The sequence below is a fragment of the Lycium barbarum genome, chromosome 7 (genome assembly GCF_019175385.1).
Source record: "Lycium barbarum isolate Lr01 chromosome 7, ASM1917538v2, whole genome shotgun sequence".
In the NCBI taxonomy this organism is placed as follows: Eukaryota; Viridiplantae; Streptophyta; class Magnoliopsida; order Solanales; family Solanaceae; genus Lycium; species Lycium barbarum.
In genome coordinates this window covers 125,146,910-125,291,088 of record NC_083343.1, presented here as the reverse complement: position 1 = coordinate 125,291,088, position 144,179 = coordinate 125,146,910, and the positions used below count along the sequence as shown (strand labels likewise).

Here is a 144,179-nt window from a genome sequence, read left to right as displayed (position 1 = left end):
AGATGCCATGAGAAGTTTGCGTGGACTTGGTAGTAACCAAAGCGCGAGGTATGAGGAATTATGTGCATTTCCGGAAGTAGAATTGTCGCCAGGTTACAAGATTCCAAAATTTGAGAAGTTTGATGGGTCGGGAAACCCTTTCTTCCATTTGAAGGTCTATTGTGAAAAGTTGATTGGTGTGGGGAAGAATGAAGGGATAAGAGTCAAACTATTCAATCAGAGTTTGAGTGGAAAATCCTTGGAGTGGTATTCTAAGCAAGATACAACCAAATGGCGTACTTGGGATGACTTGGCAAATGCTTTTGTGGATCATTACAAGTTTCATGTTGAGATCGCTCCTGACAGAATCTCGATTACAAAATTAAAGAAGAAGCCAATCGAATCATTTCGAGAATATGCTATACGGTGGAGGGAAGAAACATCTAGGGTACACCCACCCATGGAGGAGACAGAAATGGTTACTTTCTTCATTCAAGCACTAAAACCGGAATACTATGAACGTTTGGTGACAATGGGTGGAAAAACATTTGCAGAGGTGATCAAAGATGGGGACATGATCGAAGATGGCATTAAGACAGGGAGAATAACAAGTCTAGCGGCTTTATAGTCTACTAGTAGGGCTATACAAACTGGTGCTCTCGGAAATGGAAAGAAAAAAGAAAAGGAAGCGGCAGCGGTAATGGCTCTAGGAAACACCTCATACCACCATCAACAACCTCCGCGGTACCAGTCTAACGTTCTCCACTCACAATATTTCTAATATTCGTCACATCCATACAACCAAGCTTTGTCATCTTACTAACCTCAATCACCACAAATTTCCTACCCCGTCTACAACACACAACCAGCATATCGAGCTCCACGACCACCAACATACCCGACTCCACCATCACAATCTCATCATCCAAACAATGCATCCGCACCTCGCCCAAATAGACCTTTCCGCAATTTTACACCGTTAGGAGAGCCATTGAGCGTTGTTTTTGAAAGACTGCAAGCTTCAGGCTTATTGTATCCTGTGGAAGGTAGAATTCCAGATCCATTACCTAGAGGTTTTGATCCCACTAAAACATGTGCATATCATTCAGGGGTAAAGGGCCATTCCACTGATCGTTGTTACTCATTAAAACACAAGGTTGAAGATCTTATTGAAGCAAAACAGATCATGGTCAAACAACCGGCACCAAATGTGGTTAACAATCCACTTCCGACCCATGATGGGGCCACGATAAATATGATTGGAATAGATGAAAATGATGACGATCCAGCCGAATTCATAGTGCCTGTGGATAGCGTGAAAGATCATGGTCTTGTAGCCGTTGCTTCTCCGGCTATAGTAATAAGGGGTTGTGTACCTATCGAGATATTAGGAGCTTCGTCGACGCCTGTGGAAGTAGTTCAAGCACCAAATCAGTTACCAGTGCTCGATACCAAAACCGTACCATGGAATTATCAACAAGCTGTGATGCAATGTCGAGGAAAGGAAACGATCACTGACAAGATTAAGACGTCAGGAATGACAAGGTCCGAAAGATATTATACCCCAGAAGAGCTAGCTAGATTGAGGCAAACTAAAGAAAGCAATGTACCTCCCAAAAGGGTCGTGACAGAAGCCGAGGCAGAAGAATTTTTTAGGAAGATTAAGGCCAGTGATTACTCAGTGGTGGATCAGTTGAAAAAGACCAATGCCCAGATTCCTATCCTTTCTTTGCTTTTAAGTTCAGATGTACACAAAAATGCACTCTTGAAGATTTTGAGTGAAGCATATGTTCCAACCGAAACAACTAGTGAGACATTAGCTGGAATAGTTGGGCGCGTGCTTGACAGTCATCGAATCAGCTTCGATAATGAAGAACTCCCACCAGAGGGATGTAGTCACAACAAAGCACTCTATATAACTGTCAAGTGTCGTAACATGTTTGTGTCTAAAGTGTTGATCGATGGGGGCTCTGGACTTAACATTTGTCCACTAACAAGTCTGAAGAAGATCAGATATAATATTAGTGAGCTCAATACAAGTGATATGAATATTCGAGCATTTGATGGGGCTCAAAGGCGTCCTATTGGAGAAATAGAGTTGAAAGTGCTGATTGGACCTGTTGAGTTCATTATGGATTTTCAAGTACTTGATATCTCCACGACATACAACATGCTGTTAGGAAGACCGTGGATCCATCTGGCTGGAGCTGTACCATCTACTTTGCACCAAACTGTCAAATTTGAGTGGGATCAACAACAAATATGCATACATGGAGAAGGGGACATGCCTATCTATCGAGAACAATCCATCCCATTCATCGAAGCAACAGGAGGGTTCGATGGAACAACTTACCATGCTTGGGAGGTTGTGAATGTCACTAAAGTGGGCGAAGTATGTCAAACTCAAGAATAAAAAAGGTCATGCGCCGCTATTATGGTTGCAAAGGAAATGCTGAAAAATGGGTATCAACTTGGATTTGGGTTAGGGAAGACGTTAAATGGACGGGTTGAGCCTGTAGTTCTCCCTGCGCAACAGTTTACATTTGGTTTGGGATATGAACCAACTGAGGAGGAAATGAAGAAAGCATGAAAGAATAAAGGGAAGGAGATTTTCTTGCCAAAACCCATTCCCACCATTGATCAAACTTTCTCAAAACCTGCCATCTCAAAAACTTCAGATCTGACTGTGGAAGTTGCCTATGATGATATTGTGGAAGGCATCAAGAACTTGTTCGTGGAAGATGAAGATGATCATGCTGTGGTAATCAAAGACTTTGCAGAAATTCTGACCTTATAGGCTGCTGAGCCAGGACCTGAGTTGAAAAATTGGACTGTTATCTTAGCCCCGGTCCACCGGGAGTTTCAGTAATTTAAGTTTAAATTTCCTTTTGTAATAGGCCGGAGGCATCAGTTAGAACTTTTAGTTCCTTTTTGTCATGTTGCCTCTATGTTTGTTACGGCCTTTCTAAATTAAGACTTTGTCATTTGTAGCAATGAACTACGTTTGGCCTGAATTCTTTTGGATACGTAGGCAGCCCATATCGGGTTCGACCACTTTTTTCAAAATCTTTCAGTGTCTTTGTTTTGTGGGTGGAACTACGTGTGGCCTGATTTCCTTTTGGATACGTAGGCAACCCACATCGGGTTCGGCCCTCCCTTTGATTAAAAACAAAAACTCAAAAGTTCTTATTTTGATCACGAACTACGTCTGGCCTGATTCCTTTGGGGATACGTAGGAAACCCGAGACGGGTTCGGCCCTTCTATTTTTAAATTTTTAATGTCTTCGGGTTTGTCCAACCATTTTGATTCCTATGAGATACATAAGGATTATTATAAGATTTTGGTCTTCCCACGGTATTAAATTCATGTGTCTTAGTATCTTGAAACTGGGACAAATTTTTGAAATCGGTCAAATCACTTCCAAAAACTTTCATTATAAGTTCTCACTTTTCAATAGTTTAGAACCAAGTGTCTCCAGGACTGGAAACTGGGACAATTTTTAGAAGTAGCACAAAAGTGGTCTTAAATATTTAACGATTTTAAATAAAAGTCCGCCCATATCTTTCTAAAAATGTTGATAAATTCAAATTCGAGTCTTCACAATCATTTTATCTATTAGAGCCACTAAGTATTTCCATTTGAAGTCATCCAAATCTCGTTATTCTCAAAATACCCCTTTATTACGTATAACTGAAACTCCCGGGGCAAAGCAAAATATCTGGTGGGACACCGAAGGACGTGGAGGAAACCGAAACAAGAATCAATTCGAGGACCAAGTTCCCCTACATGCACAAGTCAACCAATTTTCTTTTAAGCTCACAATTTTTCTTTGATGAGACAGGTTCAATTAACATGAATGTGGTTCACATTCGACTCTTCTTAAAATTTTAATTATGGACATGATCAAAGAGTTAGCTTTCTTCAAAAGGCAAATATTCTTCAATGTGGATGCAAAGGTAGCTTGCGCTGAACAGTGGACGTTGTTCCACTCGTCATGAAATTTTGATCGCGGCAGTGGACACAAATTTATCTTCTCAACCAAGGGCTGTGAGAATAATTCTTTCAAACCCAGCTATTTATATATTCTTATCACTAACAGTTGTTTTAGCTCGTGGCATTTATCGATGGATCAAGGGCATATAATCGTGGATTTAACCTTCTTCCAAGTGGATACTGACATTGGTCACCTGTTTTTGGTTTGAATTCCTCAATTTTGTCATCGCTTTGTACATATTTATTTATTTATTTCAAGTCGCTAACAAGTTCTTTTAGAATGTGGTATTTAATAAGATAACAAGATCGAAATCTTGCATCATATATTAAATTGTGGGGATAATTATAGATTTAACTTCCGTCACAAACGGGACATGGATTAGGATGTGGATATAAACGTGGATACCTTTCTACAATACTATTTTTAAAGTGGACGTGGATTTACATTTTTTTACATTGTGGATGTGGACGTGGAAGTAGATTTATATTATAAAAAAAAATAGTGTGGAAGGGGATGTGGATTCATATGAACATTGTGGACGTGGAAGTGGATTTATTTTTAAATTTTGTGAAAGTGGAGGTGGATTTATTTTCTTGCACCGTGGAAAGTGGATGTGGATTTATTTTTTTTGTACCGTATAATACGGACGTGGAAGTGGATGTGGATTTTTTTTTTGTACCGTATAATATGAACGTGGAAGTGGATGTGGATTTATCTTTTGTACCGTATAATACGGACGTGGATTTATTTTTTTACCGTATAATACGGACGTGGAAGAGGATGTGGATTTATTTTTGGTACCGTATAATACGGACGTGGAAGTGGATTTATTTTTGTACCATGTAATACGGACGTGGAAGTGGATGTGGATTTACATTTTTTTTGTACCGTGAAATGCGGACGTGGATTTATATTTTTGAACTGTGGAAGTGGACGTGGATTTATTTTTCTGCACTGTGGAAGTGGATGTGGATTTACATTTTTGTACCGTGAAATACAGACGTGGATTTATTTTTCTTGCATTATAAAATTTTGTGGAAGTGGACGTGGATTTATTTTTTGCATTGTGGACGTGGAAGTGGATTTATCTTCTTACATTATGAACATTGTGGACGTGGATGTGGACGTGGATTTATTTTTCTTACATTATAAAATTTTGTGGAAGTGGACATGGATTTATTTTCTGCATTGTGGACGTGGAAGTGGATTTATCTTTTTACATTATAAACATTGTGGACTTGGACGTGGACGTGAATTTATTTTTCTTGCATTATAAACTTTTTGAAAGTGGACGTGGATTTACATTTTTCACACGAATGACTTCGTGGAAGTGGATTTATATTTATCCATTATAAAATTTTGTGGAAGTGGACGTGGATTTATTTTATGCATTGTGGATATTGTGGACGTGGAAGTGGATTTATATTTTGCACCACGAAAGTGGACGTGGATTTACATTTTTGTACAGTGGAAGTGGATGTGGATTTATATTTTGTACAGTGGAAGTGGATGTGGATTTATATTTTTTGTACAGTGGAAGTGGATGTGGATTTATATTTTGTGCCGTGGAAGTGGACGTGGATTTATATTTTTATCGTGGAAGCGGATGTGGATTTATATTTTACACCGTGGAAGTGGATGTGGATTTTTATTTTTGTACAGTGGAAGTGGATGTGGATTTATATTTATATTTCCTTAAAATAAACGTGGATGTGGATTTAGCTCTTGTTAAAATGGATATCAATGTCGACTTAATTGCTCTTCAAGTGGAAGCCATAAATTTAATTCATCTCCAAAGTATGTCGCGGATTCAACTTCCGAAATAGGGGTTACAAGTGTAAACTTCTCCAACCCTGTCTTATTCACACATATATTTCTTTATCGCTAACAATTGTTTTTAGCTTGTGGCTTTTGACAATATTAAAGTTGGCATCACACATCAACTCGTGGAACTATTTCTTCGGCAGCGAACTGGGGAAATCTGGTTGGGAAGGATAATCAGACTTCCCGACAAAGGTCAAAGATCTACCTCGAACACTCGTCTTCAAACCCAAATGTTCCGTCTGCATGCCAGCATATCAAATTTTCGAGTTTCTACCAATAGACCCAGTGTCATCATAATTAGGCACTGGGGCAATATTTTGCAAAGATTCGTGCTAATCGGGGTATAGTGTTTAAGGTGTCGTAGTTGTCCCAGAACTACACTCGACCTGATTCTCGTGCAGCCCGAGATATGTAGGCAACTCAGAGACCGGAGTTCGGTCATAATCCTCTCAAGTTTCCTTTAGCCGGGACAAAATAGGCTACTGAGTCAACGTCTTTGCCCGACAACTCTTTTCATCATTACCGGGCAAAGAGGGACAAGTTGTTGACACCCAATTTTGTCCCGCCTCTCCTCCGAAATACCTATTTACATTTATAACATTTTCTGGAAAATTAAAAATATATATATATTATATCTTACTATAATTATTAGCCTCTTATCAATACCGGCGTTTCATTATTCCATTACAATTACTAGCCATCATTATTATTATTATTATTATTATTATTATTATTATTATTATTATTATTATTATTATTATTATTATTATTATTATTCACAATTTTTATCATTTCGACATTTTACCAGCTTACGCACACGCATCGCATTTATCTTTGCATAATTAAATAATAGTGTTTATTTACTGTGAATTTTCGAAATATTATTGCACGGCTATTACAACGCCATTTTTTATCTGAGCACTAATAATCGCATATTTTATATTAAGTAATATTTTAACACAAGTTATTTAAATAGGTCTTTTATTCAAATTTATAAAGCCCCATATTTTAAATCCATCAGTCAATTTTGGGGCTCATCCGTTCCACAAACCTGCTTGGACCAGTCCATTAATGACCAGCCCAATTTTAATACCCAACCCACGTTTCAGATCAGCCCACAACCCAAATCCTACCCGGTCCAGCCCAAATCATTACCCGACCCGATTGGCCCATTCTCTCTAACAAAAGAGATGAAACCCTAGGGGTTTCATCTCTTCGCCGCACACCCCTTCCGCCCCATCTCCTCTCTCTTCCTCCCCCCTCCTTCGGATCTCCCTCTCTCCCTTCCCACGTTACCACTGTCACCCCCACTCCTTCCTGTTCCCCACGCTCAATGTCATCTCCCACGCCTCTGTCTCCCCACTCCCCTCTGTTCCCCGCTCCTCTTCTCCCTCCATTCCCTTATCATTTTCTTCGACCCAAAACCCTATAAAATGGGGTTGAATCGTCTGAAGATGGAGGATCTTTTTTTGGCATTCAGGAAATTCCCCAAGAAAAGGTTCAAAAAATCCCAAGAGGCCCCTTACTAAAAACGGATCTGGAACCGAGAAGACCCGAAAAGAAAAAAGGTTCGGAGACGGGGAAATCCCTTTTACAAAGACATAGTTTTTTTAGTCGCTGAAATCCTCTACAAAGAGAGATTCTTAATCGCAGAAATCCCCAAGAATCAAAGTCTTTGAATCGCCAGATTTCCCTTGAAAATACAAGTCTTTAATTATTCCAGTTCCCCTTTAAAACATCGGCATCCAATTTGCTCGATATCGTCACAAAATATTAGATCTTGTTCTGTTTTTGTTGTGGGTGTTCGTTCGAATCCGAGCATACGCAAGTTCGAATTTCAAAGTGTTCGAGTGTAGATCGAAGATTCGTACCCACTTCGCTGCACCCGAAGAAGGTAGACTTCCTCCCTTTAAGTTATTTTAGCAATCGTTTGAATTCTTTAAACTATTTGTTAATTTGTCTACTAGTTGTATTTTATTTTCATTGGTAGTTATTCTGGTTGAATTAAGCGTGTTCAGTTCTGTTAGTTTAATTTTGTACATATGTTAGTTTTATACGCAAGTTTAGATTAACCTTGTGTTTTAAGTTTACCATTGTTTGCTGGAATGTCATTGGATTAAACATATGTTAGTTTAGACTAGATGGTCTATTAATCACGTTTGTGTGCATTAACCTTTTATGATTAGTTAGTTCGAACAAGTTTATTTTGGTTAGGTTTTTTATCTAATCATGTGTAGTTTGGATTTGCATCTCAGCCTGCCTAAGTAGATCTTCGTATGTTTAGTTTTCTGTTAACAGGGTAGCTCAAACCCATTATTGCTCTATATGCTTGATTTTGAATCACGCTGTTATGTTTATGGTTTCATATGTTGAAGTGTCATGACCTGGGCTTATCTTAGATGTTTTAATTGCTTAGGTCTGTTGTAGGTTAGCATAACCCTCGGAAGTTCATTGACACTGGCTTATGCTCAGTTTTAATTAGTTTCAGTCGCCTATAACTTGTTTAAATGAAGTTAGTATGATTTAACATGTTATTAGTATAGTCCATAGGTCTTGTTTGATATTGGAATAGCTTGAGAATGTTATGTTAGTTTTGTTAGCTGAATCATGATTCTTATTGACTCTTTAATGGTACTAGTATTGTCAATTATTTTTCATTTTTTTTAAGTTCAGTAGGGGCCCTTAGAGTCTTTGTTTGACCCGTGAAGTATCGCTATATGGTTCGGTTGTAGGCAGAAGTTCATTGTTGTCTGAAACAAGATTCACATAATCTTGATAAGATATAAAAATGTTTTTAAGGTTTGATTTATTGGATTGAATAGAGACAGTATGTTTGAGTGATTTCTGCAAACATGTTAAGATTCTGTGTTAGTCCAAGTATTTCTTTTTATGTGAATCTGTGTTAAGTCAACTGGTCCAACCAAGCATGTATGTGTATTAATTCAGTCTTCTTTCTTGTTAATTTGGAACCGCTTTGCGTAAAGTTTTAGGCAGTTGAGTGGAATAATAGCGTGGTCAAGACACTGTTGTTTCCTGAGGCTTGCTTTAAGTCCAATCTCTTTGTTCCCTTGTTGTCTGGACACATCATTTAATTTAGATCATTGTTGGATATGGTTCCTAATTAGCTCGAACTGGACAGTGACTCTAAATAAGCATGCTCATGGTCTTTTTTCTGAATTTGTTTGTTGGTATTTTTGTGTTTTCCGAATCTATTTTGTAAGCATTTGTGAGGAAATTACATTCCAGTTGGGTGTTATTAAAAGACAAAATTGCTGACCCATTTTGATATTCTTTACCAGTGTGTTATCTAAATTAAAAATAACATCCCTCTTACATAAAAGGTTTTAAAATGTACCTCCAAGTTTTAAAACAGATTTTTATCATATGATCTTTTAACAAAGAGTACAAGTTTCTCCGAATAGCAATAATCGTGATTCTGATTTCATCGTTAGATATAACAGAAGTACGGTGTGTGATTTTTCTTTTTTCTCTTTTGCTGATCCACATACATTTCCTCTGTTACCATTTTAAAATTCAGACTCATGTATCAATACTCTTTTAAGTGTATTAACATCGTTTCATATTTCACTGTAATGTAGAATGTATGTGCCTTTAATATTTCATTTAAGCCTACAAATCACTATAATGTAGATTGCACCAGTGGTGGTCGTCGATTGTTGGTTCGAGCCCTCTGTTGCTCTTATCTTTTGAAGTTTGTTATGTTTCTGTTCAGTTTGGATTATGTGTGTTTGGGGCTGTTTTCTCCTATTCTTATAGGAAGTTTAAGCTTTTGTTTTATATGTGATCACAAGTATAGATTCAAGAGAAGTAAAGCATGCCTTTCCTTTGTGTTTACTCTCGATAGTAATTTAGCAGTTCCGTAAATAAGTATATGTTTCAGGTTAAAAACGAGTTTTAGATGTTGGAGAATAATGGAAATTAATCTTGCTAAGTGATTAAATGAACAGTTGGTCGAAAATCACTCCTCTGTTGCTTTTAAATCAGTGAGTGCATTGCACTTTCACTTCTAATTATGCTTTGGCCTTAAGTTTTAGATAAAATATAGACAAATCTCTAATGGACCGAATCAGTGGCTGTTTTAAGTGTTATGTTAAGCTTTTTTTATATATATATATATATATATATATATTACAATCCTAAAGTACGTTGTGTTTTCTATACTTGTTCGAAATTCCATATGCTTTCACATCATAGACATGCGTAGTATGTATACATAATTTACTGATTTGTTTTAAGTTTGCATTTTATATGTTTAAGCTTACTTATTGATCATGTATTAATCCTTTTCTTTTCATTTTATGCATGATCATTGCACACGAGTCCGAGGGACTCGTTCTTCTTCCGCATTCGGTGTTGGGCTAAAGGCCCAACAAGATCTTCTCTCGGTCCATCCTTGTCCACATCAAAAAATGGAAAATACAAAATTCTGGGCCAAAGCCCAATAGACAAAAACAGCCGCAGCAGTCAATATAAAGAATTTGCTGGGCCGAAGCCCAACAGCAAATAGGTCCAGCAGTTCCCAAATGGGCTGGCCCATTCGATATTTATTTACCCCTTTTATTTTATTTGGTGCATTTAACTTGTATTATGCAATTAACCCTTTATCTTGCTTTATTTTCTTAAATTAGATGAACCTTAGCAAACTAGTGGGGTTTAGTTTAGTAATGGGTAGTTGAACTGATAATTAATGCCATATGTTTCACTCTCTTTCATTTTTACATTAAAATTTATAGTATTTGTCTTCATTAGAATAATTGATTTTCAAAAGAGCATGACTATATATTTTGAGCTAAGGAATCATGATTAAATATTCAACGTGCCACTAATATGTAAATATTAATCCAACTACATTCTATAAATATTTTAGATTGATTAGATTATAAATATATTTAGCCAAATATAGTTAAATAGAGTCAATAAAAAAGAGAAAACTCATGCCCCTTTTCATCATATTAAAAACAAGTCTAGGCTTCTTTTTTTACATAATATAATTTCTATCTAAAGTTCACATCTACTAAATCTTCTCTTAAAATTTATTATATTTTAAATAGCACTATCATACTTTCATTGGAAGCCTTAACAATCTTTATAAGTCTTATTTCAAAAAATAGCCTTTGAAGTTTCCCTTTTTATATAAATTATTCTATTTTCGTAAATCTTGTTTTTTTAGCTAACATTAATTTCTTTTAAAACTTTAACAATATTTGTAAGCCATTTTTCAATTTAAGCACTGTATTTAATTTAATTAATTAACCTAAGTTTGGCCGGACAACCGTAGTTAACGGATTCTAAAGGATGCCTAACCCCTTCCCTTTAGGATAATATAGAGCCCTTACCTGGAATCACATTGGTTAAGCAGACTATTAACGGAGGTTTAGTCTTAACTTTGCCTTAGTTAACCTCTAGGTGTCCTAATTCACCGTTAAATTAATTAGGTGGCGACTCCTTAAAATAAAACGAATAGGAATCACCAATATGTTGTACTCCTAATTCAACCCGGTTAAAAAGGGGTATGACACCAACATACAACAAACTACCTCGCAACCAAATGACCCGCAACAAGCCAACCTCCAGCAAATTAACTTCCAACAAACCAATTCGCAACCTTTCACTACTCCCTACATTCCTCAACCTGCAGTTATCCAAACTAACCCACATACCCGAAACTACCAAGCAGCTAAACACATACCATTGGCACACATTGCTAGCCATGGCACGCAGTATGTGCCAGAGGCTCAACCTTTCACTACCCAGGTACAGGCCTTGCAGCATCCAGAGGTTGACCCTTATGAAGAGTTGGAAAGGGAAGCCAGGGCAAGAGCAGACGAGAATGCAACAAAAGAGCTTCGCAGTCTGAGGGAAGCAGACAGAAATATCCAAACCAACAGAGGATGTGAAGGACATATGTATGAAGATCTGTGCATTCATCCAGACATCGAGTTACCTGCTGGATATAAAGTACCGAAGTTTGACATGTTTGATGGGAAGGGAAACCCTCGGGTCATTTGAGGTCATACTGCGATAAGCTTGTTGGAGTGGGTAAAGATCAAGCTATCAGGATGAAACTATTCATAAGAAGTTTAACAGGAGAGACACTTGATTGGTACACATACCAAGACCCGTAGAAATGGCACAGTTGGGGAGAAATGGCCCAGGAATTCATGGACAGGTTTAGGTTCAACACCAAGACTGTCCCTGTCACGCCCCAATTCCATGGGACGTGATGGGAACCCGACCCCACATCCGGAGCCGAGCGAACCCACAGACTCCTTTCACGCAGATAATTTTTTTTTCAAATCTTTAATCCGAATAATCATGAAATACATATTAAAGTTCGTAAGTTAGACAGAATCTGTAATTATACAAAATTTAATACATAACACAAATTAACATATCGGTTGATGGAACCGCTGACAGACTGACATATCATACCCACGACACTGTCTGCAAAGTCTCTAACATAGATCCAGAAAACATATCATACCAACTCTGACTCGGCAACACTCCAGGAGCAAATGGAGCTGCCAATCCAACTGGAGCATCTTCAATCATAGCTGCTAATCATCTGGGAGTACCTGCGCGGCATGAAACGCAGCCCCCGAAGAACAGGGGGTCAGTACGTAATGTGTACTGAGTATGTAAGGCATACAACATAAGTAACAGAGCTATAACTGGAACAGACAGAACTAGCAGATAAATGCCCTACTTCGAATACCAGACACTTACCTTTCAGACTCAGCTCATACCTACCTGTCTCGTATACCAAAAGAGTACAGAAAGTAAGTCAGTCGGCCAGAGTACCCAAAAATACCTATTTTGTAACCGCAGATCGCGTGTCCGAAGAGGTACAGAGAATACAGAGCGCACCGGTGATGTCACACGTCAGACGGAGTACAGCACATACAGAATATTCAGGTAAGATCATATATCGGACGAAAGGCCGAACGTACAGAGTAATCAGACGTCATCATACATCGAGCGGGATACAAAACGTACAGAATGTTCAGATACTGACATATATCGGACAGAGTACAGAGCGTACAGAAGGCTCAGAAGATGACATGTGTCGGACAGAATACAGAATGCATGTCAAAATCATAAACCTCATATGTGTATGACGTGTCCCGGCCCTCCGATGAGGGACTCGGTGAATAGGATCATGTATAGCAGAATCAGATATCATATATGCAAATAGCGTGTCCTGGCCCTTTATTAAGGGACTCGGTAGATAAAATCATGCATCTCAGAATCATGTATACATAACGTGTCCCGGCCCTTTATTAAGGGACTCGGTAGATGAAATCATGCATCTCAGAATCATGTATACATAACGTGTCCCGGCCCCTTATTAAGGGACTCGGTAGATGAAATCATGCATATCAGAATCATGTATACATAACGTGTCCCGGCCCTTTATTAAGGGACTCGGTAGATGAAATCATGCATATCAGAATCATGTATACATAACGTGTCCCGGCCCTCTACTGCGGGTCTCGGTGAATAACAATTATGTGCCGTCCTGGCCACCATCCCCATATCATCACATCACAATCACATACAGATAACGTGTCCCGGCCCGCAAGTACGAGGGACTCGGTGAATAGTGCAGAGAGGTTGCACGAGAACATGTCCTGGCCCGGGACTCAGTGAATCAGAATCGTATCGTGACGTACGCACGAGATCATAACGTGCCCTGGCCCGGGACTCAGTGAAAGATACATTGAGTCGCGCACGAGCAGAGTAGTGCAGAAACATATGCATGTGAAATCAAACTCGATGGATACATACGCTTACTATCCTCGGAAGATTCAGCACAAGTCTCGGATTCGTCCGAGTTAGGATTAGGAAGTCATGAACATTTAGAAAGCAGAAACCTCTTCGGACTTTTAAGCGATCCGAGATCGTACCGGAAGAACATTACTACTTACAGAACGTACTCATATCGGAATATTCGAATCAGAAAACACATATCCACACACTCATAGCAGAATGCTTATATCGGAATATTCGTATCAAAATACTTATATCAAACATTTATGTCAGAATGTTTATATCAAAATACTTATATTCGGGTACTTATTAGAACGCTTCCATCGAATTATTCAAACCAGATCATCCGTATCGGGTCACTTATATCGGACTAGTCAAATCAGAATACTCATATCGGGGTTACAGGATACTTATAGCAAACTCGAATAATTAGTCCAAAATTTCCATTGTTTAGCGAACGGAATTAATGCAAATAGTACTATACACTTAGGTCTTGAGGGATGCGGGCCCACCTCAGGTCGAGTCGGATAACGGACCTAAAAATGTGGTCATTATGTCCTAGTAGGTCATCCTTGAAGATTTCAAAACATTCTACTTTCGTTTTCAAAGGTTACGGACGCTTAACCATTTCTGGCACTAAAGTGTAACTAATTAGTTCAATTCTATTGAATGAATAGTAACTAAATCCGATCTCGGATTTCTAGATTTAGAGTGGCCCCCGAGGCACGTAATCAAGCCTAGTACATCTAAGACATGCCAAAGAAGGAAAAGGGAAGCCTTACATACCTTTTCTGCCGCTTACGCTACTCCAAATCCCCGTCCGAAGTTCGCCAAAATCCGCAATTTGGTCATGTTTGCCAGTTACTATTCATGAGGCTTTAAAATTCCAATCTTGAATTTGTTCTTGTCTGCCGAAATTTCGGCAGCACCTCCCCTGTAACTGCACCATCCCGAGAATATGGCTCGGCCCAAATCAACATCAACAGCAATCCGGGAATTCAACCCGGCCAAACTATCAACAATACCAACAATCCATACATTTAACAACATTATTGCCATCAATACAAGGAAGCATATTTGATTCACATTATCTAGCAAAACAGCCCGCACACAATTATAACTTCCATTTGAGTTGTTAAACTCTCATTTACATCATAAAACCCGCAACACAACATCAACAATCAACACAAACTACATTATGACATAAGTAGTCTTCTTTCTACATAACTCAACAACTTCCATCCAACTTCACACTATCAAACTAAGGTCAACATTTCTATATTCATTAACTAATTCAAGATTATACAAATACATTCCATTAGCATTCCATACATTATTCACGAATTCAAGTATTCCCACCAATTCCATATTCCATCCAAACCTTCTACGAACACAACAAAGCTTCCAAATCACATTGTCTTCCCTACTAATTTATTAACAACAACCATAATTCACATTTAGAACCTTACTTCCATCATTATATAAAAATCATATAAAATTCACATAAATTCCCATAATTACATACAAGCAACTTCAATGCCAATTCAAGTCGTTAAACCCTTATTTGCATCATAAGGATCACAACAACACAACTAACAAACTAAATAAATTTAATCCACTTCCATTCCAATTCCATACACCACACGGCCAATACCTACATTTCCAACTTCAACCAAATTTATTCAACTTTCATTTCCATTACAAATCCCACATTAACCACAACTAGAATACAACATAGAATCCAACTCATCTCAACCATACCACATACCACACACACGGCCACATGCATGCATTTACGTCCACTTTGAAACTTTCCATATTTTCATAAATTCTACTCATTTCTACATTTCACAACATAAACTAAGTCTTCATAACCCATAAAAGAGAATGAAATCATACCTTTTCTTCCAAAGTTCTTCACTTGGCCAAGGTGTCAAATTGAATAAACAAGTGCTCCTCCTTCCGAAACAATTACACCACGTTGTAGAGGAGGCTTGAATTAGTGGAAATACAACAAAAACATAATTTTTGGGAGCAAAATTTGAGGGGACAAAATTTGGAGACCATGGCCGAATGGCCATGGTTGTTTTTCTCCTTCTTTCTTTCTTCTTCCTCTCCAATTTCTTGAACTAAAATGAGGTCTTCTCTTATATATATATTCCATAATCATGTGAGAGGCACATGCCTCTCTCTAGATTTTTCCTTAACTTTTCTAGAAAAGATGACTTAATTTGTCATTTTTTTATTATTTCCTTTTCTTTTTTTTTTGTCACATGGTCAAATGGGCCCTTTTTGGAATATTCATGAAACTTGGGTGAAATTCCCATTTTGCCCCTCGACTTTTCTCAGTATTACGATTTTGCCCCTAGCCTTCCACATTGTTTCCACAACCCATTTTTGCAAATTTTCCTTTCGCCCTTAGCCTCTCACAATAATTCCATGCTAATAATAGTCATAAATAATTTTATAACGACTTTCACATTAAAATGATTTTTGAAAAGTCGTCTCGCCCTTAACTTTCCACGACGACTTCGAAATATCCAAGCGTACAAAGTGTGGGCTATAACAGTCCCGGACCGATTTTACTTGATGAAGCTGGAGAGAAAATCAACAGAAACTTTCCGAGAGTACGCTATGTGCTGGAGAGTAGAAGTCGCGAAAGTCCAGCCCCCAATGGCAGAGAGTGAGATGACAATGCTTTTTGTACAATCTTTAAAAGATCCCACATACTATGAGAGAATGCTAAGCGTCATCGGGAAAAAGTTTTCCGAAGTCATCAGAATGGGAGATTTCATTGAAGAAGGAATCAAAATAGGGAGAGTTACAAATCTTGCGGCCTTGCAGGCTACGAGTAAGGCTATTCAAGCAGATCCTTCTAAGAAGAAGAGGGACGGAGTGTCCCCGGTCATGGCTATCCAAGAACGAAGACCGAACCAAATGTTAACTCACCAATACCCTTCATCCCAGCCTTCATACTATAGCCAATACGCCCAAACCCCTCAGCCTTATTACCAACCTCCACCCATTCCCCTTCTTGTTTACCATACCCAACCCGCATATCACTCACCTCGAGCCCCTTCCCATCAAAGCCCATCACAATACCGGCCAACCTAATCACCACAACCCCAATACGAATCACCAAACCATCCACAAAATGTACCCAGACCGCGCCCAAATGTCGAAAGAAAACCAGCCAAGACTTACACACCGTTAGCCTAACCCTTAGCCCAACTGTATGAAAGGCTGAGAATTGCAGGGATACTCCAACCGATTCAGGGAAGAGTTCCTAATCCCCTTCCTGGATGGTATGATGGGACTAAACATTGTGTGTATCACTCAGGAGTTACTGTACATGATACCGGAAATTGCCTTGATCTCAAGGACAAAATCGAAGCATTGATCAAGGAAGGGATCATACAGCTTAAAGAAGCTCCCCCAAATATAAACAACAATCCGCTGCTCAATCATGGCGATGCGAATGTGCATATGATTACCATTGACGGAGATTGCAATTTAGAGGGGACTATTGTACCGGTTAAGAAAGGGGAGAAGGCTGAATCATCAACTTTTGTTGCTCCAGTAATCATGATTCAAACGAGGGACCCATTTGAAGTGCTCACTCCAAGGCCTAGGATCACAACCTTAGTTTCTCCAGCACCTCCTCGCAACACCAAAGCAGTTCCCTGGAATTATCAGTCCGATGAAAAGGACAAAGGAAAGGGAAAATTGGTGGTGGAAACTATTGCGGCCAGAATGACTAGATCTGGGTGGTGCTATGCTCCCGAAGAGGTAGCACGAGGGGCACCAAGCAAGGGAAATGGCCAAAAGAAGACTGTTACTGAGGCTGAAGTCGAAGAATTCTGGAGGAAAATGCCAACCAAAGAATACTCTGTTGTAGAACAGTTGAAGAAAACGCCAGCTCAAATTTCTTTATTGGCGTTGTTGATGAGTTCTGAAGCTCATAGGAATGCTTTAGTGAAAGTACTGAATGAATCCTATGTTCCGCCTGAGACTTCCAGCGAGAAACTGTTAGCTATGGTGGGGGAAATCCTTGAAGCCTACAGGGTTTCTTTTCATAATGACGAATTGCCACCTGAAGGTTTGGGTACAAAGCATTGAACATCACCATCATATGCAGGGACAAATTCATCTCTAAGGTGTTGATTGACGGAGGTTAAGCTGTGAATATATGTCCTGTTACTACTCTACGAGCCTTAGGGATTGATGTCGGGAAACTTCGCGATAGTCAGGTGAGAGTCAAAGGTTTTGACGGAGCCCAAAGAGGTGTTGTTGGAGAGATTGACTTAGCTTTGGAAATTGGGCTTGTGGAGTTCATGGTGGAGTTCCAAGTAATGGATATATCTACTAGTTACAACCTGCTGATAGGAAGGCCATGAATCCACATGGCTGGCGCGGTTCCCTCTACCTTGCATCAAAGTCTGAAGTTTGTTTGGAATCATCAAGAAGTGGTGATCTATGGAGAAGGAAACAATTCAATCTATCCTGAAAGCTCAGTTCCTGTTATTGAAAGTGTAGAAAGGTTGGACGGGTCTGTCTTCCATATCAAGGAAACTATATGTGCTGCTCAAGCAAGAAGGGTAAAATTTCCACAGGTGCTTATGATGGTGGTGTGGGAAATACTGAAGAATGGTTTCCAACCTGGTCGAGGCCTCGGTTTGAACTTGGATGGCATCGTGGAACCGATTCAGTTACCCGGGCAGAAGGATACTTTCGGTCTCGGATATATGCCCACTTCTGAAGAGATTGCATTGGCTAGTCTCAAAAGAATAAGTGGCATTCCCTTGCCAAAGCCGATTCCTCTCCTGAATCAGTCATTTCTCAAAGCATCTGCCACCCGAGCATCAGAGGAAGAACCTGAAGACAGTCTCATGGAAAGTTTTAAGAATTTATTCATTGCCGAGGAAGAAGTTGAGTGCAACATGGTTTCGGATGAATACTCCGAAGGCACGACTATCTGGGACGCTGAGCCTCGATGCATGTTGACCAATTGGACTTGTACCCCGCCCCCGGTTCTCCGGGAATCTTGGTAGACAGTTTGTATTAAATATTTGATGAAACAACACGATTCAAAACTGAGGCCTGAATCGTGTCTATGATTTTGTTGTTTTGCCTCCAAACTTTTGAAAGCTCAAATGCAAAATTCAAGCTATGATTTTATTTATATTTTCGTCTTTGTTTAATTAATTTTATTTTATTTTTCATCAATCAAATTAATAAATCTACCGGTACTGTGAATGTGACACATAATGAAACAAGCAAGCCCATAGTAAATGCCGAGCAAGACTCTGAAGAATATGAAGAGGATATGCAACCTGAAGGATTAACTAAGGATTTTGAATATTTTGAGAATAAGCCAAAACCAAATTTGGATGAAACAGAAACTATAAATTTGGGAAATTCAAAATCGTGATGGAAATAAGAATCAGTGTCCGTTTGACCCCGTCACAAAGGGAAGAATTGATCAACCGATTGAGAGAATATATAGATGTGTTCGCTTGGTCTTACGATGATATTCCAGGTTTAAGCACTAACATTGTTTCGCATAAGTTGTCTATCGATCCATCTTGTCCTCCGGTAAATAAAAAGAAGAGAAACATTAAATCGGATTTGAGTTTAAAAATCAAGGAAGAGATCTCCAAGCAATTTGATGCAAAGGTCATTCGAGCTACAATGTACCCCACGTGGCTAGCCAACGTCGTGCCCGTACCAAAGAAGGATGGCAAAGTCAGAGTATGCATAGATTATCGGGATCTCAACAAGGCTAGTCCGAAAGACGACTTTCCTCTCCCGAATATCCACATACTCATTGATAATTGTGCAAAGCATGAGTTGCAGTCATTCGTTGATTGCTACGCCGGATATCACCAAATTCTAAAGGACGAAGAAGACGCTGAGAAAACAACATTCATCACGCCTTGGGGAGTATACTATTATCGGGTAATGCCTTTTGGGCTCAAGAACGCAGGTGCTACCTATATGAGAGCCATGACCACTATTTTTCATGATATGATCCATAAAGAGATCAAAGTCTATGTGGATGGTATCATCATCAAGTCACGGAAGAGTTCAGATCACCTAACGGATTTGAAGAAGTTTTTCGACAGGTTGAGACGATACAATCTGAAGTTAAACCCCGCAAAATGTGCATTTGGTGTTCCTGTAGGAAAGTTATTGGGTTTTATCGTGAGCAGGAGGGGTATAGAGTTGGACCCTTCGAAGATAAAGGCTATTCAAGAGTTGCCTGCCCCAAAGAGTCGAAAGGACGTGATGAGTTTTCTCGGTCTCCTGAACTACATTAGTCGATTCATAGCACAATCGACGGTGATATGCGAGCCAATAATCAGGTTGTTGAGGAAGGATGCTACTACCAAATGGACTGAGGATTGCCAAAAAGCTTTTGATAGAATCAAAGAATATTTGTCTAGTCCGCCTGTTTTGGTGCCTCCAGAAGTTGGAAGGCCTTTGTTATTGTATTTGTCCGCATCGGAGAACGCGCTTGGATGTGTGTTAGGACAACATGATGAAACAGGGAAGAAAGAGCAAGCAATATACTATTTGAGAAAAAAGTTCACGCCTTACGAGGTGCGATATACTTTATTGGAACGCACCTGTTGTGCCTTGACTTGGGTTGCACAAAGGTTGAGACATTATTTGTCTGCATATACTACTAATCTCATCTCAAGGATGGATCCACTCAAGTATATCTTCCAGAAGCATATGCCTACTGGGAAGCTAGCTAAATGGAAAATGTTTCTAAGTGAGTTTGATATTGTATATGTTAATCAAAAGGCTGTCAAAGGGCAGGCGATAGCCGATCATCTTGCAGAAAATCCCGTGGATGAGGAATACATGCCCCTTAAAACTTATTTCCATGATGAGGAAGTGTTGTTTATCGGGGAAGATATCGTAGAAGAGTATCCAGGGTGGAGAATGTTCTTCGATGGGGCAGCAAAATCTAAAGGAGTCGGCGTTGGAGCAGTCTTAATTTCAGAGTCAGGCCAACATTATCCAATTTCAGCAAAGCTCAGGTTTCCGTGCACCAACAATATGGCAGAATATGAAGCTTGTATTCTCGGGCTCAGAATGGCCGTTGATATGAATGTACAAGAACTTTTGGTTATAGGTGATTCTGACTTATTGGTTCATCAAGTGCAAAGCGAATGGACCACTAAGAACGTGAAGATACTTCTGTACCTACATTGCGTGAAAGATCTGTGTAAGAGATTTATCAAGGTGGAATTCAAACATGTTCCAAGGACTCAGAACGAGTTTGCTGATGCTTTGGAAACCTTGTCTTCTATGATTCAGCACCCGGACAAGAATTACATAGATCCTATCAAGGTGAATGTGCACTATCAGCAGGCTTATTGTTTCTATGTGGATGAAGAGCCTGATGGAGAACCTTGGTATTATGATATTAAGAAGTATCTCAAGGTAGGAGACTATCCAGAAGGCATAACCAGCGTTCAGAAGAAAACACTTCGGAGGTTAGCAAACCACTTTTTCCTAAGTGGAGAAATCCTGTATAGGAGGACTCCAGATTTAGGACTGCTAAGGTGTGTTGATGCTAAAGAAGCGGCCAAGTTGATTGAAGAAGTGCATGGCGGTATATGTGGGCCTCATATGAATGGTTTTACTTTGGCCAAGAAAATTCTTCGAGTAGGATGTTTCTGGATGACTATGGAATCAGATTGCATTCGTTTTCTGCAAAAATGTCATCGATTCCAGATTCATGGCGATTTGATTCGAGTACCGCCAAATGAATTAAATGTGACGAGTTCTCCGTGGCCCTTCGCGGCTTGGGGCATAGATGTCATTGGTCCTATCGAGCCGGCCACATCAAATGGGCACAGGTTCATTTTGGTGGCCATTGACTACTTCACAAAGTGGGTGGAAGCATCTTCACACAAGTTAGTGACAAAGAAAGTGGTGACAGATTTTGTTCGCAACAACATTATTTGTCGATTCGGAATCCCGGAGTCGATCATAACAGATAATGGAGCTAATCTTAACAGCGATCTGATGCGGGAGATTTGCGAAACATTTAAGATTACTCATCGCAATTTCACTCCTTATCGACCTCAGATGAATGGAGCAGTTGAAGCAGCCAACAAAAACATCAAGAGAATATTGAGGAAGATGATTGATAATTACAAGCATTGGCATGAAAAACTACCATTAGCCCTTGTAAGTTATCGCACCACTGTGAGGACTTCAACTGGGGCAATGCCTTATCTTTTAGTCTATGGGACAGAGGCGGTGGTACCTGCTGAGGTAGAGATGTCATCTTTGAGAATTATCCAAGAAGCTGAGTTAAGTGATGCTAAGTGGATACAGAATCGATACGAACAATTGATGCTCATCGATGAAAAGAGAATGAATGCAGTTTGTCATGGGCAACTTTATCAGAACAGAATGGCCAAAGCTTTCAACAAGAAGGTAAGACCGAGACAATTCAAACCGGGGCAATTGGTACTTGAAGCGCATATTCCCATGCCAAGATGAAGCTAAGGGAAAATTTGCACCTAACTGGCAAGGACCTTACATGGTTCATCGAGTATTGACGGGAGGAGCATTAATTCTAGCAGAAATGGATGGCGAACTTTGGCCAAAATCCATCAACGCAGACGCCGTCAAGAGATACTACGTCTAGGAGCTTTCATTGCTTTTGCATGTAATGTTTTGCAATACCTTTCTATGTAATGGAACTACTCTCCCTTGGCGGGATGCGTAAGAAACCTATATCGGGTTTGGTCTTTTGAGATAAAATTTCCAGAATTCCATTTGCTTGTAACATGAACTACGCCTGACCTGATTCCCGTGGTGGGATACGTAGGCGGCCCGCATAGGCCTCGGTCACATTATTAGAAAATCTCAGTTTTATTTCTGCTTGTATTTTGAACTACGCTCGACCTGATTCCCTTAGTGGGATATGTAGGCAGCCTATATAGGTTCGGTCTCGTCCTTTTAAAAGCTCAACATCCTTCTGTGCCAAAACTGGGACAAAATTTTAAAGGCGTCGCTGCAAGACAACATCGAGAGACTTGAAAGAATATATGTTCAACAGAGTCAACAGACAGAGGAAAACTTCGGAGAAGGGGCATTCGTTTTGTTTCACAATGTGTTACAGTTCGAAGTTCAGCAGAAATTATTTATCACTATACACATATTTTACTATGCATATTTTATTTTGAAAACAATATGATTTTCAATCTGATTGTTTTATTAGTTGGCCAAGACTTAAGAATGAGCGGGGGTTACAAGTCCAGACAAAGTTAGGGGCATGAAGAGCCAAAAACCAGACCTTCAAAGTCAACGCGAATCAACCCCCTCCCAAAACTTACAAATTTTCTTTGGATGCAGATTTCCAAGTTGCGGAAGCTAAAATATGTACAGCCTTGCAAGGATGGCACGTCAAACGGTTTGAGATTTCTTATAACAACTATTCCTTTCAAGTATTAATAACTATCGACAGTTGCAATAAATTGATGCTTAAGTCTTGCAAATGACTTTTCAAATGTATCGACGCACAAATATTTTCTATTGCTGTCGAATGCATTGTAGTTTTAATTTTAAATCCCCTGCGAATGCTCGCAGGCGCACCGCACGTGCACTGCTTTATTTTCAAATGCCTTGCGATTGCTCGCAAGTGCACCACACAAGCATTGCTTCATTATTTTCAAATGCCCTGCGTATGCTCGCAGCCGCATTGCACTACATCGGCTTTGCTTTATTATTTTCAAATGCCCTGCGTATGCTCGCAGACGCATTGCACCGCACCTACATTGCTCTATTATTTTCAAATGCTCTGCGTATGCTCGCAGACGCATTGCACCGCACCTGCATTGCTTTATTATTTTCAAATGCTCTGCGTATGCTCGCAGACGCATTGCACCGCACCCGCATTGCTTTATTATTTTCAAATGCCCCTGCGTATGCTCGCAGCCGCATTGCACCGCACCTGCATTTCTTTATTATTTTCAAATGCTCTGTGTATGCTCGCAGGCGCATTGCACCGCACCCGCATTGCTTTATTATTTTCAAATGCCCTGCGTATGCTCGCAGACGCATTGCACCGCACCCGCATTGCTTTATTATTTTCAAATGCTCTGCGTATGCTCGCAGATACATTGCACTGCACCTGCATTGCTATTTTCAAATGCTCTGCGTATGCTCGCAGACGCATTGCACCGCACCTGCATTGCTTTATTTTCAATTGATCTGCGTATGCTCGCAGACGCACCTCACCTGTCATTTTAATCATTGCAGTTTTTACGGGATTATTTTACGTCGCTTTACTTCGATATTTATTTTTACTGACTATTTTTATCTAGTTTAAAGATTCGCAGGAGCTTTATCGCAACGTGGAACTATTTCTTCTGTAGCGAACTGGGGCAATGCGTCAGGAAGGAAAGCAGACTTCCCGACAAGGGTCAAAGATCTACCTCGAACACTTACCTCCAACTCCAAATATCCCGCTCACAGTCCAGCAGAATTTTCGAGTTCTACCATAATACCCAGTGTCATCATAATTCGACGCTGGGACAATATTTTGCAAAGATTCGCACCAATCGGGATTTGTCATTCATAGGCGCCTAGTCATCCCGGAACTACACACGACCTGAGTCTCATGCAGCCCGAGATATGTAGGCAACTCGGAGACTAAAGTTCGGCCGTAATTTTCTTTACCCTTAGCCTCCAAAATGCTTTAGTCGGGACAAAATAGGATACTAGGTCAACGTCTTTGCCCGAAAATTATTTCATCATTACCGGGCAAAGAGGGATAAGTTGTTGACACCCAATTTTGTCCCACCTTTCCTCCGAAATACCTATTTTTCGCTTCCAATATTTTGGCAACTTTAAAAAATAATTATTTGCATTTTTTACTATAATTATTAGCTTTTATTAATACTGACATTTCATTATCCTGTTGTAGTCACAACTGTTATTATCTTTTATTACTGTTACTACTACCATTATTATTATTATTATTATTATTATTATTATTATTATTATTATTACCAATATTATTATAATTCACATTTTTATCATTTCAGCATTTTTACCAGCTTATGCACACGCATCACATTTATCTTCGCGTAATTTAATAAATAGCGTTTACTTACTATTGAATTTCAAAATATTATTGCACAACTATTGCGACGTCATATCATGTTATTTTCATCTGAGTACTAATAAATACATACTTTTATATTAGGGGATATTTTAACCACACTTAGTATATAATTAATTAAAATGGGTCTTCTATTTAAATTTAGAAGCCAAACAATTTCTTTCACTCAGCCCATATTTTAATACATCCGACCCAAACCAAAGCCCAACCAACAAAAAAAAATTCGGATTAGCCCAGTATCACTTAAATTAATTACCAGCCCATTTGTTTTAATACCCAGCCCAAGAGAAAAATCGACACAGCCCACAAAATTTGACCCGACCCGCTTTTCATTTAAACAAAGGAAACCCTTTTAGGGTTTCCTTCATCTTTTCCTTCACCAGCCGCACACCACCTCCGCCTTTCTCCCTTCTCTTCATCTCTCTTCCCTCTCTCTTCTCTCCCTCTCTTCCCTACTCCTCTTCTCTCTCCCACGCACGCCTCTGTATCTTCTCTGCCCCTGTCCCCTACGCCTTTGCCGCCTCCACTTCCCTTTGTCCCCGCTCCTCTAAAAAGAAAACCCTAGATTTCCATCCTATAAATATTCGTTTCTGTTAATCCATGAGGAGAGCCGGAGAATCGCAAAAATCCCTTGCAAAAGAAGAGTTTTTTTTAGCGGAATCCCCGACGATAACAAATTTTCAGCCGCAAAAATCCCCTTACAAAGAGAGGATTTTTTTTGGATTGAGAAAAATCCCCAAGAACTAAGTTCTGAGCCGCACAAAATCCCTTTTTAAACATTGAGTCCTTTAGCCTGAAAAGTTCCATAGAAATTGAAAGCTTTTCGTTTTGTCGCAAAAATCCCCTAAGCAAAAATTTCAATTTTTATCAGTCCTTTTTTTGGGAATTGAGTTTTGAAGTATTCGAGTGTAGATCGAAGATCCATACCCACTTCACTGCACCCGAAGAAGGTTAGTCAGCTTCCCTCTTTAGCATATTTTGGCCTTTTACTCATATTTTGTTTATATGTGTTAAGTTGATTAACTATGACAATCGTTATCATAAATTAGGCAGATGTTGTTAAGTGCTCGCCTTGTTTGGTTGTGTCGTCCTAATTGTTAATTTTAGTCATGTTTAAAGAGCAATTTAAATATCAGATTAGGTCCTTGATTTAAGCATGCTAAATGATTAGTTTAAATCAGCGTTATGCCTGTTTTAGCTCATGCTCCATATGTTGCCTGTTTATCTCGTTGTTTCAGCATTTAGCTTCTCCCAAACTTACTGCTGCCTATTATGATTTTATGCCCGTTTCGGAATATGAGTGGACTAAAACTTTAGTTTAATTAGGTTTTTTTTTTGCTTGATTTTGTTTTATTTTACCATATTTCAGTTAAGTAGTTTGGTTATGGGTTAGTATGAACTATACTAATATGATATCATTAATGTCTCTATGCTAGGCTATAAGCTGATTTTGATAAGGATTGGTGTTGGTCTGAGCTTATTTTAGTTCATATATTCTTCAGCATGATAAAAAAAATAGGATTAAAATGATGTCAACAAGTCTAAATAGGATCAATAAGGATATGAACTCAACTTCAATTAGTGTATAAATATAGGGTCTCTGGTTTAAAGGATCTGAGCTTTAAATGTTTCCTGTTTGTACCTTGTCTGCACCTTGTTTCATCAGAACTTACTCTCAATGAACATCTACTCATCTGCATATGGTATGACCTCACTTGCATCATGATCTGGGTGCGATTGGTTAACATATATGTCTTTCTTTGCTTCACTGCATATATGTATTAGATACCTTTCCCATCTGTTTTGCACCCTCTATGCAATGCCTTGACTTCGTTAGCCTACTGAGCCACCAGGGTGCCTGAGATGCTATAATTACTTTATTGTGCTCGTCTATTGCATTGTGTGAACTTCCAAGTATCTTAAGTCAATCTATCCTACCCTGTCCCCCTGTAGTGCTACTTATTACCCTCCATGACCATCATGTGACAAACTTAGAATGTCGTTGGATATGCAAAACTACTTCTATCCTCCTGTCCCACTTTGCTTGTTTGAATCACTTTTCAATATACTACTGTGTGTTGATGTGCTCCCTAATGTGATCCTGCCTATATCTGTAATACTGACCTGAGACCTGGCATGACCTTTCATTTGTGGAGTTTTGCCTAAACCTTGTGCATACATGCCCTCTGTGAGGACTCTTATTCTTAGAGAGGTTTTAGGAGGCCATGCTTTTGCTTAGGGCATTCATTGATATAGAATACTAGGTTGTCCTCATCTTGTCCCGATCCCAATGTTTCCCCCTATGTCTTATTTCGGAGAAGTGTAAAAAATGAAGTTAGGCTGGCATGAGCTGTCAAAGTTTTCCTTTCTATTATTCAGATTCATTATACAATAGCATAAATAATGTTGGTTTGATGCTTTGAACTAAAATGTGCTCAGGAAAGTGACAAATCTAAACCACTAGCTTTGTTTAAAAGATCTTATATTATTCCCTTCCTCAAATTGTTGCTGAAATTGCATGCCATAATTATTTCCTTCATTCCCTTTCATTCATCTGAGTTCTAATACAAATATGTCCTGCATGTCTCTTGTATATTGCTTTGTGCTACAAAACTAGGTTAAGGTTGAGGACTAAGTTAGGTATTATCACTGAACATTTAAGTTTCATTTGCATCCCTTCTTGCTGGTGTTGTATTTGTCTCCCCAAATTTCAAGCTTTACCCCTTTTGCATCCTGTTTGTTTGACATGGTAAACCTCTTTCCTTAGCTATTTTGTTTGTTTAAATTGTTGTTTGTACTGTTCATGTTACGTGTTTGATCCTGTGTTAGTAGTAAGCTTGATTATGATGATTATGGTGTTTTGTCAGAATTACAGTAGTAGGCATGATTAAGATTAAGTTATGATTTTTGTTTAGTTATAATTATAGCCTAGTTGAAACATTAGTGGCATGTCAAGGAGGTTATCTAGTGTTGTTCAGTTTTCACATATCAAATTCGTGTTTGCTTGTTTGGAAACTGTTGATATATTAATCAGGGGCAGTCCACTGTGTTAGTTAAAAGTCATTAAGTTGCTCATAGATTGCTACACTTAGTAAAGTATAAAATCAGATCTGTGGAACATGTTTGCTTGATATTTTTTGTTCTGATCCTTATATTGCAAGCATGTTCGGTTGGTTATGCATATGTATGTATGAGATATACATTAATTATACACGGCATATACACAATCTGTTTTGAGTTTATATTTTCACATGTTTAACCTTATTCGCTGATTGCATACTAATCCTTCTTCTTTCATTTTTTTTATGCATGACCATCGCACACGAGTCCGAGGGGCTCGTCACCTTCCATATTCGGCGTTGTGCTAAAATACCAACGAACTCTTCTCCATGTCCAGCCCATCCGCAGCAGTGTACAACATTTTTACTGGGCCAAGGCCCAACAGCAGCAAAATCATAGCCGTTCCAAAATGGGCTGAGCCTATTTAACATCATTTGCTCCTCTATTTTATTTTTGTGCCATAATTTTGTATTGCACAATTCATACTTTATTTTGTTTGTTTGCTTCCTTAGATAAAATGAACCTTAGCAAGATTTGTAGGTTTAGTTTTAGTAATGGGTAGTTAGTTTAAGGAAGACTAACAATTAATCCCATAAGTTTCATTTTCCTCTTTTTATATTAAAGCTATTTATAGTATCTATAATATTTACTTCTAGAATAATTGATAGCATAAATTCATATTTTTGAGTTAAAGGAATCATATTTCATTCTTATTATCTTAATTTCAAAACATCACTAACATGCAAATATAAATTCCAGCATATTTTATAAATCACTCTCCAAATTTTGAATCAATCACACATATTTTAGCTAAGTTAATAAGAGTCAATAAAAAGAGAAAGGAAATTCACTCCCTTTGCCATATTCATATCACATGATTTTATTCAAATTTTAAATGTGCTAAGTCCTTTCTTAGAAGTTATCACTTATATTGCACAATATTGTATTTCCTGCAAGCGTCATTTTAAAATAGCATTTTTTATTTAAAACCTTAGCAACATTTATAGTTTATTTTAAATAGCATTTGAGGTCTCTTTTTGTGCAAATTATTCTCCAAGTCTTTTCTTTTAAATAACATTTTTATTTAAAGCCTTAGCAATTTTTATAAATTTTATTTTAAATGGCATTAAAAATCTTTTTTTTATGCGAATTATTCTATTTTCTCTAAATCCTATTTTAAGCAACATTCTTATATTTTCTTAAAAACTTTAGCAACATTTCTTAGTTTTTTTTTTAAATTTCAAGCATCTTATTTAGCATTAGTTAATTAACCTAAGTTTGGCCGGATAACCGTAGTTAACGGATTCTAAAGGATGCCTAACCCCTTCCCTTTAGGATAATAAAGAACCTTTACCTAGAATCACACTGATTAAGCAGACCATTAACGGAGGTTTAGTTAGCTTTATCTTAGTTAATAATTAGGTGCCCTAATTCACCTTAAAATCAATTAGGTGGCGACTCCTTAAAATAAACAAAATAGGAATCTCCAATATGTTGTACTCCGAATTTCAACCCGATTAAAATGGGGTATGACACAACTTATATGGGGACGAAGGGAGTATTATTTTTAATTGCAATGAGATTCATACTTAATATTCAGACCTCATGTCCGGGTTCCAAAAAATTGTCAAACAAAGAATTCTAATTTCTAAATCGAAAGATTCTTTTCTTTCAACCCGTACCTGGCTCGGTCGCCCTACGCGACTGGCGAGAAAAGATCGATTGAGACTCCCTCCATGATCCCACGAAGATCTCTACGTACTTGTCCAGGCTGGCCCAACTTAAATGAGATATGATAACTTCTTTATGATCTAATATTCTTGCCAATACATTATCTTCATTTTGCTCCGGATTGTAATCTGTAATGAAAAATATAGCTCTTAATATTCCATATTCTTCCATTATTTGACAAATTAAATTACAGGCTTTAAATACAGTAGAACAAGTTAATCAATGTTTTTTTGCTAAAACTGTTGCCATTTAGGATTTACTCAGGAAAAGCAAATCGGCAGGTTCAATTTTCATTTAATATGGAAAGTTGTAGACTTCAGATATAGTGAATGGATGGAAAGAATAAAAGTGAAAAAGCAAAAGAAATTAATCAAATGACTTTTGGACTTCATCTCAAACGTAAGAAGTCTTGATTCAAGTACCTATTTAAGAAAGAATCATTTAGTTTTCATTACTTTGGTTTACTGCATTAAAAAGTTACTATTTGATTAGAAATTTTATTAGATTTTGATTTACTACAGGACAAAATGGTAATCCAAATTTACAAAGAAGCTTTCCACTTTTAGTATAATATGATACAAGGATAGTATTTAAACGGGTTTCGTTTAGGCCGTAACATTTAGCAACCAAAAATATTCCAGTTGCTCAATACATTTGCAAACAAAGAAACCTTCTCTAAAATTTTATCATAAATCTATTGGTAAATACCCTTATCATTCTTTCTCATAGAAAATACCCTTTTTTGGCTCCTTGCCATCAAAATCATCCTTCAAAGGGGTTTAACTTTTGAAATCTTGGTAGTTCTACTTACAAAAATAATTTGGCCAATTTGGTACTTCTCTAGATGACTAGATCAATATGATTCTCGTAGCTATAGTAGCTAATTAGTCTGGTTGATATTCACTTCAATGTGAAGATTAGTTTTTCTAAATCTTCAAGAATTTCTCATTATCCATAGATCAATGGAGACAGTTTGCTCTGCTACCAGATGTTAGAAAATTTAGACAGTAGGAGCACTATCAATTGAAGATTTACCTGGTTAACTTCCTTGTTCCACCATTGTTATCAAGTACGTCAAAATCCAAACTCTCCATGGGTGTTTTCCTGGGCGAGCTGGTTGTTAATAATGATATGAAAGTGTTAGCATTCGGAACTGCTGATTTATCCACTGATGAAAACTAGCTACAAGTTAACTGAAAGATTTATTGCATTTATATGTAGCATATTCTCAGTACTTACCCCTCCGGAAACTCCTCTTTATAGAGTACAAACCTCACTGAGTGTTCATTACTTATGTTGCTCGGACTTTTCAAAAATGTTGATGGTCGTGTGTCTCATCCTCCAAAAGTAGTGCATTTTTGAAGGACTGGTTAGTATCACATGACATACTAATTACAGTAGATCATCCAACAGTAGTGCATGTTTTGGAGGATCTGACACGAGTTTACTTCACTTGACAGACTAATCACAGTATGTATATGATTCATAGCGACATGTTTGCAGAGAAACATCCTTTGTTTTAGGGACTAGGAAATCTCAGGTTTCACAATGCATTGGCAAGCCGATGCATTGAAGTTAAATCTCCTTCTCAGAAGTCATTCTTTTAGTTACTGAGATGAAATTAAGTAGAGTTCTTGAAATATTATAGAGTTAGGAAGAGAACAAAAAACAAATTCCTTGTTGGAATGCTTCCTGGTTAGTGGTAAAACCAGTTTCTACAGATTGTACCCAAATAATTTTCAACTGTGTGATTTGACTGTCACTCATTAATGGTATTTTCTTTGCAGTTTCCACAGTATAATTTTTGGATAAGGAAAACAATTAGCTTTAAAAATCATCCATCCATTTCAAAATTGAAAAGAAAACAGAGGGATTATCTGTAGACTTTGCACTCCTTGTCTTGCAGTAGTCCTCTAAGGCATCTCTACTCCCTTGTACAGATGAACCGGGCCATTTATCTGCTACCAGATGAGCTAAGTCAACCACACGTTGGATATAATTTTACCAAGTATGATTACCAGTTAATCAAGAATATATCTATGTGTGTGTGTTTAATGCTGGAAAAAAAATTAGCTAGTAATTTCGTCGCTAATCTGTTGCTAAATTGTCGTCGCTAACAATTTTTTTAATAATTCATCGCTAATGTTAGCTATTAGCGACGGGTTTTTTTGGTTAGCTAAGGAATTTGTCCGTCGCCATTTTTTTTTTAAGTGAAAGCAAAATAGTTAAGGTGGTGGTATAGCTCGCAAATGGTTGTGTTCAATTTACCAGTGTCCCCACTCGTTATCATATCAAGCGACAGCCTTCACCATGTCATCTCCCATAGCCATAGTCAAAGAGGAGTCAATGGTGGTGGAAATGTCGTATTACACCCTGCACTTTCAGTGTTACACCCCGTACCTCGGAGAAGCACTGGTTAAATTTGAATGTAAGTATGTCGAGCTATGGCTGGGTAAAACAATTTTAGAGTGTCAGGAACGAAGCATTATTAAGTATATTGTTTAAGTAAAGGATGAATTATGATTTTGTAAGTCGTAATCGGGAAGGACAACTTTGGAACCAAAGGACATGACCATTATCAAGTATTATTAGTGATAAATATCATGTATGGAGAGTTTCAGGATCAAACAAATCGAAGAAAATAAGTTTGACGAAAATTTGAAAAACGTTGGCAGGATTTTGGGCAGATTTTTAGTCAACATTGGAGGGGTATATCTCCTAGTATATTAGGAGTTTTAAGGTGTTTCAAAATTCTAAAATTAAGTTCGTCGAGTCTAGTTTCCAACACAATAAACTTCTCGTCGATACGACATCGAAGTAGAGAATTATGGACGTTACAAGTTAGGCTGACAGAGCAGAATCGCATGCTACAGTAAACGCTACAGTACCGACTTGGTACAGTACTGCTACAGTGACCCCAGCCCGAATCTAGAACCTTATAAAGGGGAAAAAACCCCTTTTTATCATCAAAAATCAGATTTTAGGTTCAGCACATACAAAGGGCAATTATGTCATAAAAAGTTGAGGGTTTGAAGTGATTTTGGTTAACTGAGGCTCGGGAAGCATATAGTTATGATTCTAGTATTGTTTTGCGGTGGATTTTGGCGTGAATTCAAAGTGGATATTGAAGATGTTGCTCTCTTAACAAGAATAAGGTATGAATCTCTCCTTATTAATATTACTTTTGGTTTATTCACGAAGATAAAGTCGTTAAATAATCGTATAGCGGGTTGGTTAGTTGTGGAAATTGGAAAACATCGTGAGGGATGTTTTATGATACATAATGGTGTTAGGGATGATGTTATGGATGTTAGTATTGTTGTTATTGTTGTTGGTTATTGAATTATGATTTCGGGCTAGGCATATAAATAGGGAAAATGCTGCTCGAATTTCGACAACTCTAGAAAGATTTATTTGAAGGATTAAGGCAAGCGTATAAAGGTGATCTAACAATTGTATAAATTTTCTTGAATATAGATTTACGAGCCTGAGAGGACAAGCATTGAGTAGTTAAAGTTAAGGCGACCAAAAAGGTATGTTAAGGCTATTCCTCTTTCTTTTAAAGGCATGATTCTTTTCCTACCAACCCATGCATGCATTCCATAATAATCCCCACTTCCAAGAATGTTGGAGATTCATGACACTTAAAGCTTTTATGGTGCTAAAGATGAATAATATTTTTTTTATGATAACCATGACGATGATTATGAGGGATTTATTTATCAAAGCTCCAAGGCATACGGATTTCATGATATTATAAGATGATTTTATTCATAGAAATTTCCAAGTACATGAGTTTTATATTATTATGAGGTGATTGAGCTTACTTTGCAATTTCTTAATTTCCTTCATTGTTGGTAATCTCACCTTATGACCCTTGTTCCTTCAAGGTGGGATAAACTGTCACGCCCCGAACCATGGCCTGGACGTAACACGACATTCGGTGCCTGACTGCATGTGACCGAGCGAGCCACATGGCTTGCTGAACTATCATGAGGCATACATGAGCGGAAATATAACGTCAAGTGCATGATGAGCCTTTATAAAAACATAGCAAGTCATAATATTAAATATAAATACTTGTTTAAACATGAGTGCGAAAATAACATGAATGAGCCAAAATGGCTATACGACTCCGAATGTCTGGCCTGACATAACTGACTTGTCTAGTCTATGAAACCTCTATCATGAGTCTAACTGGAAAACATACTTACTGGGACAAGACCCCCAGCATACCTTAGATGCATAGCTAATCATAAAACAAAAGTTGACTAAACCCCGAATGAGATGGGGCTCACCAATAAGCTGATACGAATGCTGTCCTACTGAGCGGAATAGACCTGATACAAAGCCTATATTGATCATTTCCCATTTCCAGACAGGAATATCAACATTTTGAGCCAAGCCACCAGGCCTATGGTGTTCGGCTTTCACCTGCTGACAATTCGGGCACTTAGCTACAAAATCTGCCACATTCTTCTTCATTTTGTTCCACCAATAAATCTCCTTGAGATCATGATACATCTTAGTGAAACCTGGGTGAATGGAATACCTAGAGTTGTGAGCTTCTAATCATGATTCACTCTTTGAGCCCATCAACATCTGGAACGCATAATCTGCCTTGATATCTCAAGGTACCATTATCTCCCCCCTGCTCAAAAGCTAAGGCTTTCTATTCGTGAATCCTCTCTTTCATCTGCAGCAAGTAGGAATCACCAAACTGCTTCTCTCTAACTTCAATGACAAAGCAGGAATGCCATGTTCTGGGCAATAACTCCACCCATTTCGGAGTCTGAAAGTCAAATTCCTAGCTTGGATAAGCAGTGAACTTCCTTCACCTTAGTTCTCTTGTCTGCCTAAATCATGAGTTGTACTTCCCATACTTGATTTTTTTCTGAGATACTTTCTAATATACTCATAGTACTGTTGTGCGCTAGGTCTTTCACGAGCATCTTAAAGATTAGATTCTTGTGCAATGGCACTACCCTTATGACACATAACTGGGCATGATCTTATAGCTTTTCTGTGATCTCCTAATCGATAGTAATTGAACTTGACACGATCCGTTCGACTATCATTCTACTCTTTTCTGGTTTTCTCTAAGATGAGGTATATTCCCTTATGGAGACTATCTCATTATGCCAACCTAACTGAACTGAGGTTCTTCATATCTCATACTAACTCTTCGGGTCTTCAATTATCTCACTGGACTTACTGACGATTTATGTATCTCCCCCTTAGACCAAGGCTAACATCTTATACTTACAAATTCTTCTCTTTTGATGGGACCCAATTAACATTCCTTATCTTCTGTAATTCCTTCGTACTCTACAACTTACTTTTTTTTTACTCACATCGGAGCAATTTCTCATGGGGAAAAAGAAGTAAATTTACTTACATGAACGGGTTGCTACTGTATTCATAACTGGTATACCCCATCTTAATGACTTTACTCTACTCACATTGTAAATCTTAGGACAACCTCTTTTGACAACTCTTAAAGGCTATTCTTCTGTTGTTTGCTCTCTTATGGCTTTAGCTGAATTCTTCTTCCACTAATCACTCTACTCTGAACCTAACTTAAGCCGTTGTTTTCTCATACACATTCGTATGTATCCGATCTGTCACCCATTCAAGGTGTTCATCTGAATAAGAAATCAAATCTTATTTCTCAAAGTCAGTCGTACTCGTAACTTACTCAAATCTTATTATTATTGTTGACATGGATTTTCCAGACATATTATGAACTTATATCTCATTCTCCTTCTGTTTCTAGAAAAATTTTGGCAGAGTTTTCTCTGTATTTCTTACTATCCCAAAACCTGCACGCAGGAAATACCAACAATGCCTCACAAGGCCAACATATATATACGTATATATCATATCCACACAGGGATCCCAATTTCAACAACAATATAAAAATGATAAACTTACCTCATATGTCCAAATCAAACTGTACCTGTTACACTTTCCTATTTATTTTCCCTTTCAATCTTTAACTGTAGATGGAGTGGGTCCTGATGACCTCTGGTAGAAAACTGTCTGCCACCACTTCCTTGAGATCCTTCATGATTTATGTTTCTTGCAGACTTAGCTCCTTTTCTAATTTCTCTAATATCCTCTCCCTGTGGTATCCCATTCTCCTTTCTCAAGAACATCATTATCATTCAACATACTATTCATTCCACTACACCCCTTCTCGGGCAACTTACATTGTATTCCATTTTCAATAGCACTTGAAGTCTCATTCGTTACCAGCAAGTGCTGCACAATTGTACTCCCTATGGGTAAACATCCTTACTTAGACCTTGAATTATCTGTTTGTCGCCTGCGCATTCGAAACATACATAATTTGATTGGAAGATAAGGTTACTTATTACTCTAAGACATGGCACGATCTAGAGTAGAAAGAAATAAGACAATCCTGAATGTCTTGGTGGTCAACTGTTTATATGTATGGGGCCCTCACACATATAAAAGTGACCCCACTGGACACGGTTTCATAGACTCCCTAAAGACACTTGCACCTAGGTTCTAATACCAAGATTTGTCACGCCCCGAACCATGGCCTGGACGTAACACGATACTCGGTGGCTGACTGCATGTGACCGAGCGAACCACATGGCTTGCTGAACTATCATGAGGCATACATGAGTGGAAATATAATGTCAAGTGCATGATGAGCCTTTATAAAAACATAGTAAGTCATAATATTAAATATAAATACTTGTTTAAACATGAGTGCGGAAATAACATGAATGAGCCAAAATGGCTATACGACTCCGAATGTCTGGCCTGACATAACTGACTTGTCTAGTCTATGAAACCTCTATCATGAGTCTAACTGGAAAGCATACTTACTGGGACAAGACCCCCAGCATACCTTAGATGCATAGCTAATCATAAAACAAAAGTTGACTAAACCCCGAATGAGATGGGGCTAACCAATAAGCTGATACGAATGCTGTCCTACTGAGCGGATGTGTCATCCTGTATATCAGTACCTGCATCGTAAAATACAGGCCCCCGGGCAATAAAAGGGGACGTCAGCACATTGAATGTAATGGTAGGTAAAGCAACCGAAAGAAACAGCATAGGACATGGAATAACATGATAAGAACTGAAACTGAAAACCTAGACATGAACATGAGCATGAGTATATATATATATATATATATATATATATATATATATATATATATATATATATATAACATAAGTAAAAAACATGATAAGTAGGGAGAGAATTTCATAAACCGACATGTGATATCACCACGTGGGTACATGGAGTCTGGTACCTCGCCGAACCAGCAGAGCCCTCATACCTTGCTAGAGTATAAGGTAGTAACGTGCCTGATAGATCCATTCAGTATAAAATTAAGGTATCGTCTTATCTGGGCGGACCAATCCTTGTCCTACGGTGGCTATGTAGTTTCAGGCTATCTGAGCCTTCTCGGTAATTTGTGCAACTCCAAAAACATTAGCATAATATAGTTGGCTAAGAAGCCCATTATTTTCGTGAATTAACTTGTACTTGTCTTGTAATAATGATTTCATGAAATAACTTGTAAACATGGTTTCATGATATAGCTTGTAAACATATTCTTGATTCATGAGTAATAACAATAGTTCATAATCATATATATGTAATTGACTTGAAAACATGATTGTAACTTGCAAAATAAAATCATAAAGTTTCATATGAACATAATGAGAACACATGAGGAAGAATTCATGATTCATGGATTAAGCTAGGGTTCCTAATAACCATAATGGAAGATTAGGAATACAACAACGAATATAGATACAAAATTCATGTACATATATACATAAATACGGGCTACCAATATGTTGGGTTTAATGCCCTAGGATTTTAACTTCATGAATATCAAGAAACGGAGCATGGGGAAGAGCGTAGAGTCTACATACCTTAATTGCTCCAAAACTTGAATTAAAGACTTGAATTTTGGAGAAGATTTCCTAAATATTGATTCTTGAATCTTGAGATGGGTTTTCTTGAAAACCCTAGATTAGGAATGATGATTTCTTGTTTAGATTACAAGGATATATGTTAGAATTGAGTTGGAATAATTAGAATGGACTTACCTTGGTGTTCTTGATGTTGGAGGAGAGTAGGAGGTCGTTCTAGGGTTTGAGGGAATGAAAAATAATGATTTAAACTGATATGGACGAATATATAATGTTCTGGAAAATTGCACTTTACGTCCAGCAAAATACTGGCCGTATTTCAGTTTACGGGTCGTATTTTGCAATACGGACTGCACTGCGTATCTTCAGTAAAATGGTCATAACTCTTTGCACGGATGTCCGTTTGACCCCCGTAAGATACCGTTGGAAAGGTATTTCAAATATCTATAACTTTAGTCAAGGAAGTTTTCCCAAATTTCAAATACGTTTTGAAATACGGGCCGTAAAGTAGAATACGATTTGTATTTAACCATATGACCTCAAAATGTCAAATTTCAGAATGTTCAAAAATTCTTGATTTTAGTTTATGATCACTGTTCGTGGGTGTAAATTAAAATACGACCACTGTTCATGGGCGTAAACCACCATATTACAACTGAACAGGAAAATTTCAATTCCCACATTCTTTATCTGATTTTCTAAGTCTAGGATCGTGGTCAAAACTTTCGTTAAAGGTACGGGATGCTACATAAACGATGATGATTGATCCATAATATAATCGGAGGCTACCGACCTTACGTCACTTCGATATAGTTGTGACTTTTGATTGGGCTATCATGCATGCTTTATATATATATATATATATATATATATATATATATCACCGCGCCGCGCTATAGTCGGTCGAGCATGGCACGTAGATGTGCACATCACTGTAGTGGGCATGTTATGATATTGCCCCGGACACGGGCTAATGATGATAACACCGAGGCTTACTGGCCGGGCATGATACTATATATATATGACCCCGAGCCTTAATGGCCGGGCATGGTACTATATGTATGTATAAAAAAAATTTAAAAAAAAGGCTAAGCATGAACGGCACCGCCTTATGAGACATCCAGATGTACAGGTTATCTCTCATATTCCATGTTACCTTTCATATCTATATTATGTTGTTATTCATGCCTTACATACTCAGTACATTATTTGTACTGACGTCCCTTCTTGTGGAAGCTGCGCTCATGCCCGCCGGTAGGTAGGGAGACGAATCAGACTCCTAGTTGTTCTATCAGCGAATTCTCAGGAGCACTCCACTTACTTCGGAGCTGCAATCTATTTGGTCTTGTCCTTATGATCATTTTTATTATATGTAGAGGCTCGTATACGTGTGTGTACAGTTAGATGTTTTATAGCTCCGCCGATTCATATTGTTGTATAATATATTGGTGGCCTTGTCTGCCTTATTTTGAGTTCTTGATACTTCACTATTAGCATTTTCGGAATTACTGTTAGCCTTGCCAGCTTTATGATATACGTTATGTTGTGGCGACCTTGTCGATCCACATACGAACATATGTGCTGAATGATCGGATATTTCTTTGTTGGGCCTTTTTTGCGTGCAGGGGTTCTTTGAGGTATGGTTTATAATGTTCAAAGTAACGGATAATTCAGGTGGTTTCCGGCCTATGGGTCGGATCCCGTCATACTACGGGTAGGAGTGTGACAAAGTGGTATCAGAGCAGTTCGTCCTAGGGAATATCTACAAGTCGTGTCCAGTAGAGTCTTGTTTATGGATGTGAAGCGCGCCATATTTATAAACCAGAGGCTGCAGGGCATTTAAGAACCATTGACCTTTATTTCTTATCTTAGATCGTGCCATAGAGCCAAATCATAGGATATGATGTCCCTAATCCTAACCCAAATGTTTTGATCATGGATAAGCAGTTAATTATGTCGCTATGAGGAAATTGCTGAGAATTGAAATTGTTCATTCAAAAGGTATGTTTATTGTTTTATTAATATGGATAGATGTTGATATAAGAACTTGAGCAATATATTATGGGTATTTGTGATTACTCTGTGGGGCATTGGATGTGTTTTCTGAGTTGTGTGCAGGAATGAGGTAGTAAGAATTATAGAGGAAAATCTGCCGAAATTTTTACAAATTGAATTGCTTGCATGTCTATAGAGAAAGAGTAAAAGGAAAATGTGACCATCAGTCGTTTGGTAAGTCATGATTGAAGGAACAACTATGCGATGCTTTCAAAGAGAAATTTTAGAGTGATTTTAATTTAATTTAAAGGAGGAACCCTGGAGGGAAAAATGATTAGTAGTTAAGAAATTGGGATGAGTTGCATTCGAGATTTCGGAGGATTTGGACCTATTGGAAACATAAAGAAAGTTGACATTAGGAACTCAAACACAATATTACGATTTATAGATTAGATTGGTCAGTAAGTGATAACAAAGAGATATTGATATGGGAAAGGAAGTTAACGAGTACGGGAAAGTTCCACCCTAGAAGTGTGTGTGTGTGTGTGTGGGGGTATATATATATACACGAGATCAAGATGGGTTTGTACTCATAGTGGAATGTTCTGCAAACTTCTAGGTAGATATTATTAAGTGGAAAACGGGAAAGAGCACTTTAAGAGCAAAGGAAATCAAGGAGGACCTTGAGGACAGAAGTACGAGAAAATGTGGTTAGAAATTAATTAAAGGAAGTTATGTGATCGGTGACGATAAGAGAAAGCTTAATAAATTAGTAAGGTTGGACAAAGGTAGATAGTGATGGCATACGACAGTGGACTTGGAATAGAGATGTGATTATAAAGGAAACATGAAGAATATACGAAGAATAGACATACATACGAGCAAGCAAGGGTATCGTAAAGGGAAATAAGAAATAAACGAAGGAAGAAAGAAAAGGGCGTATTTTACTAAAATTTCATGATGAGAACGAGAATCGGCGAGACATTAGAAAGATTATGATGCATGATTATGATACAAACAATTAGTAAAGAGAAACTGTAGGACACTATGAGCCAAATTAAGGAAAGGATGAATCATGAGAATGAATGAGAGAGAGTATTGACTTTTACTGGTATGGTATAAATTCAACTCGGAATAAAAAACCAAGAGTAAGAGGAATCTCAAGGGTACTGGTGAAAGGATATCTATGAAGGAAAATTGCGACTAAAGGAGCATGGTATAGTCGGGAATTCTATAAGGAGCCTAACGAATTCCGATGTCACCATTGATTGATTAACCTATGGGACTATTAGGCATGAAAGAAGGAAGTGGTTTGAGTTGGGTCCAATATGTGTGGACATTTGACTAGATACAAGAATCTAGTTAGCAAAAAAAAAAAAAAGAAATAAGTCAAACCATGCGATGAAAGTAACTCTAGCATGATATGGACTAGAGGAGTTGAACGATCGCTAAGGTCGGCCAAATGACTACCAAAGATGGTCAATACTCGAATGTTACTGGTATATGAGAACATTCTTATACGAATTAGAATATTCCCAAGTACAAAAGAAGAAAATATACTGGCTTGAAGGAGTCGAAATTCGAGATGAACTACTATAGCAAGGATGTGCTAAAGAAAAGTGGAAATGGACTAAATGCAAGTATATTATGAGACAGACATGGGAAAGAAGGTATGACAAGACAATGAAAGTTTAGAAAATCAAGGAAATAAGTTTTGTCAATGCAATATGTTATGTTTCGGGCTATGATTCGAATCGCTCGTACCAGAGAAATTTTTTGTTACAATTAAATATGCAGCAAACATACCACAAAAAGGTAACAAAAGAAGTGAGAAGGTATACAAGTGACCAAGGATAAGTATCAGGGACAGTTGGGATTAGTAAAGAGAAATTGTAGCACTGCAAGAGGTGAGAGTTTTAAAAGAGAAATATTTTTAGGAATTTCAATAATCGTTAAAAGAAAGGAAGACAATATGCTTATGGATAGCATGACAGCAGTACTACCTAAGACTTGAAAATATCTCATGCGTCGTGAAATCATAAGTCACCATTCATATCAAATCGTGAGAGTATATGTCATAGAACCACATAAATAATCGTCCTGATGAAATGGCTAGTAAAATAGTATGGGGACGACAATAAATATTTGAGGAAGAATGGAACCTAGTTAAGTCTCAATTAGCTGCCGGTATAGGAGAGCCAAGGACTTAAAGAGGGAAGCACACTCGTATTGAAAGGAAGTTGTGATTAAGTAAGATTTTATTTTAGTCTCCTGCTTATGAGTTATTTTGTAATGATGTTAAGATTAGAGAAGAGGAAATTGGAGGAAAGATTCAAACATAGATTTGAAGATATTTTGAATAGTAGATTAGCTTGGGATATGAGCATTAGTATATTGTAACTTGTAAGCATAATCTTGTGATGAGGGATAACGACGGTGATAAGAAAATGCTACATACAAGTGTATAAGGGATGATGTTGAGGTTGTTGTATGGGTCGAATTGAGTCCCATTTAAATATAAATCCCTTGGCTATAGTATTTTTGACACATTGGATGAGTAATCTGAAGTAAAGTAATTAATGAGAATAATAAGCCATTACCAAGGAAATGCTATTGCAAGCCATCTGGGCGCTACTATAGGTGGAACTATGATGACATTATAAGGAATTAAGGAGTTCGACAAAAGCATTAAAAAGGAGATGGAATGATATGTATATAAAATCGATTAATACTAAGAGGGATAATATAAAGTAGCACTAGAGAAGCAAGCAAGGAAAAGTGCCATAGCCAAATAAGAAAGTTATGCACTAGTAGAGAAATAGAGGGCTACGAAACAGGAGGGACTAAGTCAAAGGAAGGTGAAGTCATGGAAGTAGATGAAGATAAGATCGCATGGCAAGGATTCAAGCATATAAATAAAAGAGATGGACATTTAAGGAATTAAGAGATCCGCTTGATTGATAAACCTAAATGACAGATAATTGCGTCAAACTATGGGAAAGACTTATTAAGTGAGAATCGGGCAAAGGTTAAAAGTAGAAGGAGAACCCCAAAGGAAATGATGAAAGGATATCACGTTTGATTGGAACAAGCGGGTGACAATAAGACCTCGTGAAACAAGCAACATGATGGCTCTTATCGGAAAAAAGGATGAATAAAGGTTACAGACAAAGGAAAGAATGAAAATATTCGAATTCGCTGCATGACTAGGAATCTTGGTTATTCTTCAACAAAATTCTGAATTCACCCCTAAGTTATTAGCCGAACTAAGGATCAGAAACTTTAAGAGTAAATTGAAGGAAAGGAATCATTAAAGAAGAGGTTTGAGATGTTTTTGATATAAGTACAAGAATTACTGTTAGTTAGGCAAGTGCCAGAAATCCAATTGAAGGAAAGAGAAATTAAGAGAGACATTTCGGTGTTAAACTAGTTGAAAGATAAATCACTGCAAAGATTAATTCGACTGCTATAGAAAGAAAAGGATGCTAAAATATGACCAGTCTTGAGGTTATCTTTAAGGGGGGGGGGGGGGGGGGGGGAAGAATAAGAATAAGTAAACTCCAAGAAGACAAAGGCCTGAGACATCTGTAAAACGTAAGAAAGATACGTGGAGATCGAAGAGAACAAGAATTTCTGAATAAAAAGAAGATGAGATCAAATTTGGATAAAAGTATATAATAATTATTGGATGAAAGGGCATACAAGAATGTAAACAACGAAGGTTGAGAGACAATGAGAACGATAAAGCATAAAGAGTTAGTAGACAGACAGATAATAAGAAAGGAGACGACCTTGAGTACGGGCGTAAATTTTGGCCACAAAAGAAGAAGCATAAACTGTGTAATTCGGATAAGTTCAGTTTTAAATGAGCAAGTAAGACTGGAAGTAAGTAAAGTAAATACCGATGAATACAGGTAAGAACATTCACATCTACCTCAAAGCGAACTCTACCTCAATATTCGAGGACGAATATTTTTGAAGGGGTGGAGAATGTTACATCCCGCACTTTCAGTGTTACACCCCGTACCTCAGAGAAGCACTGGTTAAATTTGAATGTAAGTATGTCGAGCTATGGCTAGGTAAAACAACTTTGGAGTGTGAGGAACGAAGCATTATTAAGTATATTGTTTAAGTCGTAACCATGAAGGACAAATTTAGAACCAAAGGACATCACCATTATCAAGTATGATTAGTGATAAATATCATGTATGGAGAGTTTCGGAAGATTTTGGGATCAAGTAAAATTGAAGAAAATAAGTTTGACGAAAATTTGGAAAAAGTTGGCAGGATTTTGGGCAGATTTTTAGTCAAATTTGGAGGGGTATATCTCCTAGTATATTAGCAGTTTTAAGGTGTTTCAAAAGCCTAAAATGAATTTCGTCTAGTCTAGTTTTCAATTCAATAAACCTCTCATCAATACGGCATTGGAGTAGAGAATTATGGTCGTTACAATTTAGGCTGACAGAGTAGAATTGCGTGCTACAGTAACGAACTTGCTACAGTACTGCTACAGTGACCCCGGCCCGAATCTAGAACCTTATAAAAGGCACAAAACCCCCTTTTTCACCAAAAATCAGATTTTAGGCTCAGCACACACAAAGGGCAATTATGTCATAAAAAGTTGAGGGTTTGAAGTGATTTTGGTTAACTGAGGCTCGGGAAACATATAGTTATGATTCTAGTATTATTTTGCGGTGGATTTTCGCGTGAATTCAAAGTGGATATTGAAGATATTGCTCTCTTAAAAATAATAAGGTATGAATCTCTCCTTATTAATATTACTTTTGGTTTATTCACGAAGATAAAGTCGTTAAATAATCGTATAGCGGGTTGGTTAGTTGTGGAAATTGGAAAACATCGTGAGGGATGTTTTATGATACATAATGGTGTTAGGGATGATGTTATGGATGTTGGTATTGTTGTTATTGTTGTTGGTTGTTGAATTATGATTTCGGGCTTGGCATATAAATAGGGAAAATGCTGCTCGAATTTCGGCAACTCTAGAAAGATTTATTTGAAGGATTAAGACAAGCGTATAAAGGTGATCTAACAATAGTATAAATTTTCTTGAATATAGATTTATTTGCACGCCCCGAACCTGGGCCTGGACGTAACACGACACCCGGTGCCTGACTGCATGTGACCGAGAAAACCAACTGGCTGGCTGAATCAACATGTGATACCAAAGCATAACTAATGTATAAAATAAAACTAACACATGTTGATTAACTAAATGTCCGACTGAAATATCATAATGCGAAAATACTTAGACAATCTGAAATATATCTGACAGTAGCCAACATGGCTAAACCAAAACGATTTAACAACTGCCAACAAGGCTAACATAATAAATATATGACTGTCTGAACTGTGTCTATGAAGCCTGTAAGAGTACTGAATGATAGAGTTGTCTATAAACTGAAATAACTGGATAGCTGACAACGCCCCGAAGGAATGTAGGGCTCACCAGTAGCTGATACGTGCACTCCTAATTAACTGAGTCGTCAACCTGTGTATCGTTACCTGCATCACGAGATGCAGGCCCCCAAGCAATAAAAAAGGGGACATCAGTACATTTGAATTGTACTGGTATGTAAAGAAACTGCAGCAATAAAATACTGGAACTGAAATTGAAACTCAAACTGGAACTGAAACTGAACTAAATAGGAAAGCAAGAAGTTGAAGTACTCCCTATTCTGGATGAAGAATCATCTGTAAAACTGTAAATATAACTGGGCTTGAGGCCCAAATAATGTGCACAAAAATTATGGCCTCTGGCCCAAGCAATACGTTTGCATAACTGTGGCCTAGGGCCCAAAAGTACAGATACAGGTGTTCAACATTAACAATTTACAAAACTGAGACTAGCTATAGCTGATAGCATGATAACTGTTTCTGATTATGGGACTCTTGCAAATAACTGGTTATACACTGACTGAGACTCATGTGATAATAATGCATAAGTCTATAAAGATTACGTGCTAAGTTCATGATGTTCAAAGTGACAACCATGAACGGATTTGGTAACTGCAACCCTAGAAGATAACAGTTCTATATTGTATCATGAAACTAGGGCTAAACTATGTTCTGAGTCAAATTTGCTGACAAGCATGAAGAATGAGGCGTAGGGAGAATCATGAATATTCCCTAACGTAGATAGTTAGCCTCACATACCTTAATTCTATCCTTTGAGCGTAATACAATGTTCGTCAAACCTTTCAACTTTGATCTATATCAATACAATTCAAAGGGATTCTATATTAGCAATAATATTCATGCTTTGATCATCTAAGTATTTTATCAAACACATAGTGGGCATGAAGCTCCACAGTCTCCATTAATGGTGATTTCTTCACCCCAATTCCCATTCTATTACTTCTAGGTGATTCTACAATCTTAATCAGATGTAATTAACATCATTCTTCATCACCCATATGAATACAACAATCCCAAGTCAAAAATCCAAAAAACCCTAGCATAGTTCATATAATTCTCTTTATCAAACCCATTTTCTATATGCTTCCTCAATCCAAGTGTTTTTAACTTATCAATACTTCAATCATCATAAAAACATCATAAAACTTACCTTAGTTGTTGTAGGAATAAGCCTTGAGTTGAAATGTTTCACTTGAACAAAATCCTAGTTCCACCTTCCATGGAATTTCTTGACTTGAATGGACTTTGATGTGTTTCTCACACTTAGTTTTGTTGATTGATGAAGTGGATATTTAGTTTCACTTGGATTCTTGCATATGAAGTGTTTGGAATGCTCTAGAGAACTCTTTAGTCGTGGAGGAGAAATGGGAATGACAAAAAATGAGTTTGGGCCTCTTATTAACATCTTAAAATCTGACTCGTCGGGCAGTTCTACGCCAGTTTTTACGGACGGACCGTCAAACTGTTTGACGGACCGTCAAAATGGTCCGTAAAACTACCCAGCAAAATATGGGTTTCTGTGACAATTTTACGCTGGCCTGAGTCAATTTGACAGACCGTCAAATTGTGTTACGACTGTCAAATTTTCCTACGGATCGTCAAATGGTCCGTAGAAATTTTCTGCTCAGACAGTCTATCGTATAATGGCCATAACGTTTTGTACAGAGCTCTGTTCAAGACCCATAATATTCCGTTGGAAATCTATTTCAAAGGGATACAACTTTCATCGAGGAAGTTTTCTCAAATTCCCAACGGATTTTCACGAAATTTGATTGGAAGGCAGACGTATCGAAAACTTAGCTGATTCTATAGGATTTCAAGTGCCTTACTATTAGCCATATTGAGACGATCATATCTCCTTGGTCCGATCTCTTATTGGCTTGGTCATTATATCGTTAGAAAGGTATTTCTATATACTACAACTTTCATTGAGGGTAATTTCCCAATTTCCAAACCGATCAAGGAGTTATCGCTGCCCGAAGTAGGCCTATCAACCATTTTTGCAAAACGTTCAAACCTTCAGTGTTTTCACTAGAACTCTAATGACATGAGCTTAAACTCAGTTCTAAGATGCGGGGTGTTACAATATCTCCCCCTTGGGATCATTCATCCTCGAATGATAGGTCATGGTTAAGAATATGGCTGGATATGGCTTGACTACATGAACGTGAAGGAAACATGACATGAAACATGGAGACTGAACTAACATGACATGGTTACATGAAAGCGTGAATACTGAGGCATGAACATGGGCACTGGATAGTTGACATGAGCGTGGAACATGAGACATAACATGACATGGGGCATGGAAACTGACATGACATAGTTTCATGAAAACATCAGTGCCCAAACATGAGACATGAATAGCAAATACATGATCTTGAACGTGAAACGTGAGGCATGAATACATAAAGGACATTATAACTCTTCTCCAAAATGTCATTAAGCCATCATTAATTCGATACTCGTAATTCTTGCCCGACACACAACATATACCTTGCTTTCCTTAACAACTTTCGTCTCCTACCTCAAATGTCTTTGAAATCTCATTTAGAATCATTAAATATTACTTCTTACTCATCAGCATGTCGTATACGTCATACCCTTTGTGGGTAAATTCGCGGTACGCTAACGGGAAAATTTCCAAGGTGTAACATTCTCCCCCCTCTTTTAGGACATTCGTCCTCGAATGTTAACATTCGGGATTCTACAAAAATTTCGCCAGAGTTTCCCCTGTAATATGGCACTACCAACCTGTCATGACAACCCATAATATCATCGCCGCACAGGGCTACATCAAAATAGCACTATAAATTGGCCACACACGACTAAAATCATGAAAAGAAAGCTTACATACCTCAAAATCTTGGTGTTTCATCATAATCTCCTATGCGGGATGAAACAAGTGCGGGTACATGGATTTCATATCCTCCTCGGCTTCCCATATAGCTTCCTCCACTTTCTGACTCCTCCACAGGACTTTCACTGGCTACTTCCTTAGTTCTCAACTTGCGAACTTGACGGTCAAGAATGGCTACGGGGATCTCCTCATACGTCAAACCATCCTTAAATCTTATAGTATCAGCAAGAACAACCAACGACGGGTCTCCTACACACTTCCTCAACATGGACACATGAAACACGGGATGTACAGTAGCTAAATCTTGTGGCAACTCAAGTTCATAAGCTACTAGTCGGACATTTCGTAGAATTTTGTAAGGTCCAATATATCTGGCGCTGAGTTTGCCTTTTTTTGTCAAATCTCACGACACCCTTCATGGGTGAGACTTTAAAGAACACCCAATCATCTACTGAAAATTTTAAGTCCCTTCGCCTCACATCTATGTAAGACTTCAGGTAACTCTGAGCCGTTTTCAAACGCTCCTGTATTAGCTTAACTTTCTCCATATCCTGGTAAACCAAATCTAATCTTAACAACTCTGCTTCACCAACTTCGAACCAACCAATTGGTAATCTACACCTTTTCTCAAAAGGGTTTCAAACAGTGTCATCCCAATACTAGCATGGTAATTATTTTTGTAAGTAAACTCTATAAGAGGCAGGTGGTCATCCCAATTACCATTGAAATCAAGGACACATGGTTACTGAACTGAATGAATACATGACTACTAAATTGCTGAGATACTAAACTGAATGTCTATTAAACTGACTGAAGACTGGGCTGACTGAATACTGAGTTAACTGAATACTGGATTAGCTGAATAGTGGATTAACTGTATACTGAGCTGACTGAATACTGGATTAACTGAATTCTGAGCTGACTGAATACTGAACTGGCATGAATACGCGAGTACTGGACTGATATCTGAGTATAAGCTGACATAAATATCTGAGTATTGAACTAACATGAATATTATAACATGAGATCTGAATAGCGTATCTGTCTGACCATTTGTCTGAGGATGAAAAGTTATGCTAAGGTTCACCTTGGTACCCAATCCTTTCTGAAAGGATTTTCAGAAGTTCGCTGTGAACTGAGCACCATAATCTGAAAGAATGGACACTAGGGTCCCATACAATATGGCAATTTCATTAACATATGACTTGGCATAATCATCTTGTTCAATCTGTGGTCTTAACTGGAAAGAGGTGTGTTGACTTCGTAAGTCTATCCACAATCACCCAAATTAAATCATGCCTCCCAGCTAAATGAGGTAGACCTGATACAAAGCCCATATTGATCATTTCCCATTTCCAGACAGGAATATCAACATTCTGAGCCAAGCCACTAGGCCTCTGGTGTTCGGCTTTCGCCTGCTGACAATTCGCGCACTTAGCTACAAAATCTGCCACATTCTTCTTCATATCGTTCCACCAGTAAATCTCCTTGAGATCATGATACATCTTAGTGTAACCTGGGTGAATGGAATTCCTAGAGTTGTGAGCTTCCATCATGATTCGCTCTCTGAGTCCATCAACACCTGGAACACATAATCTGCCTCAATATCTCAAGGTACCATTATCTCCCCCTTGTTCAAAAGCTAAGGCTTTCTGTTCGTGAATCCCATCTTTCATCTGCAGCAAGTAGGAATCACCAACTGTTTCTCTCTAACTTTGATGATTAAGGAGGAATAAGCCATGTTCTGGGCAACAACTCCACCTACTTCGAAGCATGAAAGTCGAATTCCTAGCTTGGATAAGCAGTGAAATTCTTTCACCAAAGTTCTCTTGTCTGTCTAAATCATGAGCCATATTTCCCATACTTGATTTTTTTTTTTGAGATACTTCCTAAAATACTCATAGTACTGTTGTGTGCTAAGTCTTTCACTAGCACCTTAAAAATTAGAGTCTTGTGCAATGGCACTACCCTTTTGACACATAACTGGACATGATCTTATAGCTTTTCTGTGATCGCCTAATCGATAGTAATTGAACTTGACACGATCCGTTCGATGATAATTTTACTCACTTCTAGTTTTCTCTAAGATGAGGCATATTCCCTTATGGAGACTATCATATTATGCCAACCTAACTGAACTGAGGTTCTTCATATCTCATACTAACCCTTCGGGTCTTCAATTATCTCACTAGGCTTACTGGCGATTTTTGCATCTCCCCCTTAGACCAAGGCTAACATCTTATACTTACAAATTCTTCTTTTTTGATGGGATCCAATTAACATTCCTTATCTTTTGTAATTCTTTTGTATTCTACAACATTGATGAATCTTTCGACTCTCATCTGAGCAATTTCTCATGGGGAAAAACTAAATTTACCTACATGAACGGTTGCTACTGTATTCATAACTGGCATACTCCATCTTAATGACTTTACTCTGCTCACATTGTAAATCTTAGGTCAACCCCTTTTGACAACTCTTAAAGGCTATTCTTCTGCAGTTTGCTCTCTTACGACTTAGCTGATTTCTTCTTCCACTAATCACTCTACTATGAACTTAACTTAAGCCCATGGTTTCTAACACATCGGATGTATCCGAACTGTCACCCACTCAAGGTGTTCATCTGAATAGGAAATCAAATCATATTTTTCAAAGTCAGCCGTACTCGTAACTTAGTCAAATCTTATCATTACTGTTGACATGGATTTTCCCAACATATTACGAACTTATATCTTCTTCTCCTTGTATTTCTAGAAATATTTTGGCAGAGTTTCATCTGTATTTCTTACTATCCCAAAACCTGCAAGCAGGAAATACCAACAATGCCTCACAAGGCCAGCATATATACATATATATCATATCACATCATAGCCATACAGGGCTCCCAGTTTCAACAACAGTATAAAAATGATGAACTTACCTCAAATGTCCAAATCAAACTGTACCTGTTACACTTTCCTGTTTATTTTCCCCTTTAAATCTTTAACTGCAGATGGAGTGGGTCCTGATGACCTCTGATAGAAAACTGTCTACCACTTCCTTGAGATCCTCCATGATTTACCTTTTTCCTGTTGACTTAGCTCCTTTTCTAATTTCTCTGATATCCTCTCCTTGTTGTATTCCACTTTCAATAGAACTTGAAGTCTCATTCGTTACCAGTAAGTACTGCACAATTGTACCCCATGCGGGTAAACATCCTTAATTGGACCTTGAATTACCTGTTCATCTCCTGCGCATTCGAAACGTACGTAATTCGAGAGGAAGAGAAGTGACTTATTGCTCTAAGCTTTATGGAACGATCTAGAGTAGTAAGAAATGAGACAAATCCTGAATGTCTTGGTGGTCAACTGTTTATATGTATGGGGCCCTCACATATATAAAAGAGACCCCACTGGACACGACTTCATAGACTCCCTAAGACACTTGAACCTAGGGCTCTGATACCAAGTTTTGTCACGCCCCGAACCTGGGCCTGGACGTAACACGGCACCCAGCTCCTGACTGCATATGACCGAGCAAACCAACTGGCTGGTTGAATCAACATGTGCTACCAAAACATAACTAATGTATAAAATAAAACTAACACATGTTGATTAACTAAACGTCCGACTGAAATATCATAATGTAGAAATACTTAGACAATCTGAAATATATCTGACAGTAGCCAACATGGCTAAACCAAAACGATTTAACAACTGCCAACAAGGCTAACATAATAAATATCTGACTGTCTGAACTGTGTCTATGAAGCCTCTAAGAGTACTGAATGATAGAGCTGTCTATAAACTGAAATAACTGGATAGCTGACAACGCCCCGAAGGAATGTGGAGGCTCACCAGTAGCTGATACGTGCACTCCTAATTAACTAAGTCGTCAACCTGTGTATCGTTACCTGCATCACGAGATGCAGGCCCCCAAGCAATTAAAAAGGGGACATCAGTACATTTGAATTGTACTGGTATGTAAAGCAACTGCAGCAATAAAATACTGGAACTGAAACTGAAACTGAAACTGGAACTGGAACTGAACTAAATAGGAAAGCAAGAAGCTGAAGTACTCCCTGTTTTGGATGAAGAATCACCTGTAAAACTGTAAATATAACTGTGGCCTGGGGCTCAAATAATGTGCACAAAAATTGTGGCCTCTGACCCAAGCAATACGTATGCATAACTGTGACCTAGGTCCCAAAAGTACAGACCGTCAAATTTTTTTACGACCGTCAAATTTTCCTACAGACCGTCAAATGGTCCATAGAAATTTTCTGCTCAGACAGTCTGTTGTATAATGGCCATAACATTTTGTACAGAGCTCTGTTCAAGACCCATAATATGCCGTTGGAAATCTATTTCAAAGGTCTACAACTTTCATCATGAAAGTTTTCTCAAATTCCCAACATATGTTCACGAAATTTGACCGGAAGGCAGACGTATCGAAATTTGACCGGAAGGCAGACGTATCGAAAACTTAGCCGATTCTATAGGATTTCAAGTGCCTTACTATTAGCCATATTGAGACGATCATATCTCCTTGCTCCGATATTTGATTGGCTTGGTCCTTATATCGTTAGAAAGGTATTTATACATACTACAACTTTCATTGAGGGTACTCTCCCAATTTCCAAACCGATCAAGGAGTTATCGCTGCCCGAAGTAGGCCTATCATCGCAAAACGTTCAAACCTTCAGTGTTTCCACTAGAACTCTAATGATATGAGCTTAAACTCAGTTCCAAGATGCGGGGTGTTACATTAACGAACCTGAAAAGACAAGCATTGAGTAGTTAAAGTTAAGGCAACCAAAAAGGTATGTTAAGGCTATTCCTCTTTCTTTTGAAGGCATGATTCTTTTCCTACCAACCTATGCATGCATTCCATAAAAATTCTCATTTCCAAGAATGTTAGAGATTCATGACTCTTAAAGTTTTTATGGTGCTAAAGATGAATAATTTTTTTTTATGATAACCATGACGATGATTATGAGGGATTTATTTATCAAATCTCCAAGGCATACGCATTTCATGATATTATGAGATAATTTTATTCATAGAGGTTTCCAAGTACATGAGCTTTATATTATTGTGAGGTGATTGAGCTTACTTTGAAATTTATTAATTTCCTTCATTGTTGGTAATCTCACCTTATGACCCTTGTTCCTTCAAGGTGGGATAAACGATGATCATTGATCCATAATATAATCGGAGGCTACCAACCTTACGTCACTCCGATATAGTTATGACTTTTAATTGGGCTCTCACGCATGCTTTATATATTTGTATGTATTTTCTCACACCGCGCCGCACTATAGTCGGCCGGGCATGGCACGTAGATGTGCACATCACTGCAGTGGGCATGTTATGATATTGTCCCGGCGCGGGCTAATGATGATAACACCGAGGCTTAATGGCCGAGAATGATACTATATATATATGACACCGAGCCTTAATGGTCGGGCATGGTACTATATATGTAAAAAAATATTTTTTTTAAAAAAGGCTAAGCATGCATGATACCGCCTTATGAGACATCCAGATGTACAGGTTATCTCTCATATTCCACGTTACCTTTCATATCTATATTATGTTGTTATTCATGTCTTACATACTCAGTACATTATTCGTACTAACGTCCCTTCTTGTGGACACTGCGCTCATGCCCGCAAGTAGGCAAGGAGACGAATCAGACTCGTAGGTGTTTTATCAGCGAATTCTCAGGAGCACTCCACTTACTTCGGAGCTGCAATCTATTTGGTATTGTCCTTATGATAATTTGTATTCTATGTAGAGGCTCGTAGACGTGTGTGTACAGTTAAATGTTTTATAGCTCCGCCGGTTCATATTGTTGTATAATATATTGGTGGTCTTGTCGGCCTTATTTTGAGCTCTTGATACTTCACTGTTAGCTTTGTCGGCTTTATGATGTACGTTATGTTATGGCGACCTTGTCGATCCGCATATGAACATATGTGCTGAATGACCGGATATTCCTATGTTGGGCTTTTTTACGTGCAGGTGTTCTTTGAGTTGTGGTTTATAATGTTCAAAGTAACGGATAAGTCAGGTGGTTCCCGACCTATGGGTCAGAGCCCGTTATACTCCTGGTAGGGGTGTGACACATCGCTGCATTGGAAGCCAACTGACACAAGCGGGGCATCACAAATAGCCAATATGACATTCGATGGACCGTCAGCTGCCTTTATGAAAGCTGCATTGACATCTTCAGCTGAAATCCCTTTCTTCTCAACATTGATAATGAGGTCAACAACCGAAACATTAGGTGTTGGCACTCGGAGAGCAATTGCATTGAGCTTTCCCTTAAGTTGGGGTAGCACTAGAGACACAGCCTTTGCTGCACCAGTGCTGGTCGGGACTATGTTCAATGCTGCAACTCTCACTCTCCTCAAGTCACGGTGTGAAATGTCCAGAAGCCTCTGCATACAACAAAATGCTTAGTGTCAAGTTTTCTTTGGAACCAATTTTCATCTTATGTTATATTATATGTTCTATATAACAGCATTTCACTGTAACAACTAAAAAGTATTTGGACAAATGACGTCTTATAGAGAGATTTGACTGTATATGATTACCTGATCTCCGGTGTAAGAGTGAGTTGTTGTCATTGTGCCCTTCACAATACCTTCAAAGTGAATGGAAATAATCAAATATAACTGATAGAAATTGAAAAGTTTTATGGTGGGTGAGGCACAAATATGACTTGGCATGTGAGGGGATTATTTTTTTGAAAAAGTAGTGTGTGGACCCCATTTCTATTACCCTTTTCATCCTTACTCCTTGGCACAAGTATGTTTTTTTTTCATGAAAGATTATTAGTGCTATTGTTTCTCCTTAGCCTCTCTTCACTCATCGTCCCTCCTCGTCTATTTAATTTCATGGCGGTTTATTCTTCAAACGTAATGGAAGCACTAAACCGTGGCAGTTTTCTAATCAGATTTCTGGTCATGGATTTTTTTATTTCATCCAAAAATTTTTTTTTATATTTGTCATACCCCGTTTTAACCGGGATCAAAGTAGAAGTATGACGTATTGGAGATTCCTGTTTTTTGTTTATGTTAAGGAGTCGCCACCTAATTAATTTAACGGTGAATTAGGACACCTAAATACTAACTAAGGTAAAGTTGAAACTAAACCTTCGTTAATAGTCTGCTTAACCAGTATGTTCTAGGTAAGGGCTCTATATTATCCTAAAGGGAAGGGGTTAGGCATCCTTTAGAATCCGTTAACTTACGGTTATCCGACCAAACTTAGGTTAATTAATATAGACTAAACGTAAATATAATATTAAGAAAATAATTTGTAAATTATTGCTAAGGTTTTTAAAAGAAGAGAAAAAAAAAATGTAATAATGCTATTTAAAATGATACTTATGGATATTGCTAGGGGGGCTTTAAATGAGAAATATTAGCTAGAATAAGACTGATGGAATATATGATAATTTACATAGAAAGGAGATTTCAAAGGCCGTTTAACAAAAGAAGATTTGAAATGCTAAATAACACTTAAAGATATGTTGATATGATTTTAAATACTAATACTATTTTTAAATAAAACTTGCAAAAGATAGTTTGCATATGAGTAATAGTTTTTTAATAGAAGACTTAGCAAATTTGAACTTTGAATAAAATAGTGTGACATGAATATGACGGTGTAGAGAAATCTAGACTATTTTTTATAAATGGGAAGCAAAGGAAGTGAGTTTTCTTTCTCTTTTAATTATCTTTCATTGACTATGCTTAAGGCGTGATTGATTCAAACTTGAATATTTATTTATGAATATACTAGAGTTTATATTTGAGTATTAACAATGTTTTGAAATGTCTATGATAGCAAAATGTGATTCCCTTTATTTTAAATATATTCATGCCACTTTTGCAAATTAATTATCCAGAATAAAGATAAATATTAGACATTATAAATAGTTTAAACATGAAAAGAAGAGAATAAAACTTATGGAATTAATTTTAGTCTTCCTAAAACCAACTACCCATTATAAAAAAAAAACTAAACCTGCTAATTCATTAAGATTCATCTAAATTAAGAAAATAAATAAGATAAGGTTAGTCATACAAAGCAAATAAAGCATACACAACAATAAGATAAGGTAGAGGGGAAGAAAATTGAATGGATCTGGCCCATTTTCCAGGCCCAACTGCTGCGAACTATTCCTGCTATTAGGCTTTGGCCCAATAAATTTTATATGTAGCTGCTGCGGATTGGCTGCTACTGTATGGGCTTTGGCCCAATAATAATTTTTTATATGCTGTTGCTGATGAACTGATGGGGAATGACTCGAGAGGATTTCGTTGGGCTTTAGCCCAACATCGAATGCGGAAGGAGACGAGCCCAAGGGACTCGTATGCGATGTTCATGCATAAAATGAAAGGAAAAGGATTAGTATACACTCAGCGAATAAGGTAAAACATGTAAAATATAAACTCAAAATGGATCAGTAGATGATATATGATATGTATATTTTAAGCATACTTCAGGTATACATAGGTATATATGACTTCACTGCTTCGACAACATTATAGCATTCATATCGTAATAATGCACGCAATTTGCCCAGATGTGCAGTGGGTTGCTATTCACCCAAGTACATCAAGTTAAAGGACCACAATTTCAGCAAGTTTAACTAAGGATGCATCAGCAATTCATCTTATTCAAGTGTAACAGCAGCTAACAAATGCACCAACAATAAATCAACAAACCAATCAACAAGATAATGACCCCTTTTATTTCAGCAACTCATACACTTAAGAGGACACCAATATCACTGAGGCAAATTTCGATTTAAATCAATTTCTAGTTTATTAGAACCTTCACTGAAGATGACAGGACACAGAGTATGGCATTTTAGGAACAGCTATAAACTGTATAATGGGGTCACTGGGTACTGATTAAGACCAGCTATTTATTCGATATCTAAGCGGTCCGACGTTACTTCAAACTACCCAAATATCAAACAAACACTCACAGGTTCCAGATGGATCAGGCAATCATCAAACATACTACACAAACATCCTTAGCAATTTGACTAAACAAAGCCTACAAAGCCAGCACAATGCAATCAAACTATTCCATCACCAACTTAAGTATTTAAACCCAAACTAGTACACAGTTGCTTCTAACGCCAAGTTCAGCATGCTTAGACCCTATCCAAACACTTCGAAATTCATCTAAAAGTCTTGTTCAATCTAAACTTTTCAGGCCAAAATTAAAGGTGACAAGGAAGCAACAAGTTTATCCCAAAATGTGACAGCCCCAGAGGTTACAAACACAGATTTCAAAGAAAAATTGTACTTCAACCAAAATACACTTAGTTCTAATTTCAAGACTGGCAGCAACAGTCTACTCAACTGGTAAAACTAACATAACAAGCAGTTGATTCGCCTAATATATCTGTAGAAAAGGATTATTTACTCTTGAATGTAACTTATATGAAAGAGGAAAAGGGTTTAATCTTCAGAGATAAAACTAAAAAAATGGGTAGTTAGACTGTTCGAGCAGCTAACTATTTTACCATTTAGACAATCGAACCAATTGGTGAAAGACATCTGGGATGGCAGTTGAGGTAAACCAGTTCAGAAACTAAACTTAATTTAGACAAAATAAGGACATAAATTGACTTTCAAGTTTGAATTATCTTGTAGTCTTTTACCAGAAGCCAGCAAGTACATTTCTTATTCTTTTCTTTAATCTCAACAATTTATAACACCTGATAGTATGGAGTAAGTATAGCAAAACCAATTTTACTTTCACCATGACAGTTTGATATTTCAAATAACAACAAAGGGACTTAGACTTAAAAGAGGAACTGATAACCATATTATACCAAAAGAAATATAATGTATCACATTTTTTATGTTTTAATGTAAAGATATTAGCCTCATTTTGACATGGTTCATCAGTGATATAACTAGTTTAAGGCATTTCTTAAAGAGAACTAAATCAGACATCATGATGCTACACTCAGTTCTAGATATTATAATGGTGGGCCAATGACCAACACTAAGTGACCAACAGGACAAGAAATCTTAAAGCCAATTTTGTTATTGTTTCATTATCAGTCATACATACCAGTTATATATGAAGGCTAACTTAATTTACTAGCCTGGCATTTAGATTTTCCAAATTCTATTTTAACAAGTAAGCATATGTAGCCTAACAAAACACATGATTAATCCAAATCGATATCTAACATAGAACTGAATAACTACAGAACTAGACACAGAATTAAACTAAGCTCAAACACGCGTAATACAACCAAAAACAAACACAAACAGGAACTAAATCATAACTGAGCAAACGAATCACCTAAGCAGTTCAAGCGCTCAAACATTTACCAAAAAAAAGAAAACTAATGGGAGGTGTATTAACAGACCACGATAGAGGCATACTAACTCAATACAATGTTATTTGGCAGTTTCTTTTGTCAAATATAAATGAAAACATGGCCAAAACTATACTAGACAGTTTTCATGCCATTTAAGTGAATTCCTACAAAATGGAGAGCCTAGGTAATGAGTTAAATAAACATGCAGCTTGTAAACTAATCTCAACATTGCCAATCATTTTAATACAATACATTTTTTGTGATATGGGAATGGCATGTTCATGTAACAAGGAACTAGATTAATGTTGGCTGACACTCAAACATATATGAATTTTAGATTCGACATACGCAAAGACTAATTAAACAGCATATACGTGAACTGACATTACACTAATCGAACTAAATCAAACTAATCATGTGACACAGCCATTAGCCAACACATAAAAAATAAAAAAATGACACCATATCAGATTAAACCAAAGCAGATTTCTATTGTGAAAACTAATAACAGGCTGAACCAATAATTAATTTACAAACTAATTTCACACATATACATATAAATCCACAAACACCCTTAAAACTACTGAAAACTAAACAATAAGGAGGAGGTTTTACCTTCTTCGGGTGCAGCGAAGTGAGGCGAAGGTCTCGATATCCCTCGAACACTTCAAAACTTAGTTCCCAGAAATAAAAGAGATGGATAAAAATCGAAATTTTGGCTTAGAGTATGTTTAGCAACAAAACGAACACCTTCCGTTTTCTATGGAATTTTAAGCTAAAGGACTTAAATTTTCAAAAGGGTTATTGTGCGGCTGAGAGCTTAATTTTTAGGGGGATTTCCTGAATTCCAAAATTTGTTTTTGCAAGGCACTTTTGGGGGTTCTAAAACCTGTCTAATTTCGAGGGATTTTTGCCGCTCCAAACAACAACAACAAAAAAAACTACAAAATAGGGGGTTTTTGGGGTTCAGGAACTGTGATTCTCAGGGGGTTTCTACGATTCCAAGCCCTGTCCTAAACGATTTCAAGCCGCGCCATTTATAGGGTTTTGGATCGTTTGAGTCGAAGAAAAAGGAGAGAGGAGCGGGGAGCAGGCGGCGATGGTGGGGTTGGGAGGTGATGAAAAGGAGCGGCGGTGGTGGGATAAAGGGAACGGCGTGGTGGGGGATGGAGATGATGAAGATGATGAAGATGATGAATGAGAAGAGAGAAAGAGGAAGGGAGCGGCGGAGGGAAAAAAAATGAGGGGAACCCTTTTTAGGTTTCCCTTATTTTGATGAAAATATCTCGGACCCGGTCCATTTGTGGACCGGGTTTTAAAAGGATGGACTAGTGAATTAAAACATGTACTGGTCTAAAAATTGAGATAAAAAACATGGTCTAGTCCAAAAAATATTAGGAGTTAATCGGACTTTGATTTGGGGTCCGGTAAGTCAAAAAATACGGACTACGTGCACAAAAAATAGTTTGGTTTCTAAATTTAAATAAAGACCTGTTTAAATAACTTGTGTTAAAATATTGCTCAATATGAGATATGCAATCATTAATGCTCAGATATAAAAAAAAGATGGCGTTGTAATAGCCGTGCAATAATATTTTGAAAATCCACAGTAAAATAAATACTATTATTTAATTACACAAAAAAGATAAATGCGATGCGTGTGCGTAAGCTGGTAAAAAAATACTAAAAAAAATGATAAAATTGTGAATTATAATAATAGTAATAAATAATAATAATAATAATAATAATAATAATAATAATAATAATAGTAACTGCAACAGAATAATAAAGTGCCGGTATTGATGAGAAGTTGATAATTTAGTAAAAAATGACTATATATATATTTTATTTTTTCTAAAAATATTAGAGGCGTAAATAGGTATTTTGGAAGAGAGGCGGGACAAAATTGGGTGTCAACAATATTCATGCTTATATTTATCTTCTCTATTTGATGTTTGGTATATTTGGAGGCGTATTTAGAATTTAAATTATATGGGTTCATTTTTTAAGATTCTTAGAATTAAACTCATTATATATTTAAAGTTATGAGTTTATATCTAATATTTATTGTAACTTTTTAGTTGATTTTTACACATAAATTTATACTTATCATATAAAAATGCTGAATTTAGACGAACCAGATATCAAAAAGCTACATCTGTCTCGGGATACAATGGTATCGGTGCACTGAGTTGGAGAAGTGACACGAAGGATACTTTTGATGTTTACTCTTGCTCAGATATACCCGGCTTATAATAAGTGTCTTTTTGGCCCTTTTATTTTGATTCAAAATAAATGTCCTTTTACATAATTAAGAAGGTCTTAATTATTTTCTTCCAAAATTTCCCCTATTTAGATAAGTGATTTTATGTAATCAAGAAATTATATCAAATAGGTATTTCAAGTGTCCACTTAGCCTTTATATTTTGGTTCAAAAAGAGTGTGCACTTACCAAATCAAGAAAGAATTAACCTTACTTTTTCAGATTTGTCCTTATTAAGTGTTAAGTGATCAAATCTCAATACCTATTTAAGTAGGGGCATTTTACTCAAATCGCCTATTTTTATCTAGGAATTAATATTTTCTTAAGGGATGTGCAAATGACTAAGTGAACACTCTTTTTTAACCAGAGGGAGTACCATTTAATTAAGTATAAAATAGTCAAAATGCCTAATTTTTTTTAGGAGTTATACTATTTTCTTAAAGAGTGCGATAGAGGCCGAAAGGGGACTACTATGGCCTGGATGGAGTACTTAGCAGTAAATTATAATTTTCACTGTTATTTTTGTCATTCTTCATTTGAATGGCAAATAGAAAAAAACAAAATAAATATCTTAAATTAAAATAGCTGAACCTAAATTTTCTCTTATCAAGAGATAAAATCCCAAATTTTATGAAAAACCCAATTTTTTATTTTGCACCATCATTTTCTTATCTTTTTTCTCTTATCTCTAAAATTTACATTCCTTTTCCAAATTTGAATAAATTTCTCTATTCCACAATATCTCATTTCTTACAAACATAAGAGTGGATCAGGAAAAACACATTTTTAAAGAGTTAGAAAAAGAAATAGTTAAGACGAAAAATAAATTATAAAGAAATAGAAGGAAGAAGAAGGAACGAAATCATGGGAGGAGAAGAAGAGTGGGAAAAACAAGAAAAAGATAAGAGGCACGGAAAAAGTCTGCCAAATTTTGGATTGCTTTGGCAGGTTGGCCCCAAAAAGTCCATTTGTCAAATGCTAAATGCCTCACGCAACTATGACGTGGCATATGAGACACAGAATAAAATTTTCCATAGAAATTTGAACAATTATTTCAACAGTATTAATGTGGCTGTGATAATGTGGTGTCAAAGGATCTGCTGCTTACCGAATTCGTCATCCAAGACTTTTGCGAAAGGAGCCAAGCAGTTGGTGGTGCAAGAGGCATTGCTGCATTTATAAAGTAATGAAACTTTCAGATTTGGAACATGTGATGACTATTTTCTTGAACAATAAGTATACTCCCATCGTCCAAATTTATGTGACACTCTTTACTTCTTTCATCCAAATTTATGTGATATTCTTTTTTTTTTAGTCAGTCCCAAAAAGGATGATATCTTTCAATATTTAGTAAACAATATAACTTTAAAATACCCATTTTACCCTTAGTGAGATGATTTATAGCCACACATTATTTATGACTTATTTTTAGACCAAATATTATAGAAATATTTTTTTATTTCTTAAACTCCGTGCCCAGTCAATCACCTTCACATAAATTGAGACAGAGGAAGCACCATTCACTGAAGCACTGACCTTATAATATTGGCAACCTCGTGAGAGTACTCTTGTTCATTCACTCCAACGACGTAGGTAGGAGTGTCAACACCTTTTGCTGGAGCAGTGATGATAACTTTCTTGGCACCAGCTTGGATGTGCTTCCCAGCACCTGGACCATCAACGAACACACCGGTTACCTGTGAGTTTCAAACAACATTATTAGATAGCTTATTAGCACCCTTTCTCAGGATTTTGTTATGTTGTAAAAGAGCCTCTTATTTGATTATGATAGAATATGTAAATATTAATTAGAAGATTTTGTAGTCTACTATTTTAGGTTAGCATATTTTGTATATTGTGTAATCTCCTATTTTAGGTTAGAATATTATTCTCCTATTTTGTATATAAACCAATTCAAGTAATGAAATGATTCAAGGAAAATATTTCTTACATGGTATCAGAATAGGGTTTCTTTCTTCTTCCTCCTTCCGCTACGCCCTAAATCCCTATTTTTTGTTTTCCTCCCTAAGCCGTCGCCCCCCTTCATTTTCTTTTCCCATGGCCGACGCACCAACCACCCCGGCTAAGCCCACGTTCCACCCGGCCCTCGCGATCTCCAATATCAAGAATCACATCTCTGTTACTTTTGAGATGGAAAACTCACAATATGGTACATGGGGCAAGCTTTTCAAAATTCATGCTCGTTCTCACAAGGTCCTTCATCACATCATTCCTCCACCTAAGGGTAAGGAGAAGCCGGCTCCCAAAACTGATGAGGAAATTGAATTATAGACCACCATTGACGCCACCGTGCTTCAATGGATTTATTCGACGATTTCGAATGATCTGTTAAACACTATCATCAAACCGGATGCTACTGCCATGGAGGCTTGGGACCGCTTACGTGATATCTTCCAAGATCATCAAACTTCTCGTGCGGTGACTCTTGAACAAGAATTCACGACGACTCGTATGGAGGATTTTTCCAATGCCTCCGCCTATTGTCAACATCTCAAGAGCCTTGCCGATCAACTGAAAAACGTTGGGGCTCCCGTGACGAATAGCCGCCTTGTCCTTCAACTGGTCTCGGGTCTCACTGACGCATACAAAGGGGTTGGGACACAAATTCGCCATGCAAAGCCGCTCCCACCATTCACTGAGGCTCGGTCTTCTCTTGTTTTGGAAGAACGTGAACTTGCGGCTATGGTGTCTCACGGGTCTGGTTCGGCTATGATGGCCTCAGTCGACGACGCACCACTCCCCTCGGATAACTCAAGCTCACGCCGAGGAAAATCAAAAAATTTCCACGGCCGTAAGGGGAGCTCAGGCCGCGGCTCAGGCAGCGACAAAATCACCCGTGGCCGCGGTAATTCTGCCCAAAGCAGCGGCAGTCAGCAGCAGTGGACTACCGGCAGTGGCGGTCAGCAGCAGTTCGTCCACTAGCAATGGGTCCCCCAGCCCCGCTGGGCAGCCCCTCCTCCCTGCCCGTACCTGACTGCCTCTTGGGCTCGTCCGCCGCCAGTCCCGCCACGGCAGCAGGGTATTTTGGGCCCTCCTTCAGCTCAGTAGCTCTACACAGCGGCGGTGGCTTCTCCCGGGTCGTATGTTCCAACTGACATTGAGTCCGCAATGCACACCATGACCTTGAACCCGCCCGATCAAAATTGGTACATAGACACCGGGGCTACTTCTCATATGACATCCTCGGAAGGTAATCTCTCGTCTTATTTTAATTTGAGCAGTCAAAATAATAGTATTGTTGTGGGAAATGGTCATTCGATTCCAATTCGTGGTTGTGGTCACCCTAGTTTGCCTCCCCCAAACCCCCCTTTATCCTTACGAAATGTCTTACATGCTCCTAAACTCATTAAAAATTTAATCTCAGTCCGAAAGTTTACTACTGATAATTCTGTGTCTGTTGATTTTGATCCATATGGGTTTTCTGTGAAGGATTTTCAGACGGGGATGCCACTAATTCGGTGTGATAGTCGGGGAGATCTTTATTCGGTTACCACTATCAAATATCCAACCACCACTCCATCAAACTTTGCGGCGTTGTCTTCTCCTTTTTGGCATGCTCGCTTGGGTCATCCGGGAAATTCTATCTTAGATTGTCTTAGGGTTCATAAAAACATTGAATGTAATAAATCTAGTCTTTCTAGTATTTGTCGTTCTTGTGTTCTTGGTAAACACATTAAGTTACAGTTTGATTCTTCTATTTCCGAAACTTTGATGCCATTTGATATTATTCAAAGTGATTTGTGGACCTCTCCCGTGTTAAGTTCATTGGGTCATCGATATTATGTTCTGTTTATGGATGATTTTTCAAAAATTTTATGGACTTTTCTGTTATCTAAGAAATCCGATGTTTATTCGAAATTCTTAGCTTTGAAAACCCACATTCACACTCAATTTGAACGTCATATTAAAAATGTCCAATGTGATAACGGGAGGGAATATGATAATGGTCAATTCAGGAAATTGTGTGAGGCTAATGGGATGTCATTTCGTCTTTCTTGTCCACATACGTCTTCACAAAATGGGAAAGAAAAATCTGTTCTATCAATAATATCACTCGGACTCTTCTAGCACATGCTTCTCTCCCTCCTTCGTTCTGGCATCACGCCTTACAAATGGCAACATATCTTCTTAATATTTTACCAAGTAAATTATTAGGTCACGTTTCTCCTCTTCAAGTGTTATACCAACGAAAGCCATCTTACTCCCATCTTCGGGTTTTTGGGTGTTTATGCTATCCCCTCTTTCCTTCTCCAACTATCCACAAATTGCAAGCCCGGTCTACACCGTGTGTCTTTTTGGGGTATCCTACGAATCATAGAGGGTATAAGTGTTATGATTTATCGTCCCATAAAATCATTATTTATCGTCACGTGATTTTTGATGAGAATGTCTTCCCCTTTTCCAAGTTACATTCTCCCACTTCTATTACTTATGAGTTTTTAGATGATGGCATTTCTCCATTGTGGTTGCATCACTTGGCTTCTACTACCCCCCTCCCCACCGTGACCCAGCCCGCTGCCCAGTCCCCTCCCACCGTGACCCAGCAGCCCGCTGCCCAGTCCCCTCCCACCGGCACCCAGCCCATTGCCCCTATCCCCTCCGCTGGCAGTCCCCTCCCACCGTCACCCCAGCCCTCCCTTTCTCCCAATCCTTCCCGAATGGTGACCCGGAGTCAGCATGGTATTTTTAAGCCAAAACGCCTCTTTAACTTAAATACCATGGTTACGAAATCCCCTCTTCCTCGTAACCCTCTGACAGCCCTTCGCGACCCGAATTGGAAAATGGCTATGGATGATGAATTTGATGCTCTTATTAAAAATAAGACATGGGAGTTGGTGCCCCGTCCACCTAATGTGAATGTTATTCGTTCTGTGTGGATTTTCACTCATAAAGAAAAATCTAATGGTGACTTTGAGAGGCATAAAGCCCGTCTTGTAGGTGATGGTAAGACTCAACAAGTTGGCATTGATTGTGGTGAGACCTTCAGTCCAGTGGTCAAGCCGGCTACAATCCGTACAGTTCACAGTCTTTCCCTATCAATGAAGTGGCCTATTCATCAGCTAGATGTCAAGAACGCTTTCTTACACGGTGAGCTCAAGGAAACAGTGTATATGCATCAACCTATGGGTTTCAGAGATCCTACTCATCCGGATTATGTATGTTTACTCCGTAAATCCTTATATGGGCTTAAGCAGGCCCCGAGAGCATGGTACAAGCATTTTGCAGATTATGTCTCTTCTCTTGGTTTTTCAAACAGCAGATCGGACAATTCTTTGTTCATCTACAAAAAGGGGTCCGAGATGGCGTACATGCTACTTTATGTTGATGATATTATTCTTACTGCTTCCTCAAATTTTCTCCGCTGCTCCATTATGGCTCTTCTTGCCTCGGAATTTGCTATGAAGGATCTGGGTCTTTTGAACTATTTCCTTGGCATTCATGTCACTCGACATAAGGATGGGATGTTTCTTTCGCAACGCAAGTATGCCGAGGAAATCATTGATAGAGCGGGATGTCTTCGTGTAAAGCTACTTCTACTCCAGTTGATACTAAACCGAAGGTGAGCGGCACATCGGGTGCTCCTTATGATGACCCGACTCACTATCGCAGTCTCGCAGGTGCCCTTCAGTATCTTACTTTCACGAGGCCGGATATCTCTTATGCTGTTCAACACGTATGCTTACATATGCATGCACCGCGATAGGCTCATATGCATGCACTTAAGCGTATCATCTGTTATATTCAGGGTACTCTTGACTATGGTTTGCATCTTTATCCGTCTTCAGTTACGGATCTTCTTTCTTACACTGATGCTGATTGGGGGGGCTGCCCTGACACACGTCGGTCAACGTCTAGGTACTGTGTTTTTCTTGGGGATAACTTGATATCGTGGTCTTCGAAACGCCAACCTACCCTCTCTCGCTCGAGTGCTGAGGCAGAGTATAGGGGGGTTGCTAATGTTGTCTCTGAGTCGTGCTGGCTTCGCAATCTTCTGTTGGAATTACATTGTCCTATTCATAAGGCCACTATGGTATATTGTGACAATGTGAGTGCCGTTTATCTTTCGGGAAATCCGGTGCAACATCAGCGCACCAAACACATTGAAATGGACATTCACTTTGTTCGTGAGAAGGTTGCGCGCGGACAGGTTCGTGTCCTTCATGTTCCTTCCCGCTATCAGATTGCCGATATTTTCACCAAGAGACTACCACAGGTCTTATTTGAAGATTTTCGAGGCAGACTTAGCATTCGTAAACCTCCCGTTTCGACTGCGGGGGTGTGATAGAATATGTAAATATTAATTAGAAGATTTTGTAGTCTACTATTTTAGGTTAGCATATTTTGTATATTGTGTAATCTCCTATTTTAGGTTAGAATATTATTCTCCTATTTTGTATATAAACCAATTCAAGTAATGAAAGGATTCAAGGAAAATATTTCTTACAGATTAGGATGACTACCAACAATTCCATCCTGATTGATTTAATCTAGTTAACAAAATAAGTTGATGATTCCATTCAAGTAGAAAGGTGGAAGACACAAGCTCCGGTTGGGGGGGAGGGGGGGGGGGGGGGGGAGGTGGTTTACAGGTGAGTTCCCACATGGATATATAGGGATGTGGATTATTTAATTTGTCTTCTTATAATGTCATGTCCGGCATTAATTCTAACCTTATGAGCTAATTTTTAGGATTAAATTACGTTCAATGTACATTTTCTTATCAAAAATTGGTGTATGATGTGTACACAAAAAAACTCGTAAAGTACCTACATGGGGAATAAAGGTGTCAACCGGTTCCGTGTAACCGGTTTTAACCGGTAACCGGACCGGTTAAACCGGAACCGGTATAACCGGTTAAACCGGAACCGGTATAACCGGTTAACCGGATATTAGTTAACCGGTCCGGTTCCAAATTTTTCTTAACCGGAACTGGTTAAACCGGTTTAACCGGAACCGGACCGGTTAAACCGGTTAAAATTAAAAAAAAAAAAAAAAAAAGGAAAGAGCCGTTGGACTTGGGCCTCGGTAATGGACCGTTGGCAACGGTCCATTTGCAAAAATGGCTGTTGCCAAACGGTCATTTTCTTAATTTTTGGCCCCCAATTTTTTTTTTTTTTAACACTTTAACCCCTCCCCCACCCCTATATAAACCCTTCTTCATTTTCATTTCAATTCACTCTTCTTCATCTTTCTCTCAAATCTCAATCTCTCAATTATAGTTACTTTGCAATAATTAGCCACAAAGTCTTATTATAGTTTGAACTTTCAATTATTAATTTTGCAATTATAATATTGTTGGTGGAGTTCGTGATTTTGCAACAATCCGAAGTAGCTTTGGTGGATTTGCAATTCTAGCCGCCTTCGCTTTGTTGGAAATTATTCCGGCAATTTGGTACCTTCGTTCCAACTCTATCTTTAATTTTTGCAATTTAATTCTAGCAATTTATTTTTCGAAATTTAATTTACGCAATTTAATTTGTTGTAATTTATTTTCTTGTGATTTATTTGATTGTGATTTAAATTATTTCTATTTAATAATGTCAAAGAGATTAAGACGTGGTGCCGGTAGTAGTAGTCGTACTGTTAGGGGTGCGCTTAATGAGGAAACATTTGTGGAAGAAACACCTAATTTAGGTATTGATGTTGGTGGAAATAATCCACTTTTAGGTCATGAGGCAATGCAACAACATTTTACCGACACTTTTAATGAAGACTTAGATGATGATGATGATGATGAAACACAACCCCCCGAAAATCCTATAGGAGATACAGGTCCTGCACAATCACATACACAAGACAAACCGCCTAGAACTCGTAGGCCAACAGCTAAAGTTTGGAAATTTATGACTAAGGATAGGGAAAATCAATCAGTTACATGTACCCTAAGTGGACAAGTATTTAGTTTTAAGCAAGGAACTGGTAAGGATGGTGGAACGGGTACACTAAATGCTCATATGAGAACCAAACATATGGATGTTTGGGGAGAGCAAACGGGTTCAAATGTGGGGGGGATTCAAATGACGATAGACCCACGAACCGGTAGAAATTTTAAGTATGACAAGAAAAAAGAACGCGTAGAAGTAGCTAAAATGGTAGCTTATGATTGTTTACCATTTTCCTTTCCCTCGGGTTTAGGGTTTGTTACTTACATTCAACGTTGTTATAACCCGTTATTTGAGGGTATTCCTAGAAGTACTTGTAGAGCCGATGTTATAGATTTGTTTAAAAAATATAGATTTTATTTGCGCCATGTATTTAATTCTTTAAATTGTAATGTTTGTCTTACCGCTGATTTGGGTCTTAGTATTAACCATTTAGATTTCTTTGCTATTACATGTCATTGGGTTGATGACAACTGGGTTATGCAAAAAAGAATTATAGCTTTTTTATACGACGAAGGAAAAGGTCGTCACGATGGAAAATTTTTAGCCGATTCAATGTCTACTATAATGAGATTTTTTAACATTTATAGAAAAACACTTTGTATTGCTTTAGATAATGCTTCTAATAATACAAAGGCAATTGGTCTTTTAAAAAGAGAAATAAACCCTCCTCTAAGAAATATTTTTCATGTAAGATGTAGTTGTCACATTTTAAATTTAATTGTTAAAGATGGTCTTATGCATTTTGATGATTCTGTTCAAAAAGTTAGAAATGTTGTTGCGTTTCTTTTTTGTAATGCTAATAGGGGAAGAATTAGAGATTTTAAGAATGCTTGTGTGGAAAATAACCTTAGACCTAGGAAAATTCAAGTAGAAATTGAGACTAGGTGGAACTACACTTACATTATGCTACAACAAGCATATGAGTATAGGATTCCCATACAACAAGTTCACAACAAATATAATATTGATAGTGAGGATTGGTTAACTTATAGGCATTGGGAAGATGTTAAAGAATGTATTGAACTCTTAGAAAATTTTTATAATGCAACTCTTGCTTTTTCTAGACAATTCTATCCCACGGTAACCGGAATTTTAGCCTACTTAGCGGAAATAGCTAGAGTTTTACAAGAGTATAAATATAAACCCGATTATCAAGTGGCTATTTTTGAAATGATAATCAAATTTAAGAAGTATTTTTTTCCCATCCCAACTTTATTTATATTGGGTTCCCTTTTAAATCCTTGTTTAAAAGTGTCTTATACTAAAAATTTGGTTAGTCAAATTTATACATTTTTAGAAATTGAAGAGGGAGTTCAACCATCTTTAGCTGAAGCCGATCTCGCTATTGATGATGAGTTTAGAAGAGTTTTTACTCATTATTCTAGTTTGGAAGAACGTGCTACACCAGTTGCTCCACGCCCTACTACTTCTCATAGTAGCAAAAAGGGCTTGTCGGGTTTAAAAGTTTTACATTCACAGCCTACATCTTCTTCTACTGCAAACTTTGATGAATTTAACTTTTATTTGATGCAGCCAAATGTGGATATCAGCCAACTGGATGAGGTGGACGTCTTAGCATGGTGGAAGAAGTACAAGGCAAGCTATCCGATACTTTCAAGAATGGCTCGAGATATCCTTACGGTTCAAGTATCAACCGTGGCTTCGGAGAGCGCATTTAGCCAAGGAAGACAGCAAATTGGAGACCATAGACATTCATTATCCGGCTTTAGCTTGCAAGTACTAGTGTGCATTCGAGATTGGATTAGATCGGAGCGACGCAACCAAAACTCAGAAGCGGAGCAAGGCGAAGAGGAAGAAATTGAAGATTTGATAGCTAGTGGACCGGACCAAATGGAAGACTTTGAAGATATTTCCATGACCGAATATGATGTGGGGGAAATTAACGAAATGGTTCAAAATTGGTGATTTTATTATTCTACTATTTTTGTATAACTCATGTATTATTTGCAAGTTAAAAAAAAATACAACTTGCAAATAAATGTTATCCAAGAATGAATAAAATATATGGCTCATTGAGCTTTCTTCTATTTACTTGTGTTTATATTTTTACTTTTATTAAGTTAGGAATATACCTAAAATATACTAAGAATATACTTAAGTTATATAGTATACTTAAACATATATAAGTATATATAGTATATATAGAAAAAATAGTATATATAGTATATAAGTATACATATAGTATATAAGTATATATAGTATATATAGTATATAAGTAAGTATATATAGTATATAAATAAGTATATATAGTATATAGTATATAAGTAAGTATATATAGTATATATAGTATATAAGTAAGTATATATAGTATATAGTACATATATACAAGTATATATAGTATATATACTATATATATTAAGTTATACACATATATAAGTAAGTAAGTATACTATATATACTTACTATATATACTTACTTATATATAGTATATAAGTAAGTATATATAGTATATAAGTAAGTATATGTAGTATATAATAAGTAAGTATATATAGTATATATACTATATATATTAAGTTATACACATATATAAGTATATATAGTATATAAGTATATATATTATATAAATATATATAGTATATATATTAAGTATATATTGTATATATAGTAGATATGTATATATAGTATATATATTAAGTTATACCTATATATATATTAAGCTATCCTATATATAGTATATAGTACATATATATAGTATATATATTAAGTTATACATATATTTAGTATATATAGAGTATATAGTACATATATATAAGTACATATAGTATATATATATATATATTAAGTTATACATATATATATAAGTATATAGAGTATATAGTACATATATATAAGTATATGTAAGTTATACATATATATGTGTACGAAAAGCACTATTCTGTATTGCTGACTTGCTGTTAGGCTGTTAGTCAGTAAATATTTAAACTTTAATTATAAAATTGTATAACATATGTAAATATACCTACAATATACAAATAAATACTATAATATATATATAATACAAAAAATAATAATAAAAAATTTTAACGAATCCAAACCGGACCAGTTCCGGTTTGGACCTTAAAACCGGTTAACCGGAACCGGTTAAACCGGAACCGGTTAGGCGGTTCCGGTTTTGGAACCGGAATCGGCCGGTTTCCTAACCGGTTCCCGGTCCGGTTCCGGTTGGAACCGGTTGACAGGCATAATGGGGAAGCCCTAATTTAAAAAGAAAAAAGTATGTACAAGGAATTTTAAGTGCGTAACACCATGCATGAGAAACCAAGTACAACGATAACCATATAAATTGCCTCATATGATCGAAAGCCTCAAATGCTTTGGGTCATTAATGCTTTAACTTTTTCAAGACCAAGACTAATTCTTCAAAAATACTATTCAAACTATCATCACATATAAAACAAAAGAAAGTACTGCTCACTAAAACAAAATCAACACAAAACAAAACCGAGTATCCTAATTTTCCTTTATGGCAGCCTTTTACGAAAGGGTTTGGGCGACGCTGACTGACTTAAGAGTTTGTTTGGACATTTCCCACTTTTTCTTTTTTTTTTTTAAAAAGAATTAAATTAACGTTATGTTTAAATATTAGATTGATTTTTAGATTTTTTTTTCTTTTTGGAAGATCAATTCAGTTTGAAAAAGTAATTTTGATCAGCTTTTCAAATGATTTTTTTTTTCACTCACAAATACATGTTCAAATAAAACTTCAACTTGATTGGACATTCATGCACGTTGGTTTACTCTTTTTTTTTTCCTCTGGAAAGAGGGGACTCAACAAATAAAAAACAAACACCTACCCATTTTTGAAAAAAAGAAGAAAATACAGGGAGTAATAAATAATGATTAAGCTTGAGTATATGAATTCAAGAGGCTTCGAGTTCGAGATTTGGGTATGAAAAAAGTCTTGGCAGGGACTACTTCCCCTGAATGAGTCCTACATGGTGCGAATTCAAATTTAATCTCGGGCTCCAATGCGAGTACCAAACACTAGGTAGAAAACAAACAAAATAGACCATCCCATATATGTTCGTGATTTAACTTTAGGATAATTTATTCTGCACAAGTCCGGAAAAGTATTTTATAAAAAATGAGTATGTACATTCATGTTAAGGGAAGTAGGGAAATAAACAAATAGGAAGAGCAGGACCTGTATACATGTTTCGTGAACTTCTTTTCCCGGAGAAGAAGCAATGACGGTGTATAGGGAATAAGCATCGGCTAACTCTGTGCCAGCAGCCACGGTAATACATATCCACACAAGTATTTTCATTTATTTATTTGGTAAAAAGTCTAAAATTTTCCCTGTACTATTTGAAATGCTGAATTTTACTCCCATAATAATTTGGTTCATTCACACTACCTTTATTGTTTGCAAACCGTCGTATATTTGATTTTACTGTTAACGTATATTTAGGGTGAAATAAACAGTCTCTATGTGTTAAAAAAAAAAACTTTGAGTTGAAAGGTTCAAATTTATCCCTCTTTTTTTGTAGTTTAAAATAATTACCGTCCATTATGCTCTGGTTTGGAGCTAAAGCAAATGCACCTTATGGGAAACACTGTTACGAGATACCGTTTCATCAAAAAAATTTACTTTTATGTATAAGATGCAGATAAAAATATTAAATTATATTTAAAAAATGACACTGCTTAAACATAAGCACTTTGTAATACACAGTTACGGGACATCGCATATATTCTAATTTTGCAATATTTTTAATCATTACATCATTTCTCAAAAGTATAGTTCTATATAGCAAGATGTCGTTATGATATCTAATCAACCTTGTTTGGTAACATCTGAAGGCGTCTTTGAATAGCCAATCAAAATCTCTCTTCTGGTCAGTCAACCTTAACTGTTAGTATGGAAAAAAAGTGACTTGTGAAGTGGGACTATATTGACCAAATGTGAGGCTCTGTTGATTTGGGTAAAAAATTACTTATTCTATAGGTCTAAAAATAAAGGATTATAATTCGTTGCTGATCAGGAAGAGAGTCAATCATGTATTAAATTAGGAAAACTAATATCATGTTTATAATTGCTTTTTAGCTGCTTTGTGTAAAAATAAGCACACCATCTACGGTTCATGTTCGACTATCATTTTAAAATCTCACATAAATATAACAAATATAAATTATGAGCCATTTTGTGTATTATTTTATGCGAAATAGAAAATGAAATGAGTTATATTACTCCACATTTAAATGCATCTTATGGTTTTGATTGCACTGCTTTCATGTGCCAATTATGGTATAATTATAAACAAATATTTTATTTTAAAAATAATATAATGTATTTCTAATATAACAAACCAAATGTTAAAAGAAATAATTCATGCATTTGAATATTTGCAAAACTAAATAATTACTGCATAAACAAAGCCGCATGACTAATCACTATATTACTAATATCTGCATAATTCAAATCAGCAACCAAACAAAGCATTACAAGAAATTGAAATTAGCATTGAATTTTGTTGCTAATCTATCACTAAATTGCTCGTTGTAAACAAAATTTTTTGATCCCCAATTCATTGCTATACAGAATTAGCAATGAATTATGTTATTAGTCAGTTGTTAAATCTACGAAATTTCCACAAATGCAAGTTACTTGTTCGGTAGAACTCAATAACTTGGCTCAAACCTTACGTTTTGTTAAAAATCATTTAATATATAAATAATTTACTCTCTCTGTTCCAATTTATGTGGTACGCTTTTCTTTTTAGTTTGTCCCAAAAAAATGTCACCTTTATATATTTAGAGACAATTTAATTTTATGACACAATCTACAGTCTTACCTAAGGCTTGTTGGACCACAAATCCCAAAAGTCTTCCTTTATTTTTTAATCTCTATACATAGTCAGATGAGCCACATAAATTGGAATGGAGGTAGTATTTATTAAGCAAAATAAATTGTAATCCCTCGGTCTCATATTATTTTACCTCAATAATTAATGTTTGCCGCACCTGCATTCCACGAAAACCGAAGGACATTGCTATTACAATTTCGCAGAATCTTCGCTTGAACTTCCTATTATACTTTACATAAATTTATCCATCATTCACGGAATGTCGAATTGTGTGTCACCAGTGTCGAAAATTCTCCATTATACACACATTGCTACTCGTGGAGTACTGTTTTTGGTCCTACCAGTGTCACCACACAGAAAATTCACCAGTCTTTCCTTTTCAGTTAGTTCTAAAAAGAGCTCTAAAATTTCCATTTTTAGTTAGTTCCAAAAAGAGTTATAAATTTGATGCCCAGTCAAACATCCTCGTGGAGTACTGTTTTTGGTCGACTTATTTCAGTAGACATTCTCAAAGAGTGTAGTTTTCCGGAGCTCTTTCCCAGGTACTTTTTTTTTAACTCAAAAGAACCTAATATCTCTTTGGTTTGTTCATAAAATTGTTTCTTATTTTGTTACTTTATTATCGGAGTCAAATCCAGAATTTAAGTAGGTGTTTGACCGTGAAAATCAAATACCCCTCTTTCAATTTGTTTGAACCTATTTTCTTTTTAGTTCGTGCGAACTACCTCTTTCCTAATTTAACCACAAGTTTCAAAAGTTTCTCTCTTTCTTAATTGTCATGTCCAGTCAAACAGATTCATATAAATTGAAATGGAGGGAGTATTTTTTTTACTCTATTTGGAATTTGAAGTTAGAGTCAAAGATGGAGTTGTGTTTGGTTATAGCTTTTGCAAAGAATACTTGATTGTTTGAATGTACTGCAAGTGAAAAAAGTGAAAACATGATTTTTGGTGTTTTCCAATTTTCACGGTAAATAAAGCGAATTTGTTTTTTGGGATAAGTGAAAAATTTTCACTGCCAAACATGTCTTAAGGAATTTTCATGGCAAAACGGTGATTTAAAAAAAAAGTGAAAAATTCAACTTTTAAGATTTTTATATTGAACTCATTGTATTTTTAAAATTATAGTTGTTCATATCTGTCATTTATTGCAATTTTAATGAAATTTTTACACATGCTCAACGTCGAAATTACTGAGTTCACATGAACCTATATTGATACTTTGCATCCACCTCTGTGTATTTGTGTGTGTCCACTTCTTTTTTCTTCATGATTGTGTTACCGTATTCCCTATTATAGCCAACTAATTAGACTTTCTATGGGTACTTTCCCTAATTATAGCTAATTGGCTGCTAATATGGTGAAGGTCTTAGTTTTGAATTCTAAGTTTCATGAAAATATTTGATGAATGATGTAATGTGACTTTGTTTCATAGACTTAATCAATAGATGGGTTTGGTTAATGTTCTAGAGTTGCTCAAATCTCTGTTCTGATGTTTTGTCATTGGATAATTGGCATTTAAAGATATCAATCTACCTCTATTGAAGATTAAAAATCAAAATATATATATTTAGAGTGGAATTATAAGCTCTTATTTAATTTTATGAACCCATAAAACTAATGAACTCGCGTTCGAACCAGATTATCCTCGGTAAAGGGAATAACTAAAAGAGAAAAGGTCCAAATTTGCTCATATACTGTCCGAAATTGCTCAATTTTGGCAGTCGTCTCTCTTTCGGTTCATATGTATCCTTGTTGTTAACTGATGCGCACAAAGAATGGAACAGGAAATAATGCCGGAGAGAACTCGAGGACTATGGAACTAACTCGGGGCTAACCGCGATTTTAACTGTGAAGAAATATAGAGAAGAAGAGAAAAGACTTTGTTATTTCATAATATTAGTTCAATCAATCTTACGAGATGTATTTGTACACATTTGGACCGACTCAGTTGAATCTAATGATTTGAATGAATTGTAACTAACCACTGGAACTGTAACTAACTCGACTAACTAACTTTTGAACTGTAACTAACTCGACTGCTCCTGCAATTGATCTGTATTTAAGTCTCTTTCACACTTGATCCAGCTAATTTATTCGTAATCCTTGCATCATTAACAAATCACCTTGTATTTAACGTTGCTATTTACGGAGCTACCAGATGCGAAATGGGTGAACCCCATGTGTCCAAATTCTTCGAGAAAGGAGATCCAAATTTAGCTTCAACTTTTGACTATGATTTAGAATTACCTTCAGGTTTGAGCTCCGTTAGGAATCAAGGGCAAAAATAAAACTTCTTCTAACGATGGGGGTAATTTTAGGCCAAAATTCTCCTGGGGTAAAGTTGCTCAATTTTGAATAGTAGAAGGGCAGAAATTGACATGATGCACACCCATAATTGAAGTCCACTTTCCATGAGCTCTTCTGTTCTTTTTTTCCTTTTATACATTAATGCACGGTCGTTCTTTTTTTTTTTTTTTTACCCCCTCCTTGCAATTAAAGTTTTGAGTTTTACGATTTAAATTGACGTGGAATTATTTTTATTCAATAGAATTTCATGCTTATCATTTAGCCTTAGTGTAATTTATATAGTCTGCACAAGTCTGAAGGAGTATTTTGGAAGTGCGTCCATTTTTAATGGAAGGTGATAATTATATGAAAAATTTAAAGCGGTGAACTGAAAAGTGACTATTTTGATAGCTGAAATTTAAGTAGTTTTGGTTTCTTGTTTTTGGTGAATTCCATCCTCTTGATCCGACTAAACACATTTAACCTTTAATTGATACAATATACTAATAGATTGTTTCATGTTTGTAGCTAGTATTTTATAACAGGTCATCATTATTTTGTTTATAGGAGTATGAGTTCGACACAAAAATCTTGGTTACCATAACACAAGAAGAAGAATAATGGAAAAGAAGTGTCTTTTTAGCTCACTGCTTGAATTAAACTAGTCTTAAGTGCATATCAGGTCCATGGGTTTATAACAATTTTCATCGGATCAACTTGTAGGTTGGATCTTCCTTAATATTCGCTGTTGCTCTTGCTCCTTGCATCCTTTGTGGACAAATGGAGTTGGAGGCAGTAGCTTCTGTGGTGATAGAGAAACTCAAGGATATGCTGTCTGACGAGAAAGCAGACAAAAGGGTGATACAGAAACTCAAGGATATGCTGTCTGACGAGATAACAAACAAAAGGGTGATAGAGGAAGCCTTAGAAAAACTGAAACGCGTCATTGCTGACACAGACGAGGAGCAAAGAAATAGTGAAGAATTTAAGAAGTGGGCTGAAGAGTGTCTGCGTAGTCTGTACTATGTTGAGGACACTGTTGAGTCTTTTGCCCTTGGCGTTGCTCGTCAGAAGAAGAAATGGGCCTTCCTTATAAATCACTCTTCGGTTCTCAAGAACTTCAGGGCCTGCCAAAAGCTGAGAAGGAAGATGAAGAGAATCCCTTCAGACATTAAACGGGTGATCGATAAAAAGTCCAAAGATACTGGCAAACAGCACACATGTAGCAATGGGACAACCACTCATATGGGTGATCAGAATGGCGATGCAGCTGAAAATGGAGATATCAAAGACCACAACAATGAGGATTCCGCAGAGTCAAAAGTCAGAGTGCAACAGCATAGCTATTCTATGATCCCAGAGGATCACCCAATAGATAAAATACCTCTAAGGTGCGTCCCCAACAAGTTTTTGATGTTCGACCGTAAAAAATATGCCACGCTCAAATATACAAATTCTTGTGATGAAGAAGAAGTGGAGATAGATAAAAAACCTCAGAGGTGCGTCAGCGACAAGTCTTTGATGTTAGACCGTGAAAAACAAGCCAAGCTCATGTATACAAATTCTTATGATGAAGAAGAACTGGATATATTTGACATTAGACAAGACGTGCATGACTTAGTGGAAAGACTAACCAAGACAGCTGATGATGGCAGGGCTCTGATCGTTCAAATTGATGGTGAGATGGGTTCTGGCAAGACTACTTTGGCTCGTGCAGTCTACGGAAGTAGGAACATCAAAAAACATTTTGGGTCTGGCTGCGCATGGGTCACTATTTCAAAAGAGTCTAATGAATCAGATGTATTGCGGAACTTGCTAAAACAGGTGGGGAATTCCAATGACTATGCAGATCTAACCCCTGAGGAGCTGCCAAATAGACTTTTGGAGTGCTTAAATAGAAAAAAATACTTGATTGTGTTGGATGATGTACAGAGTGATCAGTGGGAGGGGCTGAAAACTGTTTTCTCAGACAGTCAAAATGGAAGTACACTACTTCTCACTACCACCACCACTGTTAATCCAATGTGGTGCGTATCTAGTCTCCAAAATGTGAAAAGTCTAGGTCAAAGATATAGCTGGAGCTTGTTCTTGAAGAAAGCTGGTTGGGATACTTGGGAGGAAAGTTCAGAACATGAGGTTCTGAAGCAGCGAATTCTTGGTGTCTGCAATTGTTTACCCCTTAATATTGTCCTTCTTGGCAGTCTATTGTCGACCAAGGAAAATTCAGATCGCCTTGATTATCTTCAAAAGATACTGAAAAGCCAAACAAACTGGAAAACGGAGGACATCGTATCCCTTAGCTATACTCATCTGCCTTACCATTTGAAACTGTGTGTACTATACCTGGTGCTTTTCCCTAAAGAGTACGACATTCCAGTAAGGAGGCTACTTCGATTGTGGCTTTCAGAGGGATTTGTAGAACGCAAACCAAATATTTTCCCGGAGGATGTGGTACAAGAGAACTTCAATGATCTAGTCAAGCGGAGCATGATTCAGATATCCAAATTGAGGTCTGATGGCAGTCCAAGAAGATGTCGGTTACTAGGCGTTCTCCATGACTATCTGTTGCCCAAGGCCCAGAACATCAGCCTTTTCCATGTTCACTGCAGTACATCTAGCGGAGAAGATTTAGTACCCTGGAATGTTAGACGGCTTGTTGAACACGCTAGCAGTAAGAATATTTATAGTGATGCTTCCCGGCTTGAACATCTTTGCTCTTACTTATCATTCAATTTCCAGAGGAAAGACACCCCAGCCAAGGAAGTAGGCAGCCTTCTAAGCCGCATAATTGATAAGGGCTTCGGTTTACTGAGGGTGCTTGACCTGGAAGGAGTGTATAAGCCAAGTTTGCCTTTGAATCTTGGTGATTTATTTCACTTGAGATACTTAGGATTAAGATGGACTTTCTTGGATGCTCTTCCCTCGTCAGTAGGTGACTTGCCATATCTTGAGACACTAGATGTGAAGCACACTAACATAAATAACTTACCCACCTCCATGTGGAAATTGAAGCACTTGCGTCATCTCAATCTCAGTCACATGCGTCTTGACATGCCCAAGCATTCAGATCGCAATTCTTTGCCTGAACTCCTGACGCTGTGGGGATTGTCTGTAGATGGTGAGAGCCCAGTGAAGAATGGTCTGGATCGATTGCTTCATCTTAGAGAAGCAGGCATTACTTTCTGTTTGAGCAATTGTGAAGACCTGCTCAATTGGATTTCTGATTTAACTTCTCTTCAATCTTTGAGGCTACGATCTAAAAATGATGTAGGGCATCCTTCAGATTTTGGTAAGCAGCCGTTGTCACTGTCAAGGCTGAGCAAGCTTTCCCACCTAAACTTGCTGGGTGAATTACCAAAATTGCCTGAAAATTTACCTCAAGGTCTTAAATTAATCACATTATCTCTTTCAAAGCTGACAGAGGATCCTATGCCGATTCTGGGGAAGCTTCCACAACTTAATGTCCTCAGGCTTTTATCTGACTCCTATATGGGCAAGAAAATCGTGTGCCCTCAGGGAGGATTTGAAGAGCTTCGAGTTCTCAAGCTTTGGAACCTGAAGAACTTGGAAGAATGGAATGTGGAGGAAAGGGCAATGGAGAAGCTCAAAGAGATTAATATCCGATGCTGTAATAAACTGATGAGCATTCCCAGCACACTGATGAAACAAAGAAGTCTCAAGGAACTGGTCATAACCAACATGCACGAAGAATTCAAACAGAATGTTAAAAAGCTCATGAGGTACCGGGATGTGATTCTCACTTGCAACGATTATAAAGATTATAATTATACCCCCTTGCCGGTTAGTTTCTCCCTTAACATTTCTTTTTTTGTTTTTTGTTTTTTCCCTTACGATCTGAATCAACTCTCTCTGCTATTGCCTCTTAATTGTTGAAAAAAATAACTAGTTTAAGAGCACGATGCCTTCCACACTATGTGAGGTGTAAATATTTAGTGCTTCCTGCTCAAGATTTTGTTGGCCGATGGACTTACAAAAACATTTTTCTTGGTTGCAGTGGGAGCATGCTAATCATATTTCTATGGCAAGTCACACCAACATGTAGCCTGCTAAGATTCTGAACAGTGAATCTCCAATGCTACTTCAATCAGAGCTTCGTTACCACTCGTCATCTGTTATCAGTTTCAAAATTTTGATGCTAACCAGTAGTTAGGTACTGGGTAAGCAATGCTTGCTTCGTTATGTTTACTATACGGATTGTATGGTCTTATTGAACTCTCCGTTTGTAACTTTATTTGTGACAACAAAACTCAACCGCTTGAATGTTAGAACAAGTTGCACTTCAGTTTCACCTGATGCATTAGTTATGTATTACAAGTCTAGTCACTGAGGCCCTTATTATCCGCATTAGTTGTGTATTACAAGTCTACTCCCTGAGGCCCTCATTATCGTCAGTAAAAGTTCTTCAATTTTGAAATGATTATGTGCGAATTTGTCCTATGGCTTGCATTTGTAATGTAAGAACTTGCTCTTGCTTGATATTCATGTAACCTTTTATTCATTTGCTTAAAATGTCTGTCTTTAGGGACAGCATTAATTCATTTCTCCTACTAATATTGATTAACAGTTCACTCGTCGTGCGATGCGTCCAGGACCGAGGATTTCTCTGTTAACTAAACCAACATTTTCACCTATTATACATGGAAAAAAGTCATTGCGCCTGTTAATACTCAAAACAAACATATACATGATATGTGTTACTCAACCAATTCTACATAACCTTTTATTGCTTCACCAAGGTTAAGTAATATAAGTGTATTAGATAATATCTTAAATATAACAAGAAAATACTTCAAAATGCAAGGTAAAATTCATTGCGAAGAAAAATTTAAAAAAAAAAAGAAATTAACCGTTACCAATATCCTGTACAAAGGAATGTCAAACCATAAATTATTTACGTTGTTTAATATTACCCGTAAAAATAAATTCTTTTCTATTTTATACATCTCCTCGAGATAAATTAAATAAACTTGGTGTATCCATATCCATCCCTCCCCTTGCACTTTTATATCCGTCAGAATCTGTATGGATTCTCTTTTTCACATAAAGAGTTGAGTGTATAAAACCAATTGTTTTACTAATGATACAGTTTAGAGGTGAATTCAAAATTTAAATTTTATGGGTTATGGATTCTAGAACGACGACTCCAAGTGCTATAACTTGACTTTAAATTCAACTTTTGTACAGATTTAATAAAATTCATAGCGCATCTACATGATTTCGCGCCAAAGCTAATGGGTTCTAGCGAACCCGTATCCTGCAGACTACCTCTGCCCTGAGTGAGTCCTCGTCAATTTTATATCATTGTCACATTTTAAAAGATATCCAACAGTAGCTGTCTCTAGTCAAGTCTATGACTCTCCGCCGCCCCTCCCCTCTCTTCGTGAATGAATAATAGCAACAGGTAGGCCCTGGCTTGCTGGAAATTTGTCTCTAAGATTACTTTTCTTTTCCCCCTTGTAGACTTGTTTACTAAATTGACTCAAGAAGTCTTTAAATGGTACTTCTAAGTTGCTTCCTTTTACATACTTTGCAAATACCTGTGATTTTAAGTAGTAGTAACATTTTCAGCCATTTCTGAAACCAGCTGTCGCAAAGCAACTTCCCATTTTTTACCGATAAGCCATGCTTTTAAGAGGTACCTCTGCTACTGCTTTGTGTTTTTGCTTCATCTTTGATTGTGTTTTATGCATGTGACTAGCTGTAAAAGTAAGACAACTTTTTTTTTTCCAGTTCTACAAAGTTAGTGTTGGAAATAGGAAACTTAAATTTAAGTGTCTACTCTAGGTGTGTCTTTAGAGTCATTCTAGGATGTTCATTCTTTATGGTTCATGTAACTAGATGTTTATTGATTAATATTATATTATAATAACATATAAGTCCTATAAGAGGGAATCAGAGTTTTTTATAGTCCTCACAAAGCTATTTTGTCATTTACTAGTCCTGAAGGAGTTACAAGTGGTTTCCAGCTTTTACACTTTGAATCCCTCTTTTATTAATTTGCCCCTTGTTTAGTTATATATTGCTTCAGTTGCCACTATCTAATTTAGTAAAATAAGGCACATTTTGTAAGGCCCAAAATCAAGGGCATGCCCACCTGGCCGAAAGCTCATTGATTATCTTGTTTTTTTTTTCGCGGATTATTCTTCATTTGGGGTGGTTTTTAATTTTTGTCTTTTAGATTGGTGGTCTTTAATTTTATCTTTCACCTAATATTTCGAGATTGTGGGTTGAATCCCAACTCAGTGTAAAATATATATATGTTGAATCCAAACATTACAAGGCATATGTTTGGATTTGGAAGACAGAATTTTACCTTCAAAATTCTCTACTATATTGATGAACAAACTTTGTCTAAAAAGCACACCTTTTGAGTACTCTTATACTTCTAATCAGTTGAACTAGAAATTCATTAGTTACGTCCTGTCAGTTTACACAGTTCTCGCATAGCTCTAAATGCATCCCATAGTTCTCGACATTATTAGTGGACATTTTGAGGGTGAAGATCTCCACTGGAAACACCATAGATACGGCGAATTTGCTTTGCTTGGGTGTTTGCAGTTTTCTAGTTTCTTTCACTCCAAATACAGAGTGAGTTGCTATCTCTGTAGCATTAGAAGTATAAGACTACCTTCAGGCCAAAATTCTACCTGGCAAATCTAAACTCTAGTTTGTGAATTTTTTTAAAATTTTTGATTGAGCGGGGTTCGAACCGGAAACCAATAAGTTTTTAAAGAAGGACAAAAATTAAAGACCACCAATTTGAGGGGCAAAAATTAAAGACCACCCCTAGCGAAGGGCAATCCTTTGCCATTGATTATTGCGACTTCAATTTGATAGATAGTCTACATTTTAGGGAATGGAGAGAAAAAGTCATTGAAAAATTAGGATATAAGAAAATGACGTAGAATTTAATCCCTTTAAAATATTTTTGATCTTAGTAATTGGTACTTCCTTCATCTCAAATTATTCGCCGTGATTAGTAAAATAGTTATTTTAAATTGCTTGCCATTTTCAACTTTATGACAACTTTTTAATTTTACGTTTAATAGTAATTATTCTTAAAGACTACAAAGCACCTCAATTATGGAGATATAACACATAAATAGAGTAAATATTCAATAAAGATGTATTATATCTTAAAAATAAATAAGCGTAAAACTCCTCCTACTCCTCCAAATTAATCTTTTCTTAATGGGTGTGTAAAAATAACGTGACAGATAATTTGAGACGGATATAATATAGCAGTAACTTTTTGTGGTTGGTATAATTTAGACAACTTTGGAGCCACATTTAAAAATCTTTTACTTTATATATGTGCTTGAATTATTATTTAATAATATTCTTATAAGATTATTAAGTTGATTTGGGTAAAGACACTAAACTAAAATTATATAAATATTTTGTTATTATACATTTCAATTAAGATTGTATTTTACTTTTGTGAGGTAAGCCCGGGCCTCCCGCAACTAGTAGTATCTATATATATGGGAATCTAGTGTGTTATTTTGGAAGAATGGAGTTTTTCTAACGATATAGGTGTGTTTTACGTTTATTTCCGTCTCCCATTCTCTTTGTGCCTTATGATATTATGAAGAGATACTTTATATTCCGACCGAGTTTTCCAACTCTTATCTCTGTTTTGGCAGCTGCTAGTGTAATATTGATTAATGCTGAGAAGAGAAGGCTAATAGAAGTGTTTCCAGACAACGTGAAGGAAGTATGGAAAGAATGGGAAGTAGAAGTGCTGATTCTAGTAAGCCTCACCTTGCAGATTGTGCTTGTTCTGTTTGGAAAGCGCAGGCAGTGTGTGGCGAGATTATGGATCAGATTGATTCTATGGACAGCTTACTTACTGGCAGATTGGGTTGCTACTGTTGCATTAGGTGTCATCTCTCAGAATACGTTGGATAAATGCCAACGAGCAAGCAACTTAAAGGATGAGTTAATGTCATTCTGGGCGCCATTTATGCTGCTGCATCTTGGCGGTCCTGACACTATCACGGCTTATTCATTGGAGGATAATGAGCTGTGGTTAAGGCATTTAGTAGGTCTGATAATCCAGAGTGGACTAGCATTCTATATCTTACTTTTGTCCTTGCCAGGCTCTTCTTGGCTTCCAATTCTAAGCTTGTTCATCTTCATATCTGGTCTTATCAAGTTCTGTGAGCGGACGTATGCTCTCCACTCTGCAAAAACAATGAATCTCCGGGACTCAATCCTGACGCCCCCAGATCCTGGACCAAATTATGCTAAATTCATGGAGGAATTTACTTTGAAGAAAGCTGAGGGCTTCTACGTGATGGCAGATGAGGTTAAAGAAATCCCAGTTCCAATTGATCATTCTTACCATACTGGTAAAGATAAATTGCTGCTGATATCTGAAGCTTATGATCAGTTCCAGACTTTTAAACGCCTATTTGTGGACCTCATCCTCAGCTTCCAGGACCGAGACAACAGCCAATCTTACTTCCAGAAACTTACTCCAAAAGAAGCTTTCGATGTGATTGAGGCAGAGTTAGGATTTGCATATGATACCTTCTTTACCAAAGCACCCGTTATTTATACTCCTCTAGGCTGCATTCTTCGTGTGGTTACTATTTCTTGCACTCTTTTTAGCTGGCTTTTATTTTCTTTATGTAAGGAGAGATCTAAATACCACATACTTGACCAAATTCTCACTTATCTGCTGCTGGTTGTGGCCCTTCTCCTGGAAATATATGCATTGATTATCTTGCTGAACTCAGACTGGATAAAAATTTGGCTAAGCAAAGGAAAACAGGACGGAATATTTCACCAGTTCCTCCTAAGCAAGCGGTGTTTGCAAAGATCAAATAAAACAAGGTGGTCCAATTGCACACCCCAATACAATTTGCTGAGCTATTGTCTTGAGTTCAAGCCTCTCCCGTTCCTCAGGTTCCAAAAACTCTTCATGGTCGATGAGCTCTTGGAAAAACACAAGTACAAGAGGTATGTAGAAGTCTCCCCAGAGTTAAAGGATCTGATCTTTAACCATTTCCAAAAGTTTGCAGGAAAAAGTAATAACGAGCCTGATCCTACGGTCTTATACAGAAGGAGAGGCAGTATAGCGCTTAATGAAAATGCCTGCCCCTCCCTAGTTTGGTCCGAGGTAGAATTTGATCAAAGCATCCTTATTTGGCACATTGCTACTGATCTATGCTATTACTTGGAAAATAACATTGTCGATGGAAGTACTACTCATTCCATAGAATCCAAGCAAAGTAAGCAATTATCAGATTATATGTTGTATCTTTTAGTAATGTGCCCCTTTATGCTTCCAATAGGAATTGGGATGATCAGATTTAGAGACACATGTGCTGAAGCTAAAGATTTTTTCAAAGAGAGGAATCTGGAAAAAAAGACATTAGCTATAGCCTGTGGCAAGTTGCTCACAGTGAATACTGAAGTTAAACCAGCCAAAGTGAAAGGGGATAGGAGCAAGAGCGTGTTGTTCGATGCGTGCATACTTGCCAAAGCATTGCAACAAAAGGGAAAGGAGCAGAAATGGAAAGTCATCAGTGAAGTATGGGTGGAGATGCTTGCTTATGCTGCTACACATTGCAGAGGGAACCATCACGCCCAGCAGCTTCGTAAAGGAGGAGAGCTTCTTACTCATGTCTGGCTTCTCATGGCACATCTTGGCATCACAGAGCAATTCCAGATATACAGAGGCCATGCTAGAGCCAAGCTCGTCGTCAAGTAAGAACTCGGATTCTTGTGCTGAAGGCGCAGTTAAATAAATAAAATTGTGTTCTCTCTAATCGTTTAAGCTTTTAGTTGATGTGACTTCACAATTCAACATGGTATTAGAATAGTGATAGAGGCAAAGAAAACAAAGTTAATATTTAGCATGTTCCCAAAAGCAAGATGTTGAATTCCATTTATTCTACTACTAAGCATAGTTTCTTGAATTATAAGCTCTCTGTCTTCCACTTTGCCTACTGTGCCAATCAATGGTGTAGCCACATAAAGTGAAGGGTGCTCAGTTGAACAACCTTCATCGGAAAATTATATAGTGTATAGGTCAATTTTTTTTATCCATATATATTAAATCTTAAATGGCTTAGCGAAATTCCTGACTTCGCCACTCATGTTAATCTTTTTTTGGGAGGGGGGTAAGTTGCAAAGAGTAGTCCTCTGTTAAGGAACTTCATTTTCTTGGGGCAAGAATGCATGTGGTCTGGATAAATTGCCTTTTATTGTTTTGATAAATAAAGAAAACACATCAAAAAGAGACATGTTGATTTAACAGAAAACGAAGTCGTTTCTGTTAGCTTACAAGAAAAAAATAGCCGTGTCAATAAACATCAATGATTCTTTTTTTTTCAATGATGTCATGTCAATGAAGTCAATAATATTAGGTCATTGCGTAAAAAAATTGTTTCCAGGGAATCCTTCTTGATTGTATATTCTTGATTTAATCCAAACATGGATGGAAGACATAATTTCATTCAACAACAACAACAACAATAACAAATCCAGTGTAATCCCACAATAGTGGGGTCTGGGGAGGGTAAGATGTACGCAGCCTTACCTCTACCAGGGTAGAGAGGCGGCTATTTCCGATTGACCCTCGGCAACCCTCCTCCTTTATCCGGGCTTGGGACCGGCAATGTGAGCGAGCTCACACAGGCGAAGTTACATAATTTCATTCAATAAATAGAAATATATTCTCTTTATCAATTTAAGTTGTTGCATGAAGTGATCATATTAAACTTCTAAATGAAGTGGTATACAATTCAGATGGTTTCAGAAGAGACATGTGCGAGAGTGCGTTGCAAACCTAAAATAAATAAATAAATAAATAAATAAAGTTATTTATATGTGGTCTCCAATATTTTGATTTTTATATAAGATGGTCACATAATTCAATTAAAGTTATCTTACTATGAAGGAAAAATATTTTACTATAAATATCTGAAAGTTCTCTACAATTTTTCACTACTCTATGTTATTCTCTACTATGAAAAATAAGTTAAAGCACCTCTATTTATAATAGTAAAAAATCTACTTTAACTAAAAGCAAGAAAACTTATTTCTACATAATTCGGATTACAAATCTTATTTAAACATGAATTAAAATACAAAATTCTAAACAAATTTAATTTCCTACAACTTTGAATTATTTTTCCAACATACTGTATAGATTTTTACAGGTTTTCTTTCAACATGTACCTAGTCTAGCGCATATATAATATTAAGGATCCGTTTGGCTATGAGAATTTTTCACATTTTTTCGGATTTTTTTTTCACTTTTTTTGAAATCTAGTGTTTTTTCATGGAAATTTCAAATACAACTTGAAGTTGTATTTGAAATTTGAAAAACAATCGAAACTTTGTTTTCACTATTTTCAATTTCTGTTTTTAACCCTTGCATTTATGTTTTTCCTTTTTCAAAATTTACCTTAAATTTTTTTACTTTTATAAATTTAACCCTGTTTTTTTAGGTGGGATAGTCCACATAACATTATCACTCTTTCTAGCTTCACATAAGTAACAAATGTACTCAAACCGTATGAATGGTGATACATTAGTGATAATTTATAGCATCAGCAGATTAAAGAATTTGTTTTCTTCCCTCTTCCTCAAAGAGGCTTTGGTTCCTATTTTTTTCTAAGGGGTGGGGGATTGATGAGACTGAGGAGGGACTGTGGTATGCGAATTTGAATTTTCATTCTGCTGAAAGTTGTTTTCACTAATGTATCAGTTGTTTTTTATGTAACTGTGCAATCGCTTGTTCTGATTTAACCAACTGATTTTGTATATGAATTATTTTGGATGATTTTACTAGTTTTTAGAAATTGGGGGTATAAATCATATTTCTTGTTTTTTAGTAAAAGGACATTCAAATAACCAAATATTATTTGCAAAAACGATAACCAAACGCAGCTCCAACTCCAACTTCAAAAATTCCAAATAAAGTGATTTTTTTTTTTTTTTTTTTTTTTTTTGGTTTCTATGTACAAACGCCTACAAAGTAAGTGTTATTAATAAACGACATCAAGAACATGCTAGAATTACAAGATGTGTCATTTGAGCTCACAAAAAATCTCTAGCTGACTATACAAACTATCTAAATTCTAAGCCAGAACTAGTGAGTTAATAAAGTACAACAGGATACATCACATATACCATACATCTATACTATATTAAAAGTATGAACTTCTTAATCTAAAAATTAAATTACTAAAATGCCTTCCTTATTAATTTAAATACCCTATTACAGCAAACACTAAAGCTTAAAAAAAGGGAAAAAATTACTTATGCGAACAGTCCCAACGTTTCGTTCTCAAACTTTCACAACTCACAACCATTCTTCAATCCATTCGTTTGTTTATTATTTACATCCTGAAACTTTACATTTTCTATTCCAAATAGAAAAGAAGCAAGCTGTCGAACAGAAGAAGTAAATGCTCTGGAACCCAAGATGGTACGATATTACATATTTCAATTTCATTTTGTTTAATTTGTTTTCCTCTACTTTACTACATAATGGTAGAAGCTGCAATCCGGAACATCACTAAGATTTGGCATTTTAAGATGCAAATACTTTAATCATATTTAATATGTTTCATCTTATATATTCGAATAACTTATTATTATGAAGTGTTCTGATCTCATCAATTTTATGTATGAATATCCTCAATATGGTTAGTATCGAGATGTTTTTGAAAGCAACATATATATTTACTTTGCATGAAATTTCCTATTTCATGTGAACCGCTGCCAAAGTACACCAAAAACAAATCTTATAGCTTTGTTTTGAGTATTTATTCAAAGTTTTAAATTTCTGGATAAGGTAAAAAATGTTTTTTACGTAAGCTTTCTTCATTTCACCGTTTCATGCTGACCAATTTAGTAGTATAGGAAACTATTCTGAGTTCGGTCAAGTTAGAAATTCGAAAAACTTAAAAATAAAATAAAATTATTTATCATGATACAAATTACAAAGAGGAAAATAGATAAAATTTGGTTTTGAAATGAAAATAATTGTCAAGTTTGTGTACATAACGATATATATACAACAACAACAACCCAGTGAAATCTCACATCGTGGGGTCTGGGGAGGGTAGAGTGTACGCAGACCTTACTCCTACCAAGGTAGGACGACTGTTTCCGAAAGACTCTCGACTCAATAAAAGCATAAAAAGAAGTCAGATAAGGTTAGGAGATTCAAAGCGATATGAAATGAAATAATGCAAGCGACATAGATAACACAGGATAATCAAAGCACAGGAAATAACAGATAATAGCAGAAATCTGAGCACAAGAAATTATATCGCTTAATGCGACTACTAATAAGAACGGAAAACAAGACTATCTACTAGTCTTTTACCCTAATTCGGGTCCTCCAAACCCTCCTATCTAAGGTCATGTCCTCGCAAAGCTGTAATTGCGCTATGTCGTGTCTAATTACCTCTCCCCAATACTTCTTCGGCCTACCCCTACCTCATCTGAAACCATCCATGGCCAACCTCTCACACCTCAGCATTGAGGCATCTGTGTCTCTCCTCTTCACATTCTCAAACCATCTCAATCTCGCTTCTCGCATCTTGTCTTTCACCGGGGCCACCCCCACCTTATCCTGAATATGCTCATTCCTAATCCTGTCACTTCTGGTGTGGCCACACATCCATCTCAACATTCTGATCTCGGCAACTTTCATCTTTTGAACGTGAAAGATCTTAACTAGCCAACACTCCGCTCCATACAAACATAGGCGGTCTAACCACCACTTTGTAGAATTTTCCCTTAAGTTTTGGTGGCATCTACTTGTCACATATCACTCCGGAAGCAAGCCTCCATTTCATCCACCCTGCCCGAATACGATGTGTGACATCATAGTTAATCTCCCCGCTGCCTTGCATAATAGACCCAAGGTACTTGAAACTACTTTTCTTCTGGATGGCCTGGGTACCAAGCCTCACTTCCAAGCCAGCCTCCTGAGGTGCTTCACTGAACTTACACTCCAAGTACTCTGTCTTGGTCCTACTCAACTTAAACCCTTTAGACTCCAAAGTATGTCTCCAACCCTCCAACTTAGCGTTAACTCCACCACGAGTCTCGTCGATCAGGACTATGTCGTCCGCGAAAAGCATACACCATGGCACCTCACCTTGAATTTGCCGTGTCAATCCATCCATCACCAAGGCAAATAAAAACGGACTAAGAGTTGATCCTTGATGCAACCCCATCACAACTGGAAAGTGCTCTGAGTCTTCCTAAACTATATTATTTCCTGAATTTCTATTCTACTGGAGGGGTTTAGGTCATTGTAGTTGATAGCTCCAAAATCGAAAAATATTTCCTTCGTTACTTTGCCAGCATCAAATTTTGTGTTGACCAACTTATAATCTTGCTAAGTACTACGATTAACTCTCTTTCCAATTTTTAATTTTTTTTCTTTAGTTATATATCATCCAATTATTTTAAAAGAATATCTCTAGCTTGGTGTTTTTATTACTGGATAATTATATGAAAATAAGAATATTGTCTTATTTGCTGTGAAGCCAATTTCATATTCTTGCTATAATTTATTATAAATGATCTAATTCTGTTGTACCTATTAATCTAATATGGTGAAAAAAAAGTACTCCTATTGATCATTCGAAAAGTTTCACTAAGACCATACAAGAATTGAAGACATGAAGATATTCTCATACTTATACAGTCTTAGAAGAGGAAATGTTAATACCATTTTTAATTAATTATATTTTATTTTTTTAGTTATTAATATTATCTTTATTAATGGCATTAATTGTTGGTCAAATATTTAATAAGAAAAAGATCCAATAAACACTTCTTAATAATCATGTCAACAAGTGAAAGGACTTCTTCGAAGCAAATAGAGATATTAATATTAAGGAAAATTTTCATAAATGACTACACTTTGGGAGTTTAAAATTTGTCATAACTATAGTTTCAATATTTAAATTGCGTAGCTACAGTTTCCCCGCTGTATTCAAAAAATGGCTCGTTGTATTCATAAAACGGCCTATCTGTATTCATGAATACAGCGAATAAAAAATTTCAAGAATTCTTTTCACTGTATTCAAGTCATATGTATCCAACTCAACTGTATTCATGTCAAATGTATTCATCTATAGCTACTTTTACATTATATTCACTTTATTGTATTTAAAAATCAGTGATATTCAAACAACATAAATACAAAAAATATTGTATTCAACTTGTTGCATACAATTTATTTATTTTTTAGTGAAGCCAGCGAGTACTACACTAAAAATTGAATACATGAAAACATAGATACACTAAAAATTAACAAAAACACTCAAAAAAAAAAAAAAACTAAATACAAAACAATAAAACCTCAAATTTAAATTCTCCACTCGGATACTGATCCTCCTTTGTAGAACTCTTCGCAACATCATCACCGTTGATTTCAGGACCAGCCTCATCTTTGGAAGATGATGATGATACGTCGTCGTTTTTTGTGTCGAAAGCTGAAACAGAGAAATTGCGATGAATATTTTTGCAGGGATTAGGAGTAGTGTAGAGGGAAAAGAAAAAAGAATTGGCATGAAGAGAGATTGGGAGCAGATTGTGAGCAGATTGTGATGGAGGTGATGGAGGAGCAGATTGTGATGGGAGCAGATTGTGAGAGAGGTGATGGAGGAGAGAGAAAATGAAGGAAAATGGGGGCAAATTGTGAGAGAATAGGAGAAAATAGTTTTTATTCTAAATACAATATAATTTTACTATACTAGTTATCATGTGTAATTGACATGCAAGATTTAGATGTAATTTGAGCAAAATATAGCTACTAAATGTAAATAAGGTCTAATGTTCTCACGTAGGTTTCACTTAAAATAAAGTGGGTCAAGAACCAATACCAAATATATTATAAGGACTAAGCAGTATCACACACATCAAAAGCATTTGATTTATCGAAGTATTGGAAGTACTTAGTTATTTTTATTTTCTTAAAGTTGCATAGATCAATAGACTTGGTTATTCCTTCAAAACTCTGACAAAAATATAAAAATGATTTCACCGCAAAGAGGTTAATAGTCTTAATTGTATGCTCCAATAATTAATGAACATATCATCCGCTAATTTTCTTTTTCTTTTTCAAAAAATCTTGTGATATGCTTTAAAAAAAATTGAAATTAAAAAAAGAAAACAGATAATAACAATGCCTACCTTTTTTTAAATTAGAAATTGCATCAATTGAGTTATGAATAAAAATCATTTTAGTCCTCCAACTTTACTTTAAAAATCAAAGACCTCCCCCAACATTGAACAATCGACATTTTCATCCCCTTATCTCAACTTCCGTACAATGACCAGTAATTTTATATTATTTGATTGTCATCAAAGGGTTAAAAGGGAATTTCGCTTATATTTTTAATTAATTAGTTAGAACCCTAATTAATAATATATAAATTTTACATAGTTTCCTCCGTTAATTAATTCTAACACTTTCTGTTGTCTTCAATTTTTCTCCATAACCTAAGCAGTTCTTCGTATTTTCAGAGAACCTTTCAAACTCTGATAAACAATTATCTCTAGAAATATGAAGGTTACAAGGGTTTGAAAGGTTTTTCGGAAATATGAAGAACTGCTCTAGCTATGGAGAAAAATTGAAGACATCAGAAAGCGTTAGAATTAATTAACGGAGGAAACTGTGATTTTTTTTATATTATTAATTAGGGTACTCACTAATAATAATAAAAAATAAGTGAAATTCCCTTTTACCCCTTTGATGATCGGTCAAATAATATAAAGTTACCGGTCAATGGCCGAATAAGTTGAGATAAGAGGATGAAAATGTCGATTGTTCAATGTTGGGGGAGGGTCTTTGATATTTAAAGTAAAGTTGGAGGACTAAAATGATTTTTACCCGTTGATTATACTTATCTATAGAGTATATCGAAGAAAAACATTTTAAAGGAAATTCGTGTATAAACTTACTTTTATTGGTTATATTATCTCGTGTAAAAACTTACCTTTATTGGTTATATTATCTCTTTTGTACTGCTCCATCCTTCTCCAATAAATGATTTCACTATTATTAACATTTTGAAAATACGAAATTAAATTAGAGATAATAATCAAATAATTATGTAAGAAAAAATTACATAAATGTCTATAGAAAATTACCAAATACAGTGCTATCACTAAATTTTTGTTGCCTCTTCAAATATAAAACTGTTTGAATTCTTTGGGTGGGAGAGAAATTGTCGTATTTTTTTTTTTTTTAACAATGATGTTATTAGTAAAAGTAACTTTCACTCCTTTGTGCACTGAACAGTTGGGGTTAGCACGATCTAAGCCATTTTTTGAATATAGCGGGCAAACTGTAGCTACGCAATGTAAATATTAAAACTGTAGTTATGACAAATTTTAAACCCCCAATGTAGTCATTTATGTAAATTTCCCTTATTTTAAAGAATATATATTCTCAATTTTGAAGTTCTTATCGTTTTATGTTTAATTATTAGCCATATGTTTTTTTAATAATAATGATATTAGTTTATAAAATGATATGGTACATATGTTGGTATACACGTGTAACGCACGTGTCAAGAAATTAGTAATATATAATTATCTGGACAAGCATATGATGAAGTATATAAAATAATAGTAAATTATATAGATGTAAATAGTGCATAATATTGTAGTATTTAATATAAATGATATATATCCGTTAATGAGAAGAAGGAAGAGAGAATTACTAAGAGAACTCGCTAGAATCATGGAAAAGTTATTGGTTATAGGGAGAGAGGGAAGTTGGAATAGAGAAGAAAGGTATAAATATGAATCCTAATTTTGTGGGACCTCTTTTAATTATTACTAACATATTAATATTATATAAGAATATGCAAGTTTTGTAGTCCTCATATTTTTAATTGACTATTCATGTTGTATCAAGTGTGTTCCAATTGTTGCATTTTCGTTGGTTAATTTCAATTCTTAACATCAATTATTTTTCTTAAGTTCATTTCATTGCCTCTTTAATTTGTATATTGATATTGTAATAAATTTTTGTGGTTTTTTTTTTCTCTTTATTCCTTCATTTTTATATTATACAACAATATTTTTAAATTTTACACTTAGTTCAAAATGAATATGAATATTACTATTATATATAAGGGACAATTACGAGGCTTTTGTAGTCCTCACAAAAGTTTTCAATAAAATGTCAAACTTTTAAATTAATTATTTCTAGGTCCTAATCTTATTTTTTAAAATCAAATTTACTTTTTTTCTTAAGGTCTAGTTTTCGAAAACTATCGAACCTCCTCCCTCATTTTTCTCGTTTTTTGATTTTCTACCCGGTGTCCGGTATCCGCATTTGAGCATGATTAATCCAAATTATTCGCATTGTGTAGCACCTATTCAGGGAAAGCGCTCCCTCCAAAGATTTTTTTCATACCCAAGCTCGAACCTGTGACCCCTAATTAAGGGATGAGCAACTCCATCCGCTGCACAAATTTGTATTTGTCTTTAAAGTTCATTAACTATCTATAGATCATTAATGAATAAAATAACTTTAAAAAAATTAGGATCCAGAACTCATGACCGTTAAATTCTGACTTCGCATTTGATTTGAAGTAAATAATTTCATCAAAATTAAAGTTAAAATATTAAAGGAGTGAAATGAAAGTTTTGCTTTTATATATTGAAATATACTTCTATGAGATTTAAATATTACTAACATAAATTATATTTCTTTAAATAAAATATCTAGTTTTATTTATTGGGTTTGGGCCCGAGCTTAGCACAGGCCTCACAGAGCTAGTAATTTTATATAGATGCTAAAATTGATACAATCAAACCTCTCTATAACAACATTGTTGGGTTAGAATTTTTTTGGCTGCTATAGCAATTGTTGTTATGCACCTATAACAACATTGACATTTAAATATGATTTCGCTGTTATAGGCAAAAAGATGCAAAAAATCTAATTTTCCATTTTTAATTTACAAATCCTAAACTTAATGTCACACCCCTGACGAGGAGTATGACAGGCTCCGACCCGTAGGCCGAAGTCACATGACTTAACTGTTACTTGGACATCACATACCATAACTCAAGAACATCTGCTCGCAAAAAAGGACCAACATAAAAGTATTCGATAAATCAACACATATATACACATGCGGACCGACAAAGTCGCTACAACATCAAGTATATCTTAAACATGACAAGGCTATCAAAACATGTCAAGAAGCCAAAACAAGGCCGATAAGGCCATACATAATATTTGCATATCCCACAATGTCCATGAGCCTCTAAGAGTATACATATGAACATATATTACACTAACAGAAAGATAGCAATCCCGGAGTAGAGGTACTTGCTAACACCGATGAAGCTGGAAATCCTACTGCGGTTGCTCCTTAATAAATCTGTCAGAGCCTGCAGCACGAAATGCAGCGTCCCGTGCAAGGGACGTCAGTACGGATAAAAGTACTGAGTATGTAAGGCAGGAGGGAAACAACATAATTAAGATAAAATGTGACATTAATATAGGCAGAAGAAATCCGAACATCTGGAAGTAGAACAACATGAAATGCATGACAAAATCATTTGTATGATTATATATATATATATATATATATATATATATATATATATATATATATATATATATATATATATATATGTGTGTGTGTGTGTGCGTGTGTGTGTGTGCGCGCGCGCGCGTAATAGATAGTATCCATGCCCGGCCGTAAGGCTTGGTGTTATATATGTAAAATCATGCCCGGTCATTAAGGCTCGGTGTTATCATCATTAGCCCGCGTACGGGCCTCCCGCGTACGGGGCAATATCATAACATGCCCACTGCAGTAGTGTGTGCATCTACGCGCCATGCTCGGCCGACTATAGCGCGGCACGGTGTAGTAAAATAGTGCAATACATGTATATATATATATATATATATATATATATATATATATATATATATATATATATATATATATATATATATATATATTGGGCTGGACTGAAAAAATGAACTGTGCAGGATTCCGCTTTCCTTCCGCGATGCGGAAGGAACGCACAAGGTTCTGAGGGCTTCCGCTTTCCTTCCGCGATGCGGAAGGAAAGCGCAAGGTCCTGAGGCTTTCTGCGCAGAACTCTGTTTTCCTTCCGCAGCAATGTTCTGAAGCTGATTTTGAATGAGAAATTAAGGATGTGATTCTTGACCTTTCGGGGTGACATAAGGTCGTTAACCTCCGAATATTTTATGGAATTCGTATCGGGTCCAAAGGAATAATCGATGACGATGAGTGAAATAATGTTTTAAAAAAATCCATCAAACAACAAGACCTTAAGATTGAAAATGCAAAGCATAAGAATGGAGTGGAATTTGTTATGGAACGCTCGTGTTTATGTACTAATCGGGTTCATGCCAGAGAAAGAGGGAAGCGAACACCTTACATACCTTATCTGTCGAGCCACCACTTAAGAATTCATTATATCGAGGCTTGCCCTTCACCCGAGCCTATATATCGAGAAATGTATCATTAATCATAATTTCATCGCATTCCCATCAACTTATAAGTACTAATTATGGAAGACTAATTTGCACATTTCCATCAACTTATAAGCACTAATTTATGGAAGTCTAATTTGGGTTACAAAAATTTGGGCAGCATTTCCCCTATATCGTCGACTTCTTCCAAATACCAAAACAACTCCCAAATAATACCAACAACATCAACAATAACATTCTCAACATTCTACAAGACAAATATATGTATTTCATCCTAAATCTTCTTCAAACCTAAATTCATAAGCCAACAACATCAATACAACAACCTACAACTCTTATTCTTGTAACTATTCCTTAGTCAATGTTAATATGAAAAAGATTCAATGATTCATACCTTATATTCACTAAAGTGACAAGGTCTTCAATATCCACTTGTTTCCAAGCTCACTCCAACACAAAACGATATGGTAATCGTGACTACAAGTTATCTAGAGTATTCTGTAGCTTGGATTTTGCTCAAAATCCTTACTTCTATGTGATATTTAAGACCCCTTTTGTTGTTGAAATTTCTAGAACATTTTAGAGAGTTTTTGATGAATAAAATGGGGTTTTCACCCTTTTTATAGTGGCTGAGGTCGGTTGCACTGTAGCAGTACTGTAGCGACCCTGTTTCTGCTTTGTCAGTTCAGTTTGTAATGTCTATAATTCTCTACTCCGATGTCCTATCGACGAGCGGTTTGTTGCATTATAAACTAGACTCCACGAACTTCATTTTAGGACCTTAAAACTCCTAATATACATGGGGATATAACCCTCTCAAGTTGACTCAAATCCTATTTCAATTTTTTCGACAACTTATTTTCCTTGACTTGCTTGGCCCCAGAGTCTTTCATAGCTTATTATATGAACTCGAACCCTCGTAACCATGTGATAAATGCTCCACGTCTATGTTATATCCCATATTTTTGTACGTTGGATTATTCATAAGTTGAGGTGGGGTCCACATGTCGAGATTTTTTTTTAGGACATATGACAAGTTATATGAATAATATATGCGAAGTTAAACCCAACCTAAGAAGGACCCTTGAGCCAAATCGAAGTGAAAGCCCTCCAAAATAATATTTTTAAGATACGTTTTCGGGTGATTTGACTTCGGGAGGTCATAACCCTATTAGCATTTAGGAATTTGGGAAAAATCCCAGAATGAAAGTTGTATATAATTGAAATATCTTTCCAATCATAGGTCGTGGGTCTGCATATGACATCGGGATAAGGAGATATGGACATTTTAAGGCAGAAAGGTAGAGCTGACGAGTGAATTCGGCCCAACCCGATTCCAACTCGGGTCAGGCCCATTACCCATGATATTTAATGAAAATTTTCAGCTTTCTTCTTCATTTTTCAGACCAAAATTTCTAGAATTTTCAAATATATATATATATATATATATATATATAGAGAGAGAGAGAGAGAGAGAGAGAGAGAGAGGAGAGGTAGAGAGAGAATCTAAATTTTGACCACAATCTAAGCCCCGAAATGCGAAGCTCATGAAGAGAAAAGTGTTGTACGTCGCGTTGCCTTCAATTTGAGCTAAAAATCAGCCAAGAAGGAGAGGGTATGTCACGACCCAGCTAGGGGCCGTGACGGGTACCCGGGGCTAGCCACCAAGCACCACTCGTTCTAATACTCATCTTACTCATTTAATGCCCTTTTACCAATTTTATACACGAATTGTAGGAAAATCATATTTTATATAGAAACATAAATACTTATATACATTTGCCTCTCGGCCATCAAAATAATATATACATAATAATAACATCTTGTGAGACCATCTGACCCACACTGCGTATCTACGAGCCTCTACTGACATACTAAACATATAGACGAAACAAGACTCCGTCATGCCCAAAATATGCATATATACCAAAAGAAGAACCATAAGCACCTCCGGACAATGGAGTGCTCTCAATCAGTTAACAGCTACTAAGGATCTGGACCAAGCTCACCTTCCTGTCTACCTGTGGGCATGAACACAGCGTCCAAGGAAAATAGACGTCAGTACGAATATTGTACTGAGTATGTAAGGCATAACAATGTAAATACGTCAATGAGATAAAGGAAACATCAATAAGGAGCAACTGTGTGTGACTGTCACGTATAGAAGAAATAGCACATGCTGACTTACTTCATATCCATCATCATATCATATATTGCTGCGGAACGTGCAGCCCGGTCCATACATTATCATACATATAAATATATTGCCACGGAACGAACGGCCCGATCCATATATCATCATATATAAATATATTTCCGTGGAACGTACGGCCCGATCCATAAATAATATATTATATTAGTGCCGAGGAACGTACGGCCCGATCCATCACCCATATATCCCGCGTCCGGGCATCCCGCGTCCGGGATGATATCATAAGATGCCAGCTGATCAGGTGGCTATGCGTCTATAGCGCCTTACCTTTCCCCATGTCCCCTATGTACATATACATATCATATACATGCATAAGAACTCAAGGACAACTATACTTTGTCGGGGTGACGTAGGGTCGTGATCCCCCGACTTCATTATGGACATCTATACGTATCCTGCCTCACCATGAAGGAAGTAGTGTATAAGGTGAGTGTATGCCATAATAGACATCTGTAACTTAATAGTGTTCTGCCTCACCTTGAAGGGACAATACATAAGGTGAGTGTATACAATACATGACATACTTAACTTAATGGTATTCTGCTTCACCTCGGAGGAAACAATGTATGAGGTGAGTGTATACAACATACGACATCATTAGCGTTATAGGAATGTCATAACATGAACTCTAGAATCTTTAAACTCAAGCTTATCATCATTGGACTCATAACATATCTCTTGTCTCATATAGCTATTCATGATCATAGATTTTTGACTTTCTGGGATATATATAGAGAATTCATGTAGAGAAAGGAGAATCATACCATCGGATTCATGCCATAGAAACAAAGGACTAGCCTCACATACCTTTGACGTTTACTATTCTTATCGCTTGCTTGCTTCCCCTATGATGCACTCATGTATACCTTCAAGAGAATTCATGCCGTCATTAGCTAAGCAATTATAAGAACGGACTGCTATTTTTAGGGAAAATTGGGCAGCATTTTCTTTGTTTCTACTACTTTTCCCATATTCTGTTTCAGCTCCCAAACATTCGCAACCATAATCATAATATAGAAACCAACAATCATCATTTATATACATTTAGTAAAATCCACCAATTTCCTCCAATTTCTCCACATTTAGTGGTTTTAGCTTATCGTCACATTTTTCTCATACATCACACTCATTTCATGGTCTAAACATCATTTATAGCATACTCATGATCACAACATATCAACGTTCATGGTTTCATTCAACTACCATTCAATAGTGACACTACTCATCCTTCCAAAACTCATTTTTCATGTTTTTCTACAATCCAAGCATCTTAGTTTTACAATACCTTAAATAGCACAATAAAACCATGAAACATACCTTAGATGATGGTGGAACAAGCTTAGAGTTAAATCCTCCCTTTATCACCAAAACCCTTTTTCACCTTCCTTAGGATTTTCTTGAAGAAGATGAATCCTACTTGAGTTTCACACACTTGGGTTCATGAATTTGATGTTGTTAATCTTGGTTCCCTTTGATTTTTCTTGTGGATGAAATGTTAAGAGGGTTCTAGAGGGTTCTTAGAGAGAAGTGGTGTGGAAAATGAAATGAATTTATGAACTTGGGTCCTCTTTTTAATGGCTTGAAATCTGATCCTTCGGGCAACTCTACGCCCATTTTTACGGACCGTCAAACTGTTTGACGGACCGTCAAAATGGACCCTAAAATTGCCCAGCAAAATATGAGTTTCTGTGACCGTTTTACGCTGGTCTGGGTCCATTTTACGGACCGTAAAAATGTTTTACGGTTCGTCAAAAATTTCTACGGACCGTCAAATGGTCCGTAGAACTCTTCTGCTCAGACAGTCTGTCGTATAATGGCCATAAATTTTTATCCCGATATGTTGTGAGGGCCCACGACCTATGGTTAGAAATCTCTTTCAATTATCTACAACTTTCATCCTGTGGTGTTTTTCCCCTATTATAATAGCGGTTTGGCCCCTCTAAGTGAGATCATCCGAAAATGTTTCCTTAACTCGCCCTTTTTGGATGGCTTATGCTCATATTTGGCTTATGGGTCCTTCTTGACACTTACTTAACACTTCATTACTAATATAAGGGACATTATAACTCTTCTCCAAAATGTCATTAAGCCATCATTAATTCGATACTCGAAATTCTTTCCCGATACACAACATATACCTTGCTTTCCTTAACAACTTTCGTCTCCTACCTCCAATGTCTTTGAAATCTCATTTAGAATCATTAAATATTATTTCTTACTTATCAAAACATCATATGCATCATGCCCTTCATCAGTCAATTCACTGTGCATGAACGGAAAAATTTCCGAGGTGTAACATTCTTCCCCCCTTGGGAACATTCGTCCTCGAATGTTAAACTCTTCGGGATTCTACGAAATTTTGCCATATATTTTCCTTTAACTGACTCGGAGTACCATGACCACACTATTCTTTCTTACCTCTTACTCCTCTTTTTGAGTACCCACTTGGTTTCATCGGCGACGCATAAATACTTGCAAGTTACACAATCATTCTTGCATGATTCGTGTACATACATTTCTATACATATACAAGTATCCACATTCGTATTCAAATCCGTCGTCTCACCTTCAAATCTTTACTTCATATATCCCTATTTCACTTACCACATAAGTCGTTTCAGAAATGTGTTCACATTCATTATAACCCCTCATATTCTTATCTCTATCTCCGTGATGCTGCTACGTTATTTTGCTAATAAACTTATCATATTTTACTCATGCTTATATATCCAATCGCTACTCCAGTATCGTACTCTATTAGAGTTACACTTTCTCCTCCATGTCATGTTTTAGTGCTACTAATCTCCTTTGTTCACTCTAGCATTTCTCTTTACTGTATCAATGTCACTCTTATAACTGCCATTACTCTTTTGCACATCATCTTTTCTTGTTAGGACATATTACAAGATTAATTCTTATCTCCTTTGGATTCTAGGAAAAGTTCGGCAGAGTTTCCTCTATATTTCTTACTATCCCAAAACCTGCACGCAGCAAATACCAAAAATTCCTCACAGGGCCAATATATATATATATATATATATATGTGTGTGTGTGTGTGTGTGTGTGTGTGTGTATGTATGTATGTATATACGACATATCTCAGCCACACAGGGCTCCCATTTTCAAGTAAAAGCATAAAGATGTCGTAACGTGCCTCATATATCACACTTCGAGATGTACCTGATCCTGTAGCGATCTGCCCTGTTACCTCTCCCTATTTACATTCTCTTTCATTCTTCAACTTTATATTTCAATCATACCTCAATATTCTTATCTTATTTGACACATATCTTTCGTACCGTCACTTACCTTTATTCTGATTCATTCAATTTGTTGTGTTCTCAACTTATAGCTGAACTTATCATCAAGGGCCACATTTAATCAATTTCTCTATCATATGAACACTGACTTACTTTCACAACAAGAAATTCATCATCATAGTATTACATATTTTGATAACATAACCTCAACGAAGGGGCTTACCTCCGTAGCTTTCATTGTCATGAATCACTTTCTTCTATCATTACCATTCTTTTACTGCAATCAGGGGTTAGTATAAGGAATCCCATTTTCTATGGCTTAGCTCTATCGCACGATCTTAGAGATGAAAGAAGAGTAACCATCCTAAATGCCTTGTAGCCTCCTGTTTATAGATGTGGCGCGCAACACACCATAAACAAGACTCTACTAGACACGACACGTAGACACTTCCTAGGACTGAACTGCTCTGATACCACTTTTGTCACGACCCAGCTAGGGGCCGTGACGGGTACCCGGGGCTAGCCACCGAGCACCACTCGTTCTAATACTCATCTTACTCATTTAATGCCCTTTTACCAATTTTATACACGAATTGTAGGAAAATCATATTTTATATAGAAACATAAATACTTATATACATTTGCCTCTCGGCCATCAAAATAATATATACATAATAATAACATCTTGTGAGACCATCTGACCCACACTGCGTATCTACGAGCCTCTACTGACATACTAAACATATAGACGGAACAAGACTCCGTCATGCCCAAAATATGCATATATACCAAAAGAAGAACCATAAGCACCTCCGGACAATGGAGTGCTCTCAATCAGTTGACAGCTACTAAGGGTCTGGACCAAGCTCACCTTCCTGTCTACCTGTGGGCATGAACACAGCGTCCAAGGAAAACAGACGTCAGTACGAATATTGTACTGAGTATGTAAGGCATAAAAATGTAAATACGTCAATGAGATAAAGGAAACATCAATAATGAGCAACTGTGTGTGACTGTCACGTATAGAAGAAATAGCACATGCTGACTTACTTCATATCCATCATCATATCATATATTGCTGCGGAACGTGCAGCCCGGTCCATACATCATCATACATATAAATATATTGTCGCGGAACGAACGGCCCGATCCATATATCATCATATATAAATATATTGCCGTGGAACGTACGGCCCGATCCATAAATAATATATTATATTAGTGCCGAGGAACGTACGGCCCGATCCATCACCCATATATCCCGCGTCCGGGCATCCCGCGTCCGGGATGATATCATAAGATGCCAGCTGATCAGGTGGCTATGCGTCTATAGCGCCTTACCTTTCCCCATGTCCCCTATGTACATATACATATCATATACATGCATAAAAACTCAAGGACAACTATACTTTGTCGGGGTGACGTAGGGTCGTGATCCCCCGACTTCATTATGGACATCTATACGTATCCTGCCTCACCATAAAGGAAGTAGTGTATAAGGTGAGTGTATGCCATAATAGACATCTGTAACTTAATAGTGTTCTGCCTCACCTTGAAGGGACAATACATAAGGTGAGTGTATACAATACATGACATACTTAACTTAATGGTATTCTGCTTCACCTCGGAAGGAAACAATGTATGAGGTGAGTGTATACAACATACGACATCATTAGCGTTATAGGAATGTCATAACATGAACTCTAGAATCTTTAAACTCAAGCTTATCATCATTGGACTCATAACATATCTCTTGTCTCATATAGCTATTCATGATCATAGATTTTTGACTTTCTGGGATATATATAGAGAATTCATGTAGAGAAAGGAGAATCATACCATCGGATTCATGCCATAGAAACAAAGGACTAGTCCTCACATACCTTTGACGTTTACTATTCTTATCGCTTGCTTGCTTCCCCTATGATGCACTCATGTATACCTTCAAGAGAATTCATGCCGTCATTAGCTAAGCAATTATAAGAACGGACTGCTATTTTTAGGGAAAATTGGGCAGCATTTCCTTTGTTTCTACTACTTTTCCCATATTCTGTTTCAGCTCCCAAACATTCGCAACCATAATCATAATATAGAAACCAACAATCATCATTTATATACATTTAGTAAAATCCACCAATTTCCTTCAATTTCTCCACATTTAGTGGTTTTAGCTTATCGTCACATTTTTCTCATACATCACACTCATTTCATGGTCTAAACATCATTTATAGCATACTCATGATCACAACATATCAACGTTCATGGTTTCATTCAACTACCATTCAATAGTGACACTACTCATCCTTCCAAAACTCATTTTTCATGTTTTTCTACAATCCAAGCAGTCTTAGTTTTACAATACCTTAAATAGCACAATAAAACCATGAAACATACCTTAGATGATGGTGGAACAAGCTTAGAGTTGAATCCTCCCTTTATCACCAAAACCCTTTTTCACCTTCCTTAGGATTTTCTTGAAGAAGATGAATCCTACTTAAGTTTCACACACTTGGGTTCATGAATTTGATGTTGTTAATCTTGGTTCCCTTTGATTTTTCTTGTGGATGAAATGTTAAGAGGGTTCTAGAGGGTTCTTAGAGAGAAGTGGTGTGGAAAATGAAATGAATTTATGAACTTGGGTCCTCTTTTTAATGGCCTGAAATCTGATCCTTCGGGCAACTCTACGCCCATTTTTACGGACCGTCAAACTGTTTGACGGACCGTCAAAATGGACCGTAAAATTGCCCAGCAAAATATGAGTTTCTGTGACCGTTTTACGCTGGTCTGGGTCCATTTTACGGACCGTAAAAATGTTTTACGGTTCGTCAAAAATTTCTACGGACCGTCAAATGGTCCGTAGAACTCTTCTGCTCAGACAGTCTGTCGTATAATGACCATAACTTTTTATCCCAATATGCTGTGAGGGCCGACGACCTATGGTTATAAATCTCTATCAATTATCTACAACTTTCATCCTGTGGTGGTTTTCCGAAATTCCAACTTTATAATAGCGGTTTGGCCCCTCCAAGTCAGATCATCCGAAAATATTTCCTTAACTCGCCCTTTTTGGATGGCTTATGCCCATATTTGTCTTATGGTTCCTTCTTGACACTTACTTAACACTTCATTACCAATATAAGGGACATTATAACTCTTCTCCAAAATGTCATTAAGCCATCATTAATTCGATACTCGAAATTCTTTCCCGATACACAACATATACCTTGCTTTCCTTAACAACTTTCGTCTCCTACCTCCAATGTCTTTGAAATCTCATTTAGAATCATTAAATATTATTTCTTACTTATCAAAACATCATATGCATCATGCCCTTCGTCAGTCAATTCACTGTGCATGAACGGAAAATTTTCCGAGGTGTAACAGGGTAGAAGTGATTGTTGCATACTTAAGGTAAGATTAAGGTCCATTTTTCATTGTTAACAAGTTTATTTAGAGTTTTAACGGATTATAACGGAGAAAATAGCATTATAAACTCGTTTGTTGTTTTGTTGGGATTTATGGATTAAGGGGCTGTTTTAGGTGGATTAAATGGATGTCCATAATTAGCCGCATAAGGTAATGAGTAAAGTATAGAAATCTCAAAACTCATGTTATGATGATCCTATGATGTTAATGATGCTATTTATTGCTTACACTCACCTTATATTCTAATTCCTTCAAGGTGAGGCAGGATGTCAATGAATGTTCCATGATGACATCGGAAGCCACCGACCTTACGTCACTCCGATATAGTTATGGCTTTTGATTGGGCTCTTGTGCATGCTTTATATATATGTATGTATTTTCTCACACCGCGCCACGCTATAGTCGGCCGGGCAGACACGTAGATGTGCACACCACTATAGTGGGCAGCTTATACCCCGGACGCGGGAGGCCTGGACGCAGGCTATGATTATCACACCGCTCTTACATGGACGGGCAGCTTATACATTATCACACCGTACCTATACGGACGGGCAGCTTATATGTGTATACATACATGACATGATAATGATTATGAGTAAGTCAACATGCATTATTTCAGTTATATTTGATAGTCAGTACAGATTGTTTTTTCTTGATGCCTCCTTACCTCATTGATGCCTTCATATTTCATTGATATATTGTTACTATTTATGCCTCTCATACTCAGTACAATATTCGTACTGGCGTCCTTTTTCTTCGGACGCTGTGTTCATGCCCACAGGTAGACAGGGAGGTGAGCTTGATCCAAATTCTTAGTAGCTGTCAGCTTATTGAGAGCACTCCATTGTTCGGAGATGCTTATTTTTATTCTTTTGGTTCCTTTATGTATTTCGCGCACGACGGAGTCTTGTTCCATCTATATGTATAATATGTCAGTAGAGGCTCGTAGACGCGCAGTGTGGGTTAGATGGTCTCACAAGATTACTATGTTATATTTGTATATGTTATTTTGATAGCCTAAGGGGCACATGTATATAAAATCATTTGTGTTTTTTTTAAATGAAAAAAAGTTGTCTTATGATTATGAGATTATGAATGATAAAGAAATGTAAAATGGTTATGACGAGTGAGGAAACGAGCAGTGCTCGGTGGTTAGTCCCGGGTACCCGTCGCGGCCCTAGTCGGGTCATGACAGAAGTGGTATCAGAGCAGTTCAGTCCTAGGAAGTGTCTACAAGTCGTGTCTAGTAGAGTCTTATTTATCGGTGTGTTGTGCATCACATCTATAAACAGGAAGCTACAGGACATTTAGAATGTTACCTTTCTTTCATATTTAAGATCGTGCGATAGGCCCAGCCATAGGAAATGAAATTCCTTATACTAACCCTTGATTTCAGCTGAAAAACGGCATCGCCAGACGAAAGTGACTAATGATATTGGAAGCTACAAAGTACACAGGTACGCAACGGTGTGAAAGATGCATGTCAGATAAGGTAAGAATATTAAAGTATGATTGAAACGTGAAGTTGAAGAATGAAAGAGAAGGTAGATAGGAAGGTATAACAGGACAGATCGTTAAAGATCAGGTACATCTCGGGGTGTGATATGTGAGGTAAGTTATAACGTCTTTATACTTTTGCTTGAAATTGGGAGCCCTGTAATGTTACACCCCGGAAATTTTCCGTTAGCATGTGCAAAATAGGCTAATAAGGATAAAATATGTGTGTGGCATTTTGAAGGCAAGTAATAAGGTCCCGTAGATTAGTATCGAGGAGTTGAACAACTTTTACGAAGGTTCCATAAGGATCAGAAATGAGACCAAGTCAAGAAAATAAGCTTCAGTGAACTGGAGTATACGGACCGTAAAAGTGTTTTACGGTCCATTATACAGACCGTAGAAGTGTCACAGAAAAGGCTGGCTGAAGGGTGAGTTTTACGGTGTACTATACGGACCGTATAACGGTTTGACGGTCCGTAAAATAAATCGTCAAAGTGTCACAGAATGAGGTTGAAAGAAGGTCAATTTTATGGTGAATTATACGGACCGTATAACGATTATACGGCCCGTCAAATGGATAGTCAAATGGTTACAGAAAGGGGTGATCTCTGGGTCCATTTTACGGCCAGTTATACGGACCGTATAAATTTATACGGACTGTATAACGAACCGTATAATGACATCAGGACTGAAGTTGAATTTTATAAAATATGATCCAAGTCTCATTTTCTTCATTCCCACTTTCTACTACACGATCCTCTCTCTCTCTCTAGAATATTCTACACTCTTCCAAACCAAGAACACAAGTAGAAATCTAAGATCAAATTCATCAATTCACCATAACCTAGTGCAAGAACACATCAAAAGGGATTATTTGAGTCAAGAAATTCCTAGAAGGAGGACCTAGGGTTTTGTTGGAGCGAAGCATTTCAACTCAAGGGTTGTTCAATCACCATCCAAGGTATGTTTCATGACCTTATTAAGTTATTTAAGTGTTAGAAACATAGGAAAAGCTTGGATTGTAGGAAGACATAGAAAAATGGGTGAATAGTGCCACCATTGAGTGATGATGGAATTGAATCATATAAGTTGAAGTGTTAAGGTTATGAATATGCTAGAAATGATGATTTTACCATGAAATAAGTATTAAAGGTGTGAAAACACGATGATAAGCTAGGTAGGAAATTATGGAAAAATTGGAGGAAAATGGTGAAATGTGATGAGTCGATATGAATGATGGTTGTTAGTGGTAATGTTGTGGGTATTATTGTGAATGTTGGGAATTGATATAGACGATGGGAAAAGTAGAATAAACAAAGGAAGTGCTGCCCAATTTTCTTTAGAAAATAGCGACGCGTTCTTATAGCCCACTAACTAACGATAATTCGAACTCCCTTATGAAGGTAACGACGCGATATTGCAGAAGAGCAAGTGAACGGTATTATAGCTAAGCGACCAAGGTATGTGAGGCTAGTCCCTTTCTTCAAATGGCATGAATCCCATAGCATAAAAATCCCCTTCTTTCCATGAGCTAATAGATATGATATGATAATGCTAAAGCGATGATTATGTCCTCATTGTCTACACTCACCTCATGTACTAATTCCTTCGAGGTGAGGCAGAATGTCAGAAATTGCTCCATAAAGAGATCGGGGGATCACGACCTTACGTCACCCCGGTAGAGTACAAATGATCATGAGCTCACGCATGTATTATGATAAGATAAGCATGTTCTTAAAAGTATATGATGATAAGTATTTTATGTTAAGCATGTCATGATTGCATTTACACCGCGCCTAGTTGGCCGGGCAGACACCGCTTCGGCGGGCGGCTACACGGATACACCATGACCCTCTCGGGCATGGGCAGACACCACTAGTGGGCGGCATGAGATGGTACCCCGGACGCGGGAGGCCTGGACGCGGGCTTATATTATTGGTGATCACACCGTTCCGACATGGACGGGCAGCTTGCATGATATGTATATATGATATGATAAAGAGTATGAGTAAGACAGCATGCATCATCCTTCCTATGATTATGATTCAGCTTCACATGTTCACTTTGATGTTCATTAGGTTGTTATTGTTTCTCTCTTCATTATTTATGCCTCTTATACTCAGTACAATGTTCGTACTGACGTCCTTTTCTTTGGATGCTGTGTTCATGCCCACAGGTAGACAGGGAGACGAGCTAGATCCAGAGCCATAGGGGCAGTCAGCTGTTGAGAGCACTCCATTGTTCGGAGGTGCTTGTGATTTCTTTTGTGTATACGTACATATATATATATATATATATATATATATATATATATATATATATATATATATATATATATATATATATCCATTTTGGGGCATGACGGAGTCTTGTTCCGTCCATTGTATAGCACGTCAGTAGAGGCTCGTAGATGCGCAGTGTGGGTTAGATGGTTCCACAAGATATTACTATATGTATATACTATCTTGATAGCCGTATGGCAAATGTATGTAAAACAAGTATGTTTCTTGTAAAGTATGATTTTCACACGTTTCGTCCATAAATTCTGAAAGAAGTATTTAATGAGTAATTGAGTATTAAGAAGAGCGGTGCTCGGTGGTTAGCCCCGGGTACCCGTCGCGGCCCCTAGCCGGGTTGTGACAGTATGGCTATGGTATGATATGATATATACGTATATATGTTGGACCTGTGAGGCATTGTTGGTATTTCCTACGTGCAGGTTTGGAGATAGTAAGAAATACAGAGGAAACTCTGCCAAAATTTTCCTAGAAATAAAAAGAGAATGAGATATAAGTTCGTAATAGTCTTGAAAGTTCGTGTCAACAGTAATGACAAGATTTGACTAAGTTGCGAGTACGGCTGACTTCGAGAAATAAGTTAACTGTTGAATTGATGATAATAGTAATTATGAGGTCAATATCGATATAGGAAAAAAGAAATGCTAGGATAATTTGGAAGGGCCGGTGATATTAAGAGATGATCTAGAAAAGGCTGGCAAATTTTAATAGAGTGGTATATTGAGGTATCAACTGAATTGACAAGCAGGGATAAATTACGACGAATTTATAGTTAGAAGAAGTAATAAAATTATTGAGACAAGAGTATATAGGAAGACGAATTGTGACGAATATGAATGTATGGATAAGACATCTTGTGAGGTATTAAGGATAAGATTGACCAGAAAGGGTAAAAGGTTAAGAAGTGTTACACTATAGGATTGATTACGAACAGGATATAATGTGAATATAATAAGGATTGTTATGAAAATGAGTGAAGCTTAGCGAGGAAGTGACTACAAGATATGACGTGATCTATGTGACTAAGGTATAAAGGCAAACTATAGAATGAATAAGAGAGACTTATAAAGTTCTTCTATAGGGAAAGTTCAGAATAAAAGATGCACATAGACTGGAGAAATGGTAAGGGAATACTAAAGGAATCACCCAAGATAGACGTAATTAATTGAGTATGAGTATAAAATAAAAGGGAAATATATAGTTATGAATTTAAAGTGTAGCACGACGACAAGGTGATAAAATAAGACCATTATTAAGACGAACTTGATATGATTTTGAGTAAGTTAGAAGTCATTGTTAGGTACACAATAAGGGTAAAAGGGCATAAGGCATAAAGGAGTACATCGCGTATATGACTTCACCTCGAAAATAGTGAAATTCTTAAAGGACAAGGACTGTAGGCCTGAGGAACAAATAATGTATTGTAAATTTATTAAAGGAAACAGATGATATAGTTTGGGATAGAGATAAAGATAATATTACAAGAGAACGGTTACATCCCGTGTTCTCATGCGTTGGAAAGTGTACGAGTTAAATGATATTAGTAATGGACACGAGGTTATCCCCCAAGGTTATAGGTGGTTAGATTGATGGTACAGATGTGTTGTAAATATCAGAAGTTAAACAAATAGAAGAAAATAAGTTTCGTCGAGGTTTAAAATTTATTTGAGTGAAATACGGTCCAAGCTATGATATTCTGTATTTTTGGAATAGGAAAGTGAACCGTCTAACATGAGGAAATTTATCCGAATCCGGAGAATTTGGTTATATTTAAGCATGAAAAACAAGAACTTGGTATATGTGAGGAATGAAATCCAAAAATAATTTGGGCCTTAACAAGTGTAACGACGGTGATTGGAAATTATATTTTATGTATGGAAAACGAGGTTGTGGACTAGTGTTATATTACATGGTCATGATAATGGGTATATGAAGTATATAAAAAATGATTACTACTTAAATGGGTTGAGATCAAGAAATTAATTATGTGTGCAATCTATTAAGTGAGAAATTTGCAATGGAGATTAAAGAATTAATTGAGATTAGTGGATAATTATTAGCGTGGGCAGATTCCACACGTGTTATGAACAAATAATAGGCAGCAAGGCATAATAGAATAAATTCAACAAGGTTGATGTAGAATAATTATTAGTTGCTGCATATGTGTCTAATGGTGGTACCTTTAAGACAAAAATCATTATTACAAAGGAATGGTCAAAAAGGGAGTGAACCCCACTGCCCATAATGAAGAATTTAATTATGATCTTATATATAATGAATATTATACGTGGCAGCACAGGACTTTCTATATAATTTTGGTTCTTTTAAATGGAAAAGTCGTGCAACTTAGCAACCTTCTTTGGAAATTAAATAGCAACGAAGTGTACTGATATGACACTACAATTTGAGGCAGCAAAGTGTAGTTTTTCTCAAGAAAAATGCGGGTGTTGGGCACCATTTTGATCTCGTTGTTCGTGTTGCCGTGTTATTGGATTCGGACTTTCTTCGTATTAAAGTAAGGTGGAAGAAGATTATTTCTTGAAAGGTGAGAATTCTCCTCTATTAGATATATTTAAATTCGTCCAGGTCATAGTTAAATTATGACATGAGAAATACGAAATTAATTGCGGGAAATCGGATAAATTATTATTGTTATCATATGGACTGTTTGGTGGTCATTATAAATTGTTTGGTGTACTGGAATATCGTGGAATTGGCTGTAGTTGTTGTGGTTGTGGTTGTGGTTGTTGTTATACTATGTATATACGAAAATAAGAAAGTGTATACAAGTATCGGTATGGGAATGTATATTGGGCTGTTTTGGAAGTAATTTAAGAATGGATTTAATTCTAGTTTGATATGAAATTGTTGGTATTGTTTTTGTTGGTATTTTTATTGATGTTTGGCTAAGTTGGAATTTCGAGGATTGTTAAGTTTACAGGGGAAATGCTGCCCAATTTTCTCTAGAATTTACGACGCGTTCTTATAATCGATTAACTAATGTTAATACAAATTCTCCCGTGAAGGTAACGACGTGACATTGGGGGAGGGCAAGTGAACGATAACATAGCTAAATGAAAAAGGTATGTGAGGCTAGTCCTTTCTTTCTAATGGCATGAATCCTATAGCATGAGTTCTTTTCCTCTTCATGAGTTCCTATTTTCCGGAAAGCTAGAAGCCTAAGTCAATAAATGTCTATATAAGATAAGAGATATGATATGATGATGCCATATTGATAATGATGCTATTTATTGCTTACACTCACCTTATGTACTAATTCCTTCAAGGTGAGGCAGAATGTCAATAATTGCTCCATAATGAAATCGGGGGATCACAACCTTACGTCACCCCGATAGAGTATAGTTGATCTTGAGTCTTATGCATGTACTATGATAAGAATATTATGATAAGCATATTATTACAAGTATTTTTTATGAGCATGTCATGATCATATTACACCGCGCCTAGTTGGCCGGGCAGTCACCGCCAAGGCGGACAGCTATACGGATACACCATAACCTTTTGACATGGGCAGACACCACTAGTGGGCGGCATAAGATGGTACCCCGGACGCGGGCTAATTTTATTGATTATCACACCATTCCGATATGGACGGGCAGCTTGCATATTATGCATATATGAGATTATGATGAGTATGAGTAAGACAGCATACATTACTTCTTTTATGATTGTCATTCAGATTCAGATGTTTCATATTGATGTTCACATTATATTATCACTGTCTTTCTTCATTGTTTATGTCTCTCATACTCAGTACAATGTTCGTACTGATGTCCGTTTTCTTTGGACGTTGTGTTCATGCCCACAGGTAGACAGAGAGGTGAGCTTGGTCCAGACCCTTAGTAGCTGTCAGCTGATTGAGAGCACTCCATTGTCCGGAGGTGCTTATGATTCTTCTTTTGGTATATATGCATATTTTGGGCACGACGGAGTCTTGTTCCGTCTATATGTTTAGTATGTCAGTAGAGGCTCGTAGATACGCAGTGTGGGTCAGATGGTCTCACAAGATGTTATTATTATGTATATATTATTTTGATGGCCGAGAGACAATTGTATATAAGTATTTATGTTTCTATATAAAATATGATTTTCCTACAATTCGTGTATAAAATTGGTAAAAGAGCATTAAATGAGTAAGATGAGTATTAGAGTGAGTGGTGCTCGGTGGCTAGCCCCGGGTACCCGTCACGGTCCCTAGCTAGGCCGTGACAAGAACTTTGGACACTTATCATCGGAATATAAGTGCTACCTAATTGAGAATTTTGAACGACTATAAGTACTAATTAATTACTGATTACAGTAAGTGGGATGTGGCCCTGGATGAGTTGCTACATGGGTTGCATTACTCGAGTACAGATGGTAATATGAGATTTTGTACGATATACAAAAAAGTTTTCGTCGCTTCATGATTTTGTTAAGGTTTCGTACGTGGATAATCAAAGTTATAAATTATAAAGAAAAGACATGGATATAGTACAGCATACCAAGTGAATTGAAAAAAAAAAAAAAAGGGATCAGATGAATTTGAGATTGAGAATGGAGACATGAAGCAGAATATAAACAGATATAAGTACACCTTAAGGGGAGAAGTGGGTGAGAGAAATGCAGGTGTAAGATGGAAACAATTGACACTGAAATATATTTGATATAGATGCTTAAATTTCAATTGAAATCCCTTGCTGAAACAAGTCAGTAAGATCTGAAAGCCAATAATAAATGGATAGAAGCTAGGATCGTATTTGAGACAGTGCTGAAAATCATTTGTAAAGGTCTTGAATGATATGACATTAGAAAGTAAAGAAGAGATACGACAGGATAATGGAAACGAGTAACGCAAGAGATATTATAAGGGATAGTAATGCTATACTGGATTAGAGGCTAAGATGTTGGCAATAGAGTTGTTCGCTAATGATATTGTGACTTACAAGTAGCAAAGGAGAAGGGACAGAAAAAAAAATCTCCTATAGTAGGATATGAGAAAATCAAAGGGGTGAATAAAGGAAGGGGAATGAGTCTGACAAGATAAGCTATGAGCGAGTTTCAGTACGGATGAGTTATGTAAAGCATAATGAACCAGGAGAATGAAAGACTATGACTAAGATTGGATATGCTTTATACAAGTGGTATAAGAATAGTTATGCAACCTACGAATATTTGTATGCTAAGAATGAGAACAAGTGAGTACTTGATAAGAAGAGTAAGGATCCAGTAATAACAATGCGGTTGAGATATTTTGGGTACATTAAGGAAATGCGTAAGATGGTTTGAGCCAAATTACCGAGATAGAATTAGTACTGAGGACAAATAGGGCATGACCATAGTTGAGCCCTGATACCAATTGAAAGATACAAGAGAATAATGCAAGGTAAAACATAAAGAATAGTGAAACGACGCTAAGGTATTTCTCGGGCTAATTTAAGCACCATCGCATATTCTTGTAAAGATTGCAACATAATGTGTGATAGAAAAACTAAGAGCAGAATCTGAGTAAAGGGGCTATAGAAGAGTTTGAATTAAAGGTAAAGGAACGACACGTGATAATGTGCCTAAAGTGTTACAAGTTGAGTTAAGGGAAATTATAAAATGGGTTAAGCGAGATGATCAGAACGAGCTGGTTACTTGAAGACGGTGAATTTATATGTCAAATCAAAAAAAGAATTCTTACAGAATTATACCAATTAATAATAGACAGATCATAAAACAACTATGTAAAGTTATTATATGAGGGAACTCCAGCGCTATTTGATAGCTAACTCTAAAGATCGAGATTAAGAGTTATAAAGTAGAGTGACAGTTAAAGTCTTCTAAGGAAGTCGAGAAGTGATACATGATGCTGAAGATTCCAGAATATGGACTGTAACAGTAGAGCAATGTAAGGTTATTGAAGTAAAATAATGTTACATCTTGAAAATTTTTGTTTTATTCGTAGAGTCTGTGAAGGGTCTATAGGTTACCAGAGGCATGAAATACTCCAAAGATTATAAAGTCCAATAAATCCATGAGGGACTTTTGCATGTTATAAAATCTTATGTAAAAGATTAAGAGGTAAAATGAAGTGAACGATACATCTTAAGGGAGTAACTATAGAAGCGGAAAGAGCCTAGTTATGACTAAGTGCACCATGAATACAAGTCAGAATCAATCAGTGACAGTACAACTGAACAGTATGTATGTCACACCCCATTTTCACCCGGAGGTTAAAGTAGAAGTATGACGTATTGGAGAGTCCTGTTTTTCTGTTTATTTGTTTAAGGAGTCGCCACCTAATTATTTAGGGTGAATTAGGACACCTAAAGTTTATTAAAGTTATGCTTAAAGTTAACTCTGTTTAAGGTCTGCGAAACTTAAGATTCTAGATAAGGGTTCAATTAGTTTAAAGGGAAGGTATTAGGCACCCTTTAAGACCCATTAACAATGGTTAACCGACCAGACTTAAAATTAATTAGGCTGAATGTAAATATAGTATTGTAGGAAAAAGGAAAGCAGTTTTGTAAGTATGGCTAAAGTTATACATGGATATGTAAGAATGCTATTTAAAGTAGAATTTGTAAAATAATAATAATAATTTGTATAAAAGAGTATTTTAATGCTGTTTTAAAAATGCGACTTATAAATGTTGTTAAGGTTTTAAGACGAAAGTATAATAGCGTTGTTTGAAACAATACTTGTAGGAAATAGCACTTGCATAAAAAGAGTTTAGTTAAAAATAAACTAAAAGAAAGCGGGACATGTAATGTTTATATGTGGAGGAAATGACTAAAATTTAAAAGAGTTATTTAATAAAGTTTTAAAAGTTGTTCTAGATAAATATGTATTTCAACGTATATTTCTGAGTGTTGAAAAAAAGAACTAAAGTGAGAAAGATTGTTTTATTGAATTAGTTTGCTTTTTATTTCTTGGAATAAGCTAGCATTAGTGTAAGATTTGTGAGGTCTTAAATTTCTAAAATGTTAAGCATAAATTATTATTCCTTTAACCAAAATATGTAGTCATGTTATTTTGAAAATCCATTATTCTAATAGAATATTATAGATACTTAAATGGTTTAGCATAAAAGAAGGAATGAAACCTATGAACTAATTGTTAATTTCTCTTTAAATTAACTACCTTCGTACTAAATCTTTAATGTTACTAAAGTTTATCTAAATTATCAAACACAATGTTAATCATACAATACATGTTAAACGCACACAAAAAAAAGAATAGGAACGATGCAAATGGGCTCCGCCCATAAAAAATATGCTATTGTCCGCTACTGTAGCTGTTCACACCGATTGGGCTTTGGCCCAAATTTTCATTTCCTGATTTGGCTGTAGATTGGCTAACTTGAAGAGGAGAGTCGTGTTGGGATTTTGGCCCAACACCGAATGCGGAAGATGACGAGTCCCTTGGACTCGTACTCGATAGTCATGCATTAAAATGAAGGAAAAGAATTAGTATTCATTCAGACGAATCAACCAAAAACTAGATAACATAACACTGAAAAGCAAACAAACATGCTGGAAATCCAAACTAAGCATTTTTAATGAAAATAAATAAGGAACTCAATGTGCTGAAGGGGAGGCATTATGTTTCTATAATGGGCTGAACAGTTTTAGCACAAGAGATGAACTAAACCAGCTAAAAAAGAAAAAAAACGACAACAACCAGCCGTGACTAGAATGTGATCTGCATAAAAATTAAAAGGGGCAGCAAAACCAAATAACAGAAGAAACGAGTAAAGCAATTTCGATAACTTACGCGTATATCAGGTATATTCTACTGTATATCACAATGTATACATGGTGTCTCCTATTCCTATAATAAAACACCTACCGGTTTCATAGCATATGACGACACCTACTCAACATTTCAGTTTAATTGCCCACAGGAGTCAACAGGCAACAACACACAAATCATTTTATAATGCAAGCATAGGGATTGGATTCTGAGGATTGAATGAGTGACCATGAGGAACAACCAACCAATATGAGGACTGAACTTTTACTCTAAACACATTCAATCATACATAACACACATCTGAAGCATATACTGATTTTGGCACTTGATATCACTAGAGGTTGTAAACTAACCCTTTTGTCCATTAGACAACAGCTTCCAACTACGTGACAGAACACTCGTCATATACTCACAGGCAATCAAATAGCAGATTTAACTAACAACTGAGTTGACATGGACAAACATAAAGGAAAGTGATCACCGATTGTTCTAAGTACGAGCATATATCAGACCATATTTATATTTTGAGCAGTATAAAATCAGACCCACAAGGATCAAGCTACCCAGACAGATTACCAAATTGTGCATTAGACAAAACGCATACAATGCCTCAAGGGATACATATCAGTTCATATATTACTTATGGTGTCAACACACAGAGTTATATGAAATAAACAAACGAGATCAGGTCACGCACAAGAAATTTAAAGCTGGTAGCATAACGGCAATAATGCAGACCCGATGAACACAATCTTTGATTACTATGAATTTCGAACATCCAAATAAACATTACTTAATCAATATACTTGACAAATAACTTAACAAACATCTTCGTCTAAACAAAATTACCACTTAACTGATTACTCTGTTCGAACTTGGTAGAATTAACTCGGTAGACATAATTAACTACCCTAAGCTTAAACTGATACTAAATTTAGCAAAGCATAACTAAAATCCGATAAAAGGGGTAAAAGAGATAGGAAATTTACCTCTTGTGGTCGCAGTGAATGAGGCTTCGATGTCGTCGAATCCACTCTCTCGTTATGAACCGATTCAAAACTCAACTCGAATGAAATGGCTCTGTTTAAAATTCTTTTGTCGACAACGACAAAGGTTAATCGAATCGTCGAAAAACCTAACTTTTTTACACCAATCCCATGACAACGAGTGTTTTATCCCCCATCTGTGTTCGATCAACCTCCTCCCAAACAGAATGGAATTTTGAACAAAACCTAAGACTTAAAGTAATAATAGAAAAAAAAAATCCTCCCCCAGAACTCGAAAGCCAGTAGAGATCGCACAAAATAAGACTAAAAACCCTAGTGGAAAGGTCAATAATCCCCCTTTTTTTATTCGACTTTGACCCATTTATAGGGTTTTGTTTGTGTTATAGTGGAGAGAGGAGCGTGGGAGAGAAGTATGGGTGTCGGGTGAAGTGGGAGGAACGTGAAATGGAGGAGAGAAAAGGGAGTAGAGAGAGAGAGGGGCAGAGATGGGAAGAAAGAAGGAGAAAGGGGATTAGGGTAAAGAAAGGAGAATTGGGCCGGGTCGGGTCGCGGGTAATGGGCTGGTCCGTTTGGGCTGGCCCATTAATTTAAACATGGGCTGAAAATGTGGGTTTAAAATGTGGGTTGGGTATAAAAAATGTGGGTTATTTATTTGGGTAGGGAAATAATATTGTATTTATATTTCGGGTCATGAATTTGGCTGAAAATTGTTGATCCTTCCTCCACTATTTAATTATTTTTGAGCTTCCAATTTAATAACTGGTATAATATATGTTATGAAAAGGCAATAAATAATTAGTATGTAAAAAATATATTTTATCAAATGTTGTCTTGTAATTAATTTAACGAGTCCAAACTCGAAAAATGAAATTGATGACGAACATTTAAAATTTGTGGTAAAGTAATACTTGTAATGTTGAAAATAAAAGTAGCGAAAATAATAGTAGTGAAAATAAAGTATTTAGCTCGTCAATAAATTTAGACGCCCGAGTGAATAGAATTAAATAAGGGAGGGACAAAATTGGGTGTCAACAATGTAGACAAGAGAGAGTAACATTTCAGCAAAAGATTTTGCAATACAACCGTCAACTAACTGCGAAATGAAGAGGAAACTAAAGACAACGACATGGAATTATCACCTCTAGAGGCAAGAGCAAGAAGAAATATTACGGGAATGGTTACTTAGAGAGCTAGAATGCATTATAATAAAGTAAGGGGATTCGACCAATGAAAAAGGCATGTGGAAAGCATCATAATTCAATAAAAGGACATTTGAGAAAGTATTGGGAGCGTAGGACTAGTTTAACATTCGAGGACGAATGTTCTAAAGGGGGGGAGGATGTTATATCCCGTATTTTCGTACGTTGAATTATTCATAAGCTGAGATGGAGTCCACATGTCGAGTTTTATTTAAGACATATGACAAGTTATATGAATAATATATGTGAAGTTAAACACAACCCAAGAAGGACCCTTGAGCCAAATCAAAGTGAAAGCCCTCCAAAACAATATTTTTAAGATACGTTTTCGGGTGATTTGACTTCGGGAGGTCATAACTCTATCAGAATTTGGGAATTTGGGAAAACTCCCAGAATGAAAGTTGTAGATAATTGAAATAGATTTCCAACCATAGGTATTGGGTCTGCATGTGACATCTGGATAAGGAGATATGGACATTTTAAGGCAGAAAGGTCGACCTGACCAGTGAATTCGGCCCAACCCGATTCCAACTCGGGTCAGGCCCATTACCTATGATATTTAATGAAAATTTTCAACTTTCTTCTTCATTTTTCAGACCAAAATTTCCAAAATTTTCAGAGATAGAGAGAGAGATAGGATAGGTAGAGAGAGAAACCAAATTTTGACCACAATCTAAGCCCCAAATCGCGAAGCTCATAAAGAGAAAAGTGTTGTACTCGCGTTGCCTTCAATTTGAGCTAAAAATCAACCAAGAAGGATAGGGTGGAAGTGGTTTATGCATACATAAGGTAAGATTAAGGTCCATTTTTCATTGTTAACAAGTTTATTTAGAGTTTTAACGGATTAGAACGGAGAAAATAGCATTATAAACTCGTTTGTTGTTTTGTTGAGATTTATGGATTAAGGGGTTGTTTTAGGTAGATTAAATGGATGGAATTAGCTGAGTTATGATGTATAATAATTGTTGATATTGTTGTTGATGTTGTTGATAAGTTGTTGTTCTTGAATTTGGGAGAATAAAGTGTATAAAGATATTGTATACAAAGCGTATACCGGGCTGTTTTGTGCCGATATTGGGGCTGATTTATGTAATTTTCGTGGCTGTTTTGTGACAATATTTTGGGCTGTTTTATGTCATTTTTGTAGCTATTTTGTGACTATATTTTGGAGCTGTTTGGTATAATATTTGTGGTTGTTTTGCGATGATATTTTGGGGACTGTTTTATGGTCATTATGGACTGTTTTATGGGCTGGAATATTGGGGGATTGGCTGTAGTTGTTGCTGTTATATTATGGATATACGAAAATAAAGAAGTGTATACAAGCATTGGCATCCGAATGTATATTGGGCTGTTTTGGGAGTAATTTAAGAATGGATTTAATTCTAGTTTGATATGAAATTATTGGTATTGTTGTTGTTGGTATTTTTATTGATGTTTGGCTAAGTTGGGATTTCGAGGATTGTTATGTTTACAGGGAAAATGCTACCCGAATTTTGTTAAATTTCATTCGTACTTGGATTGGTTAGTAAGTGATGTGGATAATCTAACTGTGGCCTATGTTATCTTAATTTTAGACCTGCGTGCTCGAGAAGTAGACGTTGGACATTAGATAGAGTTCAAGGTATGTGAGGCTAGTCCTTTCTTTCTATGGCATGAATCTTATAGCTTGGCTCTCTTTTATCCATGAGTTCCCTTAAATTCCAGAAAATATGAGTCTATGTCCATAATTAACCACATAAGGTAATGAGTAAAGTATAGAAATCCCAAAACTCATGTTGTGATGATCCTATGATGTTAATGATGCTATTTATTGCTTACACTCACCTTATATGCTAATTCCTTCAAGGTGAGGCAGGATGTCAATGGATGTTCCATGATGACGTCGGAAGCCACCGACCTTACGTCACTCTGATATAGTTATGGATTTTGATTGGGCTCTTGTGCGTGCTTTATATATATATATATATATATATATATATGTATGTATTTTCTCACACCGCGCCGCGCTATAGTCGGTCGGGCAGGCACGTAGATGTGCACACCACTATAGTGGGCGTCTTATACCCCGGACGCGGAAGGCCTGGACACAGGCTATGATTATCACACCGCTCCTACATGGACGGGCAGCTTATACATTATCACACCGTACCTATATGGATAGGAAGCTTATATATGTATACATACATGACATGATAATGATTATGAGTAAGTCAACATGCATTATTTCAGTTATATTTGATAGCCAGTACAAATTGCTCTTTCTTGATGCCTCTTTATCTCATTGATGCCTTCATATTTCATTGATATATTGTTACTGTTTATGCCTCTCATACTCAGTACAATATTCGTACCGACGTCCGTTTTCTTCGGACGCTGTGTTCATGCCCACAGGTAGACAAAGAGGTGAGCTTGATCAAGATTCTTAGCAGCTGTCAGCTGATTGAGAGCACTCCATTGTTCGAAGGTGCTTATGTTTATTCTTTTGGTTCCTTTATGTATTTTGCGCACGATGGAGTCTTGTTCTATCTATATGTATAATATGTCAGTAGAGGCTCGTAGACGCGTAGTGTGGTTAGATGGTCTCACAAGATTACTATGTTATATTTGTATATGTTATTTTGATAGCCTAGGGGCACATGTATATAAAATCATTTGTGTTTTTTTTTAAAATGAAAAAAGGTTGTCTTATGTTTATGAGATTATGAATGATAAAGAAGTGTAAAATGGTTATGACGAGTGAGGAAACGAGCGGTGCTCGATGGTTAGTCCCGGGTACCCATCGCGGCCCTAGTCGGGTCGTGACAGTCTAGACTTAAACAACTAACGCCTAATAAATTTCACGTACAAAACTACGAGGTGTAACACTTAATCACACATTGTATAACAAAGAAAAATTTGTTAGTAATGAAAATATATATTCACATAATATTTTTTGTCGTAAATAGTGTACTAAAATATCAAAATATTTGGTCAATATATCTTACACTTATTATTGGCAATCATAAATATTCTATTTTAAAAGATGGTTAATTATTATATTAATTATTATATTGCCAAAAAAAGAAGATAATTGTTATATGGGGTTAATTTTACAAAGAGTGTACTGCTATAGAATTGACTGTTGTTGTTATGGAAGTAAAATATAATAGAAAAAATCTATTCCGAAAAAACTTGGCTATTAATAAAGATACTGTTATATGAGAATGTTGTTATATAGAGGTTTGACGGTATAAATAATGCTACTAATGAAAAGATGTAAAAGTTATGTAACTTGTGTTATAAAACTCTATTAATATTAAAAATCTATTACTATTTTTTAACCCCTTAATTATAAGAGAGTTGCTAAATTGTCACACTAATTTGGTTTAAATTTAGTTACACTTATGTAAAAATCATCATAAACACTATTATATAATTTTAAATTAAGATAAACTTTGAGAAGAGAAATAGAAATGACATTAAATAAACATAAATTATTAAATTTAACTTTTATTAAATTTAATTTAAATAATCATATAAATTTACCTCATTTAGATCATCGTGATCAAAATAGTATGTCAAAAACCTTTTCGTAATTATAAAACCAACCCCTTTTGCTAGTAAGCTTTTGGCCCCAGATTTTTATTACCTGGCATTATTTAATTAACTGAGAAGAGCACGTGTCTGACCACTTTGTTCACCTCAAAATCATCGCCTCGAAATCACCGCCTCTTCTCATTTCTAACTTAAATCGGCTACTTTTAACTTCAATTTGCAAGGTAGATCACTAAAACTGTGTCTTTAATACAAATTCTAGAGCCCAAAGTAAATTGGATTTCTTCTTTGTAATCTTCATTATTAATTGAAAAGAGCTTTCAGACCAAGCATGTAGTGGAATTCCCAAGGCTTTGATCCATCCAATAGGTATTTATGTCAAAAGAAAGAGGTTCTGCGAAATCGGAGAAACCTTTAAATGTGCTGTAATCTGGATCATATCATGACTTGTGTTAGTGTGAAAGGAAAATGGAGTGAATCCAAATTTGGCCGTTAGTTGTGTTGTAGATTCATCCTCACGAGAGATCTCGAAATCTATAGGTAGATTTTTTTTTATGAAGCTGGAATTGACTTTCATGCTCAGCTTTATTAAATTTCCGTTTTTCTTATCAAGTAGCTCAGCTTTCAGTGCTTCTTTTACAAGTGTAGGAGCCTCCAAGCAAGGTGTTACATCGATTAAAACCAGAAACAACTTTACCACAGTAGCATGGCTGTAAATAAATTGTGTGAGAGTTTTTGCCTTGTCCAAAACTTCTTGTTATCAGGTCTATCTTCGTGAATTTCTGTAACATAAGTTCCATGCAATGAGAAGCATCGACTGTCCAAAAAACTGTCTTGCGTTTTTCCATTTGTTTCTTGCTTGCTTCCATCATGCATGCAGAGGTCGAGTACGCAACTATTTGCGCCACATATGTCATCTATGTCTTCCCAGAATCTTGCATAACGGGATGTCTTATGTTTGAATCTTTTTGATGGTCTCTTTAGCTTGATCTAATGTATCATATATAAAACCAACTTGTGGCTTATTACCACCATTTAGCAATTTTATAACTTCCACCAGGGGAATCTTTGCTTTCACAGCCTTCAAAGCCCTGGTCCAAAAGGATTGATCTTCAACTGTTTCCGACATTCTTTTACCCTCACTCGTAGAAGCTAAGATTAAGGTACTCCAATTAGAAGTCTGAAACATTGTAACTATGTGTTCTTTCTGTGATACAATGTTCTCCAGAGTCAAAAAAGACAAATTGACTTTATCTTTGAAGGCTTTACTAGCTCATCCGGACAAGCATCTCTAAGAAGCTTTAGGAATGGCTGTAAATGAATTGTGTTAGTGTTTTTGCCTTCTCCAAATTTCTTGAATCGGTTCTATCTTTGTGAATTTCTGTAACATAAGTTCCATGCATTGAGAAGCATCTACTGTCCAAAAAACTGTCTTGCGTTTTTTCCATTAGTTTCTTGCCTGCTTCCATCATGCATGCAAATGTCGAGTATGCAACTATTTGCACCACATTTTCAACTCCGGCTATCTCAACAACTTCCTCAAATAATAATAGCATTGCATCAACATTGCCATTGAAAGATGAAATATCTGATGATCGAAGATAAATAGTGCCCCTCGAGCAGTACACTAAGATATTAATCAGATTTCAACCTTATGAATCTACCCATCCATCTAGCAAGACGCTGCAACCTGTGTTTGCCCATGAATTTTTCATTGCCGTTACATATTGTTGCATCTCCTTTACTGCGTCCTGGAGGATCCACCCTTTCAATTCCTGACTAAGAAATTTTATCGGCTCCCCAGGACGACTAAGGGTGGCTTTTATCATCCTTTGGAAGCTAGGTGATCTAATAGCACCAAAGTCATTTCCCGCTTCATAAAAAAATCTCCCTATAGATTTTGATTCCTCGTGAGGATGAATCGACAACACAACGAACAACCGCTTTTGAATTCACTCCATTTTGCTTTTTATTTCCATTTCATTCACCATCACTTTCTCTAGGGCACCAGTACCACTTCAAAGGAAGATTTGGGTGGTGAAGTTGCCCAACTTCCTTTATTAAATTTCCTTTTTTCTTATCAAGTAGCTCAGTGCTTCTTTTACAAGTGTAGGAGCCTCCAAGCAAGTAGTTACATCTCCACGAACGTCACCCAAGTGGTATTTCAGCCGATTAAAACCAGAAACAACTTTACCACAATAGTTGCACTTGACTTTTGACTTCGTCTGATCAACCACCACACCATGTTGACGAACATCTATTTTATCTCGAGTCATTTCCCACGGTTATATTGAGTATCTTCAACTGCAAAACTCCGATCTATGAGTTATTAAGCATCCTCGAGGATCCACCCTTCCAATTCCTGAATGCTAGGGAATTGTATCGTCTCCCCAGGACGACTTACCATCCTTTGGAAGCTAGGTGATTTGATAGCATCAAAGTCAATTCCTGTATCATAAAAAAATCTCCCATAGATTTCAAAATCTCTTTTGAAGACGAATCTACAACACAACTAATTTACTTTTGAATTCACTCCATTATGCTTTTATTTCCATTTGGTGAAAGGTACCCCTTTTTCTTCATCTTTATTATTTTATTTTACAGTTAATCTATACCAAGTTGTAATCTTTTAGCTTTTGTGTGATTATTTGCATGCATTTGCTTGTGATTTTTTCCTGTTTCTTCTTCATTCTGTTGACTAAGTTCGTGACGTACTATGCCTGTGCTTCCTATTTCTGCAACCATTTCAAGAGAGTATAGAATATTCAGAAAGATTGGAGTCTTTTTTATAGTAAAGTTTTTTTTAAAACATAAAAAGAGAAGGGGCGTATTTAATTAGTTTTATGATTTCTTTTAGGGTTTGTATATTTTCACGAGAAGATAGGTTACGGAAACTCTTTTTTTTCGAGACTTTCTAAAATTATTGAATGTCAAAACCTTTTGTTTCCTTTTTTCCTGTTTCCGTTGTTCCTACCCCCCTCCCCCATCATAAAAAATGGGTTCTTAGCTCCCGTTTGGTCATAGATTTTGAAGTTGAAACTTGTGTTTTGAAGTAGTAATTTTTTGAAACTTGAAGTTGTGTTTAAACATACATTTTATTTGAAAAAATTTAAAGTTTTGTGAGTGGAAGTGAAATTTATCTAAAAACTGGTTTGAGCTAATTTTTGAAACTTGAAAATATTTTGAAGATAAATTTTCAAAATCTATGCAAATGCTAGCTTAGTTGCGGTAAGCATAAGAACAAGACAGGTGTGTATTTGGTCTGAAAGTGAATGTCCAAAGTAACAGGATATATCCCCACCCCACCCACCCACCCCCCAAAAGGCCCTTTTCCCCTTTTTGGCATTATATTTTATATTGTTGGACAAATGAATGAAAATAATATTATTTTCTCCTTGAATTGGATGATCTCTCAGTAGCATTTGAATCCGGAAACGTCTCATTATAAACAATGTGATAGAAATATATTAAAACTTTGTGTTATAAAAAAAAATGATACTTAAACTTTGTGTTATGTTGAACTAGGAAGCAATTGTCAAATAAATAAATAATACTCATTATACGCACCAATGGATATGGTCTGGTGGTCAATGAAGATGATGAAAACCATGAAAGATCAGGGTTCAAATCGTAAATTATTTTTATTTATCTATTATTATTATTATTATAATAATAATAATAATTATTATTATTATTACTACTACTATTGTTATTATTGTTGTTTTTGTTTTTGTTTTTGTTGTTGTAGTAGTATTATTATCTCCTACATCTTTTATTTTTTTCCAGTGCTACAAAGATTGTCATACAAACCTGATTGCAACCTCTCCTTGCTGAGAAACCAAGGTAGCAAGTTGATTAAAATGCTGCCAAGCTCAGTAGACTCAAACATTTTGAAGAGCTTCTACTCTACTCTGCACTCTGCAGGTAGCTTTCTTGCAATGGTGCTAATATATAAATTATTTTGTACATTAGAAGAATAGCTTCTCGTGTCTTATTTCTTTTTAGTGCGCCCATGAGATTCTTATTTGTATAGATGGTTGGGTGTATTTTTTAGAAATCATATTTTGCTGCATATTTTTACTTTTTCGTATACTGCTCGGCTTCTCGCATACAAGAGTTCTTCCAAACATTAATAACGCTCTTTCCGTTTTGGTAAAGTAACGCTAGTCTAGATTAATACTAATTACATATCTATCTTAGGTGTTTTCTTTTTCTCTTTCTGTTTTGTCGTTTTTGTTTTTAAACCTTGCTTGCTGCCTCTGCTGCTATTGAGGATCCCACCTATCAGAAATTGCCAATCGATTTTTCAGTCAATTATGGAAACAATGTTGTATTCTATATGAGAGTGGAGTAACACATGGCCGTAGAGAGAAGAAGCAACATCGTGGTACTACTATAATATGGACTTGCATCACTACCTTGACTTGATTTCTCCACACCCCTTTTTCACAGTCCTCTTCATTGCTTATACTTATTGGCTTTCCTTCTTTGATGAAGTAGAAATCAGCAAAAATGACACTACTTCTGCAGTTTTGATGTTGATAACAAGTACCCATTTTCTTTATCTTTTCTTATTTTAGTGGTTAATCTTTGCCAAGTGGTAATCTTTTTACCTTTTGTGTGATTTATTTGTATTCATTTGCTTGTGACTTTTCCCTGTTTGTGCTTCATTGTGTTGACTTTAGTTCATGAACTACTGTTCCCGTGCTCCTTTTGCTTCCGTTCCATGATAGTATAGAATACTCAGAAAGAAATGACATCTTTTTTAAAGAAAAAGGAGAAAATGAGATCTTTTGCCCTCTAACAATTTGAATAGAAGAAACTGGCTTTTTCAGATCTTTTATGTGTTTTTTTTTTTTTTTGGTAAAAAATGAAGATCTCTTATGTATACAAATTGAATATCTATTGTGTGTTTTTTTCAAATCTCTCATGTGTCAAAAATGAATATCTCTTATGTGTTTTTTTTCGGATTTCTTATGTGTGAAAAACGAATATCTCTTGTAAAAAGGTCACAAAATTAAAAAAGTTTGTAAAGGGCTATAAAACCATTGTTTTTATCATTTCTTTTACAGTTTGTACATTTTCACGAGGAGAGTACTTTACACAAACTTCTTTTTATTTTTCAGAATTTCTAAGATTATTGAATCCCAGTAACTTTTTTCTTTTTCCCGTTTCTGTTATTCCTACCCTTTTTATTTCTTTAAATGTCATATATGAAAATTGTTATAGAAATATATTGTGTTACTTATCCAGTGATAATAAAACTGTGTTATGTTGACCATGGAAGAAATTGATATTGGTAAGCAAGGGGTGGTCAAATAAAGAGGGCCAAATCAAGATGGAAAGTATCGTAGTGTTTTTTTATCTCTACTATGATTTGAACCCTGGTCTTCCATGATTTTCCGCCACTTCATTGACCGCCAGAACACACGTGCGTATAAGGCATATTTGTTCCAATTTTAGATATAGCTCACATCAAGTATGTTAAGATCGTGCATACTTACCACTTGTTTGTTTATGTATTGACCGTGTGGGAATTTACAGCTAGAAGTGTTAAAAAAGCCATTTGACTCATAATTCAGTCCGCTAATCTAATTAACGGTGTTTTTGGCACGAAGGAAAATGTTATCCACAGGTTATATTATCTCGGAAAATAAGTGGATTTCTTATTTATTTTCTGATGTTTGGTAAACAAGTAATAAATATTTTTACAAAAGCATTTGTGTATAATCTAACAAACACTTTTTCGGGTTGGCATGTATTAGACAATTAGTGTGGAATACCACTTATGAAACTTGTTTTCCTACGTACACTAGGGAAGTCATTTTCCTCATTTTTAAAGAACCTGTTTTTCTAGAGAAAATATTTTTCAAAAATTTTGACCAACCAAACATGAGAAAATCGGAAACATTTTCCTCCGTACCAAACACACCCTAAGTCTCCTCAATATTGTCCTTGTTTTAATCTGTTCTATGCCTTTGGTGTCAATATGTAAAATGCCACTAGACATCATTTTTTGGGATTTTCTGAAACATTTTGTCACATTAGCCTTCTTCTTGCAGAGGAAGGTAAATACCACACTGAAAATGTAGTGCTGCCTCAAAATTTCATCTTTTGTGTATTTAACGATGTAGAACATTCACGAAAACTTTTAATTTAGATAAAAATTTGACAAATTGTTTAAGATCAAAATCTTCCATTGGTATTATTAATATCGTGCCATGTAGTTCCTTTTGTTGTAATTTTTAATGATGTCATGCTTCAGGTTAAATTGGCACTTGCATCTTTCATTAGACTCATGATTGAATATTTGTTCTCTTCAGTTTCTCAAATTTTTAAACAATTCTTAACAACTCATAGATTGTAGTTTTGCAGTTGAAGATACTCAATATAACCGTGGGAAATGACTCGAGATATAATAGATGTTCGTCAACATGGTGTGGTAGTTGATCAGACGAAGCCAAAAGTCAAGTGCAACTATTGTGGTAAAGTTGTTTCTGGTTTTAATCGGCTGAAATACCACTTAGGTTTCGTGGAGATGTAACTCCTTGCTTGGAGGCTCTACACTTGTAAAACAAGCACCGGAAGCTGAGCTACTTGATAATAAAAAAGGAAATTTAATAAAGGAAGTTGGGCAACTTCACCAGCCAAATCTTCATTTGAAGCGGAACTGGTGCCCCCGAGAAAGTGATGGTGAAACAAATGGAAATAAAAAGAAAAATCGAGTGAATTCAAAAGCGGCTGTTAGTTGTGTTGTAGATTCATCCTCACGAGTCACGAGGGATTTCGAAATCTATAGGGAGATTTTTTTTATGAAGCGGGAATTGAGCTTGATGCTATCAGATCACCTAGCTTCCAAAGGATGATAAAAGCCACCCTTAGTCATCCTGGGGAGACGATAAAATTTCCTAGTTGTCAGGAATTGAAAGGGTGGATCCTCCCAGATGCAGTAAAAGAGATGCAACAATATGTAACAGAGATGAAAAATTCACGGGCAAACACCAGTTGCAGCGTCTTGCTAGATGGATGGGTAGATTCAAAAGGTCGAAATCTGATTAATATCTCAGTGTACTGCCCGAGGGGCACTGTTTATCTTCGATCATCAGATATTTCATCTTTTAATGGCAATGTTGATCCGATGCTATTATTCTTTGAGGAAGTTGTTGAGGAAGTTGAAGTTGAAAATGTGGTGCAAATAGTTGCGTACTCGACATCTGCATGCATGATGGAAGGAGGCAAGAAACTAATGGAAAAACGCAAGACAGTTTTTTGGACAGTAGATGCTTCTCAATGCATGGAACTCATGTTACAGAAATTCACAAAGATAGAACCGATACAAGAAATTTTTGAGAAGGCAAAAATACACTCATAATTTATTACAGCCAAGCTACTTTCCTAAAGCTTCTTAGAGATGCTTGTCCGGATGAGCTAGTAAAGCCTTCAAAGATAACGTCAATTGTGCCCTCTTTGACTCTGGAGAACATTCTATCACGGCAAGAACACTTAGTTACGATGTTTCAGTCTTCTAATTGGCGTATCTCAATCTTGGCTTCTACGAGTGAGGGTAAAAGAATGTCGGAAACAGTTGAAGATCAGTCCTGTTGGACCAGGGCTTTGAAGGCTGTGAAAGTAACGATTCCCCTGGTGGAAGTTATAAAATTGCTAAATGGTAATAATAAGCCACAAGTTGGTTTTATATATGGTACATTAGATCAATAAAGAGACCATTAAAAAGGAATTCAAACACAAGACATCCCGTTATACAAGATTATGCTAGATTATGGGACGAATCTCTCCCTAGTCATCTCCATGCTGCGGGTTACTTTTTGAATCCAACCCTTTCTTATTCAAGCGATGTCCACACTGATGTGGAAGGTTCGTGTGGTCTTTGTTTTTGTCTTGTTCGCATGGCAGAAGATCGTCATAAACAGGATTTGATCACGTTGCAAATTGATGAGTACCACTCGGGAAAGGGCACGTTTCATGATGGAAGTTTCAAAGATAAACTATCATATATTTCCCCAGGTGGTATGTGTCACGACCCAACCCCGTGGGCCGTGACTAGTGCTCGAATTGGGCACCCGAACACAATCATAAATCCGAGTGGCAAACAGATGGCTTATACCGACACAAATATCAAACGCTGCCTCAGATTATATCAAACACATCCAGGTATATAACAGAAGCCGACAAGGCGGTGTTTCAAATTTATAAGATTTCCAAAAAAAATTCGGCAGAGTTTCCTTTGTTTTTCGGACTATCCAAAATAACCCTGTACACAGCAAATACCACAAAGGCCACACAGGGCCAACAGAACAACATATACATGTTCGAGCCAACAAGGCTGCCATAAACATATACAAAATGCATGCCGACGAGGCTGCCACAACGGGTAGAATCATATAAACACAACTGAGCAGAAGTAGGCACACACACCCACAAATAAGTCTACAGACCTCTGAACAGACCAAACGAATCATATGGCGGAACAGGGCCCCGCCGTACCCATGAACGAATATATACAACATAGCGAACAAAAGTGTATACCAAAAGATGTGCTCTGAAGGGAGAGGAGCACTCCAACAGCAAAAGGGGTATCCTACACTAGGGGATCACCGAACTGTGCGTCTGTACCTGCGGGCATGAAACGCAGCCCCTTGAAGAAAGGGGGGTCAGTACGAAATATGTACTGAGTATGCAAAGCAGAATGTACAGAAAAGCAAATCTGAGACATAACGAAATGAGAGTATCAAATATAAGTGCAAATCCAATCTTATCAAATTATTTAGTTTCAATATGTAAGTCATGCATAGGGTACAGAAGAATATGGTCGCCCGCCTGTCGATGGCGCCATAACACAGCATAACACCAGAAAGATTTCAAATCTCCGTATCCCCGTCACATATCACATCACAACATAACGCCATACACAGCATAACACCAAATATAGGTGGAACCCGACCCTCTTTTGCGAGTAGCTCGGTGAACCATAAACACAGCATAACTCCGGAGTATATCGAAATGCGCACGATAACAGAACCGGCCCGGGACTCGGCGAAGGAATAACAGAATTCGCGAGTAGAGTCGTGAGTAGTCATATGCATAAATCATTGTCATAAATTCAAACCTAAGGAAAATGATCATACTTAAGTTTCGAAATAATAATCATAACAAATTCTTTCAAAAAATTTCCGAATTACATAAAGGAAAGTCGCGGGACCCACGGACGGGTATTGACCCGAGCCGGGCCCGCCTATAGAAAATATATTCATCATATGTCATATAAACCCTTACAAAAATATTAGAGCAATCCGAACCTTCCGGAGGAAGATATGACATTTATAGTTCGGAATTCTTTAAATCAACTCATTGTGCAAAGTTTGGAAATCAATTTCTTCAAAGGCATAATAGTTCATATTTCATCATATAATACATAGGAGTGCCAAGGAATGTATGTAAAGATCATAGCGAACTCGGATTTTTAATTTAGGATTTCCTTAAGACTAGTAGTCTAGCCTATTTATAACTAAGGCATGCCAAATGAAAGAAGGGTGCTTTACATACCTCGAACGCACTTCCAAGCTAGCCAATCTAAAGCTACTCCAAATTTACGCCTCGGGCTCCCCAAGGTCTACAAAATGTGCCAATGAATATCCAATATTAACCATAGGCATATTAAGAAATTTTTCATTCCAACTAACTCTAAATTCTACAGAAAATTCAGCAGCACTTCCCCTGTAAATAGGTCATCCCGAGAATTTATCTCGCTTAAAATCAACAACAACAACCACAATAACCAATCTAGAACCATCAATAATAAATTCGGAAGGCAAAATAACATTAATAGCTCTCTTTTTCATCATTCGACAACTTTCCAAATATTTAATTCAACGGCTCACATTCAAGCCACCACATCGCTCACACATTTAATTATCAACCCGAGTCTTTACCACAATATTCTAGGACATTCTAAACAATTCACAATTTTTCTCCCAATTGGCCGAAAACAGCCCGCACAATCTCCCATCAATCATAAGTCATTAAATGTTCATTTCAAGACTAGAATTCATGACGACGACAACTGACATACTAAGCGGTAGTAATGCGATCTTCGACACCTTATAAAACTCACATTCGTCCACAACACACATATATACTTATGTTAAGGATTCCTATATATACGAATTTCGTTCAATGCACAAAGTTCTCCATTCTACAACAATTTAACATGATACAAGAATAAATTCATCAATCCAATACCACACAACACACCCCCACTTACACGGCCAACATGCCAAACACACAACCTAACTTCAACATTCTATATTTCATGATTTCTATCCATTTTAGCACACTACAATAGGCATACAAGATTCACAATACATAAACAAGATGAAATCTTACCTTTGTTCTTCACTTCCTTCAATAGTTAGGGTTTGCAATTGGGCACAACTAGTGGTTGGATGACCCAAACAACTCTTCCACGCTACTTAGGGACCTCAATATAGTTGATTAACACCAAGGAATTTTTTTTTTTTTTGAGAAGGCTAGAAATGATCTTGTGTTTCTCTCCTCTTAGCCGTGAGGTTGGAGTTGTTGTTCTCCTCCTTCTAAATTTTTATTCTAAGTGTAGAAATGAAGAGAAATGACTTAGAGGTCATATTTTTAAGTTCCCACTAAAATATCTCCATGTCCCTATGGTCCACACATGTGTTGGACCAATTAAAATTGGCCACAACATGTGTGGGACCATTTCCAATGCCACACGGCTAGGGGCCCTATTGTGCAAGATTTTTAATCCCAATTTTATGAATTGTGGTCCCAATTTTCCCTAAGTGTTCAATGTCATCAATTTCATACATAACTTATATCTCAAAATAAAATCAAATGGTCAAAAGTCCCGACTTCAAATCCCAAAATAGTCTTGGCCTTAAATTATCATAGTTCATTCGGGTTGTCCCAATATGTAAAAATACGGGACGTAACATCCTCCCCCTTAAGAACATTCGTCCTCGAATGTTGGATTAGTTCTACGGATCTTACTCAAATTCGGGGTAGTTTCTTTTATAGCCAACATGTCCAAATCATTCACAGATCAACATAAGCAAACAAAGAATTTGGATTACCTGAAGGTGCCGGAAATAGGTGGGGATACTTTTTCTTCATCTGCTCCTCAGCCTCCCAAGTCATTTCCTCGCGGTTATTATTCCGCCACAGCACTTTCACAGAAGCCACATCCTTATTCCGCAACCTTCTTACCTGACGGTCCAATATGGTTATAAGTTCCTCTTCATAAGATAGCTCCTCTGTGATCTGCATATCATCTGAAGGAAAGATTCTGGAAGGGTCACCAATACACTTACGAAGCATAGAGACATGAAATACCGGGTGAACCGCTCCCAAGTCAGCTGGCAAATCCAATTCATAGGCCACCTTGCCTATTGTACGAATAATTTGATACGGCCCAATATATCTCGGACTGAGCTTTCCCTTCTTGCCAAATCTCATAACCCCTTTCATCGGTGACACTTTCAGGAAAACCCAATCGCCAATCTGAAACTCTAACGGTCGACGTCGTTTGTCAGCATAAGATTTCTGTCGACTCTGGGCCGCTAATAATCGCTCTCGAATCAATTTGACTTTATCGACTGCCTGCTGGACCACATCCGGACCAATTAACTGAATCTCACCCACATCAAACCAACCGATCGGAGATCTGCATTTCCTGCCGTACAAGGCCTCATATGGTGCCATCTGAATACTGGAGTGGTGGCTGTTATTATAGGCGAATTCAACAAGCGGCAAATGGTCGTCCCAGCTACCTCTGAAATCAATAACACAGGCACGCAACATATCTTCCAATATCTGAATAGTGCGCTCTGCCTGACCATCGGACTGGGGATGAAATGTTGTACTCAGACTCACCTGGGTCCCCAATCCCTCCTGGAATGATCTCCAGAACTTAGCTGTAAACTGGGCACCTCTATCAGAAATAACAGACACAGGAACTCTGTGCAGTCTCACAATCTCCTTAATATATAGCCTGGTATGTAGTCCGGACTGGAAGAAAGTGAGCTGATTTTGTCAGCCGATCAACGATAACCCAAATGGAGCCGTACCTCTGTGGAGTGCGAGGCAAGCCTACAATGAAATCCATATTAATTATTTCCCACTTCCACGTTGGTATCTCCATCTCCTGCAATAACCCACCGGGTTTCTGATGCTCAATCTTTACTTGCTGACAATTTGGGCATTGGGAAACGAACTCTTCTATGTCCTTCTTCATACCGTCCCACCAATACAGACATCGAAGATCATGATACATTTTCGTCGACCCTGGATGAACAGAATACCTGGCATGATGTGCCTCACCCATAACCTGTCGTCGCAGTCCCGCAACGTCAGGTACACATAATCTGCCTCTAAATAATAGTACTCCATCAGATGTAATCTCAAACGGGGTCTGCCCTTTTTCATGGACCGCATCTCTGTACTGTATCAGAACAGGATCATCGTACTGACGCCGCTTTATCTCACCCAGAATGGAGGAGTCGGCCACTCCTCGAACAGAAATCCCAGTATCTCCAGAATCGGCTAGGCGAACTCCAAGGCTGGCTAACTGATGAATATCACGAACCATTTCTTTCTTACCAGATTGTACATCGATCAAACTGCCCATAGACTTGCGACTAAGTGCATCTGCCACGACATTAGCTTTACCTGGATGGTATAGAATATCAACATCATAATCTTTCAGCAGCTCTAACCACCGCCTCTGCCGCAAATTCAATTCTTTCTGTCTGAAAAAATATATTGGAGGCTCTTATGGTCCGTATAAATATCAACGTGGACCCCATATAAGTAATGCCGCCAAATTTTCAAGGCATGAATAACCGCGGCTAACTCCAAATCATGTGTGGGATAATTCTTCTCGTGCGGTCTGAGCTGCCGGGAAGCATAGGCTATGACTCGACCGTGCTGCATCAACACACAACCCAAACCCGTACCAGAGGCATCGCAATAAACCACATACCCATCTAGTCCTTCAGGAAGAGCCAAAACTGGAGCTGTAATTAATCTCTGCTTCAACATCTGAAAGTCGCGCTCACAGGCATCAGTCCACTGAAATTTCGCTGCTTTCTGAGTTAACTTTGTCAATGGCGCCGCAATAGAAGAAACGTTTTCTACGAACCTTCTGTAATAACCGGCCAACCCCAGAAAACTACGTACCTCTGTAGGTGTAGTAGGCCTGGGCCAATTCTGTACAGCCTCAATTTTCTGCGTATCAACCTGAATACCGTCTGCTCCGACAATATGCCCCAAGAATGCCACAGAAGTTAACCAAAATTCACATTTCGAAAATTTAGCATATAATTGATGCTGCCGAAGAGTGCCAAGCACTGTCCTCAGATGATCAGAATGCTCCTCTGCTGATCGTGAATAAACCAATATATCATCAATAAACACAATCACGAACATGTCAAGGAAAGGTCGAAATACCCGATTCATCAAATCCATGAATACCGCTGGAGCATTAGTCAGCCCAAAAGACATAACTCTGAATTCATAATGCCCATACCGGGTCCTGAAAGCTGTCTTCGGAATATCGGTCTCTCGTACCCGTACCTGGTGGTAGCCCGAACGCAGGTCTATCTTCGAGAAATATTTGGCACCCTGCAACTGATCAAACAAATCATCAATCCGGGGAAGGGGATATTTTTTCTTGATAGTCACCTTATTTAATTGTCTGTAGTCAATACACATCCGCAGTGATCCATCTTTCTTCCTCACAAATAATACCGGCGCTCCCCAGGGCGATGTACTGGGTCTAATGAAACCTTTTTCTAATAAATCTTTCAACTGTTCCTTCAATTCTTTTAATTCTGCCGGTGCCATCCTGTACGGAGGAATAGATATGGGCTGCGTATCTGGCAACAAATCAATAGCAAGGTCTATCTCTCGCTCAGGCGGAAGACCCGGGAGCTCATCTGGAAATACATCTACAAATTCATTGACAACCGGCACTGACTGCAGAGTAGGTGTCTCGGCTGTAGTATCGTGCACCCGAACCAAATGATAAATATAACCCTTCTGAATCATCTTCTTAGCCTTGAGGTATGAAATAAACTTACCTCTCGGCGATGCTGTACTCCCGGACCACTCTATGACTGGTTCCCCTGGGAACTGGAAACGAACTACCTTCTGCTGGCAGTCAACATTAGCATAACAGGACGCTAACCGGTCCATGCCCATAATAACATCAAACTCTAGCATATCTAACTCTATCAAAGCAGCTTTAGTACAACGATCAGATATGATAACAGAACAATCCCGATAAACCAGTCTGGCTATAACAGAATCCCCTACAGGTGTAGCTACCTCAAAAGGCTCTATCGGCTCGGATTCTATCCCAATCTCATTAGCAATAAGTGGGGCAATATATGATAAAGTCGAACCAGGATCAATCAATGCATACACAGATCGAGAGAAAACCAGTAAAGTACCTGTAACAACATTTGGCGAAGCCTCCTGATCCTGGAGGCTAGCCAATGCATATATGCGGTTCGAAGGACCGCTAGAACCTGCAGCACCGCCACGGCCTCGACCACGACCCGTCTGTGTCGGAATACCTCGCCCCGCAGGGCGCACAGCTGAGGGAGTAGAAGATGAACCTGCGGCTGATCCCGTCGGCTGAACTGTACTGCCAGAACCACTCGACATCGGACAATCACGCATCATATGGCCCTGACGGCCGCAAGAAAAATAGGCTCCTGTAGCTCGATAGCACTCCCCTGGGTGCGATTTCCCGCAATAAGTACAACGGGGCCAGGGTGGTCTGGACTGGCTGGAACCCCTGACTGTCTGGGAACCCGATGCTCTGGAACTCTGACCGGCCCCAGATGGCCCTGCACTGTCAAACCGTCTGCCGGCTGACTGTGTACCCCGGCCTGGCGGAGGAAAATACCTGCCCGACGACTGCTGCTGAGGCTGTCCGCCTCGAGAACCTCCAGAATACCCCGCGGACCTGGCCCTCTTGGGCGGCCTCCTGTCTCGATCCCTACCAGCATAATCGGCCCTGTGTCGGTCCTCCATACCCTGAGCGTGGGCCTGTAACCGGGCGATATCTATATATGTCTGTGACGCCATCGCCATGCAACCGTCGATCAAGTAGCGGTCCAATCCTATCACATACCAGTGCATACGGTCAGCCATATCCGCTACTATAGCAGGAGCATATCGAGCCAAAGAATCAAACTCCAGGTTATACTCGCGAACACTCCGGCCATTCTGCCGCAACTGTAAAAATCTATCAACCCGTGCCCGCCGTAACTCCGGGGGCAGAAAGTGACGGGTAAAAGCAGCCACGAACTCATCCCAAGTAGCTGGGGAAACACCCTCACCCCTGGATAGCTCCCAAGACTCATACCAATTGGCAGCAACATCTCATAATCTGTGCGAGGCCAACTCAACAGACTCGGTCTCTGAAGCCCTGACCAAATCTAATGAACGCCGAATCCCCCGAATGAAGTCGTGGGGGTCCTCCTCGGGCCTAGACCCGTAAAAATCTGGGGGACGGCATGTCAGAAAGTCTCGAACCCTCAGGCTATCACGTCTGTCATTATCATCATAATCCCTCTGCCCGCGTCTGCGAACCTGTCCTGCTACCAAAGTAGTCAATAACTACACGGCCTCCCTCAAAGTCCTATCCTCCGCCCCTGGCTGAGGAGTTGGAGGCGCGAGAGCTGGAGCCTCTGGAACTGATAGTGAAGCCGCCCCCTGATCCCTAGTGGCAGCGGCTGGTGCTCCAGACTCCTCCGATGATGAGGACGTAGCAGAATCTGTTGGCCGGGACGCAATATCACGCATCATCTGAGCAAGGGTCCGAGTACCCTTCTGAGCCCGGCTGGTCTCTCCTACCACGCCCTTTTTCTTCTGGGCGGCCGTCGCCTTTTTCGGAGGCATCACTGAAAGAAAAACAACAACGGATCAGAACAGAATCATCCTAATAGCAAAGCTCTATCGCACGATCTAAGATTCAAAGAAAGGAGACTCCCTAAATGTCCCGTAGCTTTCTGTTTATAGATGTGGTGCACAACACACCGATAAACAAGACTCTACTAGACACGGTCTGTAGACATTCTGAGGACAAACCACTCTGATACCACTTCTGTCACGACCCAACCCCGTGGGCCGTGACTAGTGCTCGAATTGGGCACCCGAACACAATCATAAATCCGAGTGGCAAACAGATGGCTTATACCGACACAAATATCAAACGCTGCCTCAGATTATATCAAACACATCCAGGTATATAACAGAAGCCGACAAGGCGGTGTTTCAAATTTATAAGATTTCCAAAAAAAAATCGGCAGAGTTTCCTTTGTTTTTCGGACTATCCAAAATAACCCTGTACACAGCAAATACCACAAAGGCCACACAGGGCCAACAGAACAACATATACATGTTCGAGCCGACAAGGCTGCCATAAACATATACAAAATGCATGCCGACGAGGCTGCCACAACGGGTAGAATCATATAAACACAACTGAGCAGAAGTAGGCACACACACCCACAAATAAGTCTACAGACCTCTAAACAGACCAAACGAATCATATGGCGGAACAGGGCCCCGCCGTACCCATGAACGAATATATACAACATAGCGAACAAAAGTGTATACCAAAAGATGCGCTCTGAAGGGAGGGGAGCACTCCAACAGCAAAAGGGGTATCCTACACTAGGGGATCACCGAACTGTGCGTCTGTACCTGCGGGCATGAAACGCAGCCCCCCGAAGAAAGGGGGGTCAGTACGAAATATGTACTGAGTATGCAAAGCAGAATGTACAGAAAGCAAATCTGAGACATAACGAAATGGGAGTATCAAATATAAGTGCAAATCCAATCTTATCAAATTATTTAGTTTCAATATGTAAGTCATGCATAGGGTACAGAAGAATATGGTCGCCCGCCTGTCGATGGCGCCATAACACAGCATAACACCAGAAAGATTTCAAATCTCCGTATCCCCGTCACATATCACATCACAACATAACGCCATACACAGCATAACACCAAATATAGGTGGAACCCGACCCTCTTTTGCGAGTAGCTCGGTGAACCATAAACACAGCATAACTCCGGAGTATATCGAAATGTGCACGACAACAGAACCGGCCCGGGACTCGGCGAAGGAATAACAGAATTCACGAGTAGAGTCGTGAGTAGTCATATGCATAAAATCATTGTCATAAATTCAAACCTAAGCAAAATGATCATACTTAAGTTTCGAAATAATAATCATAACAAATTCTTTCAAAAAATTTCCGAATTACATAAAGGAAAGTCGCGGGACCCACGGACGGGTATTGACCCGAGCCGGGCCCGCCTATAGAAAATATATTCATCATATGTCATATAAACCATTACAAAAATATTAGAGCAATCCGAACCTTCCGGAGGAAGATATGGCATTTATAGTTCGGAATTCTTTAAATCAACTCATTGTGCAAAGTTTGGAAATCAATTTCTTCAAAGGCATAATAGTTCATATTTCATCATATCATACATAGGAGTGCCAAGGAATGTATGTAAAGATCATAGCGAACTCGGATTTTAATTTAGGATTTCCTTAAGACTAGTAGTCTAGCCTATTTATAACTAAGGCATGCCAAATGAAAGAAGGGTGCTTTACATACCTCGAACGCACTTCCAAGCTAGCCAATCTAAAGCTACTCCAAATTTACGCCTCGGGCTCCCCAAGGTCTACAAAATGTGCCAATGAATATCCAATATTAACCATAGGCATATTAAGAAATTTTTCATTCCAACTAACTCTAAATTCTACAGAAAATTCGGCAGCACTTCCCCTGTAAATAGGCCATCCCGAGAATTTATCTCGCTTAAAATCAACAACAACAACCACAATAACCAATCTAGAACCATCAATAATAAATTCGGAAGGCAAAATAACATTAATAGCTCTCTTTTTCATCATTCGACAACTTTCCAAATATTTAATTCAACGGCTCACATTCAAGCCACCACATCGCTCACACATTTAATTATCAACCCGAGTCTTTACCACAATATTCTAGGACATTCTAAACAATTCACAATTTTTCTCCCAATTGGCCGAAAACAGCCCGCACAATCTCCCATCAATCATAAGTCATTAAATGTTCATTTCAAGACTAGAATTCATGACGACGACAACTGACATACTAAGCGGTAGTAATGCGATCTTCAACACCTTATAAAACTCACATTCGTCCACAACACATATATATACATATGTTAAGGATTCCTATATATACGAATTTCGTTCAATGCACAAAGTTCTCCATTCTACAACAATTTAACATGATACAAGAATAAATTCATCAATCCAATACCACACAACACACCCCCACTTACACGGCCAACATGCCAAACACACAACCTAACTTCAACATTCTATATTTCATGATTTCTATCCATTTTAGCACACTACAATAGGCATACAAGATTCACAATACATAAACAAGATGAAATCTTACCTTTGTTCTTCACTTCCTTCAATAGTTAGGGTTTGCAATTGGGCACAACTAGTGGTTGGATGACCCAAACAACTCTTCCACGCTACTTAGGGACCTCAATATAGTTGATTAACACCAAGGAATTTTTTTTTTTTTGAGAAGGCTAGAAATGATCTTGTGTTTCTCTCCTCTTAGCCGTGAGGTTGGAGTTGTTGTTCTCCTCCTTCTAAATTTTTATTCTAAGTGTAGAAATGAAGAGAAATGACTTAGAGGTCATATTTTTAAGTTCTCACTAAAATATCTCCATGTCCCTATGGTCCACACATGTGTGGGACCATTTCAAATGGTCAAAAGTCCCGACTTCAAATCCCGAAATAGTCTTGGCCTTAAATTATCATAGTTCATTCGGGTTGTCCCAATATGTAAAAATACGGGACGTAACAGTATGACTTACATTTTCTGCTATTTTTACCTTGCTATTTAATTAATTTGTGTATATTTACATTTTAAGACCGTTCAAAAGAAGAATAGCCAGCAAATCCGCAGATTTTGTATATTAGGTATAAATATACATAATCAGTGTGTAGGCTTAGTATATTTTGGCTAGCTCACGAGTTAATTTCGGCAGACGGGCCAAAAATGAGAAAGGCCCTTTAATTTGTATGTTAACATGTAAGTTATGGTTGCAGCACTTTGGTGGTGCAACATGGAGATGACTGTCCCGTACTGCAAAGGCTTGCTGTTCGAATGCTTAGTCAGACATGCAATGGTGCTTCACAGTATAGGCTAAAAAGGAGCTTGGTCGAGACATTACTAACAGAAGGGATGAATCAGATTGAGCAGCAGAGGCTGCGGGACTTGGTATTTTTGTCCATTGTAATGTACAATTACAAGCTCTTGATCCTGAAGGAAGCAATGGCGTTGCAGGTGATTTTCTTGACCCAATGGATGAGTGGATAGTTCGGAAAAGGGCAAAATTTGGTGTCTGAATACACTGAGCTTACATGGATGGACTTGGAATTGGCAAGCAGGAACGGAAATGGAAAATATTGTGTTGAAGGACCTATTCTTATTCATGTAAAGGAGGAAGAGTGAGATAAATGCATATAGAGTAGCAAATTTACAAATAATTTGAACGATACTGCAGTTTTGGATGGTTACGGGGCAAGCCATCTGAGCATCCTTATATACTACTCCCTCCATTCCATAATAAGTAGTGTTTTAGGTAATTTACTTTTTTTCAAAGTAAGTGGTGTTTTAGGATTTCAAGAAGACTTTGAGCAGATTCTTTTAAGATTATTCTTATTTAAATAGTCAAGATTCACTAATTGCTGTACCTTTTTTTTTTTCTAGAAAGTAGTAAAACTTGATTAGGGGTAAGTTAGTAAAAACATTACTACTTTCTAGGAGAGAACAATTTTTTAAGGGGTGTGTATGAGTTTAAGATGTCAGGAATGAAGGGAGTATCACAAAGAGCTTACTTCACCTAAATTAAGTATTATTATTTATTGCAATGACCCTTAATCTTCCATATTCATCCATTACTTGACAAATTAAATTACAAGGCTTTAAATACAGTAGAAAAAGTTATCAATGTGTTTTGCTAAAACTGTTGCCATTTAGGATTTCCTCAGGAGAAGCAAATCGGCAGGTTCAATTTTCATTTAACATGGAGAGTTGTGGACTTTAAAAATAGTGAATGGATGGAAAGAATAAAAGAGACAAGCAAAAGAAATTAATAAAATGACTTTTGGACTCCATCTCAAACGTAAGAAGTCTTGATTCATGTACCTGTTTAAGAAGAATCATTTAGTTTTCTTTAATTGTTAGCAATTACAACTCTTCAAATTCTTCGGTTGTTGAGTTTCATGAAGAAAAGCCTGATTTACTGCGTTAAGATGTTACTATTTCCTCCGGATCAAAAAGAGTGTCCGCTTAGCTTTTTTCCTTAGGTCAAAAAGAGTGTCCACTTATCAAATCAAGAAAGAATTAATCTTATTTTTTCAGATTTGCCCATATTAAGTGTTAATGATCAAATCTCAATACCTATTTAATTAGGGGCAGTTTAGTCATATTACATACATTTTTTTTCTAGAAGTTAGTATTTTCTCAAGAAGTGCGCAAATGGCTAAGTGAACACTCTTTTTTATCCGGATGGAGTATTTGATTAGAAATTTAATCTATTGGTATATACCCTTACCAATCTTTCTCATAGAAAATACCCTTGTTTGGCTCCTTGCCATCAAAATCATCCTAGGGGTTTAACTTTTCAAAAATCTTGGTAGTTCTACCTACCAAAATAATTTGGCCAATTTGGTACTTAATTCTCTAGATGACTAGATCAATATCATTCTAGTAGCTATAGTAGCTAATCAGCTTCATATTCACATCAATGTGAAGATTAGTTTTTCTAAATCTTCAAGAACTTCTCATTATCCACAGATCAATGGAGACAGTTTGCTCTGGTACCGTAGGTTAGAAAATTTAGAGAGTTGGAGCACTCTCAATCGAAGATTTACCTGGTTAACTTCCTTGTTCCCCCATTGTTACCAAGCACGTCAAAATCCAAACTCTCCATGGATGTTTTCCTGG

At 37.1% G+C, this 144,179-nt stretch overlaps 3 protein-coding genes, 2 long non-coding RNA genes and 1 pseudogene across 6 annotated transcripts; 3 read left to right on the top strand and 3 right to left on the bottom strand.

Annotated features, from left to right (window-relative positions):
• Positions 1-31,362: 31,362 nt before the first annotated feature.
• Positions 31,363-62,665, bottom strand: LOC132601897 (glyceraldehyde-3-phosphate dehydrogenase GAPB, chloroplastic-like; annotated as a pseudogene).
• Positions 62,666-74,235: 11,570 nt separating this feature from the next.
• On the top strand, positions 74,236-80,846 carry LOC132604192 (putative disease resistance RPP13-like protein 2). 2 transcript variants are annotated; one of them, XM_060317571.1, is made up of 3 exons: positions 74,236-74,642; positions 77,112-80,128; positions 80,404-80,846. In XM_060317571.1, exons 2-3 carry the CDS (start codon positions 77,169-77,171, stop codon positions 80,465-80,467), a joined length of 3,024 nt encoding a protein of 1,007 aa, XP_060173554.1. In that variant the 5' UTR covers positions 74,236-74,642; positions 77,112-77,168; the 3' UTR covers positions 80,468-80,846. The 2 variants fall into 2 exon arrangements, with proteins under 2 accessions (XP_060173554.1, XP_060173553.1); XM_060317570.1 differs by having other exon boundaries at positions 74,237-74,642; positions 77,112-80,189.
• Positions 80,847-81,895: 1,049 nt separating this feature from the next.
• Positions 81,896-86,493, top strand: LOC132604191 (uncharacterized). Its single transcript, XM_060317569.1, has 2 exons — positions 81,896-82,044; positions 84,056-86,493. Exons 1-2 carry the CDS (start codon positions 82,032-82,034, stop codon positions 86,128-86,130), a joined length of 2,088 nt encoding a protein of 695 aa, XP_060173552.1. The 5' UTR covers positions 81,896-82,031; the 3' UTR covers positions 86,131-86,493.
• A 16,375-nt stretch (positions 86,494-102,868) lies between these two features.
• LOC132602583 (uncharacterized) lies at positions 102,869-104,865 on the bottom strand. Its single transcript, XR_009567833.1, has 3 exons — positions 104,761-104,865; positions 104,250-104,308; positions 102,869-103,249 (listed from the first exon to the last, which is right to left on the bottom strand). It is a non-coding gene; the product is annotated as an uncharacterized LOC132602583 (long non-coding RNA).
• A 25,066-nt stretch (positions 104,866-129,931) lies between these two features.
• LOC132601896 (uncharacterized) lies at positions 129,932-130,788 on the top strand. Its single transcript, XM_060314948.1, has 2 exons — positions 129,932-130,374; positions 130,452-130,788. Exons 1-2 carry the CDS (start codon positions 129,932-129,934, stop codon positions 130,786-130,788), a joined length of 780 nt encoding a protein of 259 aa, XP_060170931.1.
• An 8,703-nt stretch (positions 130,789-139,491) lies between these two features.
• Positions 139,492-141,307, bottom strand: LOC132602582 (uncharacterized). The gene is made up of 2 exons (XR_009567832.1): positions 140,769-141,307; positions 139,492-139,839 (listed from the first exon to the last, which is right to left on the bottom strand). It is a non-coding gene; the product is annotated as an uncharacterized LOC132602582 (long non-coding RNA).
• Between the last annotated feature and the right edge of the window lie 2,872 nt (positions 141,308-144,179).

Coding starts and splice junctions, on each gene's coding strand:
- LOC132601896 (XM_060314948.1), top strand. CDS start 129,932: ATGATAAAAGCCACCCTTAGTCATCCTGGGGAGACGATAAAATTTCCT. Junction 130,375..130,451: donor TCTCAATGCATGGAACTCAT/GTTACAGAAATT, acceptor AATTTATTACAG/CCAAGCTACTTTCCTAAAGC.
- LOC132604192 (XM_060317570.1), top strand. CDS start 77,169: ATGGAGTTGGAGGCAGTAGCTTCTGTGGTGATAGAGAAACTCAAGGAT. Junction 80,190..80,403: donor ATAATTATACCCCCTTGCCG/GTTAGTTTCTCC, acceptor TCTTGGTTGCAG/TGGGAGCATGCTAATCATAT.